Raw genomic sequence first — 144,179 nt, forward strand, 5'->3', positions numbered from 1 at the left:
GGGCCAGGAATGGGGGTGCTATGCTGTGGGGAACGGGGGGGGGGGGGGGAGTCAAAAGTTTGCTGGGGCCCCCAGTCTTTGCTAGTTATGCCACTGGTCTCCAGCACAACATTATGTACACTATCAAGGAAGTAAGCCCCTACCTGCCCATAAGAGCAGTGAGACAATACAATATGGTTTACAACCGTATTACAGGTTCAGTAATACACTTGTAACTTGCATCAGGGCCCATACATTGTGTATAGTTGTAGACTAGCAGAGCCAGGACATGGTTGCAGCGACGCTTCTGGCTGCTGGCTTTCCCACCTCTTCCCTGAGCAATCTTTTTATGGTGTCTAGATGTGATATCGACCTCCTGGCGAGGTATAAAGGCTGCATGGTTCCACGTGAGTCTGGGTGCTGAGGATTGGAACGCAGATGGGCCCATGGATTGGAAGTTCTGTTTATCACTGTCACAATTGTGTATAATATAAAGAGATTATAACATAAATGTTGGAGGCAACACAGTGTATAAAGGGGTGTGGGGAGTCTATAAAATAAAGGTGAGAGGGAGACTGTGTATAATATAAACATGAATGATGTTCTAAAACAGACAGGTAGGGAAGGAAGTGTATAATGTAAAGGGCTGTGTCTAATACAAGAGCTCAGTGTATGTAAGGGAAAATTATTATATAAAGTAACTTAAAGGGGCAGTGTATAATATGAAGAGTTCAGAAAGTTAAGGGCATAACAACTGTGCTCACAGGGGGTGCATGGGGGATGAGGTTGAGTTAGACCAGTAAGTACATGGGAGTGGAGGGGGGGGAGAGGATGGACCTGGTAAAACTTGGTACTATAATTACACCACTGACTGTACATGTTAATGCCTTTCAATATGCAAAACTACTTTATAAAAAAATATACAATATGATAACAGAACTAAGCTTATTACACAGATTCTGTACAAGAATCAAGCTTGCTAAGTAGATGCACAACCAAAACCAAGCGTACTGTATCAATATGATAACAAAATCAAGCTTACTAGATATGGTAACAGAAACAAGTCTGCTATATAGAAATGATCAAGTTTACTAAACTACTATACTATACTATACTATACTATATTATACTATATACACTCACTGGCCACTTTATTTGGTACACCTGTCCAACTGCTCGTTAACACTTAATTTCTAATCAGCCAATCACATGGCGGCAACTCAGTGCATTTAGGCATGTAGACATGGTCAAGACAATCTCCTGCAGTTCAAACCGAGCATCAGTATGGGGAAGAAAGGTGATTTGAGTGCCTTTGAACGTGGCATGGTTGTTGGTGCCAGAAGGGCTGGTCTGAGTATTTCAGAAACTGCTGATCTACTGGGATTTTCACGCACAACCATCTCTAGGGTTTACAGAGAATGGTCCGAAAAAGAAAAAACATCCAGTGAGCGGCAGTTCTGTGGGCGGAAATGCGTTGTTGATGCCAGAGGTCAGAGGAGAATGGCCAGACTGGTTCGAGCTGATAGAAAGGCAACAGTGACTCAAATAGCCACCCGTTACAACCAAGGTAGCCAGAAGAGCATCTCTGAACGCACAGTACGTCGAACTTTGAGGCAGATGGGCTACAGCAGCAAAAGACCACATCGGGTGTCATGGTGTCATGGTGTGGGGAATATTTTCTTGGCACTCTTTGGGCCCCTTGGTACCAATTGAGCATTGTTGCAACGCCAAAGCCTACCTGAGTATTGTTGCTGACCATGTCCATCCCTTTATGACCACAATGTACCCAACATCTGATGGCTACTTTCAGCAGGATAATGCGCCATGTCATAAAGCTGGAATCATCTCAGACTGGTTTCTTGAACATGACAATGAGTTCACTACTCCAATGGCCTCCACAGTCACCAGATCTCAATCCAATAGAGCATCTTTGGGATGTGGTGGAACGGGAGATTCGCATCATGGATGTGCAGCCGACAAATCTGCGGCAACTGTGTGATGCCATCATGTCAATATGGACCAAAATCTCTGAGGAATGCTTCCAGCACCTTGTTGAATCTATGCCACAAAGAATTGAGGCAGTTCTGAAGGCAAAAGGGGGTCCAACCCGTTACTAGCATGGTGTACCTAATAAAGTGGCCGGTGAGTGTATAGTAAACTTTGAACAGTTGTGCAGCAGTTTCAGGTACCATACTAACTGTATAAGGACACCCCACAATTCCTTGCTGTAGTGTAGTGCGGTGGTTTTGCCGTGATTCTCTTTAACTGGACAATTGATTTGTAGGTTATTTGGCATGGGCTGTATTTAGAGCCATCCAGGTACATCCTGAACTGCTGAGTAGATTGTGCTTGATATTTAGGATTCTCTTGCCAATTCCTTCGTGCTAAACCATTTTTTTTCTGAACTAATCGTTCTAATGGTTTTAATGCCTCACAAAGCATGTCATATTAAAGAGTCACAGTGAGGCAAAGCAGCAAAATCCAAGTTAATCTTTTCAAGTTAAATACAAGACAGACTAATTATTTAACTTTGGACCTAATAGGATTGTTTCTAGAAATTCTGAGCTGTTAATGTTACAGAAGCAATGCTAAAAATCCTGTATATATTGTAGAGGGGCAATGTGTGTCATATGTACCACTGCAGATAAATATGTCATATTGTATTCCCTATCAGTATTCACAGGTCTGATGGACTAGAGGGGTCCTTCTTATAGTAACAAAATTCATTTTATTAGGTTAAATAACTTTTATAGCTTCCATGCTATACAATAGTCTTATTGGAAATAATTTGGCCGACACTCACCTAATATGTATAGCCAGCTTTTCTAAACTCTCCTTACTGAAGTCCTTGAAAAAAGCAGAAAAATATATTATCACATCCACATCAGATTTCTGGCATAGATTGGTAATAATTAGAGATGAGCGAACACTAAAATGTTCGAGGTTCGAAATTCAATTCGAACAGCCGCTCACTGTTCGAGTGTTCGAATGGGTTTCGAACCCCATTATAGTCTATGGGGAACATAAACTCGTTAAGGGGGAAACCCAAATTCGTGTCTGGAGGGTCACCAAGTCCACTATGACACCCCAGGAAATGATACCAACACCCTGGAATGACACTGGGACAGCAGGGGAAGCATGTCTGGGGGCATAAAAGTCACTTTATTTCATGGAAATCCCTGTCAGTTTGCGATTTTCGCAAGCTAACTTTTCCCCATAGAAATGCATTGGCCAGTGCTGATTGGCCAGAGTACGGAACTCGACCAATCAGCGCTGGCTCTGCTGGAGGAGGCGGAGTCTAAGATCGCTCCACACCAGTCTCCATTCAGGTCCGACCTTAGACTCCGCCTCCTCCGGCAGAGCCAGCGCTGATTGGCCGAAGGCTGGCCAATGCATTCCTATGCGAATGCAGAGACTTAGCAGTGCTGAGTCAGTTTTGCTCAACTACACATCTGATGCACACTCGGCACTGCTACATCAGATGTAGCAATCTGATGTAGCAGAGCCGAGGGTGCACTAGAACCCCTGTGCAAACTCAGTTCACGCTAATAGAATGCATTGGCCAGCGCTGATTGGCCAATGCATTCTATTAGCCCGATGAAGTAGAGCTGAATGTGTGTGCTAAGCACACACATTCAGCACTGCTTCATCACGCCAATACAATGCATTAGCCAGTGCTGATTGGCCAGAGTACGGAATTCGGCCAATCAGCGCTGGCCAATGCATTCTATTAGCCCGATGAAGTAGAGCTGAATGTGTGTGCTAAGCACACACATTCAGCACTGCTTCATCACGCCAATACAATGCATTAGCCAGTGCTGATTGGCCAGAGTAAGGAATTCGGCCAATCAGCGCTGGCCAATGCATTCTATTAGCCCGATGAAGTAGAGCTGAATGTGTGTGCTAAGCACACACATTCAGCACTGCTTCATCACGCCAATACAATGCATTAGCCAGTGCTGATTGGCCAGAGTACGGAATTCGGCCAATCAGCGCTGGCTCTGCTGGAGGAGGCGGAGTCTAAGGTCGGACCTGAATGGAGACTGGTGTGGAGCGATCTTAGACTCCGCCTCCTCCAGCAGAGCCAGCGCTGATTGGCCGAATTCCGTACTCTGGCCAATCAGCGCTGGCCAATGCATTCTATTAGCCCGATGAAGTAGAGCTGAATGTGTGTGCTAAGCACACACATTCAGCACTGCTTCATCACGCCAATACAATGCATTAGCCAGTGCTGATTGGCCAGAGTACGGAATTCGGCCAATCAGCGCTGGCTCTGCTGGAGGAGGCGGAGTCTAAGGTCGGACCTGAATGGAGACTGGTGTGGAGCGATCTTAGACTCCGCCTCCTCCAGCAGAGCCAGCGCTGATTGGCCGAATTCCGTACTCTGGCCAATCAGCACTGGCTAATGCATTGTATTGGCGTGATGAAGCAGTGCTGAATGTGTGTGCTTAGCACACACATTCAGCTCTACTTCATCGGGCTAATAGAATGCATTGGCCAGCGCTGATTGGCCGAATTCCGTACTCTGGCCAATCAGCACTGGCTAATGCATTGTATTGGCGTGATGAAGCAGTGCTGAATGTGTGTGCTTAGCACACACATTCAGCTCTACTTCATCGGGCTAATAGAATGCATTGGCCAGCGCTGATTGGCCGAATTCCGTACTCTGGCCAATCAGCACTGGCTAATGCATTGTATTGGCGTGATGAAGCAGTGCTGAATGTGTGTGCTTAGCACACACATTCAGCTCTACTTCATCGGGCTAATAGAATGCATTGGCTAGCGCTGATTGGCCGAATTCCGTACTCTGGCCAATCAGCACTGGCTAATGCATTGTATTGGCGTGATGAAGCAGTGCTGAATGTGTGTGCTTAGCACACACATTCAGCTCTACTTCATCGGGCTAATAGAATGCATTGGCCAATCAGCGCTGGCCAATGCATTCTATTAGCGTGAACTGAGTTTGCACAGGGGTTCTAGTGCACCCTCGGCTCTGCTACATCAGATTGCTACATCTGATGTAGCAGTGCCGAGTGTGCATCAGATGTGTAGTTGAGCAAAACTGACTCAGCACTGCTAAGTCTCTGCATTCGCATAGGAATGCATTGGCCAGCCTTCGGCCAATCAGCGCTGGCTCTGCCGGAGGAGGCGGAGTCTAAGGTCGGACCTGAATGGAGACTGGTGTGGAGCGATCTTAGACTCTGCCTCCTCCAGCAGAGCCAGCGCTGATTGGTCGAGTTCCGTACTCTGGCCAATCAGCGCTGGCCAATGCATTCTATTAGCCCGATGAAGTAGAGCTGAATGTGTGTGCTTAGCACACACATTCAGCTCTACTTCATCAGGCTAATAGAATACATTGGCCAATCAGCGCTGGCCAATGCATTCTATTAGCTTGATGAAGCAGAGTGTGCACAAGGGTTCAAGCGCACCCTCGGCTCTGATGTAGCAGAGCTGAGGGTGCACAAGGGTTCAAGTGCACCCTCGGCTCTCCTACATCAGAGCCGAGGGTGCGCTTGAACCCTTGTGCAGCCTCAGCTCTGCTACATCAGAGCCGAGGGTGCGCTTGAACCCTTGTGCACACTCTGCTTCATCAAGCTAATAGAATGCATTGGCCAGCACTGATTGGCCAGAGTACGGAATTCGGCCAATCAGCGCTGGCCAATGCATCCCTATGGGAAAAAGTTTATCTCACAAAAATCACAATTACACACCCGATAGAGCCCCAAAAAGTTATTTTTAATAACATTCCCCCCTAAATAAAGGTTATCCCTAGCTATCCCTGCCTGTACAGCTATCCCTGTCTCATAGTCACAAAGTTCACATTCTCATATGACCCGGATTTGAAATCCACTATTCGTCTAAAATGGAGGTCACCTGATTTCGGCAGCCAATGACTTTTTCCAATTTTTTTCAATGCCCCCGGTGTCGTAGTTCCTGTCCCACCTCCCCTGCGCTGTTATTGGTGCAAAAAAGGCGCCAGGGAAGGTGGGAGGGGAATCGAATTTTGGCGCACTTTACCACGCGGTGTTCGATTCGATTCGAACATGGCGAACACCCTGATATCCGATCGAACATGTGTTCGATAGAACACTGTTCGCTCATCTCTAGTAATAATGTATCGCATTTTTAGTGCAAAACCCTTTGCCAAAGATGCGCCACATCTCCCATTCTGTGCCTTGCTGGCTACTTTCCATGAATTTGGCAGAGAAAGGCAGGCTGAGATGGGGACACCTTGGCCCGACATTAATTATAACTCATGACAGTTTTCTGGTGCTAGTTATACAGGAAATCTATGTCAGTTCCTGACTCCTGTAAATTTCCATTCTGGTGCAAGGGTGTGCACCTGATTTACTGAGAGATCAGAAACTCTTACACCTTGTGCTTGCGGAAGTCTTTATTAAGACTGGGGAACAAAATGTCAGGCTTAATAAATCTGCACCAGTATCTATATTCATAGGTAAGTCAGGAGGTATACAGTATCTGGCAGCTAAATGACCATTTGGTTGACAGCTGTTGGAAGTGCAAAGGTGCCCTATAGAGGTGGATGGTAAGCCAACTGCTAGTGTAGCTGAAGCATTGGCTCCAAGTGTCATGGCATACTGATCATAAATAGAAATATGGGCCGTTATCTTCATGATATGTAATATCTGTCAGCACTGAAAACATGGTAACAAGCTGGGAACAATCCATAGGGGGAGAAGAGGTGTGATGCTGAGGAGAAAAGATGATGGAGATGCTGGGTGTTAGGAACCTGATGCGACAATAATAGACAGTAAGTCCTGGGCAACCAGAATCCCCAAACACAGAGACAAAAGCAGTCCTGAGTGTACAACGCTCTCCTAACAGAGCAGAAGCAGGCCCCAGAGGTCTTCGACAGAGCTCCTGATGGTGGAGTTGGTAAATTCTGGGATCTAGAACTGCAACAGCCCAGAGAGCACCGCACACTCATTACACCCCAAGTAATAGAGGACCCAGAAAACCCAGCAACACTAATCTCAGCAGATGAATAAACGGGAGAGCCAGTCAGCACGGAGAGAGATGTTCTGAGGTTTGCCAGGAGATAGCAAAAGCACCGCAGGGAAGTCATACAGACCAAGTCGGTACACAGGAGGGCTCGCAGGTTCAAGGGATAGCCAAAAACTAAGTCAATCAAGGCGGGTCGGTACACAGGAGGTCACTTGGTAGTAGGAGGGAGAAGCATATGCATAGTTAGGAGAGCCATGTCATACACAAGAGGTCAGAAGGTAGCCAAATCAGGAGGTCAAGGAGAAGTAGTCTGGAAGGCAAGCTGAGGTCATACACAGGAACACAGAAGGGCAAACAGGAGGTTTAGAGGGTCAAGACAGGAACAAAAGCACAGGAGGAGCTGTCACGAGAAAATCTGAATAACCAGTGATGGGCCGGAGCCAGAATGAGGCCTAAATAGACTCCAGCTCGCCGCTGACCCTGGAAGTAGGCCTGGAAGTAAGTGTGCTAACAACAGAGCAGGCGGGCAGCCTCCCGGTGATGCAACAGAGACTCCAGTCCAGGACATACTGGGATTGTTAAGTTCTCAGTCAGCCATAATGCTAATTGTATAGCAGTTCTATTTAGACTACATATTACTATATTATTAGTTATTAGATGACTTTACATATGTAGTTGTTGTTTGGTCACAGCATGTTGGTATTATCTATACACTGTGTAGGTGGTATTTAGGCATAATATAGCACGTAACATTATATTATTTTTGCAGTATACCGTGGTGGTGCTATAAAGCATTTACATTTAGGTTGCAGGATCTGCTATTTATATAGTGTATGGCAGTGTTATTTGGGCACCATATCATATGTTTGTGATATTTAGGCCATGATTGGTGTGGTTATCTGTATACTGTATGTCAGTAGGCCATGGTTACGATGTACACATTTGGAGATGTTGGATACTGTGGAGCTTTGTGATAATATATAGTACTGTATGATAGAAAAATACATAACTACTGAAGTGTCCTGATGTAGTTTAGAATAATTATAACATTCAGTGGCAAAGAATAAACATTGGCTGAGACTTAAAATGACACATTCAAGGTGAAAAAATGTAATACATGATTTCAGCACCATAACAGCAGAGGTTGATACGCCATGTGTAGAAGGATACTAATGCACAAGTTGAGCAGTAACGATAAATGGATGTTTCGGTCACAAGACCTTCTTCATGCTAGATCACATGGCCATTCTTGTGCACAGATCTTAGTAGATCTAGCATGAAGAAGGTCTTGCAACTGAAACGTCCATTTATAATTGATCTACTGCTCCTTTTGTGCATTATTATCCTCCTATACATGGCGTATCAACCTCTGTTGTTATTGTGTTGAAATCACCTGTTAAAGTTTTTTCACCACGAATGTGTGAACGGCAGAATAAATTTGCTTTGTTCTAGGGGTCGGAGTACCCTTTTTTGCCTGCACCACTACTCACCATATATTGCTTTTGAGAGAGTGCTTCATGAAAACATTAGCTATTTCCAAATGATTCTAAAAAAACAATTGCAAATTCTGCCTTATCCCCTACATGACCCAAACCAAGGAACATACAATTCTGGATTGTACATTGACTTTATAAAGTACACAACAAACACATTTTAACTTTCTCATTCTGTAACCTGAGCTAGTAACTGACTCAGCTCTTAGCCGCATTCTTCTTGGCAACTCATACTCAAAGAAAGTTTTAAGCCAAAGTCCACCTGCTTATTTCCTGGGTTGTTATGTTCTGTGCTACTGTATTCCTTGTTCTAGTATAGATAGGACTGCTCTGAGCAGAGGAGCTTGTTTGGTTACATGATCACACCTTTAGCTGTACAGTGGACAGGAATGCAACATGGGGTTTGTGCACTGGGAAAATCTTCAGTTTCAGTCTGATTTTTGCTTTAAAGGATGAATGTCAGCTCAAACAGACCTCAAGTTGCAACTTCACAAGACACCAAGAAACATATGCCTACAAATCCCAATATCTTGGAGCTAACAATCTCTGAACGGTGGTAGAAGGCATGGACATAACAGGTATGCTAACATACACATTGTTAATTCAGATGTACTGTGACTATAATCTTGAGAACTGAATCAGGGAGTGGTATCGACATTTCAAGTGCATTCACAAAAAGAGTTGTGTAACAAATGGGATGACTATAGAGTTGTATTTAATGCCTAACCAAGTAGGGTAGAACCAGAAGAGATCCAGGGGTGCCTTTTAATTTGTTTTTTAATATATAATTTTAGGGTGCATTCACACTGAGAATACGCTGAGCTGATTCTGAACGTAAAACACATTCAGAATCAGCGCGTGCAAAGCAGATCCCATTCATTTCAATGGGGAGCGCTCGTATGCTGGCTCCCATTGAAATGAATGGGATCTGCTTTGTACGTGCTGATTCTGAATGTGCTTTACGTTCAGAATCAGCTCAGCGTATACTTAGTGTGAATGCACCCTAAGATTGTAACTTTGTGTTATTCAGCTGTAAATAGTAAGTAGGGATATAAGTGTGTTAAGGCGTATTATCACCAACCGGGTAACCTAAATATATTCCCCTTTCATTAAGTCATTTTTTTAGCTTTCCTAATGTCGTGTACAGACATTCCAGATTTGTTATAAAACAATTAGCAGTAAATCAATGACCACATATAAAGTCAGCAAGATGACCCTGCTATGCAACAGGTGAACCCAGCACAAATGTGGGGCAGAATAGAGAAGGCTATGGGCTGTAATATCTGCAATATCTCAAATATGTGCTGAATTCTTCTGCTGTCTTTTATAACCCACTCCAAATATCTGCATCAATTCCATATGGTCCGAACTAGAGATGAGCAAACGCCGTTCGATCAAATAGGTATTCGATCGAATATCAGGCCGTTCGAGGTATTCGATTGCAATCGAATATCACGCGGAAAACGCAGTAAAAATTCGTATCCCCTCCCACCTTCCCTGGCACATTTTTTGCGCCAATAACTGTGCAGGGGAGGTGGGACAGGAACTACGACAACGGAGGCATTGAAAAAAATTGAAAAAACCCATTGGCTGCCAAAAATATGTGACCTCCCATTTATAAGAATAGTCGGCGCCATCTTCGTCACATTTGCGGTGAGAGACAGGGAGAGAGAGAGATCTGCTGAGGGCTAGATAGGCATTAGCTTCTAGTAGGCAGGGAAAAACAGAAGAAAAACAACAGCTCTTTTCAGAGCTATACTGCAGGGAGAGGAGTCGAGCTTTCCACACGGTGTCCCCCCAAACCAGGGATACAGAGCAAATAGGTCCAAATATATACGCTCAACCCAGCTTTGCAGGCGGTGTCCCCCCATATACCTAACAGGGATACAGAGCATTCAGTCTGGCTATATATGCTCAACCCAGCTTTGCAGGTGGTGTCCCCCCATATACCTAACAGGGATACAGAGCATTCAGTCCGGCTATATACGCTCAACCCAGCTTTGCAGGCGGTGTCCCCCTATATACCTGCGGCAGTGCTTCTGTGCAGGTAAGTGTTAGCTACTAGAGATGTTAGCTAGTCTCCCATTAGAATGAATGGACGCAGCCGCCGTGCATGGGGTTAAGCGGCCAGACACCGGCAAAGGCTGTGTGCCGGCTGAATCCATTCATTCCTATGGGACCTAGCTAACATTGTTAGCTTTTCCCACAATGCTTGGCCAGTAGCAAAGCATTGTGGGAAATAACCTCCGACCTCGATCCCTTCTAAAAAGATTGGGATCAGAATTTCGATCGTGATTGTGAAATTTACTCGATCGCTGATCGGAATCCGATCTTTTCCGATCCCGATCGCTCAACCCTAGACATAAGCAATAACGTGCCAGAGATTGGGAATATTGTCTGCAAGCTGCTAACAGGGAATGTGCTGTCAACAATATGCAAACTGTATGAGAGGAATGATTGTATTGACAGTCATTTGTTCCCAGACAATATGGTTCAAACCTTCCTGTGTAGAGCTACCTGAAATGAATTCTCATATCTATATTTTGCTTATATTCAACAAGAAAACATTTTTTCCCCCATTTACTAAGGATCAGAGAAGAAGGAGGGAGAAGTACAAAAAAGGTCTCCATTTGATATGATATTTAGTCAAATACAAAGGAAAAAGTCAGATAAAGGAAAGAGCAACATATTCCAAGTGAAAAGATTCTTCAAGGCCTTCGACCGAGAGTCTACAAAGACAACACAAGAAAAGAATGAACAAGCCTCTGATAACAAGCCAGTAGCTGCGGATTATGGAGACAATAGAAAAGAAAATGAAGAGACCAGTCCTACAGAAGGTCAGTAAATAATGTATATATAGGTATTTACAGCTTTTACACTTGGGTCGGAAACCAGGTATACACTATAGATAGCGCTTGGCCTAATGACACCTATCTTGCCCGACTCCCTCAGACACGTTCAAGCTTAGCTTGGCCGAAAGGTGTATGTGTGCTGTAATGTGAGACAGGAGAAAAACAATGTCACACTCCTTTGTCAGAAGAAGCCTCATACACATTGGATAATGAACCAAATCCATTTAAACTGGCTCATTTGGCTGATGCACATCATATGTGTACATTGTACAGCCATCTGTGGGCAAATACATTTATGAGAAAAATCAACATTTAGCCCCTAATACTTTGGGAACTATTTTAGGCATTAGTGACGAGAAGGCTAAAGTATGTATTGTGCAAGGGCCTCTGCTTGTAAGCCCGGGTTCAGACAGGGTTTTTTGGACCGGATTTTGACGCGGAATCTATGTCAAAATCTGGCTCAAAAAACCACCTCTTATTGAATTCAATGGGTTCCTTTTTCCGTGAGTGGTTTGTTCCCCCTCGCGGAAAAAAGAGGCAACATGTCCTTTCTTGAGGCGGATTCTGTGGCTAATTCAGCCACAGACGTCCGCCTCGCGACAGTCCCTCTGGACTAGACCCATTCATTTGGGCCTAATCCAGAGTGGAATGCCGCGACTGGATGCCATTGTATGCACTGCACCGGCATTCAGTCTGAACCCAGCCTAAAACTGCTACTTCCTTACTGAGGGAAGGTGATAAAATCCTGCTAAAATGCTTATAAGGAAATTGCATTTTATGAAACTTATATTTGTATAGTCCGAAAATTTGCACTGGAGACAACTAACAAAACCTTGGTGAGCATGGCAATGTCTAGTAGCTGTCAATAAAGAAAGGTATGATCCCTCATGTACACAGCCAAAGCCATAATACAGTGGTAATGATATCCTTTGGTGGTTTATGTATCTACATATGTATGTATGCACTCACCAATATGCAAAATTGTGCCATGTTCCCTTACATGTCACACGTGTGCTGATTTTCCACCGTAGAGATCACAAATCATACGGAAACAAGATACTATACAGAAGCTTGCAAATTCAGTTTGCATAGTGTTGATTGCTATTGATTTCTTATATAGTCATGTGTGTGAGAAGTTACTGCTATAAATACTTGGATACTTGTGATACTTGGATTACTACTGTAATAGGATTGTGTTGTTTTACATAATGTTGCTTACATTATTTCTTATTGCACAGAGGACGAGCTGGATTCAGATACAGCTGGATGGTGGAAGGTAAAGCACTTTATGGAAAAGTTTGGTAAAAAAGCAGAACTTTATTTTATAAATCTGAATAACTGTGGACTGACAGCTACTGACATGAAAGAGCTTGGTGAGTAAAGTTTGCTACTGTAGGGATCTGATAATTCAGTACTGTAGTGCTGTATTGTATTTTATTCTGTTAAAGGGGCTGTCTATTTTCATTAAATAAATTTTATGGTTTAAATAATGAAAAATTATAATTTCCCAGTATAATTTCTTTGCAGTTTTCTAGATTTCTGCTTGCTGTCATTCATTGTTTACTTCCAGTGGATAAAAATGGTCCATGGTCATGTGATGACACACAGGTGCACAGCTCGTTACAGTCACAGCACAGTGATCAGACATCTGCCTGGTAACAAGTTGTGCACCTGTGTGTTCATCACATGACCATGGACTAATTTTTTTTATCCAATAGAAGAAAACAATAAATGACAGCAAGCAGAGATCTAGAAGACGACGAGGAATTGATACAGAAAGTATATAGGGAAATTGTATAACAATTATTTGCTGAAACTGAACAACCCCTTTAAGCAACCCTTAAGCAATACTGCATGCAAGTTTTACTTTATTAAGGATCATTTGATGGGGTTGTATGTAACTGATTTTTTTGCCTGCACAAGTGACTGGAGCTGTACTGTAATATCAGACACAGCTGATGAACAACAATGGGGCTAGTTTTGTAGCAAGATGTTTTTAATATTATACAGCCGCTTTAAGGTTTTCTGCTTTAGGGTGACAGAAATAGCTCAAATTAAGGCTCGTGCATGGACATGGTCTTCTACTGTAATGCTTAATGTCTTTTAATTTAGATGCATGTATTCAAGGGATTCTGTATAAATGGCATGTACTACTGGACTATGTATTTAGCCAAGTGTTCTCTCCTATAATCATTGCTTCTATGGGTGAATATCTCTATAGACATGGAGTCCGACAGAGCCTTATAGCAGTATCCTGGGGCTGTATGTATTGATTTTTTGCCCTGTCCTAAAAAAAAAATTTACTGAAGAGGTATGACATGGTTGCATTGATGGTCCTGTACATATTGTGCACGCTCTAACGTTGTCTAGGCTTACCTTAACATATGGTTGCAAGCAATTATTATTCTCACACCCGTATGTCCATTTTATGGTCCGTCGGAAAACCAGAACAAGACACAAGAACCTTTAAGGGTGCATTCACACGGAGGAAGTTGGCCCTGATTCTGGTGCGGAATCCGCGTCAGAATCTGCACAGAAAAAAAAAGACTCCCATTGACTTCACAGAATCCATTGAAATCGATGGGAGGCTCTTTTTCCATTGATTTCAATGGGTTCCGTGTGGAAAATGGAACCCATTGAAGTCAATGGGAGTCTTTTTTTTTCAGTGCTGAATCTGATGCGAATTCCACGCCAGAATCAGCACTAACTTACTCCGTGTGAATGGAACTTAAAATAGAGGTCACCCTCGTTGCCCGACGAACCCCTTTAATTATAATGGGATCCGATGGGTGCCTGTCTCTTTAAACTGGAACTGCCTGATGAAAAAGTTGAACCAGTCAACCATTACATGCCTTAGAACTATTCCTAGAGTCCGAGCTATTCAGGCTTTAGCAGTTCTGACACAGTAGGCTACTCTGTGACTCCAGAGCTCACCCCACCATGCTAGGATCATGCACTCCAAAACAACTGTATAACAATTGGCCTTAGAAGTCTTTCTGGCTAGGAACTTCTGTAACATTTCAATAGTATGTATCATAGATATCTGATAAGCAATTTAGTATCTCAGAAAAGAAGAGATTGATACAACCTGAAAGAGGTGCCAATAAGAAGATGTAAGAATTCTTGAGAAATACAGAGCAGCAATTATTAATAACATCAATATAATATTTATAATAAGCAAGTAAATCACTATCATTGTTCCTTACAGCTGTATATTTTTCTATTTCTTTAGGTTCATTGATGACATTTCTCCCAGATGTTGAAGAAATTGATCTTTCTTGGAATGAGTTGGTTGGTGGATCCTTGGTGTTGCTGACCCCGCACCTCTGTCATGTCAATGGATTAAGAATTCTGAGCTTAAGTAACTGTGGACTGACTGCCGAAGATGCGGGTGCTTTAGGTATGGCTTCCTGGGGTTGGGCATAACCAAACAAATTACAGTTTCACAACAGAACATTTTGACCATGTTTGCTTGCTTTTATACACCTTCAAAATGATTGTGTGCTCAAGCGGTATCGGTAATAACAGATTTTTTATAGTAAGGTTAGGGCACCACATGGCATAACCACTGTGACAAAAACTGCTGTGTTTTGCAGTACCTGCCTAGCGAATCTGGCTATGATATGCTATCAACTTATCAGACCCATATCTTGTAATGAGATGGGTACCTGGGTATACATTACATGACTTGAATAGATTTTCAGATTTTCATCTTCAGAAAGATGAAATAATGAATGTGCAAAGATTCCAGTTACGCTAGGTTCACAATAGCGCCAGTTTTCTGTTCTTTCGGTATGCTTGGGAGCCCAAAAAACGGAAAGCTAACCTGCTTAAAAAAAAACTGCGGACCCCATAGACTATAATGGGGTCCACCGGGTTTCTGTCCGGTTTCCACCTGAAAAATGTAGAAACATTTTTAAGCAGGATTGGGGACAGAAAACCCAAATGGCAACAACCGCTAGTGTAAACCTAGCCTTACATGACTATACATGATACTCAGTGGCGTAACTACCGCCGTAGCAGCAGAGGCAGCTGCCACAGGGCCCGGGACATTAGGGGGTCTGGCGACAGCCGCTACCGCTGCTTTTTTTTTTTTTTTTTTATTAAATAGGCGAGTAACTCCAGCCAATAACGGACCCTTACTTACTTACTAATCCTGGCAGGGCCGGGATCGGTAAGTGACACCGCGGGCCCCACAAACAGGGGGGGCCAGGGATAGGTAAGAAACATAAAAAACACTGTTACTTACCTCTCCACGATCCGGGCAGGCTTCAGGCCTAGTCGTCTGATGTCTCTGACGTCACATGACCTCGGTCTGCGTCCTGGGTCATGTGACGTCTGACGTCATAGAAGATGGACTACAGCGGAGGCTGACAGCGGAGGACTGCAGCGGAGCCGGGAGATAGGTGAGTAACAGTGTTTTTTAATTTCTTATCCTCCCTGGGTCTCCGATTATTATACTCTGGGGTCTGAAAAGAGAGGCCACTAAGGGACATAATACTGTGTGAAGGGGCCACTAAGGGACATAATACTGTGTGTAGGGGCCACTATGATGCATAATACTGTGTGCAAGGGCCACTATGGGGGATAATACTGTGCGTAGGGGCCACTGAAAGACATAATACTGTATGCAGGGGCCACTATGGGGGATAATACTGTGTGTAGGGGCCACTATGGTACATAATACTGTGTGTAGGGGCCACTAAGGGATACAATACTGTGTGCAGGGGCCACTGAGGGACATAAAACTGTGTGCAGGGGCCACTAAGGGATATAATACTGTCTGCAGGGGCCACTATGGGGCATAATGTAGCGCGCAGGAATGCGGAGGAGGGGGGCGATCGAGGTCTTCAGTGTCGGTCGGGGGGGGGGGGGGGGGGCATGTCAAAAGTTTGCAATGGGACTCCGCCATTCCTAGTTACACCACTGATGATACTAACATCACTATGAAAGATACCCTATAAAACCATTACAAATTGAAGATTAATTAATTTGGAAAATTGTATATTTCCATTTTTAATTAATTACCTTAATTTAAAAAAAAAATTCTTACCCCTTGTTCACATCTGCGTTCCTATTCTGTTCAGGGAGTCCGCATGGGGACCCCCCGAATAGAATACTGAACGTATTTGCAAGCGGTGTGCAATGAAAGCACACGGATCCCCTTAGACAATATTGGGGTCCGTGTGCTTGCTGCCAAATCTCCGCAGGGAACATGTGGACAGGAAAGTACTTCACAATCTGCTTTCCTCTCCGCATGATTCATGCGGGCAGCGAGCGGCAAGCACATGGACCCCATTATAGTCTATGGGGTCCGTGCGCTTTCACTGCACTCCACTTGCAAATGCGTTCGGTAGTCTGTTCAGGGGTCCTCATGGGGATTCCCCAAATGGATTACCAAACGCAAATGTGAACCAAGTATAATTAATATAATAATAATCATAATCATAATATTTGATGAAAACTTAGGGCAATTTTTATGTATATATAGTTTATTTAATGAATAATAAAGATATCTCCAAATTGTTACTATACGTTGTACTTTGTTTCTTCACTATTTCCAAAATCCCTGCTTCTTGTCAATGAATGGTAACTATTCTTGTTTATATCCAGTGTCTGGAAACATGATCTAATCATATGACAACTCCCACAGGTATGGCTATTACAGCTGAAAACACAGATAGACTTAATGGCTAGCCCACCTTTGTCATCTGAATATGATCAGGACAGGTTATAAGACTCATAAAAATATAAAAATAATATTAGCATTCATTGACAGGAGGTAGAAGACTTCAAAGTGGTGAGGAATCGAAGAATAAAGAATATTAGAACGTTGCATAAATTGCTATACAATTGAAAATATACCATTAAATAGACAAAATGTATCTTCCTAGAATCCGGGATGCACATGTATGCAGAAGTTAATATATGGAAGAACATTTACCATAATTTCCTGCATTCAATTCATGTTAGATAAGAAGTAAACAAGAAACTCGAGTGATATAAATTTGTGCCACAGTTCCTTATAGATTGTAAATTCTTGCAGTACTTTCTGCGCTACTCTCTCCATGAGTGTGTGGCTATGGCAGCCTGTCTATAACCAAATAACCACAGGATAGACTGTCCTATGTTTTCATTGGGACAAGATAATAATTGTGACATTAGTTCTTCTTGAGAAAACAGGGAGCAGAGGGAAAATCCTTATTGCTGTGCTCTCCATATGCTATGTTTACATTCAAGGTGTGGGAGACGCATCATTTTCATTACTCAGAATATTCAACATGTTCCAATCGCCTCCCTAAAGATAAATATATGAATGGATTACTTGGAGCTACATTCTACTTGTCCGTTTACTCTGGCTGGAGATATATTCTATGTATTGCAATGCAAAGAATGAAAATCTAGAAATAAAACTGAGGATTAAATCTGTTACATTGGGAAACATTTTCCACAAGCCTCAAAGAAAACTTGGATAGTTATTTGTCATAACCGTACAACTAAACAGACCTTGTGGATATGGCTGAGATATGTGCATGAATCCTGTATGGCTATGCTGTATGATGCCTCCACACGGTACCACATCAGTGATATTCTCTAGAACATCATACAGCATCTCATGGAGTTGGACAATATGTGTTTTCTTATACAGTTTAAAGGTAGGCTAGATTATTTCTTGGGCAACCATGAACTGTTACTGTTTTATGGAAAATATTTTTGGTTCCACCATATGCTAGATGTAGTTTCATTCTATGAGATGTTTCTACAGGTCATGTGCTACTGCTAATAATGACTGCAGAAGGGAAAGGTGCTGATCCTGGTCTATAGTCTCGCACCCTGCCAAACTAGTATCCCTACGCTGTGCTGATGAGATCCAATAGATAGAAACAGCGCTGTCCACAGCTGGGAATCTGTTCCTTTTGGAATAGAAATACTAGTTTGGCAATAATCCCCGCATTATGTTATTAGGCTTATTAAAGTCATGCATGATGTTAAGGGGGCTGTCCTAACAGGCAGCGAACGGAGGCACTGTTTTCCTAATTAAATTCTGGAAAACAGATTTGCATATTCCCCATAATCCCCCAGTGAAGTGAAAATGGCCTGTAAGTCTCCATATCCTACAAAGGTGCCCACTCCCTAAGGAGTATTATTATCCTCTTACCCTGCAGAAGGGATGTAGATAGCACCGGTATTAGGAAAACTTAATATTCTCAAGCAATGTTTGTTATAATGATCACAGCAATATTATATGTAATGCATGCTGACAAACATACGCTCCATACAATATGTTACAATATACTGCTATTTTTCCACCACACAGGAGAAGCACTTCAGCATATCCCTAAATTGCAAGTACTGGATTTATCATGGAATAGTGATCTTGGAGGAGCCTTATCCAGACTCACACAGCACTTGTCAAGCACTTCTGAATTAAAGTCATTAAATTTAACAGAGTGTAGCCTTAAAGCAGAGGATGGCGATTCACTGGGTAAACTTCTATCTATCTATCTATCTATCTATCTATCTATCTATCTATCTATCTATCTACTATCGATCTATCTATTTATCTCCTATCTATCTATCTATCTATCTATCTATCTATCTATCTATCTATCTATCTATCTATCTATCTATCTATCTAGCTGTCTATCTCTCTATCTGTGTACATTTGCTGGGAAGGTCTCTGTCCAGAAGAAACCTTATTGTACTGGTGTTATACTATACTAAGTATACTAAGTATGTGTATTGATATATACTGGCATTTTGTTTGAATTGTTTGTTTATTTGAATTGCATTTTACCTGTCATTGATACACAGGCTCAGACTAGACCACAGGGGAGCAGGTGAGTCCCCTGATATGGCCCTGAGCAGGAGGGCTAGCGGCCTCCTAGTCTCCAAACTCCTGCAAGAGTAGCATATGGTACAATACACTCGCTGCATTACATACAGTTAGGCAGAATACAGCATCTCACACAGGTCATGCGCCAATATTATAAACTGGGTAGAATATTTATTGTTATTATATATAGATGCATGGGGTAGCTTAGATGACCACTAGGCACATCCCCTTACTGTTACTGAAGGACCTTCATCACCAATCATCTTACACACAGAGTTAAGGGAGGACCCTAGTCTGAGGCAAGAGCGAGTTATCAGGCTACTGAGGGGGTAACAGGACAGAAACAGCCCAAGGTAAGGGCAAGGTAACTGGCTACTATTAAAAAGTGTGCAGTTTTAGAAATGTACCAATCGGAGGCAGGTAATATTTGCATTTAGCTGTATAGCAGACCTGTGGAAAAAAATCTACTGGTGGGCCTGGTGTTTGTATTTGGTGATGAGGCCTCCTCTTTTCTTATCCAACTTGGAAATGGAATCTTCATGGCCAACTTCAGGTTGTGGTGGGCCCTTGGGCGAGTGTCAGTGGGCCTCCTCTTGGTCATGGTAAGAGGCACAATCTATCAACTTCAGTAAATGCTGTGAGTCACACAGAACCTCATATATGATTTTCTGAGCAGATTTTATCTTCCATTTTAAACAATAAGGGAGCGTTCACACTACCGTCGGTGTCCGACATGTGGTGTCCGCTCCTAGTGTCCGCTCAAAATCTGTCACGGACACTAGGAGCGGACACTAGATGTGTCCGTGACACCTGTCATTCACTTGAATGGGCATCGGGTGCGTTCTTTTGCACTCCGTGCCCGTCCTTCCCTGTCCGCAAGAGAAGATGTCCGACTTCTCAAGCGGACAGAGGAACCCTGCATGCAGGGTTTTTCTGTCCGCTTGAGAAGTCGGACATCTTCTCTTGCAGACAGGGAAGGACGGGCACGGAGTGCAAAAGAACGCACCCGATGCCCATTCAAGTGAATGACAGGTGTCACGGACACATCTAGTGTCCGCTCCTAGTGTCCGTGACAGATTTTGAGCGGACACTAGGAGCGGACACTACATGTCGGACACCGACGGTAGTGTGAACGCTCCCTAACAAGACGGAAGAAAGTTTCTGTATCATATTAACATTATATTGAAGGGTGGTGGATGGAAATGGAGGGTGCACTGTCTGCATTTGTCATAACAACAAACTGTAAAGTGTGCACCTAGCCTTGCACAGTACTGTAAACACTGGTTGGATGTATACATCAATACAATTACCATACATATCAGACTACTTTTACAAGTTTTTTTTTTTATTATGTCCTGTGTGTATGTGTGTGTGCTCAGTAGAAGTAAAGTGCAGACTCAAACAGTCAAAGACAGGGACACGAAATATGCAGGAAACAGGTTTATTTAGAAAAAAAACAGGAAAAATAAATTAACCTTCACTTGACCTTCACAGACGCTCACGGGCAGACACTGTCTGCTGTGTTTCCGTCTCCTGTCAGCAGAAGACGGAAACCTGAAAGCGGAGATCGGGGCACAGATGTGAACCTGCCCTTAACTTCAGGCAAAAACAAAACAAAATCATGCTTGTCTGAGCATTTAACTAAACAGAAATGATAACCTAACTATACGTGTGGCTTACTACCAGCCACACAAACAAAATAAGCACCATATTGTCTCACTGGACTTGGAGTTACAGGACAGACCCAGACGCCTCCTCTTACTCCCTGTATCTGCATTGGAGTGCAAAATCTGCAGCCTTTTTCTGGCCCAGTAATGAGCCAAGGACTCACACCTGGAGCTGAGGTCTACTCATGACCCGCACTGGACCACACATAAGTTAAAAACCTGGGGGAGAAACAGCATGAGTCCAGCACTCTGTCTGTCACCTTCTCACATACCCTCCCTTCTATTCAGACCCGTAGGGGTGGACACTTTTGACTCATATACAATGGGTTCTGGATAGGGCATCAGCATTCCCCTGCAGCTTGCCTGCCCTGTGTTTACCTGTCACCTTCCCACACCTGATACATCAAACTAAAGAATTCAAAGAATATGTACTTTATTTTTCTCATATCTATCTTTGTTGCACGGTTCCAAAAACAGCTCTATGAAACAAATTGTAATCCGTTTCCATTTTAATTATTCATTATGTTGCCCCTTTAAATTCCAGACAATCTTTGTAAAACTTAGCAACAGCCTGTGTTGTTATAGAAGACCTCTTGTTATAAAGACCTCTTCAAATTCTTACTGTCTTGTGATGAAATGCTGAAAAATAAGAAAAAATGTCCTGAGTATTTCTGTCCACTGTCCGTTGTATGAGATCTTGACAATGGATCCCCAGCGTTAGAGCAGGGTGTTGTATTTTGTATTGTATGAAAGGATAAAGGGGTAGCAGGCAGAAACATTGCCTCCCTGATATTGCTTTTTTCCATTTGTAGATATGGCTGATTTCTTTTGTTTTCCATATTTTAGCAAAGGCTATCGGCAAGATGTCAAGAATGGAGGTTTTGGAACTTTCAGAAAACAAAGAGCTTGGAAGTGCATTGAAGACAGTCACTGAAGAACTAAAGAACTGCTCATGTCTGACTGTTCTAAAACTGCGCTCTACTGGCCTGCGGCAGGACGGCATCAATTATCTGAGTCAGTAAATATATCTCCTACATCATTTTCCGCCTAAATTAATTTGCGCGCCTCCTTCGTGACTCTATTTTGGTACACGTAAGGCTAGGTTCACATCTGCGTTGAAGTCTCTATAGGAGAGTCTGCTGCAGATTCTGCCTATAATTAGTAGAGAGAACAGTCCTGCAAGGAGATTGGAAACCCGACGGACACCAGACGGACCCCATTATAGTCTATGGGGTCTGCATGTTTGTTTGGACCTGAACGATGGAGAACTGAACGCTAGTGTGAACCTAGCACAACTTTTAGTTTTTCTCTCTTAATGTAATTGTGGCAAATGACATTTGTATGAGACTCATATGCTTAGAGGACCAAGGCATTCATGTACAGACCTCTGACCCCACTCCCCTGCCCTCCATTCTTATAATAACCACTTTGTTATACATAGTAACATGAACGCTGCCATTATTTAGTATGATGGATGATTGGAGGTGGGAGCGGGACTGATTTCTTGTGGCATAATGGTATAAATATAGAATACAGTGATGCTGTACTTATACGTATTATAAGTGACAGATGATATTAGGTTGTGTTAAAGGTATTCCTCACTGTGGACATTCCTAACTTGTCCCATGACATTACTCTTATCACAAGAGATCCCAATGAATTCTGAACACAGAATCTCATCTATTAACTCAAATGGGTATATGGATATAGGTTATCCAAAATGGACTATCCGTCTAAATAAAACTGATTATGACTAACTGAATAAGATAAGATAAGATAGTCCTTTAATAGTCCCACAGTGGGGAAATTTCAGCATGTTACAGCAGCATAGTAATACAGATACAGGATAATACACAGTAATATATTACAGACGTAGACACACATATGCTGAGAAGAGAAGATATACTAGGAGTCCATTGCAGCTAAGGAACAGAAGAAGAAGAAGGAAGACTTCATAGTCATAATCATTAGTTTTCTGTGCGGAATGATCTTCGCTTGGTCTGATGTAGATTATACAGCCTGATCGCGGTTGGAAGGAAGGACCTGCGATAGCGCTCCTTCTCACAATTGGAGTGTAGCAGACGGTCACTTACAGTGCTGCTAAGTGCCGTCAAGGTCTCATACATGGGGTGGGATTTGTTCTCCCGCATGGAGGTCACCACGGACAGTATCCTTCTGTCACCCACCACCTGTACTGGGTCCAGGGGGCTCCCCAGGACAGAGCTGGCCCTCCTGATCAGCCTGTCAAGTCTATTTCTGTCCCTGGTTGATATACTGCTCCCAAAGCAGGCCACACTGAAAAAGATGGCTGAAGCAACCACAGAGTTGAAAAAGGCCCTAAGAAGTGGCCCCCCTAGACTCCAAAGGCCTTCAGGCTCCAGAGCAGGTAGAGTCTGCTGTGGCCCTTTCTGTGCAGCGCCTCCAGGTGATCAGCCCAGTCTAGTTTATTATTGAGGAGCACACCCAGATACTTATAGGTCCTGACTATCTCAATACATGTCCCTTGGATCTCCACCGGGGTCGGAGCACCTCTTCGTTTACTAAAGTCCACCACCATCTCCTTGGTCTTCCCAGCATTAATCCTGAGCTGGTTCTGCTGGCACCATTCAACAAAGTCCCGGTTTAAGTCTCTGTATTCCCTATCGTCACCATCAGTGATAAGGCCAACTATAGCAGAGTCATCGGAGTACTTCTGTAAGTAACAGCTGGATGAGTTGTGCCTAAAGTCAGCAGTGTACAGTGTGAAGAGAAATGGGGTAAGAACTGTACCTTGTAGTGCCCCTGTACTACAGATCACAGTGTCAGACACACAGTCCTGGGCTCTCACATACTGAGGGCAGTTTGTCAGGTAGTCTAGGATCCAGTTGGACAGGTGATGGTCCACACCACCTAGGTTCAGCTTCTCCCTCAGTAGCCCTGGCTGAATGGTGTTGAATGCACTGGAGAAATCAAAGAACATTATTCCCACAATGTTCCCGGGTTTCTCCAGGTGAGAGAGAGCTCTGTGAAGAAGCTGGATGATGGCGTCATCTACCCCAATGACCGGCCGATAGGCAAACTGGAGGGGGTCCAGAGCAGAGCTCACTAGGGGGCGTAGGTGTGTTAGGACCAGTCTCTCTAGGACTCTATGCCCCTGGTGCACCATTTAGCTAATTTACGTAAAGATTAAAACCCTTATTTCTGCACAGGATAACTGTTTAATGAGCTTATGCTTTGCTCTATTCATCACTGCTAAGAGATTCACAAATTGGACAAACTTGCTGGGCTTTCTATTTAGGCCGCAGCCCCATGTGGTGTAAACACCACGGCAAAAACTGCAGCAGTTTACAGTCCCTGCAAAGTGAACTAGTGAATCCCATCCACACATTGCAAAAATATACAGGCAGCAGAAATGCTGCGATTACCAAAACTTTGTGGTTTTGGAAATCGCAGCTTATCAATTATACCTATGGAAAGGCTGGTGTTTTTCTCTATAGGTATAATTGAAGCAGAAAGTCTACAGAGCAAACGTCTGAGGACTTTCTGTGAAAAGCGCTGTGGGATAAACCGTGATGTGCTTCCACCGCAGTCTTTCCCACAGCGCTTTTTCTCTGCTGACCGCTACATGGGACCATATTCTCAAGGTATTGAATAAAGCTATATACTGAAAACAAATTACTAGTAACTGTAGGCGTGGTGGTGTTTTCCTGGTGTAGTTACTTGATCTGTGGGATAAACTGTATAAGAACAGGTTTTACCGGTGGTGAAGTTAAGTGTGAAGCTGTGATGCTTTAATACTAGAATCCTGCAGCAATAAGATATAAGACAGTACAATAAGACAGATGGAACATGCCACCCTATTTTTTATTGCTTTCTAAGTAATATGTAAAAATCGTCATGTCAGTTATACCTACGGAAACTCTGCTAGTTTCCCTATAGGTATAATCGAAGTAAAAAGTCCGCAAAGGAAACCTCTGTGGACTTTCTGTGAAAAGCGCTGCGTGATAATCTGTGGCCTGTGACTATCGTGTTGGCGCATGTCGCATGCAACTCCTAAAGAGATTAATTGATTTTTTTGTCACACAAATTTAGTGCAATTTTAAGTCATGCAGCAAATGTCGCAGTGTAGCCCTAGCCTGAAATATAATTTTCTCAGCATCAATTTGCACTTCAATCCAAACAAGCTAAGTTCTCTATGCTACTAACTGCCCTACTTATGCCCTATGTAAATGACTTAGAAGGCTCCCTTTAATAGAATTGTTTTATCTTTAAGGTTCTGCATTCCAGTACTGGCCGTACTTACGAAGACTGGATCTATCATGCAATAAGGCAACGGGTGGCGGATTCCGGGAGGCTGCAGCACATCTGACGGCTTTCAAACAACTGGAACTATTAGATATTCATCAATGCTGTCTTTCCAAAGATGACGTTACACCACTCAGTAATACAATTACTTTTTTTATTTATATACCTGCTAACAATTTCAGATATTCATATTACCAAGTTTGACTTTTTGGTCTCGCAGTTTCCATTTAAAAGAACGGACACCCAATAGATCCCATTCTAGTTAATGGAGTCTATCAGGCTCTGTATGTGACTGTTGTTGTAACGGTTCACCTATTCGTTGTTCTTGTCCTCCGACAGACCACAGCAATGGATAGACAAACGTTAAAGTGAACCTGGCGTCATATACAGCACTATGGAATTAATGATGGAATGAATGATGCTCTAAAAATATATAGTAATAATAAATACCATCTACATCACCCACAACTCACACATGATAGAATAAAGAATGAATATAATGGCAAAGGTAACAATGAAACTTCTGGCTTTTATCTAATTATTCTATATTTTTTTGTTTTTCAGCTCAGGTTATACCACTCCTATCTAACCTCCAATCACTGGATATATCATCCAACAAAAGTATAGGACTTTCTTCTGAACATCTTTTCAGTCGACTACGTTTTTTGCCTAAATTGAAATTTGTGAATATCAGCAACTGCACATTAAAGCAAGAATCCTTCGCAGAACTGGGTAAGCATTAATATGTGAACACTACTGTCAAGTCATATTTTTGCACTGGTAAATTGTTACTCTGAGAAACCTGTTGTAGAACAGGCAGTCTTTACTTGTAAATGAATATCACATGGATAATGGAAATCTTGAGAGCCATGTTTGCCACGTATAAGTCAAAGAAGGTTGAAATCCCTCCATTGTCTTATTTGTGGTGAATGGAGAACCATAGTAAAAAACGAAAACCTATGCACAGAACCGACACACTCATCAGTGCTGTCATCTCCAACGTCTGTGACCTTTGCAACTCCTGGGTGCTAATTTCATGGTCTTCATGCAGTCACCATAAATGTACAAAGCAGTATAAGTAAAATTACATCACAGATTCTTTTTACAGTACAAGTAACTATAACATCTATCCATAGCTGATGCCTCACGTTACCTAATGGATCTTCAGATTCTGGATCTTTCCTGGAATAAATGTGTTGGGGGAAACCTGAAACTGCTTTCTGAAACTCTGAAGAGTGCGACAGGTCTACAAAGACTCCTTGTGAGCAGCTGTAATCTGGTCACACAAGACCTGGCCGTCATAGGTAAGAATGTGTGCATTATACAAGTAACAATATGTGCAACATCACATAGAAAACAGAAAAGCTAAAGTAACCTTTAATCTTGCATTGCCCTATAGGTTTAGACATTGATGACACTAGTTGTTAGTAGAGATGAGCGAACACTAAAATGTTCGAGGTTCGAAATTCGAATCGAACAGCCGCTCACTGTTCGTGTGTTCGAACGGGTTTCGAACCCCATTATAGTCTATGGGGAACATATACTCGTTAAGGGGGAAACCCAAATCCGTGTCTGGAGGGCCACCAAGTCCACTATGACACCACAGGAAATGATGCCAACACCCTGGAATGACACTGGGACAGCAGGGGAAGCATGTCTGGGGGCATCTAACACACCAAAGACCCTCTATTACCCCAACATCACAGCCTAACAACTACACACTTTACACACTCAATACCACCTCTCTGACAGTAGGAAAACACCTTGAAACATGTGTATTTGGCACTTGCAGTGAGGAGAGCTTGTCACCAGCAGTGAATTTGGCCCTTGTAGTAAGTTGAGGTTGGCACCAACATTTGTTTTGAAAATCAGGGTGGATTGAGCCTCTAACCAGCAGAGTTTGGGCAAATTCATGGTGGAGGGAGCCTCTAAAAACCCCAGTTTGGACCAATTCATGGTGGAGGGAGCCTCTAAAAAACCCAGTTTGGACCAATTCATGGTGGAGGGAGCCTCTAAACAGCCCAGTTTGGACCAATTCATGGTGGAGGGAGCCTCTAACCAGCAGAGTTGTGGGAAAGCAGGGTGGAGGGAGCCTCTAAACAGCCCAGTTTGGACCAATTCATGGTGGAGGGAGCCTCTAAAAACCCCAATTTGGACCAATTCATGGTGGAGGGAGCCTCTAACCAGCCCAGTTTGGACCAATTCATGGTGGAGGGAGCCTCTAAACAGCCCAGTTTGGACCAATTCATGGTGGAGGGAGCCTCTAAAAACCCCAATTTGGACCAATTCATGGTGGAGGGAGCCTCTAACCAGCCCAGTTTGGACCAATTCATGGTGGAGGGAGCCTCTAACCAGCCCAGTTTGGACCAATTCATGGTGGAGGGAGCCTCTAAAAACCCCAGTTTGGACCAATTCATGCTGGAGGGAGCCTCTAAACAGCCCAGTTTGGGCAAATTCATGGTGGAGGGAGCCTCTAAAAACCCCAGTTTGGACCAATTCATGGTGGAGGGAGCCTCTAAAAACCCCAATTTGGACCAATTCATGGTGGAGGGAGCCTCTAAACAGCCCAGTTTGGGCAAATTCATGGTGGAGGGAGCCTCTAAAAACCCCAGTTTGGACCAATTCATGGTGGAGGGAGCCTCTAAAAACCCCAGTTTGGACCAATTCATGGTGGAGGGAGCCTCTAAAAAACCCAGTTTGGACCAATTCATGGTGGAGGGAGCCTCTAAACAGCCCAGTTTGGGCAAATTCATGGTGGAGGGAGCCTCTAAAAACCCCAGTTTGGACCAATTCATGGTGGAGGGAGCCTCTAATAACCCCAGTTTGGACCAATTCATGCTGGAGGGAGCCTCTAAACAGCCCAGTTTGGGCAAATTCATGGTGGAGGGAGCCTCTAAAAACCCCAGTTTGGACCAATTCATGCTGGAGGGAGCCTCTAAAAACCCCAATTTGGACCAATTCATGGTGGAGGGAGCCTCTAAAAACCCCAGTTTGGACCAATTCATGGTGGAGGGAGCCTCTAAAAACCCCAGTTTGGACCAATTCATGGTGGAGGGAGCCTCTAACCAGCCCAGTTTGGGCAAATTCATGGTGGAGGGAGCCTCTAAAAACCCCAGTTTGGACCAATTCATGGTGGAGGGAGCCTCTAAAAACCCCAGTTTGGACCAATTCATGCTGGAGGGAGCCTCTAAACAGCCCAGTTTGGGCAAATTCATGGTGGAGGGAGCCTCTAAAAACCCCAGTTTGGACCAATTCATGGTGGAGGGAGCCTCTAAAAACCCCAATTTGGACCAATTCATGGTGGAGGGAGCCTCTAAAAACCCCAATTTGGACCAATTCATGGTGGAGGGAGCCTCTAAACAGCCCAGTTTGGGCAAATTCATGGTGGAGGGAGCCTCTAAAAACCCCAGTTTGGACCAATTCATGGTGGAGGGAGCCTCTAAAAACCCCAGTTTGGACCAATTCATGGTGGAGGGAGCCTCTAAAAAACCCAGTTTGGACCAATTCATGGTGGAGGGAGCCTCTAAACAGCCCAGTTTGGGCAAATTCATGGTGGAGGGAGCCTCTAAAAACCCCAGTTTGGACCAATTCATGGTGGAGGGAGCCTCTAAAAACCCCAGTTTGGACCAATTCATGGTGGAGGGAGCCTCTAAAAACCCCAGTTTGGACCAATTCATGGTGGAGGGAGCCTCTAAAAACCCCAGTTTGGACCAATTCATGGTGGAGGGAGCCTCTAAACAGCCCAGTTTGGACCAATTCATGGTGGAGGGAGCCTCTAAAAACCCCAATTTGGACCAATTCATGGTGGAGGGAGCCTCTAACCAGCCCAGTTTGGACCAATTCATGGTGGAGGGAGCCTCTAACCAGCCCAGTTTGGGCAAATTCATGGTGGAGGGAGCCTCTAAAAACCCCAGTTTGGACCAATTCATGATGGAGGGAGCCTCTAAAAACCCCAGTTTGGACCAATTCATGGTGGAGGGAGCCTCTAAAAAACCCAGTTTGGACCAATTCATGGTGGAGGGAGCCTCTAAACAGCCCAGTTTGGGCAAATTCATGGTGGAGGGAGCCTCTAAAAACCCCAGTTTGGACCAATTCATGGTGGAGGGAGCCTCTAAAAACCCCAGTTTGGACCAATTCATGGTGGAGGGAGCCTCTAAAAACCCCAGTTTGGACCAATTCATGGTGGAGGGAGCCTCTAAAAACCCCAGTTTGGACCAATTCATGGTGGAGGGAGCCTCTAAACAGCCCAGTTTGGACCAATTCATGGTGGAGGGAGCCTCTAAAAACCCCAATTTGGACCAATTCATGGTGGAGGGAGCCTCTAACCAGCCCAGTTTGGACCAATTCATGGTGGAGGGAGCCTCTAACCAGCCCAGTTTGGACCAATTAATGGTGGAGGGAGCCTCTAAAAACCCCAATTTGGACCAATTCATGGTGGAGGGAGCCTCTAACCAGCCCAGTTTGGGCAAATTCATGGTGGAGGGAGCCTCTAACCAGCAGAGTTGTGGGAAAGCAGGGTGGAGGGAGCCTCTAACCAGCAGAGTTGGTGGAAATCAGGGTGGAGGGAGCCTCTAACCAGCAGAGTTGGGGGAAATCATGTTGGAGGGAGCCTAGTATTATTAGAATTGTGCAACGCTTATGGTGGATGAGTATGAGGATGCGGAGGAATTGGAGAGGTTGAGTACAGACATGGAGTTTCATGTTGGGGTGCTTTACACAGGTGGGCACAAAAATGAAGGCTCTATCCAGTGGTGGTTCATTTTTATCAAAGTGAGCCGGTCGGCACTCTCAGCTGACAGACGGGTGCGCTTGTCAGTGATGATGCCACCGGCTGCACTGAACACCCTCTCAGATAGGACGCTGGCGGCAGGACAGGACAGCACCTCCAAGGCATATAGGGCAAGTTCAAGCCACAGGTCCAACTTCGACACCCAATACGTGTAGGGCGCAGAGGGGTCGGAGAGGACAGGGCTGTGGTCGGAAAGGTATTCCCGCAACATGCGCCTATACTTCTCACGCCTGGTGACACTAGGACCCTCCGTGGCGGCACTTTGGCGAGGGGGTGCCATCAAGGTGTCCCAGACCTTAGACAGTGTGCCCCTCGTTTGTGTGGACCGGTGAGAACTTGGTTGCCTACTGGAGGAACTGCCCTCCCTGCCGCCAACGTCACATGCTGGAAACATCTCCATCATATTCTGCACCAATTGCCTGTGGCAAGCATTGATGCGATTGGCCCTCCCCTCTACCGGAATAAAAGACGAGATGTTGTTTTTATACCGGGGGTCAAGGATAGCAAAGATCCAGTACTGGTTGTCCTCCATGATTTTGACAATACGCTTGTCGGTTGTAAAGCACCCCAACATGAACTCAGCCATGTCTGCCACAGTGTTAGTTGGCATGACTCCTCTGGCCCCACCGGAAAGTTCAATCTCCATTTCCTCCTCATCCTCCATGTCTACCCATCCGCGCTGCAACAATGGGACGATTCGAAGTTGCCCGGAAGCCTCCTGTATCACCATCACATCATCGGACAACTCTTCTTCCTCCTCCTCCTCCTCCTCCATTAAACGCGATGAAGCGGACAGATGTGTGGACCTACTCTCCAGCTGTGACGGATCGGATGCTATCCCTGACTCCTCTGTGTGATCTGAGTTATCCCTGATGTCAATCAGGGATTCTCTCAGAACACACAAGAGCGGGATTGTAAGGCTCACCATCGCATCCTCAGAGCTCACCCTCCTTGTGGACTCCTCAAACACCCGTAGGATGTCACAAAGGTCTCTCATCCATGGCCACTCATGGATGAGAAACTGAGGCAGCTGACTTTGTGGCACCCTAGGGTTTTGTAGCTGGTATTCCATCAAAGGTCTCTGCTGCTCAACCACTCTATTCAACATCTGAAACGTTGAGTTCCAGCGTGTGGGGACGTCGCACAAAAGCCGGTGTTGTGGCACATGCAGGCGTTGCTGGAGAGATTTTAAGCTAGCAGCGGCTACTGTCGACTTGCGAAAGTGGGCGCACATGCGCCGCACTTTCACCAGTAGCTCTGGAACATTGGGGTAGCTCTTTAGGAAACGTTGCACCACTAGGTTGAAGACGTGGGCCAGGCATGGAACATGTTGGAGTCCGGCAAGCTCCAGAGCTGCTACCAGGTTCCGGCCGTTATCACAAACGACCATGCCTGGGCCCAGGTGCAGCGGCTCAAACCATATTGCCGTCTCATCGAGGAGGGCATCCCTCACCTCGGAGGCAGTGTGCTGTCTGTCCCCCAAGCTGATCAGCTTCAGCACAGCCTGCTGACGTCTACCAACGCCAGTGCTGCAACGTTTCCAACTCGTAGCTGGGGTCAATCTAACAGCGGAGGAGGAGGCGGAGGAGGAGGCGGTGGCGGAGGAGGAGGCGGTAGAGGAGGAGGAGGAGGGGGGTGTTCTTCTCGTGTCCCTGCCAGGAATGTTAGGCGGGGAGACGAGGTACACCGGGCCAGTTTGGGAAGCAGTCCCAGCCTCAACTACATTCACCCAGTGTGCCGTCAGTGAAATGTAGCGTCCCTGTCCGCATGCACTTGTCCACGCGTCGGTGGTCAAGTGGACCTTTGTGCAAAGCGCGGAACTAAGGGCCCGCCTGATGTTGAGTGACACGTGCTGGTGCAAGGCGGGGACGGCACACCAGGAGAAGTAGTGACGGCTAGGGACGGCATAGCGAGGTGCCGCAGTTGCCATCAGGTCCAGGAAGGCGGGAGTTTCAACAAGCCGGAACGCCAACATCTCCTGGGCCAGCAGTTTAGCGATGTTGGCGTTCAAGGCTTGCGCGTGTGGGTGGTTAGCAGTGTATTTCTGCCGCCGCTCCAATGTCTGAGAGATGGTGGGTTGTTGTAAAGAAGCGCCTGATGGTGCCTTTGATGGTGCAGGAGAAGGAGATAAGACAGGAACAGGGGAGGATGAGGGAGAAGTCAACAAAGTGGCGGAGGCAGATGAAGTGGTGTCCTGGCTCGTCCTCTGGAGTGCATCGCCAGCACAGTCAGCAGTGGCAGTGGCAGAGGCAGAGGCAGTGGCAGAGGCAGTGGCAGTGGCGTGAACGGCAGGCGGCCTTTGTCCTGCCGTTGCTGCCTGCCACTGATTCCAGTGCTTGGATTCCAAATGACGGCGCATTGAAGTGGTGGACAGGTTGCTCTTCTCAGAGCCCCTAATCAATTTCGAGAGGCAAATTGTGCAGACAACACTATATCTGTCCTCGGCGCATTCCTTGAAAAAACTCCACACCTTCGAGAAACGTGCCCTCGAGGTGGGAGTTTTTCGGGGCTGGGTACGAACTGGAACATCTTGGGAGATTCCGGGTGTGGCCTGGCTTCGCCTAAGCTGCTGACCTCTGCCTCTAGCTACCCTTTTTGGTGCTGCACTTGCCTCAACATCCACACTACTTTCCCCGGTTGACATCCCCCCTGTCCAGGTCGGGTCAGTGTCCTCATCATCCACCACTTCCTCTTCCAACTCCTGTCTCATCTCCTCCTCCCGCACAATGCGCCGGTCAACTGGATGCCCTGACGGCAACTGCGTCACATCATCGTCGATGAGGGTGGGTTGCTGGTCATCCACCACCAAATCGAACGGAGATGGAGGAGACTCTAGTGTTTGAGCATCTGGACACAGATGCTCCTCTGTTAGGTTCGTGGAATTGTGACGTGGAGAGGCAGGTTGAGGGACAATGAAAGGAGCGGAGAACAGCTCTGGGGAGCAGGAACAGTTGGGGTTATTGTTCTGTGAAGCTTGGGAATTTTGGGAGGAAGGAGGACAAGACTGTTGGGTAATAGGAGGAGAGGAGGCAGAGTCTGACTGGCTGCTGGACAATGTGCTGTAAGCGTTCTCTGACAGCCATTGCAAGACCTGTTCCTGGTTCTCGGGCCTACTAAGGTTTGTACCCTGCAGTTTAGTTAATGTGGCAAGCAACCCTGGCACTGTGGAGTGGCGCAATGCTTGCTGCCCCACAGGAGTAGGCACGGGACGCCCTGTGGTTTCACTGCTACCTTGCTCCCCAGAACCATTCCCCCGACCTCGCCCACGGCCTCGTCCACGTCCCTTTCCGGGAGCCTTGCGCATTTTGAATTCCCAGTTAGAAATTGGCACTATATACCAGTAGCAAAAATTGTGGGTGCACGTAACCCCAATATATTCTTTAAATTCCCAGTCAGACAATGGCACTATATACCAGTAGCAAGAAATGAGGGTATTTATAACCCCAATATATTCTTTGAATTACCAGTCAGAAACTGGCACTATATGGCAGTAGCAAGAAATGAGGGTATTTATAACCCCAATATATTCTTTGAATTCCCAGTCAGACAATGGCACTGTATACCAGTAGTAAAAATTGTGGGTGCACGTAACCCCAATATATTCTTTGAATTACCAGTCAGAAACTGGCACTATATGGCAGTAGCAAGAAATGAGGGTATTTATAACCCCAATATATTCTTTGAATTCCCAGTCAGAAACTGGCACTGTATACCAGTAGTAAAAATTGTGGGTGCACGTAACCCCAATATATTCTTTGAATTCCCAGTCAGACAATGGCACTATATACCAGTAGCAAGAAATGAGGGTATTTATAACCCCAATATATTCTTTGAATTCCCAGTCAGAAACTGGCACTGTATACCAGTAGTAAAAATTGTGGGTGCACGTAACCCCAATATATTCTTTAAATTCCCAGTCAGACAATGGCACTATATACCAGTAGCAAGAAATGAGGGTATTTATAACCCCAATATATTCTTTGAATTCCCAGTCAGAAACTGGCACTGTATACCAGTAGTAAAAATTGTGGGTGCACGTAACCCCAATATATTCTTTGAATTACCAGTCAGAAACTGGCACTGTATACCAGTAGTAAAAATTGTGGGTGCACGTAACCCCAATATATTCTTTGAATTCCCAGTCAGAAACTGGCACTGTATACCAGTAGTAAAAATTGTGGGTGCACGTAACCCCAATATATTCTTTGAATTCGCAGTCAGACAATGGCACTATATACCAGTAGCAAGAAATGAGGGTATTTATAACCCCAATATATTCTTTGAATTCCCAGTCAGACAATGGCACTGTATACCAGTAGTAAAAATTGTGGGTGCACGTAACCCCAATATATTCTTTGAATTACCAGTCAGAAACTGGCACTATATGGCAGTAGCAAGAAATGAGGGTATTTATAACCCCAATATATTCTTTGAATTCCCAGTCAGAAACTGGCACTGTATACCAGTAGTAAAAATTGTGGGTGCACGTAACCCCAATATATTCTTTGAATTCCCAGTCAGAAACTGGCACTGTATACCAGTAGTAAAAATTGTGGGTGCACGTAACCCCAATATATTCTTTGAATTACCAGTCAGAAACTGGCACTGTATACCAGTAGTAAAAATTGTGGGTGCACGTAACCCCAATATATTCTTTGAATTCCCAGTCAGAAACTGGCACTGTATACCAGTAGTAAAAATTGTGGGTGCACGTAACCCCAATATATTCTTTGAATTCGCAGTCAGACAATGGCACTATATACCAGTAGCAAGAAATGAGGGTATTTATAACCCCAATATATTCTTTGAATTCCCAGTCAGACAATGGCACTGTATACCAGTAGTAAAAATTGTGGGTGCACGTAACCCCAATATATTCTTTGAATTCCCAGTCAGAAACTGGCACTATATGGCAGTAGCAAGAAATGAGGGTATTTATAACCCCAATATATTCTTTGAATTCCCAGTCAGACAATGGCACTGTATATCAGTAGTAAAAATTGTGGGTGCACGTAACCCCAATATATTCTTTGAATTACCAGTCAGAAACTGGCACTGCTTACCAGTAGTAAAAATTGTGGGTGCACGTAACCCCAATATATTCTTTGAATTCCCAGTCAGACAATGGCACTATATACCAGTAGCAAGAAATGAGGGTATTTATAACCCCAGTATATTCTTTGAATTCCCAGTCAGACAATGGCACTGTATACCAGTAGTAAAAATTGTGGGTGCACGTAACCCCAATATATTCTTTGAATTCCCAGTCAGAAACTGGCACTATATGGCAGTAGCAAGAAATGAGGGTATTTATAACCCCAATATATTCTTTGAATTCCCAGTCAGACAATGGCACTGTATACCAGTAGTAAAAATTGTGGGTGCACGTAACCCCAATATATTCTTTGAATTACCAGTCAGAAACTGGCACTGTATACCAGTAGTAAAAATTGTGGGTGCACGTAACCCCAATATATTCTTTGAATTCCCAGTCAGAAACTGGCACTGTATACCAGTAGTAAAAATTGTGGGTGCACGTAACCCCAATATATTCTTTGAATTCCCAGTCAGACAATGGCACTATATACCAGTAGCAAGAAATGAGGGTATTTATAACCCCAGTATATTCTTTGAATTCCCAGTCAGACAATGGCACTGTATACCAGTAGTAAAAATTGTGGGTGCACGTAACCCCAATATATTCTTTGAATTCCCAGTCAGAAACTGGCACTATATGGCAGTAGCAAGAAATGAGGGTATTTATAACCCCAATATATTCTTTGAATTCCCAGTCAGACAATGGCACTGTATACCAGTAGTAAAAATTGTGGGTGCACGTAACCCCAATATATTCTTTGAATTACCAGTCAGAAACTGGCACTGTATACCAGTAGTAAAAATTGTGGGTGCACGTAACCTCAATATATTCTTTGAATTCCCAGTCAGAAACTGGCACTGTATACCAGTAGTAAAAATTGTGGGTGCACGTAACCCCAATATATTCTTTGAATTACCAGTCAGAAACTGGCACTATATGGCAGTAGCAAGAAATGAGGGTATTTGTAACCCCAATATATTCTTTGAATTCCCAGTCAGAAACTGGCACTGTATACCAGTAGTAAAAATTGTGGGTGCACGTAACCCCAATATATTCTTTGAATTCCCAGTCAGACAATGGCACTATATACCAGTAGCAAGAAATGAGGGTATTTATAACCCCAATATATTCTTTGAATTCCCAGTCAGAAACTGGCACTGTATACCAGTAGTAAAAATTGTGGGTGCACGTAACCCCAATATATTCTTTGAATTCCCAGTCAGACAATGGCACTATATGGCAGTAGCAAAAATAGTGGGTGTATATAGCCCCAATTCTATTGCTAGGGGACTTGCAGGGTATTTCTGGGGTGAAGGTGGGGGGCACACCGTTGGAACGGGTATCGGGGGTATATATCGGGTATACGGGAATACACTGACAGTGTATTCCATTCAGGATCCTGGGAAAGCTGGGTTGCGGCGATTGAGCCCGTCAGTGCCACGTTACACTGACAAGCTTCTCCCTGGAATTTAGCTCTTACAAGAGCTGTTGTGGTTGTCTTCTCCTTCCTATCCTAGCCTGTCCCTGCCTACCCAGAATCTAAGCCCTAGCTAGCTGGACGGAAACCTCCGTCCTCGGTGAATTGCAAGCTCAGAATGACGCGAACCTGGGCGGCGCTGTTCTTTTAAATTAGAGGTCACATATTTTCGGCAGCCAATGGGTTTTGCCTACTTTTCTCAACGTCACCGGTGTCGTAGTTCCTGTCCCACCTACCCTGCGCTGTTATTGGAGCAAAAAAGGCGCCAATTATTCTATTCTTAAAAGACCCCAGAGTATAATTGTTCATGGGTGTCCACAGTGGGGCATAATACTGTGTGCAGGGGCCACTATGGGGCATAACACTGTTCGCTCATCTCTAGTTGTTAGGCTATGGATGTTAGTTTTACAAGTGTAACAAAAAACAGGTAAAGATGGCATTGTGTGCAGGGGCCACTAGGGGGCATAACACTGTTCGCTCATCTCTAGTTGTTAGGCTATGGATGTTAGTTTTACAAGTGTAACAAAAAACAGGTAAAGATGGCATTATAGAGGACCTAGGAGAGATGAAAGCGTTATCCAGGTTTTATAAAGATTTAATTTTACCTGCATATCATAGAATTTATAGGAGTTTTCCATGAAGCCCCATACCAAAAGTCAGAATTGGGCCCCCAAAAACATGGTGCAGGAGGGCAGTAGTTGTAGAAATAGTGGCCTAGATTTACTATCTTGGTTACAAGCAGATACTGGCGTAAACATGGCACATCTTTGGTGCAATGGGATGCACCTAGCTTGAGCTAAAAATGTGATAGTGGAGTCTCATAAAAAGGGTTTGTGGCTTAAAAGCACCATGATGCACCAAATTCTGCCACAAAATTTGTCAACTAAAAGGTGATATAAATGTAGAATAGACAGTCTAAAGATACACCAGATTTATCATTCAGCATCAGCCCTTGTGATAAATCTGGAGCATTTTCAGACTGTGTAAGGTTACACTGTGTAAGTATTAGTATATCTGGGCCAATATGTTTGAAAAATTAAAAAAACCTCAGCAACAACTACAAGTGTGCACTCATTTCTCCCTACAAAGTCCAGCTGACAGGCAGAATACTGTAGCCCTTGCAGCTACATGTTTCTCCCCAGCCTCTTGTTCTTCACTACATACTGACCTACTGCTACTTTCAACGCTAAAAAGTTAATGATCTCTTACAAGGGTAGCGGTGCATGTCTGGCAGCCTGTATATCATAATGCTCAGTAAATAGAGCTGGGGAGCATTTATGATGCTTAGACTGACAGACAGCAAAATAATTATTTATGAGAGGAACCTAGTGACCCCCTCCGTCCTTAGTTGCCTATGCTGTCTCCATGGTAACGGGCCCTAATTACTTACCGATCCTGGAAGGGGCCGGGATCGATAAGTGACACCATGGGCCCCAGAAACACTATTATTATACTCAGAGGTCTTTTCAGACCCAGGAGAGGTAAGGGAACATAAAAAAGTTGTGTGACGTATCTGATGTCACTTGACCAGGACCTGAGTTCCGGGTCATGTGACGTCCGTACGTCATAAAAGATGGCCGACACCACCGAGGACGGCAGCGGAGCCGGGGATAGGTAAGTGACAGTGTTTTTTTATGTTTGTATCCCCCCCCCCCTCAGTCTCCAATTATTCTATTCTTAAAAGACCCCAGAGTATAATTGTTCATGGGTGTCCACAGTGGGGCATAATACTGTGTGCAGGGGCCACTATGGGGCATAACACTGTATACTAGGGCCACTATGGGGCATAAGACTGTATGCAGGGGCCACTATGGGACATAATACTGTGTGCAGGGGCCACTATGGGGCTTAATATTGTGTGCAGGGGCCACTATAGGGCATAATAGAGCACGCAGGAATGCGGGGGCGGGGGGGGGGGAGGCAATTGAGGTCTTCGGCCTCCATGTCGGTTGGGGGGGGGCATGTTAAAAGTTCCTAGTTACGCTACTAAGCAGAGGGTGCACGATGAGACTTCCAGGGTGCACCGAAAGGCTAATTAGCATATGAATAAAAGCGGGCTCATTCAAAAACCACTGAGGCGATTTACATACAAAAGGTAGGTGTGGAATAGCCTTTCTAAAGGCTATGCAAGGATGTACTTAGTTAAAAATGACTTTTCCCAATGATAGAGCCCCTTTAAGAATGTGATTCTATGTAATGACGTGTGATGTGATCTGGAGGTAGCATATATCTGATGTCATTCCATTCCTTTTTTCTTGTATTTCAGCATCCGCAGCACAGAATGGTCATCTGGAAAGTTTAGAGCAGCTGGACATTGCCTACAACGACACAGTACCTGATGAAGGGTGGTCTTTGTTCTTTGAAAGTGTTGCTGCTCTGAAGAACATTGTTGAGTTAGATATTAGCTTGAAACCTGCTTCATCCCGTGAATGTGGACCATGGTTCATTCATTTGTTATCCAATGTGGTAAAGCTACCGAAACTCAAGGAACTGGGAATGCAACGCTGGGCTCTGTCTGCAGCTGAACGTCAGCAGCTGAGCCGTATACAAATGGAGAATAACATCAATATACACTATGACTAGTCTTATACATATAGAAGAATGTGTTCAACTTGACAAGTTTTATGTCGTCAACCATAGACTTATTAGTGTGGAGCCTTTAACATGCTAAACTGAGCTTCTGCGTGCGCTGGAAATGATAAAGCTTTCAGCTATTACAAGATTTCTCTGTTTGCATACTACAGAACTGGTTTTACAGGTATTGGAAACAAGAAACCAGCATTCTGCAGCCATTACCTTGTACTATGAATTCAGTGCTAAAGGGCTAAATACATTTCATATCTGCTTTGAAAACACATCGGTATCATATGGATTGAACAGATATGGCAGAAACTTTGAAGGAACAGAATAAGTTCAAGGAGATAGGCTTGTTAATACCAAAGACTGTGCATTTCAGGGATCTGTGTTGACACTGATTATAAAATGCCAAGCCCTAAAACATAAGAGGTTTTACTTAAGGGTTTGTCCATGGCTAAAAAAACATCCTGCACAAATTCTTTAAATTCCAGTGCCATTTATATATTGCCTTGTACACAACACCACCTAGTGGCCAGGTCTGTACTACAATACAACTGTACAGATAGTAAATAAGTATTTATGAAGCTCCTTAACACTTTATCAGTCACAAAGTAGAATTTTAATTTTTGTCCCAGTCACACAGAACGACAGCGGATTCTTATAGAATGACAACACCTTTAATAGTATACATTGTACAGATAAAGTCATGTAACACAATATATTCATATGGTAAGTTCTATATTAATGATGGATTTGTATTTGCCACGTATAAGGTAACAACAAAAAATGAGTGATATCAACATAGATAACAAGTTAATAGGTAGAGATGAGCGAATGGCGTTCAATCAAATTGGTATTCGATCCAATATCAGGCTGTTCGAGATATTCGATTCCAATCAAATACCATGCGAAAAACGCACTAAAAATTAGTATCCCCTCCCACCTTCCCTGGTGCTTTTTTTTCACCAATAACTGTGCAGGGGAGGTGGGACAGGAACTACGACAACGTAGGCATCGAAAAAAAATCGGAAAAAGCAATTGGCTGGCTAAATCAGGTGACCTCCACTTTATACGAATGTTAGATTTCAGATTCGATTGATATGAGACTATGTGACTGTGAGACAGGGACAGATGTACTGGCAGGGTTAGCTAGGGATTAGCTTTATTTAGGTGGGAATGTTACTCACCCAGCTCTTTGGGGCTCTATCTGGTGGCAGCCCATTATATGCTAGTCGGGATCCCTGTCAGCTTGCGTTATGTGGGAGCTGACTTTTTCTCACAGGAATGCATTATCCAGCGTTGATTGGCCGAATGCTGTACACTGTATGGCATTTGGCCAATCAACGCTGGTCAATGCATTCATATGGGAAAATGTCAGCTCCCGCATAACTCAAGCTGACAGGGATCCCGACATAATACAGTGACTTGGGCATGTTAGATGCCCCCAGACATGCTTCCCCTGCTGTCCCAGTTGCATTCCAGAGGTGTTGAGGACATTTCCTGGGGTGTCATAGTGGACTTGGTGACTCTCCTAAGTCGAATAGTGGATTCCTCTGAAACAAAGCTTTTTTTCCCCATAGACTATAATGGGATTCGACATTCGTTCAAATAGTCGAATATTGAGGGGCTATTTGAAATGAATATCGAATATTTCACTGTTCGCTCATCTCTATTAATAGGTCATATGTATACAGCATAATTGATTTGCTATTTTAAGGTCTCACCGTTAATGGGGTTTACTCAATGAAGGTGGTGAAGATATGATCAGAATGAAGATGTCACCACGCTCAAGTACTAACATAGCGGCATGCATGGACACTCCTCTGTGCCCTGATATATACACAAGTGGCCAGGGCACATCAAAGAGAACTGCCGTCCTTGTCTTCCCTGACTGCTGGGTCCTCATGGTCACATGGTCCTCATGGTCACGCCACACTGATGTCATATTTTAAGGACAATCTTATCAATGTCTTAGCTTGGAAAAATCGTAAAATCTAGCTTCACCCGACCACACATGTAAAATCTTGCTACTTCTTATGAGCCTTGTCCAATCACAGTGAAAAATTAATACAATTTGGCCATTTACAGCCTCTGTTAAAAAAAATATATATTGCGATGATAAGCACACATATATAGTAGAAGATGGACCTGTACACCATGTTATATCTTAGGGAGCCATCATAAGGGCTTGTCATAGCAATATATCATCCTGTAGAATATTAGGCACTCCCAACAAGAAATAGAAGCATGTAGGGTATTTTTTATCATGGAGGGGGTGACCACATCTAGGCGATATAATGCACATTGATTGAATTCTGGATAGGATGGTACAACTGGGAGGGGGGGGGGGGTTCTCTATGTCTCCACCTTGTGGTGAAGGGTAACATAGTCTGTGTGCTAATAGAATCAAACACGCAGAATTCTTCATATTCATTCATTTCCATTTCCTATTGTCGTGGAGGCTCCATGCCTGGGGAAGAAGCAGTCTGTGCCAGGGACTGTTAAAGCCAAATCCATATGGGATAACCAAGGGGATTCTTTTTTGGTTGAGCACCATAAAAGGGGTTTTCCTATCCCAGACAATTATGGGATATCCACTGGATATGTATAATCATTTTATAGATGCAGGTCCCATCTCTAGTATCAGCACCTAACTCAAGAACAGAGGTCCGAGACTAGTGACCTGTGGATACTGTGAATGAAGAGGAAGGTCCACAGAGCAGGGAGCCTTGACCTCCATATACTGTATATTGCTATTATGAAAGTACAGAAAAATAATAATAGTTACTTGTCCCATCAGAAAGCCTTACTTCACAAAGTAGATTAAATCCTGTTTATCGCCACCATCCTTTTGGAACATTGTGGATAATACAATTAATAAAAAGCATTGAAATGTCTTATATAGTTAAAGTAGACATGTTCTTCATTAAACATATACTGCAATCTCATTATTCTTTGGTTTTTTTTTTGCTATTACGATTACTAGAGATGAGCGAACAGTGTTCTATCGAACACATGTTCGATCGGATATCAGGCTGTTCGATGTGTTCGATTCGAATCGAACATCACGTGGCAAACTCCAAAAAAATTTGATTCCCCTCCCACCTTCCCTGGCACTTTTTTTGCACCAATAACAGCGCAAGGGAGGTGGGACAGGAACTACGACACCGGAGGCATCGAAAAAAATCGGAAAAAGTCATTGGCTGCCGAAACATCTGATGTAGCAGAGCCGAGTGTGCATCAGATGTGTAGTTGAGCAGAACTGGCTCAGCACTGCTAAGTCTCTACATTCACATAGGAATGCATTGGCCAGCCTTCGGCCAATCAGCGCTGGCTCTGCCGGAGGAGGCGGAGTCTAAGGTCGGACCTGAATGGAGACTGGTGTGGAGCGATCTTAGACTCCGCCTCCTCCAGCAGAGCCAGCGCTGATTGGTCGAATTCCGTACTCTGGCCAATCAGCGCTGGCCAATGCATTCTATTAGCCCGATGAAGTAGAGCTGAATGTGTGTGCTTAGAATGCATTGGCCAATCAGCGCTGGCCAATGCATTCTATTAGCGTGAGCTGAGTTTGCACAGGGGTTCTAGTGCACCCTCGGCTCTGCTACATCAGATGCTACATCAGATGCTACATCAGATGCTACATCAGATGTAGCAGAGCCGAGTGTGCATCAGATGTGTAGTTGAGCAGAACTGGCTCAGCACTGCTAAGTCTCTGCATTCGCATAGGAATGCATTGGCCAGCCTTTGGCCAATCAGCGCTGGCTCTGCCGGAGGAGGCGGAGTCTAAGGTCGGACCTGAATGGAGACTGGTGTGGAGCGATCTTAGACTCCGCCTTCTCCAGCAGAGCCAGCGCTGATTGGTCGAATTCCGTACTCTGGCCAATCAGCGCTGACCAATGCATTTCTATGGGGAAAAGTTAGCTTGCGAAAATCGCAAGCTGACAGGGATTTCCATAAAATAAAGTGACTTTTATGCCCCCAGACATGCTTCCCCTGCTGTCCCAGTGTCATTCCAGGGTGTTGGTATCATTTCCTGGGGTGTCATAGTGGACTTGGTGACCCTCCAGACACGGATTTGGGTTTCCCCCTTAACGAGTATATGTTCCCCATAGACTATAATGGGGTTCGAAACCCGTTCGAACACTCGAACAGTGAGCGGCTGTTCGAATCGAATTTCGAACCTCGAACATTTTAGTGTTCGCTCATCTCTAATGATTACCTTTCTACTTTTTCTTTCCTTTGACGCCCTTCTTGCTTTTACCCTTCCCCTTTTTGTCTTTTTTTGATTTCTTTCCTGTTTTTCCAACTTGAATAAGGTAAGCAAAGGGTCCGAGTCCTTTCCGTACCATTATGCCACGCCATAAAGCCTGGATCTTAAAAACAAAAGGTAAAACAAAATTGTGTCAGAACCTAAATGAGCTTGCTTACTTTCAAATAACCTGCCAAGTATGCATGTGTTCTCAATGGGAAGAGTGGAATAAGCCAATGACTGGATGGGTAGGCTGAAATACAAGATATCAAATCCTTCTTTTCAGTGACATCTTCCATTGGGAAAGCATTGGCACACCCATATACACATCAGTTGGTCCCACTAAAATTTGCTGGTCCAGTTGATGTTTATCCAGTGTGTAGGGGCCCCTAAACGACAGTGTGAACATAGCCTTATAGATACAGTAACTGTTGATATCACTTTTGTGTAGCACAAGGGATTGTCCTTGATATAGAAATGAAGTAGCAAAATAATGCCTTACTTCAAGTGGTTGTTTGGCGCAGGCTCTCTTTTAAAACAGGCTCAGATCGGGTTGAAACCCTAATGTTTCACAGGTTACTGGGCTCTACTTCCTAGTCCTGCCTTAACACACAGGAAATTTCAGGAAATGCCTGATAAGCCAATTACTGTCTGAGGTGGGTCACCACCAATTGGCTGACATGGCATATCCTGTATGGACCAGGAAATAAAGACTATCAGGAATCCCCTAAGTATTGGAAAGCAGTGGAGGATTGGTGAGGTGAGTACTGTTTATGCTTTAATAGGCATCTTTGGTCCACAAATGGACAAAAAGAGATTGTCAATGATTTTTTTTCAGTGGCTTCTGGTAAAATAAGGACGTCTGCATTTCACATTGAAAATCAATATGACCAATAAATAAGACAGACAGCCATACATCCATTATAAAAGTAAATGTGAATAAGACCTTAGGCTTAAAGGGATTGTCCAGGCTAAACTTTTATTTTTTAAGTAAGCTAGGGGAAGGTGAAAAAAAAATTAGAAAAAATAATATACTCACCTGTCCCCGGTGTCTCTTAGCACAGTCTGATGCTTCAGCTCCATTGTTTTTTTCTGGGGGAAGACCCTGCCGCACATGACTACCTGTGACGTCTCCGAGTCCTTTCCTAATAGGCTGCTGATTGACCTTAGTGGTCACGTGATCAATGTCCTCAGCGGAAGGGACCTCGAATGTCACAGTCAGCGAGGACTTCCACAAAAGAAGACAGCTGAGTAGCAGGACTGGACACCAGAGCACTGGGGACAAACTAGCATGTTTTTTTTTACCTCTCCCAACCTAATTAAAAAATAATTTTTTTTTTAGCCTGGACAGTCTCTTGGCTGGGGCCCCACGTGGTGTAAATGCTGTGGTTTCGCCGCGGTGGAAACGCTACAGAAAAAACTGCGACGTTTTGCAGTCACTGTAAAGTGGATGGGAATCCCATTCACACAGTGCAGAACAATACGTGCAGTGGACACGCTGCAATTTCCATTGTGGTTTTGGAAAATCGCAGCATGTCAATTATACCTATGAAAATGCTGGTGATTTCCCTATAGGTTTAATGAACGATGAAAGTCCACTGCGGGAAAAAATGCGATGGGTTTCTGCCGCTGTGTTTTTGCTACAGCTTCCAATGTGGGGCCTTAGCCTTACATTTTAAGTATTTTTCGGACTATAAGACGCACCGGACCATAAGACGCACTAAGGTTTTAGAGGAGGAAAATAGGGAAAAAAAAAATTTTAAGGAAAAAAAATTGGTGAAATATTTAATAACCTAATAATATAATATTTCACCAATGTAAATAGAACCGGGGGCTTTCGGACACAGGGATACCAAATGTGTATGTGTTTCACAGTAATGTTTTTGTTTTATATGTATTGTAGGGATATGGGGGTGATTTGAACATATCTATCTATCTAATCTATCCTATCTATCTATCTATCTATCTATCTATCTATCTATCTCCTATCTATCTTTCTATCTATCTATCTATCTATCTATCTATCTATCTGTCTGTCTGTCTGTCTGTCTGTCTGTCTGTCTGTCTGTCAGTCTGTCTGTCTGTCTATCTGTCTGTCTATCTGTGTATCTATCCTATCTAATCTCATCCATGGATGGAAAGAGACACCCTGCAGTGAAGCTATGTAAGAAGAGAAAAAGGGGCGGGCCAGACGGGTGAAGGAGGTGTGGTTTTCTAAGCAAACTTGAAAACACACCTCTTTCACCCATCTGGCTCGTCCCTCCTTCACTGCCTCTCAGATCTTGCTTCTGCAATGAAGCCACACAGGCAGGGAAGTAGGGGCGGGCCAGACGGGTGAAGGAGGCGTGGTTTCAAGCTTGCCGAGAAAACCACGCCTCCTCCTCCCGTTTGGCCCGCCCCTCCTTCCCTGTCTGTGTCGCGTGTTTGCAGGAGCGAGATATGAGAGGCAGTGAAGGAGGGGCGGGCCAGACGGGAGAAGAAGGCGTGGTTTTCTCGGCAAGCTTGAAACCACGCTTCCTTCACCTGTCTGGCCCGCCCCTACTTCCCTGCCTCTCATATCTCGCTCCTGCAAACACGCGACACAGACAGGGAAGGAGGGGCAGAGCAGGCAGGCACCGTGCTGCTCTCCTTTTGATTCTCATAGACAGGACACAGACGCTGCGCACGCTGCATTCGGACTATAAGACGCACACACATTTTCCTCCCATATTGGGAGGAAAAAAAGTGCGTCTTATAGTCCGAAAAATACGGTAATTCAATGATTTTATACAGAATTCTAACATTTTAATTACCTTTGTGGCTAATGCATGTTTTTGTCTTTTTTCTTTTAGGTATTCCCATACAGCACTTTTCCCCAGACCGCACACCTCTACTGGTGGATCAACCATTGGATTTCCATCTAGTAAGAGGATCTCCAGTTTGTGTAACATGTCCAGGTTATCTGGTAGACTAGTCAGCTGGTTGTTTTGAAGAAGCAATTTTTGCAAACCTGAGTGCAAAATAAGAAACAAGCTGATTTGTTGTTGCTTTTTAAATTGGTAAATTATCATTTCAAGTACTGTACAGTATTAGAATAAGAAGTACTTACCATGAAGTTGACCTATGGTATCTGGCAGCTTTTTCAGGTTGTTATTGTGGCAATCCAGAACTTCAAGATTGTGCAGCAAGTTCAATGTGGATGGAAGGAATTCCAGATTATTGTTTTCAATGTACAATTCTTTCAGATTCTAGATGAATCCAAACATAGGTAAACTCTCATTCACAAAAAAATACTAAGACTGAAGCCACACATTGTGGAAAAGCTACATTCTTTGTTGCAGATTTTGCTGCAGTTTATAAAGCCAAAGCCAAGAGTGGCTAAAACACGTGATAAAATCTACAGCAAAAAAATTTCCTTACTCTAAGGGTCCATTCACACGGAGGAAAATGGTGAGGAATTTGGTGTGTGCTGAAAAAAAAAGCCTCCTATTGACTTCAATGGGTTCCTTTTTCTGCTAGAACCAGCGCCATTTTCCTCCGTGTGAATGCACCCTAATATTTCCATGGTTTATTCTTACATTATCACATAAGAAATCCACTTATAGAATATTAACAAAGGTTTTACCTTTAACAAGAAAATCTTGTCTGGTAACCTTGAAAGTTTCACGCCATGATCTTGTCCAACATAAAGTTTTTCCAAAGACTCAAGCTGCAAGACTTCTTCAGGGAAGACAGTAAATCTGTTTCCAGTGATTCCAAGATAAGACAGTTTCTTTAAGGATCTCACTTCTGGTGTAACCTAGAGTAAGAAGAAATGTGCTATTCATTACACTCTGAACAACTAAAGTAAAACTAAACATAAAGTGTCTGTCTGGGCCAAGAGAAGTCCACAAACATATATTACTTACCTGAGGGCCAATGCGGCTACATTAATAACATGCTGGACACCTGCATGGAGTAGCGTTCATATAATCCTCTGTATAAAGAAACATTCCTGTTTATCTGGTTTTGGCTAAGGCCCCACATAGTGAGCCGCAGCAAAAAAGCATTGTGGGAAAAAAATGGGTGGCAACGCAACTCGGTTTTTCATGTAAAGCCAGGTTCACAGGGTTTTTTTTGGCCCGGACCAAAAAACAGGTAGCTGCGACTTGATGCCAGGGCAGTGCACTGGCAACCAGTCGCGCATTCTTCTCCGGAGTAGGTCCAATGAACGGGCCTAGTCGGGAGGAGGGAGTGTCTTCAGGCGGATTCGTGAGGCGAATCCACCTGAAGAGTGAGCACGTCACTTCTTTTTTCTGACCAGCTCCCATTGATTTCAAAGGGAGCCGTCTTTCTGGTCAGGATTTTGAGGCGAATTCGCCTCAAAATCCTGACCAAAAAACTACGTGTGAACTCAGCCTAACACACTTTTCACAGAAAATCTGCAGAGGTTTCCTCTCCAGACTTTCTGCTTCCATTATACCTGTAGGGAAACCACTGGCATTTTCATAGGTATAACTGAAAAGCAAAACAGTTTTGGAAATCACAGCGTTTCTGCTGCGTGTATTTTTCTAGAATGTGTGGATGGGATTTACTAGAATTCATCCGCTCTGCAGTGACTGTAACAGTTTGTGCAGCGTTGTTTCCGCCACAGCCAAATTGGCATTTGCACCACGTGGGGCCCCGACTTTACAAAGGATATGCCAACTCTTCATGCAGGTGCTCTCATGTACTGCTGAGATCTTTGGAGAGTGACACTAACCGGGACAAGACTAGATTTTAATTTGGCGTTACAATTTAGCCATTCTGATATTCAGAGACCTATTCACAATCCACTTTAGGCCGCTGCCCCACTTTGCAAATATGCAGTGTTTTGGCCGAAAAACAAAAAAAACACTGTATTATAGCCACACATTACAGAAAAAAATCCACGGTGGAAACGCTGTGATTTCAAAGACACAAGCACTTTTGTAAATTGCATCATGTCACTTATACCCACGGAAACACTGGCATTTTCTAGAGGAAAACTCTGCAGATTTTCTGTGAAAAGTGTTGTGGAAAAAAACCTGATGTATTTCCATTATTGTCTTTTCTGGAGCATTTTTTGGCCACGGCTCGCCATATGGGTTGTTCACATGTAGGAATTGGACTCTGAATTTAACAAACAAAAAATTTCTGCTTCAGGAATTTGAAGTACATTTTTTCTTGTCAAAAACTGACAAAGATTTCGACACTAAGTGGAAATTGAAGTAGAATTTGAAGAAGAATTTTGCTTTTATATTTATATTGCCTTTGTATTTTGCCTTTATTGGGCAAGGCCAAATTCCAAGCCAATGGAAAAGGTGTATTTTCCACCTCCCATTCATTTCTATTGGAGTTTTTAGGCGGAATCTGCCTGAAGAACGAGCAGGACACTTATTTTTTCCGCTAGTTAGAAACAATCAGCAAGCATAAAAAATCAGCTACTGTCTCCCACTGAAATGAATGGGAGGTAAATTTAAAGAGGACCTTTCACCACCTGAGACACATGTGGTTTTATATACCGCTAGAAAGCCGACAGTGTGTTGAATTCAGTGCACTATCGGCTTTCACGTTCTGTGCCCCCGGTGAAGAGCTATCAGTGCCGGTACCATAGCTCTTCACTGTCAGAAGGGCGTTTCTCACAGTTAGTCAGGAACGCCCTTCCTCACAGTTGCATCTATTACGCTGTACTGTGAGAGCGGTGAGGAACGCCGCCATAGATGAGTACTGGGGGGCGTTCCTCACCGCTCAGCGTCATCGCTGGGTTGTCAGCAACGTCCCCTCTCACAGTACAGCACAATAGACGCTGCTATGAGGAAGGGCGTTCCTGACTGAAATGCCCTTCTGGCAGTGAAGAGCTACGGTACCAGCACCGATAGCTCTTCACCAGGGGCACAGAACGGGAAAGCCGATAGTGTGCTGAATTCAGAGCACTGTCGGCTTTCTAGCGGTGCAATACACCGCATGTGCCCCAGGAGGTGAAAGGTCCTCTTTAAGGAGGAAGTTGAGGTGGATTCCGCCTCAGATTCAGTGTCAAATTGCTACATATGAACACCTCCTTAGTATATGAATACTGAAAGACTGTACACCATACACAGTGAGAAGAAGGGTATAGCTCTCAATATAGAAGCAAGGGGAAAAAATAAAGAAGTGCAAGATTTCACAGAAAAGAGCCAACATTTATCAATGAAGTATATTACAAAATTTATTAATGACCCAAATGAAAAATTGTTATAAAAAAAAGGTTATCCTGTAAATAACACAGGCTTACCGTGCTTATTAAATTGTCATCCATCGCTAAGACTTCAAGCTGCGCAAGGCCACAAATTTGGGGTGGCAAATCAGTAAAACAATTCTGGCTGAGATCTAGTATCTTTAGAGATTCTAGTTTTGCAAATGCCATAGGTAATGTAGACAAGCCAGTGTTTTTGAGGTAGAGAACACCAAGGGAATGCAAATGGCATATCCTAGATGGCAGCTTTGTTAACGCATTATTCGACAGTCCAAGTTCATTCAGCTCCTTCAACTCACCAATACCACGAGGAAGTTTATGTAAGCGATTTCTGGAGAGGTCAAAAACAGCCAACTTCTTGCACTCACAAAGTGTCTTGGGGATGTTGGAAAGTTTATTGAAATTAATGAACAGTTTAACCAGGTTAGATAGTGATCCAATTTCAGCAGGTACAGAGGTCAGATTATTTTTTTCAAGATCAACAACCTCCAGAGATCTTAAGGCACAAATTTGTATGGGAAATGACTTAAAGGCATTATTCTGCAGATATATTTCTTTGAGATGTATTAGATTAGTTACTTCAGGTGGAAGAGACTTTAGTTTGTTGTTGGACAAGCCAAGTAGTTGTAGATGGTGGAGGTGTTTGCAAAGCTGGACTGGCAATTTTTCTAGGTTTATGTTGTAAAGTCTCAGCTCTTGAAGTTGATGGACTTTGCTTATGACATCCAATGAGTCGTAATTCAGTGGGTTACTGCTAAGGTCTAAACTCTGGAGATTCTTTAGCCCTCCAAGCTCCTCACATATGTGACTTATCTTGTTGTTATTCAGGTAAAGGACTCTAATATTGTGAAAACGGCAGATCTCCTTTGGTATAACTTCAATATGGTTTTTCTCTAAATGCAATTCCTCAAGGTCTTCAAGATCTAGAATAGAAACAGGGATCTCTGTGTATTTGTGTTGTGCAGAATCCATGAAGAGGACGCGGTATTTCACAGGGTTGGATAATTCAGATTCTTGGTTCACTTGAACTGTTTCCCATTTCTGCTCCTTAGCGTCTGAGAATATTGAGGCGACTGCATTTGAAAAGCGAACACTGAACATCTTACCAGGTTGGCTTTCAATAAGTTCAGTCATGGTGGTTACTCCAGTTTACATATATTGTCTTTAAAAAGTAAAGAAAAAAATAAGAAAATAAGAATCAAACACAGATAGTGGCTGAGCTCCAAAGTATCTTGTTATGTGAAAACTGGAAACGTATGTCAAAAACATTGAAGACTACAACTGGTCTGTCTGTCCCTTCAGCTTAGTGACTAGTCTGCGCCAACTATAAAGACGATCCTCTCTGTAATTGAATTCTACAAACCAACAAATGTTCGATACCGCCATTAGGAATTTCCTTTCTATTTCATGATGTAGAGGATTACGTTGCGATTAAATTGAATGGTCACTTTGTTAGAGACATCTGCCCTTTCACGATTGGAGCTGCCCTATTAGAAATTAGACAAGTGACCCAGAGTGCAACCTAAAATCAAGGGAACACGTTTTCTACGGCTCAGATAAAGGGTGAATCCACATTAGAATGGCAAAATTGAGTGATATCAGTGACTTTGAACATGGCATTGTCATCACTGCTAGACCAGTCAGTGCCAGTATATGAAAAACTGCCAACCTTGTGGGGTTTGCTCTTGCAACAGTATGAAGTATATACTGAGAATGGTGTGATTGATGAAAAGTGTCTAGCCAAAGGGGATCATCAGGGGCCGGCCACAGGCCATCAGCAGCTGCCACAGGGCCTGGGCCATTAGGGGGCCCGGCGATAGCCACTACCCCTGCCCGTTTTTTTTTCCTTAATAGGCCGTTATCGACTGGAGATACTTCAGCCGGTAACAGGCCCCGGGGCCGGCGTTGGGGAAGGGGGCAAACTGGGCAATTCAGGGGCCACATACTTTCCCTACTATAAGGAGAAGATCGGCAGCAGAGAAATCATCTGCAGATGCAGGGGCTGCCAATCGCTTCTTGTAAAGTTTCCTGCACACAGCAGCTTCCTGTGCCACCCCTCCCCCTTCTCAGCATTGGAGTGTGAGAGGAGAAGTCGATGTAGCTGCTCTCTTCACTGCCAGACAGCTGCACAGAAGTTTCCTCCATGTCCTGGGCAGCCAGCCATTCAGCCACATGTAAGTATATATTTGGGTGAAATATGTATGTATATATATGTGTGTAGATAGGTGTGTATATGTTGTATATGACTGTATGTGTGTGAATAGATGTGTATATGTGTAAGTATATACAGTATATCAGTCTATCTATCTGTTTTTGCTTTTATACATGTCTACCATTATACATACTAGAATTGCATTTTATAATGTGATGCTTAGGCCCGGTTAACATCTGCACTCAGGTTTCCGTTCGTGGAGTCTGCTTGGGACCCCCCAAACGGAAACCTATACGTATTAAAAAGAGGTTGCCTTCAGGGTCTGCAATTATTATACTCTGGGGTCTGAAAGAGTATAATAATTGTTCATGGGTGTTCATTATGTGGCATAATACTGTGTGCAGGGGCCACTATAGGGTGTAATACTGTGTGCAGGGGCCACTATGGGGCATAATACTGTGTGCAGGGGCCACTATGGGGCATAATACTGTGGGCAGGGGCCACTATGGGACATAATACTGTGTGCAGGGGCATAATACTGTGTGCAGGGGCCACTATGGCTCATAATACTGTGTGCAGGGGCCACTATGGGACATAATACTGTGTGCAGGGGCATAATACTGTGTGCAGGGGCCACTATGGCTCATAATACTGTGTGCAGGGGCCGCTATGGCTCATAATACTGTGTGCAGGGGCCACTATGGCTCATAATACTGTGTGCAGGGGCCGCTATGGCTCATAATACTGTGTGCAGGGGCCACTATGGGACATAATACTGTGTGCAGGGGCATAATACTGTGTGCAGGGGCCACTATGGCTCATAATACTGTGTGCAGGGGCCACTATGGCTCATAATACTGTGTGAAGGGGCCACTATGGGACATAACAGTGTGTGCAGGGGCCACTATGGGACATAATACTGTGTGCAGGGGCCACTATGGGACATAATAGAGCGCACAGGAATGCAGCGCGCAGGGGGGGGGGGTGTCGGTCAGTCAAGGTCTTTGATGTCGGTCAGGAGGGGGGGGGGCATGTCAAAAGTTTGCCACGGGGCCCCGCCATTCCTAGTTACGCCACTGGGGATCATGTTTGTGCAATAACTTGTAAAGGAAAGTAATCAGAGGAGAATATCAGGAATCATTCTGATGACAAGCAAGCACAGTGAAGCAAGCTGGGCACATCTGTACATCTGTATGGGCTCTGTCTATATGCTGACTGAGGCAAGGTATGATCTCCATAGACTTCTATGGGTGCAATTGTACGGCCCACATATATAAAACTCTGATATGACTCTGATGGGTGACTCTATAATGAATCAGCGGCCATATCCCACCCGGATTATTACCTGCCAGTGTCACCCTAACGAAACAGAGCAGCCTCAATGAGACTTAGTGCCCCAGACTCAGCCCCAGTGCACGAGCTGCCCCGGCCCTGCACCACAGGGTGTGACTGTCAGTCAGTCTATAGCCTACCAGTGTGCCGCTGTGCCCGCTCCTCACTGTAGCGAGTCCCGTGTGTGGAGCTATAGCTGGTGAGTAGTACACAGGCGGCTGCCATGACAACCGGATGACAACAGACAGTCGGCGGAGCAGAGACGGGCCGGAGCTGTGCGCTGTCCCTCGGCCGGTAACTACAGGTAAGTCCGCTTACTGCCTGTGTATGACTATGTGCTGTGATGGGGGTCCCTGTATGTGCGCTGACTGTACGGGGGCTGCACGGCTGTGCTCCGGGGGAAGTCCGGTGTTGTAGCCCTGCTCTAATAGTTTATATAGCAAGAAACAGATAGTAAATAGTGATATCAAAGTGGCAAAGAACCCCCATGTTATAGGTGCCCCGAGACCCCTGGACTAGAGGGCGCTATAGCACTAAGTGCAGTGACATCAGGCTATTCATTCTAAGCATTCAGTATCCTAATAGGGCTCTGCTCATACTGTGCTCACTGCTCACATTTGGTATATATGAAATTAACCTGCTGTTTGCCCTCAATGTACAGATAGACTTCTATGGTCTATGGTAGTCACATGCAGGAAATAAGCCTCTGTCCACATGTAATTATCACATCACATATCCATAGGGCCCCATGCACCAAGTATATGCCAATGCTGTATAGTAATCTGTAGTCTGCTCCACTGTCCTGTATACAAAGTCACAGTTAAATGTGTACATTGGGTGGTATATGCTTTCTTATACTAGAAGCCATTTACCAACATATGCCATTGTGTGTCTATACATTAGTATACATCAGAGACTTCAGTATACAGTGGGGAACGCTCTCTCTGTATACCCCAAATGGAAGCAAACTAGATGTAAATAGAGACTGAGGCCAGGGCCCCACCAGGCATAAACGTCACGGCAAAAGCCATGGTGTTTTACAGACACTGCCCAGTGGATGGGATTCTCGTGAATCCCGTCCACACATTACAGAAAAATACACATAGCAGAAATGCTGCAACTTCCCAAACTGACATGTTTTGGGAATCGCAGCATGTCAATTATACATACGGAAACATTGTCTGTTTCCCCAAAGGTATTAATGAAGCAGAAAGTCTGCAGAGGAAACCTCAGTGGATTTTCTGTGAATGTTTTTCTGCTGCAGTTTTTCCTGCAGCGCTTTTTCACTGTGACCCACTACGTAGAGCCTTAGCTTGCAGGTGGGTTCACTCTAGTGTTCAGGGACTCCATCCCCCATTCCACTTAAAATATGCAGAGAAAAGTCTTGCAAGCTGGACTTTTCTCTATCCATTTTAGGTGTAAACCCAGTGGACCCCATTATAGTCTATGGGGTCTGCGGGTTTCCATGGTTATCCCTTTTTTAAGCAGATAGGGTTTCTATTTCTCAGGTCCCTAAGCAGACCTGAAGAATGGAAACCTGAACGCTAGTGTGAACCTAGAGTAACTGTACACTGTCTATTCAGGATTGCTGAAAAGTGAAGAACCAAAACCAAAATGTAGTGACATGGTCTGGCATGTAAAAATGGGAGTGTCTTAAAATAGTTGTTCAATAATTGTAATCAAGGTAAAATGTTTAATTAATCTAGATTCTGATTTAGGTCATATTCGCCCTGCCCTAGGGTCTCCTTAGTTGTTGGGCCCCATAGAAACTGCAGTGTTTGCTACCAACCACAGCCTATCACTCTGCTGTCATCTACATAGTTCATTGCCATTGTTCTGCTCTGACATAGGAACAGAATCATGAAAATGTCCTTCATTCCAGATCTGTCAATTGACTCACACCAAACTTGACTATAATGTAGCATGTCAAGTTTCTATCAAGGTGTCCGTCATTTTACTAGATAAAAAAGTAATGCAGCATGCTGTGCTATTTTGGTCTCGCCTCTTTGACAGTATCTCCAGTATAACCTCAAATGCAAATGTGAACAGAGCCTTACTGATCTGAGCATTGTTATGTTTATATTAATAAATTGCAGACTGAGAATAAATGTACCCAACCTTTTCTTTAGCCATGACTACAGGTCTGAGCCAGCAGTATAATTTGGCATGTACGGAATTAAACCAACCAGTTAACCATTTCATTGAAGAAGTGTTCAGAGAAATGGAGCAACTCGAGTAAGTAAACTTATATTATATAAGATCTTTATAACAGTATAATAGATAGTTTTGGTAAGTATTGAATTTTTATCAAATCTCCAAAATATTACACATTACAGTCAGTGGCGTAACTAGGATTGGTGGGGCCCCGTGGCAAACTTTTGACATGCCCCCCCACCGATGCCGAAGACCCCAACGACTGACCCCCCCCCCATTCCTGTGCACTTTATTATGCCCCATATTGGCCCCAGTACACAGTATTATGCCCCACAGTGGCCCCAGTACACAGTATTATGCCCCATAGTGGCCCCTATACACAATATTATGCCCCATACTGGCCCCAGTACACAGTATTATGTCCCCATACTGGCCCCAGTACACAGTATTATTCCCCATAGTGGCCCCTGCACACAGTATTATGCCCCATAGTGGCCCTAGTACATAGTATTATGCCCCATAGTGGCCCCAGTACACAGTATTATGCCCCATAGTAGCCCCTGCACACAGTATTATGCCCCATAGTGGCCCTAGTACATAGTATTATGCCCCATAGTGGCCCTAGTACATAGTATTATGCCCCATAGTGGCCCCAGTACACAGTATGATGCCCCATAGTGGCCCCTGCGCACAGTATTATGCCCCATACTGGCCCCAGTACATAGTATTATGCCCCATAGTGGTCCCAGTACACAGTATTATGCCCCATAGTAGCCCCTGAACACTGTATTATGCCCCATAGTGGCCCCTGCACACAGTACTGTGGACACCCATGAACAATTATTATACTCTGGGGTCTTTTCAGATCCAAGGGAGAGATACAAACATAAAAAAACACTGTCACTTACCTATCCCCAGCTCCGCTGCAGTCCTCGGTGGTGTTGGCCATCTTCCTTGAAGTTTGGACGTCACATGACCTGGGACGCAGGACCCTGTCATGTGACGTCAGGAACCTCACAGTAGTAGGATGAAGCCTGCCAGGAGTGTGTAAAGGTAAGTAACACAGTTTTTTATGTTCGCTTACCTCTCCCAGGCCTCCGATCATTATACTCGGGGGTCTGAAAAGACCCCTGAGTATAATAATAGTGTTTGTGGGGCCCGCAGCATCACTTACCGATCCCCGACCCTGCCAGGATCGGTAAGTAAATAGGGCCCGTTACTGGCTGGAGTAACTCCAGCCGGTAACGGCCTATTAAGAAAAAAAAAACAAAAAACGCAGCGGTAGCGGCTGTCGCCAGGCCCCTAATGTCCGAGCCCTGTGTCAGCCGCCACCCATGCTATCCCGGTAGTTACGCCGCTGATTACAGTCCAATACAAGTCGAGACATATACAGAATCATTTTAACATATTTAATTCAACGCCTATATTTAGATGCTTAAGTGTTAATTCACATGGCAAAAACCGTTTCCAGCATTCAACCTTTTTAGCCATGACGGGATGCCGATGCAGTGCTAATGGAAAAAACTGTGATTGAATGGGAGGGGTTTTGTAGGCTAATTTTGAGGCGGATTCTGCGTCAAAATCCGCCTGCAAAAAACTTAGAACATACCCTAACTGTTGGGATTTATGTTTTATCTTTTCATATCAAAACGCAAAGACAGGCTTATTAAATAACATAACCAATACATTTTTCTAGGCAGCTTAGGTCTACATTGAAGATATGTGGAAATAATCGACTATTGCCTGTGAAACGTGTTACAGATGAAGATTTTCTTGCCATTTCCCATGTACTCAAAGACAATAGTTTCATAACAAGTAGGTCATTTTACAGTATTTTCTAGGAATGAGAGAAAAATATACAATTCCTAGCTGTAGATATTTTAAAACCTTATCATATGTAGGTAATGTCATTGAAATATTATTATAGCGATTCAGTATATCTATACTGTCTTTTGAACGTTTTAATGGAAGATTTTTTTTCAAAGATCTTGATCTTAGGTTCAATAACTTGACCAATAATGGTGCAGAGTATATTGCCAAATTTCTTCAGGTATGTCACAGTAAGATATGCATGTTCATGGTCTCTAGCTGTCAGTCTATTATATTTTTATACTTAAAGAAGATTTCTGTCTTAGGATGGCTGCTCATTGTTTCATTTAAATCTTATGGGCAATGACATTGAAACAGAAGGTGCAGAACACATTGCTAAAGCTTTGCATGTAAGTAAACTTTGTTATTTCTTTCCATATAAATTTCCCCAAATTATATGACTTTTTTTTACATTTTTTTTCTATTTTTTTTTACATTGTCTTGCTCAGAGGAATGATACTCTTAGAAGCTTAAGGATGACGGGTAACAAAATTGGTAACAAAGGAGGAATGTTCTTTGCTGCAATGCTGCAAATAAATTCAAGTCTTGAAGAATTGGACCTCGGAGACTGTGACTTGGTATGCCAAAGCTCAGAAAATGCTGTCTTTTTGGTTGTTGATGGCTTCCAGAATAATAAATTAACAACGTGTGGCATAGTCACTGAATTCTATCCAGAGAACTGAAAAATACAGTTTGTACACATCTCAATCCAATTTTTCATTGCTCCAATCTCCAATGCATTTAAAAGTGACCCATTAAAAAACAAACAAAAATAAACTCAATTATTCATTAGATTGCAGCCATTATACAGCTTCAGACTGGCTGAGCATCTCTGGTTCTGTTGAGTCATATAAGTGTCCTTTTCTTGTGTTTATGGCTTCTAGACAAATAGATGTGTATCCATGATAACAGACTTCAGAAAATGCAATGTAGTCTGATAACAAAATTGGCAGTAAATGAGGGATGTTCTTTGCTGCAATGCTGCAAATAAATCCAAGTCTTGAAGAATCTTTATTACCATCTTCAATCTTTATTACAGTAAAACTCCTTTCTTTTCAACATTTAATGGGTTTGTCAGCACGAATAACTTGTGTCAATACGCCCCATTATGGTGTATGGAGTTCATACAGAGAAGGGCCACTTGGTATCCCCTCTGCTAGCCCCAGTTCCATTCTTGCACTCTAACTATGGAAGAATTGTGTAGTCACCAATAGCTACGCAAGCAATATCAGAATTACAATGACATGATCACGTTTCATAAAGTTTATTTGTAGTCTGTTACCATAGACACACATAATAGATCAGTAGTATCTAACTGCTTTGGGTGGCAGTAGATGAATGCACAGATATGGAGAGGGGAACCAATGGCATAAGAAAAAGAAAGTCCAGCATCCATTATACTGTATGTATATTTATACTTTATAACTTTACATAAAGTCTTGTTAGATACAGTATTTACTTTTACGTGTTTTAGGCCTATGAGACCCTTCGCCTTTGGTCAGAGAGATACAATAAAAGTATGATAAATCCTCTGTAATGTGGTAAATTTAACATGATAGAATATATCCACTTGTAATCACGATTTTACCACCCCTGTATCACGTTATAGCTAATTCCAGGTGTTTAACCCTTTAGATGTCTCAATCAATAGCAATCATGGCATCTAGATGGATAGTAAGAGAAAAAGGGTCCCCGTCTGTTCTATAATCACCCCATAAATGCAATCTGAGGTGCCAATGGGTTCCCATAAAAGTTGAGGCCTAACAAAGATCCCCAGGCCATCCATGGCTATATGCCAATGTCATGTTTACGTGCTCTTGCTATGGTTAAATTGTTAACAATGTTATTCCATCTAACTTTACAGGGAATACAGAGCTTAATAGCATTTGCCACAGTCCTGAAGCAAAACAATTCGATAAGATCACTAAATTTAAACCGCCCTTTATTCTATGTTTCACAGGTAGGTACTCACAGTGAATTCTGCTTTGGGGAGAATTTTATTGTGCAAAGTATACCTATATACATATTCCTTTTTAGGAAGACACCAGCATTCATATAGCTCTGATGTTAAAGGTGAACAATACTCTGCAGGAGATCCATCTATCCAAACATGAGATGACAGATTCTGGAGTTCAGCGTCTTTGTGAAGCCTTACATGAAAACAAAACTTTAAAATATCTTGATCTTAGCTGGTGAGGTTTAATACGGCACTGCCAACTTGTGTAATAGCTTTTAGTTACTCTGAATAGTCAGTGTTAGGCTATAGTTATACATAGCAGTTGTATGGAGTTGTTTTATTGTTGCAGTATTACAGCATTTTGTGAATGCTCACAACAAAAAAATGGAACTTGAGAACATAGCCTTAATACTAAGCTAAGTTCTCTGTGTTTTTCTTAAAGTATACCTAAACTTTTGATTTTCTGGTAGCATTTAGGACAGTAATACATTTTGCAATATATTTTATACATTATGGCTAAAATCCACTTTCCGTCTCCCTTGAGACACACTTTATCATTCGTAGTGCTCTTTTTGCCATCTGACCTGAATGAGGATCTGCTCAAATGAGTAGCTATACAGAGTCCATTACGAGAAATACATGTTGAGGATTTCTACAGAAACATAGCATACAGTTGTAGTCAGGATTGTCACTGTTCATAGCACAGCTTGTGAATAGGAGTAGCTTTTGTATATCTGAAATAAAGAAATATTCTTACGTTTTACCTTTTCAGCAATAAAATAACCCGTGATGGCGTCAAGTGCTTAGCAGAACTACTGAGGCACAACACAACACTGGAAATCTTAGACCTGACATCAAACAGAATGGAAGATGAAGGTGCAATGTACCTTGCTGAAGCCATTCATTCATATAATAGCAGTCTCAGAGCGTTAGTATTACATTTCACATTTAACCTCAGTATATGTAAACTTGTATTTTTTATGTCAGTTTTTTAACTTCTATATAAATGCAGTTTTTGGAGCACATGAAATGGGGCATTCTCATCTCATACATTTATAGCAGGTCCCACCATCGACACGAACAGGGGTCTCCTTACTCACATCTCATGGCTTCTGAGAATGGAGAAATTAACCATTAATTAATGGAGAAAGCACACAATTAGCACAGCAATTCTCTAAAACACCATAGACTTGAATGGAGAGTTGCTCATGCACAGCCATCTCTCCATTCTCAGGGAACCCCTATTCTAAAGACAGATGTGTGACCTGCAACTATAACAAATTCATGGAATATTCTATGGATATGCCATCGATGTGTTTGATGGGAATACCCTTTTACAGAGAAAATGTATAATCTGGTATTTTGATCATCTAGTACACAAAGAACCAGCCAACTGGTCATTGTTCTCAATGTGACATGCTTACTATTGAAAATGTGCCAACATTCTCACAAAAAAACTTGGTGTACATGTTTTACATCACATTTATGAACAGTTTTAGACAGTTTCTGCAATTGCCCAACAATAGGTGGGGCTTGTGAGAAGAGAGATGTGGCTTGCTAGAAAAAGGATTGGGCTTAATATGTGACAGTGTGTGCCAAAAATACTCCAAAGTTTTTGGGTATTTGTTAGAATATAAGCCAACTAGTGGGTGATGTAAAGTTAGACAAGCCAGGCTAAAGATATGCTGCACTTATTACTTAGAATTAGACACTTTGATAAATATGGCCCAGTTTAAGACTGTCTTATTTTTAGGCTAAGGCCCCATGTAGCGAGCAGCAGCCGAGAAATACTGCAGAAAAGACCATAGCAGAAACTGACTTTCTGTCCATATTTTACCTATACGGAAAACACCAGCGTTAATAAATCTGCCCCAATGTGTAACAAGATAGACTAATAAATGGAGGTTCATGAATTATATCTTGTAATGTAATGTACATGTGCAAAAGCAGATTTTGGTATAGTAACGGTTTTGTTTTAACCACTAGGTTCGCAATTGTAAGTAACAACATCACTGGACAAGGTCTGAAGCATTTGGCAAACGCAGTTAAAAGTAACAGTGGACTAGAATACATCTACATTTGGGGGAATGTACTGGATGAAGATGCCTGTGTGGTACGTATAATATTCTAGTTTATCTTGAGATTCTGGTAATAGTTCTTATACTGGTAAACTGTAAGGCCACTTAAGGCCAAGGTCCGACGTGGAAAAACAGTATTTTTTGACTGCGTTTCACAGTTCTCGCAATGTGAATGCGATTTTTGTATCTCATTCATGCATTGTGGATAAAAAGCTGAATTTTTTTTTTAAAAAAAACAGGAGCATGCTAATTTTAGGTGTGGAACCATTTTTCCTATAGATTTAATGTGGAAAGAAAAAATGCAGAGAAAAGGTCAGCAAAAACTCAATGAAAAACTCTACAGAAAAATAGGTTCACACCTGCGCCTGGGTTTCCATTCTTCAGGTCTGCTTGGGGATCTGAAGAATGGAAACTTAATCTGCTTAAAAAGTGGTTACCTGTGGAAACTTGTGGACTCCATAGACTATAATGGGGTCCGCCGGGGTTTCCTGCTTGCATTTTATAAACATTTGTTTAGAAAAGTCCTGCTTGTATTTTATAAGCGGAATGATGTCAGGAGTTGTGTCCAGTCCTCTTACAGGCTAGAAGTTCCAAACTTCAATGGTTATAAAGGAGCTGTAATTTAGTTTTACTATAATGGGAAGAATATGCAAATCTGTCTCCCAAGATGTAAACAGGGAGACCATGTAGACATATAAACCACATAGAAATATTCTTTAGACCATGCAATTACTTATGTTACCAGTCATGTCGGTATGCTACTTGCCTAAATATCCCATGTAACTCGTATCTGTACAATTTCAGGCATTTTCAGAGCTTCTGTCAACGGGTCGTCTAAATGCCTCTTCAACAGATGTTCGGCCATATATTGTTGATGGTCGAGTCTACCTAGCAGAACTCTTTCATGGACTCAAGAAACACTATTACTGGACTCCAACTTATGGTATTGCAGATGATCCTGAATGCAACTCCAGTCTCACAATAATAAACTATCATGACTTTTGAAGACCAAACCAAAGATTCATTTACTTTCACAAAATAAGCAATTTTTGGAACCCTGACCATACCTGAATTGGAACGCTTGTTGATTTTCTTTTGCGGACTATGATCACTATTTTTACATTCTTTTTAGAGGGTTCTACACAATAAAACTGCATGTATAAAAGTGCATAAAAATGCAAAAATAAAAATCATTTAAGGTACTAAAACCCCCCAAAGTCAGTTATTTCAATATAGCTGCTGGCTAGTCAGTGAATACGTCCACTTCCATCAAAGTACTGCAGATAACCACTTGGGACACTATCTGACCATCCTGAGTTTAGTCCAACATGAGAACACACGAGATATGGTATATGCATTGTTTGTAAACACAGTGAAATCTCTTCAAAAGACCATCTCTTTCAGAAGACCAACCCCTCACTCGGACCACATTTTTGCCATGGATTTTCAGTTTTCCTTTTTCTGGCTTTTTTTTTTCAGAGCTGAAATTCCACACCAAATTCCTCACCATTTTCCTCCGTGTGAATGGACCCTTATGCAGTTTTGAGTGGCTGTCTTGGGCTAAGGGGCTGCTCACATATAGGATTTTGAAGCAGAATTTTAAGTGGAATCTGCCTCAAATTCCACCTGTAATCTGTCTCCCATTCATTTCAATAGGAGGCATTAGGTGATTTTTTTTTTCTGCTAGATGTTTTTTTTTCATCTAGCAGAAAACATAAGTGTCCTGCTTGTTCTTCAGACGGATTCCGTCTGAGAACTCCCTCTGACATGAATGTGAGGCGTAAAATATACAATTCTGTGTCGAATTTGGCGCGGAATTTGACACAGAATTGTATATTGCTGTTGTCTCGTGCTGCCGACACTTCTTTGCACCTAGCTAATCCAGCTTGTTTACTACAGCTTCTACACATGGTTAACTGGATAAGAGAGCAGACACTCTATATACTATGAATAAGAAGTGAAAAAAAAGGATTTTAAAGGGGTTGTGAGAGGACTATTAATTTACTTACTGTCCCAGTTATTGCAGCCGATGGACTTGGCCATGTCACTGCTCCAGAGTGATGTGATGTGAAGCAGCCTTCATCCTCCAAGGACGCTCCACTCCCTCCTTCACCGATTTCACATTGGAGCAGCTCTGGAGCCTGAATGCCGCTTCAGTTCACATGACCCCTGGGTCCATGGGTTGCCATAACCTGGGACAGGTAAGTAAATTAACAGTTCCTGTACAACCCCATTTGAAGGCCTTTTACACAGGCTGATGATTGGCCCAATTAACATTTGTACAAAGTGTTGTTCTGTGTAAACGTGTCCAGCCAACATACAATTGTTATTGATTACTGGCTTTTTTTTTATGTGGGTATAAATATTATTGGTTGTTGGCAGCACATATGTATATAGGGGATGTGCTGGCAACAATATGTAAACTGTATAGGGATGAACAATCATGGTAATGATTGTCAGTGCACATACAGCACATGGTTGCTCCATTTCAATAGCTTAAACAATCACTGTTGTGATAATAATATCCCAGACCTACCCTCAATCCCTCAATGCGAGCAGGAAAATCTACCCTGCTAAAAGCACACTTGTCACATGTACAAAACTAATTTTCCAGATTTGCTCCATACGGTCTTTCATGAAGGTACACGGACATTATATCATTCTGAAAAATGCATCTTTATTTAAAACAATAAAAATGCAACTAACACTAGCAGATGTACAGGTCTGACAACTAGACTTCGTCTTCACATAAGAAACTTGCATTTTCTGAAATTCTTATACATCAGTCATTCTTTGTAGTGTTAGAACTTAGAACCCTTTTATAATTTATTGCACAGAATTCACTAACTCAAAAATGTGAAACTACCACAAATCATGAAAAGATAACAATGCACGCATAAAATATACTGTTACATGGCTTTAAATTGATGTGATATAGTCCAGCCCTAATAAGATTATTGAAGACAGGCACTTAAGGCACCTAGAATTATCCCAAGGAAAATTGTTGACCATTATTTATGGAGAGCCAGGAGTGTGCCATTGTCAGCAGTTTACTAAATAGACATTTATTGTATGTAAAATGGGTAACTCCTTTGTGATGCCAATAAAGGGTACTCAACAGCAAATTGTGTGTTACAGGCTGTATGCATTGTAAACATGAGACTTGAAACTCCCTTGATGTTATACATCTACTCCCTGAACAGAGATTGTGATAGCATGTTTGACAGCTAAATATGCTATAAAAATTCAGATCAACCTCATCTATCTATAGTCCTTCAAATCACGTAAGTGGTCTTAGGCTCGGGTTACAACGGCGTTTGGATCATTCTGTTCCCCTTTCCGCATGAAATATGCAAACAGCACTTTTCTCTCTGCATTTTTCATGCGGAAACCACACAGACCCCATTATAGTCTATGGGGTTCACGGGTTTCCTAAGGTTACCACTTTTTTATTCGGATTAGGTTTCCAATTGGGGAGGGTCCCCAAGCAGACCCCCCCACAATGGAGACCCAAACACAGATGTGAACCTAGCCTAATTGTGGTGCTGAGGGAGCCATAAACACCAAAAAAAACCCAAAAAACTTACTACTCACTCACTACTCCTTATGCCTCCATTTCTAGAGGTGGTAGCTCTGGTCTTCTGTATACAGGTCCATCAATTAATTGTGCAATGAGACCACTGTAGCCTTTTAGCATACATCATGTGACTGCTGAGATGTGCCATTTGTGAATATGTCACTGCTAAGACCTGTGATTGGTTGCAGTGGTCGCCTGACACAAAAAAAAACCCCCTGGAACCAGATCATCGGACCTTCTGCTGCTGCATTTTTTTTTATGAAAGCAGTCTAAGATAGCTGTTGGTCAAACCACTACTTATTCGACAACTAACTTGCCAGCTCCCCCATAATAATGCATGCATGGCTTGGCTGAGGGATGCATAGGTCTTGAACTGGGAGAGGGGAGAAAGATGGTGTCAGACATTCTGTCCATCTATTCTTCATCTTCCCAACATCTGTCACCGAGGGTCAGGAGGTCCCCTATAAACATTAGATAGTATGCATGTGGAGACTTTTCAATATTGACTGCAGAAAGTGTAATCCCATCAGCAGAGTTACCAAGCATTTAGTCTGCTGGTCAATTAAATCATAATAGTGCAAAATAGTGTGCTGAATGGGCCAGCAAAACTGACATGCCCATTACCATGACTTGTTCGGCTGTGTGTGCATGTGTACTCAAAGACCCCTCTGATGGCTTATCTTCCGGGACACCAAAGGATCAGGTATTTGAAAATTCAATAGGTCTGCCCCTTCTATTCCCCGACATGTGCTGCTGGTGTGGGAAGGAGGGAGAAGTAGTCGAGACACTACCATACACACCACTTGCCGCCCAGTTCATTGTATATGGGCACCTTTAAATTATTTAGTCATAAGAGACTGATTGTTTTCATAAAAGTTCAGAATATCTGATATAAAACAAATGTAACAATATTTCTCTCTACATACACACAAGCAGCATCAATTAACTGAACTAAAAGAATATATATTTATAAAAGATACAGAACTAAGAAAGCAGTCAAAGAGATGCTGGGTATAAGATGGTGATCATACCGAACAGAGCGCCACCACACTACTGAATCTCCAAAATGAAAATCCAATACATTAAAAAGGTGAAGAAATAGCGATTACATTTATAGGTTTTATAGGGGCTCCATGACTGAAGGAGCAATGCATTAGATAACAGCATCACAGATGAGTGACTCAATTGGACAGAAGTAAAAATTTGTCCCGAATTTTCCAAAAATTTACAATTCTGTCATATCCAAATCTTTTGGATTTGCCTGCAAGTGTCGCCAACTCTTAGTTATTGATCTACTTCCAAGCCAATGTCTAGTGTCATCAGCTTAGCATGTGTCCAAAAACGTTCAATAAAAGACTTTTCAGAGCAATTGTTGCGCTTTCAATTTGGGCCGAATAGAATCTGACAGCAGATTTCAACAATTAAAACATGCTAAGAATTTCAGGAGATTTGCTCCTGTCTTTCATGACATTTAGTCATCTCTAGATGAGATTCAACACATTTCAAAACTGTATATTAAATGCTAATACAGGCTGCAATCCATCCAATATTTGCAAATGTATGATCTAAATAATGCCCTGTTCACTTCAGTGTTTGGTTTCCGTCCGGGGGAGTCCGCACGGGGACCCCCCCCCCTGCGCCGAAACGGAATACCAAATGCAAGTGCAAAGTGCTGTGCTGTAAAAGCCCATAGACTATAATGGGGTCCGTGTGATTACCGGCAAATGTCCGCAGGGATTGTGCAGACAGGAATGTAGTTCACCATTTACTTTCCCGTCTGCATGATTCGTGCGGGCAGCGCGTGGCAAGCATACGGACCCCATATATAGCTTTTACAGCACAGCGCTTGCAATTGCGTTTGTATTCCGTTCGGGGGGGGGGGGGTCTCCATGCGGACTCTCCCTGGACAGAATACAAAAGCAGATGTGAACCAACCCTTAGACATGTGGGGAATGGGGGAAGATGTTTTTTTTTCCCCATACTATTGACATATTTCATAAATGTTATAAAGTTTTCTGACCCAGAAAGGAGGGCCACTCCACCTGGCACATGTGTAAATTACTGGAACAGCAATGGATTCCAATGGCTGATATATAATGCTATATATGTATCGGCAGACATGGTTTACCCTGGCAACAGCTTGACTTTATCAGAAAACACATTTTTAATGATTGTACAGTTATTCAACTACTTCAGAAGTAAACTGAGTCCAGTATATTGGTACCTAATGTGCATCTGATGCTGTAGGCCTGGACTTGGACCTGTCAAGGAGCCGGACACAAGAACACTAACACTGCTAGTGATGTTAATGCTTTTCTAAGGGATCCTTTGTAGCTTGACTTTTTTTTTACACATAATGCTAGAAGGAAACATGGACAAACAAGGTAAATACGTGAACACACACCAATAGTAGTGGGATTTCATTTCCTCACTATTTAGGATTTGCAATCTGTCAATCATATTTCTTTGGTCCCATATTTTTATTTAGAAACCGTTTCCCTTCTATTTAGGGTTTGCTACAAAGTATCAGTTTAGGCAAACTTTTCTGTGCTTTCACCTATACTGATACATTGCATCAAACTACAACTGTGCAAAAGAGTGTTAAAGGAAAGCTGCCATATTAAACAAGTGAGCTGATCTGCCAGCAGCATGTTATAGAGCAGATATAGCTGAGCAGATTGATATATGGCATTGTGGGAAAATTGATTGGAATCCTTGCTCATTTGAGTCTTGGGAGTCCTGTGGGCGGGGCTCCCGCTTCAGTGTGTCAGTTATGACTGAGAACTTATACAGGGAAGGTTACCAACGATCAAGTCACTCCACCCACTGGACTCAAGTTCGAAATCAGTTACAGTTTCCTTCTACAAGTTATGTATCTTTTCCCACAAATCCACATACAGTATCAATGTACTCAACAAACTGGACAGCATTTTCATAGTGACAGGCTCCCTTTAAACCCCAAATTATATTGGAAATTGCAGAACTTATTTAATTAAATACTATTATTTACACAGGATTTACACAGAACTAGACAACCCCTCTGGAAAAGTAAGGCTCTGTTCAGACTAGTGTTTTTAATTTAATAATGCTGCTTCAGATCTGATTTTCAAAGAGGTGCAAACTGACACTGAGGAGCCAATTGGCTTCAATTCATTTTGACAGCAAGAATTTTTTTTTTGCAGACTACAATGATTCTTGTTATTAAGAGTACCAGAATGTCTAATGAATCCTCAGTGAGGGTTTCTGACGCTGTTGTAAAGAGAGCGGCTAACAATAGCATTCACATGCTTATGTATTTAAAGACAAATTGGTTTTTTTTCCACATGTCTAACCCAACTCTGGTTGGGATTAAAAAAACAAAAAACAAAAAAAAAAATAACTAGTGTTCTATCAGAGTGACATTAAAGTAACAGTAGAATGAAAGAATATAAGGAATGATACAAGTAATAAGACAAGTAAACAGAGGAAAAAGGAACTACAGGGTTTGCTGAATTTTCTGCACGTTCCTGAAATAAACAGTAAAAATCAGACAAAAGACTGTTCAACACAGTGGGGATAAAATTTGTGTTGTTTGGTATCCAACTGTTGATAGAGCAATGGGAGGGGTACAGGTTGTCAATTAAAGAGCCCGGTAAATGGGCTGCGATTTCTTGTGCAAATTTTGTATACTCCCTACACTGGAGAGAGGACAGTGAGAAGTTGTAATATTTTTTTTGGCCTAAAGGAGGTCGCCCAATCACCTAGTATTTGTCACCATTTCCCTAACAGAGTGTGACTACGCAGTGGCTTGGGAATCCACTGCTGTTATTTGCAGTACTACAATATGTCTGACGTGAAGGACCAACAACTCCGATCCAGTGGGAATCCAGGAGTAAGGAACTGCGCTCTCTTGTTTGGTAAAATAGCAAATTCAATTTTATTTACTTCAAAAACTCTCTGCTATTTTACCAAACAAGAGAGCGCAGTTCCTTACTCCTGGATTCCCACTGGATCGGAGTTGTTGGTCCTTCACCTCTATTATTTACACCTTTAAGGTGTCAGGAACATTGCTGCCTCGACCTAGGAGAAGCATTTTGTGGGTTGACATTTGCAAACAGTGTTGTGGCTCAGATCCACAACCCTCCAAGGTGAGCTCCTTTGTCTAACTAGGAATATACCATAATCTAAGAATACTACACTACGGTCTGCTCGGTGTTTTTGTTATTTTTTGTCTTTGACAATATGTCTGAAGGAAAGGTTCAGATTTAGGTCTAAATGTCCATTGAACACAGTCTGTAAACATTCTAACACGTCACAGCAAGTATCTCTGGCAAATAACAATATGATGGGAAAACTTTGCAAGGAAATTGTATTAAGGTATATTTATTATACCTCTACATCACATCAAATAAAATGTTACTCTAAAAGCAAAAAAGTGCAGCTCTAAAACTCCAGCCTAGACTTACCCTACAGTATTGCTAGATAAAGTAACTTATGTGGTTTTAGATACCTATTTGTCAGTACATCTGCTGTAAAAATATAAACTGTGGTTCTGAATAGCTGTTGACCGATGTCCTTAGCAAGGTATCAGAAGAAAGACACGCATTATCTGTAACAGGTAGCAACATCTGTTGGTCTTCTGGGCCAATGTGGAGAGTGAGAGGTAAGAACAACTCCGATGGCTTCAAGTCTAGGCAGTCTGGAGCTGAACTATTCTTTCCTGTGTCTTCCTCATTGAGGCTCTCAGTAGGTTCTGCTTCATCTGTCTCTTCGTTTCCTGAAAATGTATTCAATTCTGTATTAAGAAAATTCTTAGAAAGTATCAGAAACGCTTCCCCCTCTCCGGAATGGCTTCAACATGTCATCTGTAATCATGGATCCAAAAAAAGACCTCATCCCATACATAAATAAAAATACAAATATTTAGCAAATTCCTTCTAATGCTTGGACACTGATCTGTAAAAACTATGGCCGTGTCTATGGGGGCCATAGAAATGAATGAGTTTGTAAACTATCCACAATTAGGGCTCTGTAATAGGAAATAATATAAGTAACACAACTATGGTCATGTCATGCTCTGGAATATAATGGCACTATACAAATAAGCTAAATAAATGTGCATGGTGCCTTAATGAGGACCTTTCATGTGGTTTTATATACCACTAGAAAGCCAATAAAATATAAAAAACAAAAAAAACTTTGCAAGTCTTCAGTAGGTGATACCTTTTTTAATGGCTAACTCATAATGATGACAGAATATGACGTTTCGAAGCTTTCCTCTGAGCTTCTTCTTCAGATATAACTAAAAAACACTCTGTAGAGGCTGCATATTTATAACTGGACACAGGGCTAGAATTACAGGAGGGAGGGGGGAAGAGGCTTATTACTATATACTTATAACAACAAACAATCAATTGCCAGATCCCCCAGTTCTTATCTTAATGGCTGTCTTAATGATGTGTATAAAAAGACATAAACCCACGTGAGATGTTCATCCCATTGTCCAACGTCTGGAATAGGGTCATGGCCTTGTACTCATAAATCAGTCGCTGTTTCCTTGATTTAAAGTTCCCTTTTAAGATCAAGATTTTCATGTCATTGATGATACTGTGGTGTTCCTGGCAAAAATGATTTGGCACGGGAAGATCAGTTCTCTGTTGTTTGATTGTATGGCGATGTGAATTAATTCTCATTCTGAGTTTCTGACCAGTCTCTCCAACATACAGATTTTCAGTGGAACATTTGGTGCAAATGATCAAATACACCACATTAGGTGTGTTACAGGTGAACGTACCTGGGATTTTATATTCCCTGTTAGAGTTTGGTATCTCTATCTCGTCTCCAGGTGGGGGGTGGAGACGCTGAGAGGAATCACACGCAAATTACATCCACTACTGCAAAAAGACAACCGTCTAAAATCCATATTTTCTGACCCCCCTCTCCTATGCTACAGACAGCCACCAAACCTCAGGAATATGATTATTAGCAGCTCACTGTCACCTCCAACTAACAAAGGAACATTCCCATGTGGACAGAAGAGGTGCAAGACCTGCCCTCACATACTGACCACTGACAAGATAGAGATACCAAACTCTAACAGGGAATATAAAATCCCAGGTACGTTCACCTGTAACACACCTAATGTGGTGTATTTGATCATTTGCACCAAATGTTCCACTGAAAATCTGTATGTTGGAGAGACTGGTCAGAAACTCAGAATGAGAATTAATTCACATCGCCATACAATCAAACAACAGAGAACTGATCTTCCCGTGCCAAATCATTTTTGCCAGGAACACCACAGCATCATCAATGACATGAAAATCTTGATCTTAAAAGGGAACTTTAAATCAAGGAAACAGCGACTGATTTATGAGTACAAGGCCATGACCCTATTCCAGACGTTGGACAATGGGATGAACATCTCACGTGAGTTTATGTCTTTTTATACACATCATTAAGACAGCCATTAAAATAAGAACTGGGGGATCTGGCAATTGATTGTTTGTTGTTATAAGTATATAGTAATAAGCCTCTTCCCCCCCCTCCCTCCTGTAATTCTAGCCCTGTGTCCAGTTATAAATATGCAGCCTCTACAGAGTGTTTTTTAGTTATATCTGAAGAAGAAGCTCAGAGGAAAGCTTCAAAACGTCATATTCTGTCATCATTATGAGTTAGCCATTAAAAAAGGTATCACCTACTGAAGATTTGCAAAGTTTTTTTTGTTTTTTATATTTTATAACCACTGGCTAACACGGTACCAAAACAAACATTTTCCTTTTACTAGAAAGCCAATAGTGTGTTGAATTCAGTGCACTGTTGGCTTCCCCATTATGTGCACGCGGGCTGGAGATACTAGTGCCATTAGTTTCGGCATCGATCTTAGCCCACTGTCAGAATATTCCTGACAGTCTAGCTGGGCTTTGTAGCAGTACATAAAACCGCATGTGCAGGAGGACATGAAAGGTCCTCTTTAACACCTTTGCAAATCTAGTTGGCCTGCTTCTTCCAACATAAGTCTAAGAGCACAGTGCTCCTGGCTAGCATTCAGTATATACTCATTGTTAGAAAAATATACATCCAAGTCTCACAAGCTGAATCATTTCCATGACAAAGCTGTGCATAGCCTTTAAATCTTAAATGGAGTTGTTCAGGATTATAAACACACGGCTGCTTTCCTCCCAAAGCAACATCACACTAGTCCAAATGTTGTGAAATTATGGCTCTGCCATAGTCGTTTCAATAATGCTTATAGTAATACGACACACAACCCATGAATAGGTTTGGTGCGGAAACAAATCATACATATGTTTCAAGAGTGGAAGAAAGCAGCCATATCTGTCTAATCTTGGACAAGCTTTCGAAGGTTAAGACGAGACTGTTATTTGGAAGTACAGGGTAAGGTAAGAGCAGCACAATGGTTTCATATTTTACAAAAAAAGAATTATAGAAAGAATTAAAGTAATATACAGTACATATATGAAATAATACATAAAATATATAGGCATAAAGCTTACCATGATGCACTTTCAGCTTGTGTTTCTTCAAATTCTTCACATCAGTATAGGAGTTTCCACAGACTTCACAGACAAAAGGCCTTTCTCCTATATTCAGAACAGTAGGTAGAAAGTTATGTTGTGTACACAACAACCTGTGCTATACTCTACTATGCCCTTTGTGGTGCTATTACAAAAATTGAAAATAAGCAATTCAGAACGCTCGGCATTGATCAGTTCTATACTCACATAATCTTCTCACTGTCCTTTATATATTAATTCTCTTCTAAAGACTTACCGTATACAATCACTCCAGGTACAAGTAAAAGCTTAGAATTCCACAACCTAACATGGCCATACACATGCAATGTATATTAGCTAAACCCACAGTTGTTGCAAAGTCGCACGATCATCTAATATGTTTAGAGGCCTCCATGCTCTAACCCAACAGCAAATGTCAGGGGAAAGAAGAATTGAACTGCCAAATTTCAATATGCCCAATCCTTTTACTTTTAAAAAAGAAGAGCAGATGCCGTAGGAGATTGGCAGCGGATTTCACTTTCCCTATTGCGAACACAAGCTTGCCCAGCCAAGCCAAACATGGATTTGTATTGAGAGGGTCCTGAGACATAACTGTTTAGCCACAGATACAATTCTCACCAACCACCATTGGGTCTTCCCATACTACCGTATGGCATCACCTGCTTAGCCTACCCGTCTCTGGAATAATGCCTGATGAAGGGACAAGTTCCCGAAACGTTAACGTCGCACCTTACAATGTATTGTGAATAAACACTTTTTGCAGAATAAAAAGGGAGTGCCATCACATTTTTTTTACATGGTTTCCACTTGTGAGGTGGTCAGTTCCCTAGTGATCGTCCACCCAAATTAATTGTAAGTCTTTCGGAGTCGAGTGCCACTCTGTACCCCATTTTCCACAAATTTATAACTGCTCAGCTGACAGCTGTCCAATGTAAATTGCCAGCCTTGTTCTGAAAAGTTCTCCACCTTGCAGGTGAGGATTCTGGATTTTAGCCTCTGTGGCTCCAGTAAGAAAACAGTGGAGATAGGGAATGATATATAGGTGTCTCTAGTGAAATTTTTATGTAAAACTATATAACCGACTTTCAGTATTCGCCTACCTGTATGAGATCGAAAATGTTTGTTAAGTTCTCCAGAAGAAATGAAGCTCTTTCCGCAGACTCCACAGATGTAAGGTTTCTCACCTACAATTACACAGAGTGCAGTAAAGGGTTATTACATTGGGATATGTTACTTGATCACTATCACAGAAGTATAAGAAATAACGAAAGCTGCCTGCTTGGCTATATTTGGAAGTCCTGTATCATTGAATTGAGTGGCTCACACATGCAAGACTCTCTCTCATTTACTTTAAGCAACTTATGGGGCTTGGTGAGACCTATGTCCATTTATACAAAACAAAAAAAGAGGAGAAACACCGAGCGCCAATGATTGTGTAGTATATCCGCACGTAAAGAGATAAATAGACCAAGATTAAGGCCTCTTACCTTTTCACGTGACAATTTGTCACAATTAGTAGAATTAATCAGAATAGAATGGTAATGGCAGCGACTACTTCCCCTGTTGTGAACCGAGGTGCACAGCAAAAAATGGGTATATAACGTCCCTCAGGGTCTTGGCCCAGACAGGAGTGGAGGTATGGGGATAAGCGCGCACAAACACCAATGGTCAGCCAGGAAATCTTCCAAACCTTTATTTCAATAAACAAGCACAACGCGTTTCGGGCTAGTCGCCCTTCCTCAGGTGCATTGACAACTCAGGCTGGCCGCCTTCAGAGAATGCTATTGATGCGTGTAGACGTGTACACGCATCAATAGCATTCTCTGAAGGCGGCCAGCCTGAGTTGTCAATGCACCTGAGGAAGGGCGACTAGCCCGAAACGCGTTGTGCTTGTTTATTGAAATAAAGGTTTGGAAGATTTCCTGGCTAACCATTGGTGTTTGTGCGCGCTTATCCCCATACCTCCACTCCTGTCTGGGCCACGACCCTGAGGGACGTTATATACCTATGTCCATTTATGTCATATTGTATGGATAGAATCATAAACGCCAATATGGTAATCCCCCTTTAAAGACACCAAGGCCAAACCAAATGGTGATCAATTCAAAGATGTAATATAATAGTCAATAATGTGATACAGTATTCAAGGTTAACATCTTAGATTATAACCATATTCTATGTTACATACCCTATATATGTATCTTGTTTTGGGGTGGTCTAAAATATTAATGCTTGTTTGGACTGAAAGTGACATAAAAATACCTAAAACATACCCCCTTATTCTTGTATAACTGTTCACACTACTTAACCCTATTTTGTTACCTGTATGCTTCCTTGCATGAGTAATTAGAGAACTTGAGACCGCAAATGCTTTTCCACAGGTGTCACAGACATACGGTTTCTCTCCTGTGTGTCGGCGCACATGATAGGTCAGGGTGCTAGCCTGTGCAAATCGCTGACCGCATCTGTCACAGACGTATGGCTTTTCTCCACTGTGCTTTCTAATAAGAAGAAAGCAAAACTTCACTAGCAAAGGCAAAATGTCATACAGCAAATCAGGCAGTGTAGTTGAATATGTTGATGTAGGGATCTCTCCTGCCCCACCATAGATCAAGCGGCAGTATATTGGCTGGTATATATGTGTTACCTCTTGTGTGACCCCCTCTACCTCATAGATTGTAAGCTCCTGCTAGCAGGGCCCTCAGTCCCATTGTGGTGACTATTTCTCTGTAATGTATCTTTTTGTCTGTACTTGAACCTTACAATTTATAAAGTGCGGCAGAATATGTTGGCGCTATATAATTAAAACGTATTATTATTACAAGATGTCTGTCAGAATTACTATAACTCCCTCCAGAAAACTTGTGTAAGTTATACCTGGTATATGGCTGGCGTAGGTTTGATTTCTGGCATGTGGAACTTATCAAGGTGCGCCAGAAATATTAAGGGGGTGGAGCCTCTTAATACCTCCGGTACATCTTGTGCCAGTGGATGAAATGATTTAGACTGGTATAGGAAACCCCAGTCTTAATGAATTATGCCCATAGCATAAAATACAAATTTCACAAACAGCACAACTGCATATAAAGACTGTATAAAAAGAAAGGCAACAAGAAATGGAGAAAACTTCTTGTTATCTATACTACTACAATCATTTTGGGTGAGAATTGTGTAAAAATGGGGAAGACCCTAACAAAGTGTGGATGGAAGAAGAGACATATTACATAATTCAGGCACAGCTGTTAGACTATTACTACAGTTACAGACCTGACATGAATCTTTAGGTTGCTGGAAGTTGCAAACTGTAGATTGCACACATCACACTTATATGGTTTTTCTTCCCCATGATGCATTCGGCTATGAAAGACCAACTGGCATTTCTGGGCAAATCCTTTATCACAAAGCTTGCACTGATATGGCTTTTCTCCTAAAAACCAGACCACAAATGAAATTGATCAAATGAGAGTTTCCATTTCTGTTGTTCTTACATCTCTCTGCAACGTACAATATATGTTGTATGTTTTAGATACAGCAGTTTGAGCCATTTTTCTTTATGCTGAAAAAAAAAGTCCTAGCTTTTGTAGATTTGAATTTAAAAACACAATGGGGCAGATTTATATATTTAGGATAGGTCATCAATTGAAGATTAGTGGGGATTCGACACACGTAACTCCGTGGATCAGCTGTCAGAGGAAGTAGCCACACTTCTTAAGCACCCCTTCTGCTTCACTTTCATTGGTAATGTGGCCTGTTCTGAGCTCAGTCCCATTCAAGTGAGGAGCTGAGTTGCAATACCAAGCACAGCCCCTGTTAAAATTTACTATGATGTGCTTGGTTTAACATGATGAGACTACAGTGCTCTTCAAAATTCTGCATTCTCTTCAAACAGCTGATAAGAGGGGACCAGGTGTTCGACACTACCCTTACCCTATCCTAAGATAATTCATCACTTGATAAGTCTGGAAAACCCCTTTAGGCTAAGGCCCCATGGGCCAGAACCGCCACGCTAAAGCGCTGCAGGAACAACTGCGGCGTGAACGCATTGCGGTTCTTCCCACAGCGCTTTGAACAGAAAGTTCACAGAATTTTCCTCCGCGGACGTTTTGTTACAATTATATCTATGGGAAAGCCGTCTGCATTTCCGTAGATATAACTGACATGCTACGATTTTCAAAACCACTACGGTCGCTGTGATTTTTTCTGCAAAGTGGGCATGGGATTCAAATGAATCTCATCCACTTTGCAAGTACTGTAAAACGCCGTGGGACAAATCACAGCATTTCCAGCCCGAGAGGCTCTAGCCATAGGCTGAGGCCCCATGATGGTGAAACGCAGCTTTTTTTGTTGCAATTTTTTTTTTTTTTTAACCAAAGTCAGGAGTGGATGAGCAAAATGTAGAAGTATGAGAACTTTTTATAGAGTTCCCATTCCTTTTGTATCCATTCTTGGCTTTGACTCAAAAAAGTGCAACAAAAAAAGCTGCATTTCCGCACTGAGGGGCCTTAGTCTTAGGCTAAAACCCCACATTGCGGAAATGCAGCTTTTTTATTGCAGATTTTGCTGCGTTTTTTTGAGCCAAATTCAAGAATGGCAACAAAAGAAATGGGAAATATATGGGAAGCTCCTATATTTTTCCCTTCTGCTCAATCCATTCCTGGCTTTGGTCCAAAAAACTTCAACAAAATCTGCAACAACAAAGCTACGTTTCCGCAACGTGGGGCTTTATCCATAAGGCTAAGGCCCCACATTGCGGAAACGCAGCTTTTTAGGTTTCAGATTTTGCTGCTTTTTTTTGGGCCAAAGTCAGAAGTGTCTTGAAAAGGAATGGAAAATATAAAGGAAGCTCTTTAGACATTTCCCTTATGGTAAATCCACTCCTGACTTTGGATCAAAAAGTCACAGAAAAATCTGCAACAAAAAGCTGCGTTTCCGCAATGTGGGGTTTCAGCTTAACACTGTTTAAGCAAGTGAGTTAGTCAAACCTAATGGTCTTACCTGTATGGGTCCTTACATGTGTTTTTAGCTGGTTACACTGAGTGAAAGCTTTTCCACATAAATGACAGACATACGGTTTAACACCTTTGTGGATCCGCATGTGCCGCCGCAGACTGCTGGCTTCTGAGAAAACTTTCCCACAAGTATTGCACGTAGGTTTATTTTTCAAGTATTTCTGATCAACACCTTCCATATTGCACATGTTAGATGCACTTGTAATACTAGCCATACAGTGTTCCTTCAGAGCACCACTTTGTGGTGACTTGACTAGTTTTTGCTTCACTGATGCAGCATCTGATACAAGACTTCCACAGTTTAGTTCAGTAGTGACTGACAGCAAACAGTTATCCTTATCCTGAGTGGGATGCTCTTCTAAAGCTTCTCCCAGTTTATTTACAGACAGACAGTCTGACGCAGTTTTCTGCTGCACCGCTGACTTTTTTGGAGCTTTTTGGGTTGAGGTTATTTTCCTTTTCCATTTTGTGCTCCTAGCAGTTTTTCTGTTTGGAATCTTCTTAGTCCGACATATCTCTTCTGTTTTGTCTGCTATTGCTATATGTTTATTTCCATCAGGACAATCCTCTGCAGGAGACAGCTCTGTGGCACAGGCTTTCTCCAACATAGTACAGCCCAGTTTGGATCTGCATGTCAACACTACTTCTTCTAACCTCAAGTATTCGGCTGCAGGAAGAATTTCTTCTAAATGACACCTGTAGAAAATACAGCAATGTAAGTGGCATTTGATTTACTATGGGCATTTCATAGCACAGTGTTGCAGATCATCACGCTGTGCTTGGGTAATGGGCTCCTATAATTTATAACTTGCCTTCCCAATAGCAATTTAACTAAACAATGACTCCATAACATTGCCAACCACAATCCCCTCCTACAGCAATGAATGACACAGTGCCCTCAGGCTTAGCTACACTTATCCGCACCTGCTTTATCCTTCCACAACGAGCAAAAGTTGCTTTTAGGCTCGGGCCCCATTGGCCGGAAATGCCACGATTTGCCCATGGCAGAAATGCTGCGGGAAAAATCGCAACGTTTTACAGTAACTGCAATTGGATGGGATACATGCGAATCCCATGCCCACTTTGCGTTTAAAACCACAACGTGGACATGCTGCGATTTCCAAAACTGGTGCGGTTTTGGAAATCGCAACATGTCAAATATACCTACGGAAATGCCAACAGCTTTCCCGTAGATATAATTGTAACAGAAAGTCCGCGTTGGAAAACTCTGCAAATTTTCTGTTCAAAGCGCTGCGGGAAGAACCGTGATGTGTTCCTGCCGCGGTTTTTCCTGCTGTGCTTTATAGCTGTTAACCGTCTTGTGGGGCCTTAGCCTCAGGATGAAACCCCACGTTGTGGAAACGCAGCTTTTTTTGTTGCAGATCTTGCTGTGGGTTTTTTTGAGCCAATGCGAAGAATGGCTACAAAAGGGATGGGAAATATATAGGAAGTTTTTATACTTCTCCCTTTTGTTCACTCCACTCCTGACTTGGACTCAAAAAATGTAGCAAAATCTGCAACAACTAAAGCTGTGTTTCCGCAAAGTGGGGCCTCAGTCTAAGGCTGAGGCCCCACATTGCAGAAACGTTGATTTTTTTGCAGATTTTGCTGCAGTTTATTTGAGTCAAAGCCAAGAATGACTACAAAAGGAATGGGAAATATATAGTAAGCTCTTTAGGGAAATACCTTCTGCTCAATCCACTCATGCCTTTGGCTCAAAAAAATGCAGCAAAATCTGCAACAAAAAAAGCGTGGGGCCTTAGCCTAAAAGGATTTTTCCACACAGAAAGTCATTCCCTATCAATGGGCTAGGTGACAACTTGCAAATCAGTGGAGGTCCAACCACTCAAAACCCCAATGACCAAGAGAACTGGTAACTTTTGCCCCCTGTTTTGAGCTGAGTGATGGTTGGGCAGTACAAACTTCTCCATTCATTTCAAAGGGAGTGCTGGAGATAACCAAAGTACAGCACTTGATTAGCTCTGGCACACCCATTAAAATGAATGGAGAAGACTTCTGATCAGAGGGGGAAAGCTAGAAGTGACATATGATAAGTAGTAGGGGGTGCAAAGGATAGTGGATTCCTGTTGGTAATTCTGAATGCTTGAGATACAGGATGATAAGGATCATTCAATATTGGTGACCTGTCCTAATGATAGGCCATCAGTATTAAAAATACCCTTCAAAAAAACAAATAAATCCATCAGTAACAACTACAATTTGCATAGTACACGTATGCAACATTAAACAAGCATCTCACCTGTCAAAATGTAAGTCACCGCTATAAATAAAATCCAGCATTGTCTGGAATGCAGCTGGTGTCACTTGCTTCTGGTCCAGAAGTATACTACAGTCCAAGGTGTCTTTAAAAATGGTGTTGAAATACTCACTAAAAGAAGCCAATACATTCCTATGAGCTTTGTACTGGATGTCACCGATCAAAACAGTGCAGTCGCACAGGAAGCCTGATTCTTGCTGTTTCTTTAATTTGTCTAGCAATCGCTTATAGTGCTCAACATGGTCCATGTTAGCAGGGTCTGAGATACCTTACCTTGGAGATAATAAAAGGAGAAGATTACAGACAACACACAAAAAGGCATCCAAGGTAAATACTGTAGTTTACAACTTATTTAAATTGAAGAAGTTGTAAAGCCCCAAATACTGATGACTTATCCACAGGAAAGGTTAACAGAATATGATCCGTATATAATCAGCTGTTCTAGAAGCTGCTAGTGGATGAGAAGTGCATGTGGCACTTCTCCTATTCAAGTGAGTGGCACTACAGTTCCAAATAACCACCCCTATGCAGTGACTGGGAGTGCGGCACTGTGCCCCTCTGAATACTAGAATAGGAAAAGTGCTGAACGCGATTTCCATCCACTAGAAGCTTTCGGAACCTGATGACCTATCCCATTAATTAGGATTTAATTTTTTAACTTTTTTTTCATTATTTTTAGACCCCTTGGCGGGCAATGCATTTTAAAATCGCTACAGTTCTATTACAGTTATAAGATGGAATTGAACCATGTTACTTATGCGCAACAAGTCTTGTTACCTCTAGGGATAAATTCACAGGACGGAAGTTTTGGCAGCCATTATTTTCAATGGGAGGCAGATGGTTGATTTTCCACTAGCTGAGAACAGGAAGATTTCTGCAGCAGATTTTGCAATGCCGGTCCCACTATACAGATATATGATATAGTTTGTTACTAGTTGCTACATGGCCCTTACAGATGAGTGTATTAACTCTATTAATGTTCATATTATGGATGTGCGTCCTGGCTTAAACATGGATATACTGACCTGATCTAGTAGTGTGTGGCATCATATGATGATCTAAGTTTAGGTCTGTGTAGACCTGTGGTCGGGCCAGGATGTACAGTACACATGTAATATGAGAATCCCAGTAACATGAGGGCCTATAATTTAAGGCACATCCAGGGAAAACGTAGAATTATATGGACCGTATTTAGTTAAAGGGGTAGAGCTGGAGCTGATCTTTACAGAATTGATTTGCTATAGCTCAAAAAGAAAGGTCCCAAGCCAGGGACCAACATGATATCTATATAGATGGGGGTGTCCTGGTGAGCCAACACGTACACGGGATCTGAAGATGACAGCTCCTGTCTATATGAACATTATTGAGGGGTATCAGGAGAATATGGGGCATCCATGCACCACATGATACAGTTCTTTTGCAGTGACCCCTGCTGGAGGAATGTTTAGCAACAAACGTCTTCCCCAGATGACAGTGATGGTGAGTGAAGATACACTATGGCAATATGGTAAAATCAGGTTGTCTATATGTTCAGGCCCCACCATTAACCCTTACAATGACCAGTGTTCTCCAGTGTCAGGACGCCATCAAACAGTCATTATATACAATATACTAAAGATGAATGTACAGGATTTAGTAAGCTGCCATGTTATCTGCAGACCATGATGTGGCCACAGTCAGGGGACTATTGTGGTCAGAACAATGGCAGTACTACTAGTGCAGGACTGCTAACCCCTGGCATTGTACTGATATGCTAGCAGATGACACCACCTCTAGTCCCTGTATAGCTGCTATGGCCACAGTCCATACGTGCACACACTACTACAATGAATGACAGGCACTAGGAGTGTGTACATTGCCAGGCCGGGATACCCCCGGAGGACAACCCCCAGCATCCGCACCGCACCGCGCTCACCTCACTCTATTCAGCCATTGTTGTAGCCGGAACGTCGTCAGCCGCGGCCGGGATGACGTCACTGGTGCTCATTAACTCTTAGCTGCTCGGAGCGGAGAGATTCTGGCAATGAGCAGGATTTCTGATAGGGACGTATTGTATGTATGGTATGGTTATGTGACCCGAAAGAGAAAATAGAAAGAGCCGGGGAGATACCATAGGGGAAATGTGACATAAAACATCGACAAACATGTACTGTGAATAAACTGATTTGTAGAAAGCAGAGAGTGTACAAAACACGACAATGCTAAATAAACAGGGAACGAGCTAGAAATATATCAATTACTTAGGGGAAAGGAGAAGGGGAAAAAACAAAACATGTTTCCGCCCGGTTTCGAACCGGGGACCTTTCGCGTGTTAGGCGAACGTGATAACCACTACACTACGGAAACTCACATAGGAGCACATTGGTGCCTGCCTGTCTATAGAAGGGGTGATGATGTTACTTATATTATTTGTATATAATAGATGAAATGTACAGTGTACATCAGTCCTGTAAACTCTCTCTCACACCTCAGCATTACTAGGGTTTTCTGGCTACATTCACATCTGACACAGACCTTAGAACAGAGTTCCTGGCGCATAACATGATAAAGCATTACTAAACCTATTTCTGTGAGACCTGTTGAAGGGCGCCGCAGTGGCCACATTGCCCTAATTTAAAGGGTTTTCTCGGGAGTTGACCATTGATGACTTTTCATATTGATGTCCATTATTGAGCTGTTATGGCTTCATTGGGACTTTGGCTACAACTCTGTACCAAAGATCACCGTGTCACCCGGCAGCTCCTTCACCAATGAATGCGTTACATTGCGATGCTGAAAACATTGTGCTGTTATTATTGCAGCTAGAAGTTACAGCACCCACCAACTCTTACTGACTGTGGTGTAAGAGCAGAAACAGCACGAAAGCAAGGCAGGTTACAGAGCTAAACCACAGAAGTAATGCAAGGTACAACCTCATATAGTATACTTACCCTGTTATAAGCCCCATAGGGTTGGTTCACACTAGTGCTTGTATTCTGTCCGGAAGGAGTCCGCATGGACACGCCCCGGACGGAATACAATCACAATTGGAAGCGATGTGCTGTCAAAGCACATGGACCCCATAGACTATAATGGGCTCCGTGTGCTTGCAGCGCACTGCCCGCATGAATGATTCGTCCCCTGGCGAAGACGACACGCCGAAATGCGCGTCGGGTGGTCAGCTGTGGGCGCTCCTGTGACTATAATATTATCTACATGGGTAAGCAATTGTGATCTATTCATGTTTTGATGTACGGTCAGCTTGTTGTCTATCAACATGCCCTTATTTTTTACATTCGTATGCTCTTATCAGATGTCTTTGTGACAATGTTATAATAAAATACTAAATATAATATGGTACGATACAACGTTATTATATCTGTGCAATAGTTTACCTGAGTAGGCTATTTCAATTATAATATATCACTGGTAGAATGTATTTTTGCTTCTTCTAACAAACATTGATACTAACCACTTACTTAGTGATCCAGTGCATTTATACATTTCTTGGTGACAGCAATTGAGATATATATATATACTAGAGGGAGGACCCAGCTTCGCACAGGTATATTACATTTTATGTTTGTGTAGTGGCCCCATAAGAAATGTCCAATTTTGCACTGGTGTATTTTGTATGTGGTTTGTGTGTATGTCCATAAGCGTCATGTGATTACGTGTATCTCATTTTGGATATCAGTGAAAAACCTGTGATCAGTTGTTATGGATACCTGGAGTAAAGCTGTATCTAATCCTTCCCCGTGTAGTACTGTGTTTAGACGCAAGTATCTAATCCTTGTTGGTGTGGTACTGTATGCAGATGCACATATCTAATCCTCCGGCGTGTGGTACTGTGTGCAGATGTGTGTATCTAATCCTCCCCCGTGTGGCATTGTGTGAAGAGGCACGTATCTAATCCTCCGGTAAGTGAAACTGTGTGCAGACGTGCATATCTAATCCTCTGGCGTGTGGTACTGTGTGCAAACAGGTGTATCTAATCCTCCCCCGTGTGGTACTGTGTGCTGAGACGCGTATCTAATTATCTGGCATGTGGTACTGTGTGCAGAGGCATGTATCTAATCCTCCAAAGTGTGGTACTGTGTTCAGACGCACGTATCTAATCCTCCCCTGTGTGGTAGTGTGTGAAGAGGCGCGTATCTAATCCTACGGCATGTGGAACTGTGTGTAGACGCACGTATCTAATCCTACAGCACGTGGTACTGTATGCAGACGCGTGTATCTAATCCTATGGCGTGTACAACTGTGTGAAGATGTGCGTATCTAATCGTCTGACATGTGGAACTGTAAGCAGATGCACGTATCTAATCCTACGGCATGTGGTACTGTGTGCACACGTGCTTATCTAATCCTCTGGTGTGTGGAACTGTGTGCAGATGCGCATATCTAATCCTCCCCTGTGTGGTATTGTGTGATGAGGCGTGTATCTAATCCTACGGCGAGTGGAACTGTGTGTAGACGCGCGTATATAATCCTACGGCATGTGGTACTGTGTGCAGATGCGCGTATCTAATTCTCTGGCTTGTGGTACTGTGTGCAGAGGCTTGTATCTAATCCTCCAAAGTGTGGTACTGTATGCAGACACACGTATCTAATCCTTCCCTGTGTGGTATTGTGTGAAGAGTCACATATCTAATCCTACGGCGTGTGGAACTGTGTGTAGACGCGCGTATCTAATCCTTTGGCGTGTGGTACTGTGTGCAGATGCGCGTATCTAATTCTTCCCTGTGTGGTACTGTGTGCTGATGTGTGTATCTAATTCTCTGGCTTGTGGTACTGTGTGCAAAGGCATGTATCTAATCCTCCAAAGTGTGGTACTGTATGCAGACACGTATCTAATCCTCCCCTGTGTGGTACTGTGTGAAGAGGTGCGTATCTAATCCTACGGCATGTGGAACTTTGTGTAGATGCGCGTATCTAATCCTACAGCATGTGGTACTGTGTGCAGACGCGTGTATCTAATCCTCTCTGTGTGGTACTGTGTGCTGAGATGCGTATATAATTCTCTGGCGTGTGGTACTGTGTGCAGATGCGCGTATCTAATCCTCTGGTATGTGGTACTGTGTGCAGATGCGCGTATCTAATCCTCCCTTGTGTGGTACTGTGTGCAGATGCACATATCTAATCCTCTGGCATGTGGTACTGTGTGCAGATGTGCGTATCTAATCCTCCCCCGTGTGGTACTGTGTGCTGAGACATGTATGTAATTCTCTGGCTTGTGGTACTGTGTGCAGAGGCATGTATCTAATCCTCCAAAGTGTGGTACTGTGTGCAGACACACGTATCTAATCCTCCCCTGTGTGGTATTGTGTGAAGAGGTGCGTATCTAATCCTACGGCATGTGGAACTTTGTGTAGATGCGCGTATCTAATCCTACAGCATGTGGTACTGTGTGCAGACGCGTGTATCTAATCCTCTCTGTGTGGTACTGTGTGCTGAGATGCGTATATAATTCTCTGGCGTGTGGTACTGTGTGCAGATGCGCGTATCTAATCCTCCCTTGTGTGGTACTGTGTACAGATGCACATATCTAATCCTCTGGCATGTGGTACTGTGTGCAGATGTGCGTATCTAATCCTCCCCCGTGTGGTACTGTGTGCTGAGACATGTATGTAATTCTCTGGCTTGTGGTACTGTGTGCAGAGGCATGTATCTAATCCTCCAAAGTGTGGTACTGTGTGCAGACACACGTATCTAATCCTCCCCTGTGTGGTATTGTGTGAAGAGGTGCGTATCTAATCCTACGGCATGTGGAACTGTGTGTAGACGCACGTATCTAATCCTACAGCATGTGGTACTGTGTGCAGACGCGTGTATCTAATCCTCCCTGTGTGGTACTGTGTGCTGAGACGTGTATGTAATTCTCTGGCTTGTGGTACTGTGTGCAGAGGCATGTATCTAATCCTCCAAAGTGTGGTACTGTGTGCAGACACACGTATCTAATCCTCCCCTGTGTGGTATTGTGTGAAGAGGCGCGTATCTAATCCTACGGCATGTGGTACTGTGTGCAGATGTGCATATCTTATGCTCTGGTGTGTAGAACTATGTGCAGATGCGTGTATCCAATCCTTTGGCATGTGGTACTGTGTGCAGACGCATGTATCCAATCCCCCGGCGTGTGGTACTTTGTGCAGACGCGTGTATCTAATCCTTCGGCATGTGGAACTGTGTGCAGAAGTGCGTATTTAATCCTCTGGTTTGTGGGACTGTGTGCAGACACGTGTATCTAATCCTCTGGCGTGTGATACTGTGTGCTGATCTGTGTATCTAATCCTCTGATGCATGTATCTCAGTTTGGATATCAGTGTTGGGTTGTGTATGTGGAGTGACCATGTGTATTGCAGTTAGAAAATGAGTGAAAGACTTGCAGGTTTGTATTGGCTAAGGGGGGGGGCATTGTGCTTGGAATGCTGTATCTCAGCAACGGTACGTCCGAGCGAGTTGGAGTCTCGTCTTAAACCTTCCCGGATATCTGAAGTATCTCTGTACCAAATTTGGTAAAGGTCGGTCCAGTCGTTTGGTTCGCATTAGAGCATAGACAGACAGACAGACAGAAATTCATTTTTATAATATAGGGAGATATATTGTTTTAATTTGATCTAGTATCATATCCCATGTATGGCTGTAATGTATTATGCACTTTACTAATAGACTTGATAACCCACTTTGCTGACCTCTTGTGGGAATATTCCTGTACTGCATTTGTCATTCTTTTCTATTTGTTCCTTATTTGTATTTTTATTCTGATAAAAAATATTTATATATTTTTCTAAATATTATGTTGAGTGTCTTATTTACCTCATTTTTCTTTGTTTTTCCTATTGAAATCAATGGGAGCTGCTCAGGAGTTTTTTCCGGGAGCCATTTCTTCCGGCTCCCGGAAAAAAGAAGCGAGATGCTCATTCTTCAGGCTGAGTCGCCTCGCGATTCGGCCTGAAGACACTCCCTTCTCTGGATTAGGCCCATTCATTGGGCCTAATCCGGAGCAGAGTGTGCGGCTGGATGCCTATGCAGTGCATTGGCTTTCAGTTGCGGCTACCCGGCTTTTGGTCCGGAACCTGAGGCGGCCTCCGTGTGAACTTACCCTAAATCTTCTGGAAACCTGATGCCATTATAGTCTATGGGGTCTGCGAATGTCCAAAGGTAATAGCTTTTTTAGAGTATGTTCACATGGCAGAAACCTTTTCCGCCGTGTGGTTTTTCGCGCAGCTATCCAAAAGGGGATGCCGATGCGCTGCATCCCAATCTTGATTAAACCTGGATGAATGAGCCTAATCAGGAGGGAGTCTCGAGCCACGGACGTCACGGCTGAGTCAGTCTTGGATTCGCCATGAAGATTAGGGCATGCCGCTTTTTTTTGTGCTAGCGGAAAAAAACTGCGAGTGACTCCCATTGAAATGAACGGGAGGTGTTTTTGCAGCCGAATTTTGAGGTAGATTCCGCGTCAAAATCCGCCTGTAAAAAACTCTGTGTGAACATACCCTTAGCAAGCGGGCTCTCCATATTTCGGATTCCCATGCGGACCCGAACAACGGAGAGCTGAGTGCTAGTATGAACCTAGTGTAAAATGAAAAGGTATAAGATAAAACTGCATTTAAAATTGCACCAGAAACTTATTTGTGATGCAATTTTAATTGTACCCTAAGACAACTACAAGAAGGGGGTCAAAAATTAAAAACTTTTTTTTCCCCCCTCACTAGCTACAAATGCAGCCTTACGTAGGCGCTGCAGCCTTTGTCTCTGCAGGTCCTGAATAGCCTCATACAGTCCGTGCTTTCAGCGCATGCTCAATAAACTAGTAGGGTAATATAGGACAAACTGCTTCTAGGATTCATTCCCATATGCAGATAATATGCACCGTGTGAACCAAACTCTAGAATCCCCATGAAACATCGGCGGGCAGGAGTGTTCCTCACACTGATTCCAATGACAAACTGAACGATAAACCCCCCTATGACGTATGTGGACAAATCAGAGGCGCCCGCACCCCCAGCACTGCACGGATCCGGGGTATGCATAGGCAGCTGCTGTGAGTGTCCCGTGGTCACGTGCTACTGCAGGACGTCACGCAATAGGTGGAACGTTTCCCGCCACCGTCTGTCTGCTCCTTACAGGGACCAATTGAAGGCGAATGATGACGTCACATTTAATATAAAAACCAGACCCGGCCGCTACGGCTCACAGTGGGCACAGGAGGGAGTCTACACTTCTAACCCTAAAATACCGGGCTCAGGGCTCTTATGAGGCGCTCGTTGTTTTTCCGGTTGCCTTTCAGCGGGTGCAAGAGCTCAGCGACGCGCGGACTAAAAAACGGCAGCCGTGGGCCCTCCTGTGCCCACCAGCCCAGCTTCTCCTCACCGCGCCTGGGCTCTCACTAGATGTCCTGCAGCTTCCACTTACGAGGCCGCGGTCTACCGACTGGTAGTCGCGAAGAGTTCGTCTCTGTCAGCCTTGGGAGCCGCGGGCGGAGTGTGAGGTCCTGTGGGTGAGAGCAGGGAAGAGTAAAGCGAGCCGGGCAGCTTGTCCTGTCTGCCGCTCCTGAGCTGTGGGGCGTGTAGGATCTCCGGGCTCCGACATAACTATAGGGGGCGCCACTGCTGTCCTGTGCTCTCTATGGGGTATGCAGGTGTTATCTGTACTAGCGATGGAAGCAAGGCTTGGGCAGTAGTGTAGGCCTCAGGCGGTGAGACGTGGCCGGACCCTGTAGTTCATATGGTCTATGTGCAACATACCTAGTACAAAAGCTATGGACGTGGGCAGGGTTTTGCAGTTTGTACCCATATAGTGAGTCTGTGCACTGTGGTGTTAAAGGGATTGTCCAAGGTACTTCCAGAGCAGCGGGACTGAGAGGTGCTGGCACAGGGGTTTTTGTAAAAAAAAAAAAAAAAAGTGTTTATTTAATAAATTGAATTTTTTTTTTTGCCTTACCCAGCTTTAAAATAAAATAAATATAGCATATAAAGACCAAATGGTATCTCTCCTGTGACAGTGGGGTCCACCCAGTTGAGATAAGGAACCGCGCTCACTAGAGTTGAGCGAGTACTGTTCGGATCAGCCGATCCGAACAGCATGCACACATTGAAATCAATGCACGCGGCGGGTTAAGCGGCCGGCTGCCGTCAAACCGGAAGCACCAGGTGCTTCCATTCATTTCAATGCGTACGTGCTGTTCGGATCGGCTGATCCGAACTGTACTCGCTCAACTCTAGCGCTCACCCCATGGAATAGCACGTTTCTTTATTAAAAAGAACTGCATTAACCATCCAATGATGCCAAACAACAGGAGCAGTTGCACTTAGGGAGCGTTTACACTACCGTCAGTGTCCGACAGCTAGTGTCCGCTGCTAATGTCCGTTCAAAATCTTGCACGGACATTTGCAGCAGACACTAGCTGTGTCCGTGACATTTTTCATTAATTTAAATGGACTGAATTCAGCGCACTGTTGGTTTTCCCGTTATGGGATAGCTCTTCATTGTCAAAAGGCCGTTCCTGACAGTACTGTCTGTAGCGCAATACTGTCAGAGGGGCAGTTCCTTACTGCCCAGCGATGACGCTGAGTGGTGAGGAACGCTGCCCCTTTAGTACTAGTGTATGGATGAGTACTGTCAGGAAGAAGGAGGCATTGGTCCCGCTACGGACTGTACTGTCAGGAGGGGCCTTCTGACAGTGAAGAGATATCTGTACCGGGACCGATATCTCTTGCCTCAGGGCACATAACAGGAAAGCGCTGAATTCAGTGCACTGTTGGCTTTCTAGCGATATATAAAACCATGAGTGCCTGAGGACATGAAAGGCCCTCTTTAAGGCCAGGGCCCCATGGGTCAGAAACACCGCAATTTGCCCGTCGTGGGAAAAATTGCAGCATTTTACAGTAACTGCAAAGTGGAAGGGATTCTAGCAAATCCCATGTCCACTATGCGGTAAAAACCGCAGTGCGGACATGCTGTCATTTCCAAAACTGGTGCGGTTTTGGAAATCGCAGCATGTCAATTATATCTACAGAAACACTGGAGGATTCCCTACAGATATAATTGTTACAGAAAGTGTGCAGAGGAAAACCCAGCAAACTTTGTTTAAAGCACTGCAGGAAGAACCGCAATGTGTTGCTGCTGTAGTTTTTCCCGCAGCACTTTATTGCTGCGGGACGTCCTGTGGGGCCATAGCCTAAAGGCGGTTTTCCCATCGTTTTCTCTCTGCAGTCTATTTCCTCTTTTTACTTCCTGTATGCTTCAACAAACTGGTGAGAGACTTTGACTCTTTGATTGATAGGACATTTATGAAGTACGTCAGTAGATATTGATAATGCCTTTACCATGAGAGATTATTTGTGATTACTAGAAATTTAAAATGCAGATAAAATATGCACAATAAAGGTATATTGCATTACAAAGGTTTGTAGAGAAAAAAACTAACTTACACATGCTGCTAGGATTGACAATGGACTTGCAGTAAACTAAAGCTAGGTTCAAATCTGCATTTGGGTTTTCATTTTTCGGGTCCGCTTGGGGACTGAAAACGGAAACCCGTAGACCCCATAGACTATAATGGGATCCGTGGGGTTTCTGTCTGAAAAATTCTTGCTAGACTTTTCTCAACACATTTTTTAAGCAAAATGATGGACGAGTGCGGGTGTGAATACAGCCTTAAAGGGGTTGTCCCATCACAAGGATCCTATCTATACTGCTGGTTAATGTGGATGTAAGACTTTTCCTAAATACACTGCTTCAGCAAAACTGCTTTGTTTGTCCACTATCTTACTTTATTCAATTCTTTGTGGCCACAGCCCCGACTTAGCTGCTCATGAGTCAAGTGATGTATCTGCTGCTCTCGGGGGAGGGAGGAGGGGCTAAGTGCAGGGAGCGAGCCTGTGTATCTAGCTAATCCTGTGTCTACACCATGTGACCTAGCTTCGTGCTATCAGATAGGGGAGAGGAGCTGCTTTCATTTCTTCTGTTCTCCCAGTTATCAGGCTAGCTAATAAAATTGTGTTCATTATGGCAGAGACAGGCAATCTCTGTATGTAACACAGAATGGAGTTGCTGCTGCCTGTACCTCCTAGTCCAATATGGGTGAGCGGGGCTACACATTAATTTGGGGGCGTAGCTAAACGGCAGGTTGCATGTGAAACCCCGCCCACCAAATGATGCAAGAAACCAGGAAGAAAGAAGATTTTACAACAGTGAAGACTGATGAGTATGTGAGGTGGGAATACCCCTTTAAAGGGATTCTATCATTGGTGTCAGTGGTTTTGAGATAGACATTCCTGGATAGCCTTTAAAAAGGCTATTCTACTACCACCTTCTTTGTTTCGATTCTCCACACCGTTCCTTTGTAATCCTGGTTAATTACTTTATGTAAATGAGCCCAGCAAGCACCCTGGGCGTTCCCCAGGGCCTCCGAGCACACCCCACGTCATACCTTTATATGCTTGTGCTTTGTCTGACCCTCCACCGCCCTAGATGTTCTTCTGGCCAGATCTTGCTGCTGCATTTGAGTTCTCGGACATGCTCAGTTCCGCTTCGATCAGAGCAGTACTGTGCATGTCCGAGTGCCATTTTGTTGTAGCTCGCTATAGAACTCAGCATACTGCTCAGTATGCTGTTGTATAACTAGCTACACCAAAATGGTTTTGTACAGTAGACACCCAGCGCTACTGCCTACAATCAGTGCCCGCACCAATCGTGGGCATTAACCCCTCTGGCGCCTCGGTCAGTTTTGACCTGTGATTGCAGGCACCCGCAGTAAGCTCCGGGGCCTGCGTCACATTGCTCTGACAGCCGGGAGCCTTGTGAAGGCTCCCTGGCCTGTCATTCTATTGCAGGCTACTCTGAGTAGCCTGCAATAGAAGCTCTGGTATTTAGCAATGCATTAGCAACAGTGCATTAAGCAACCCTTGGGGGTTCAAGGGGTCTAACAAATGCAAAAAAAAAGTTTAAAATTATATTAAAATTTTTTAAAATATTAAAAGTTCAAATCACCCCCATTTCCCTAGAACACATATAAAAGTATTCAAATACTGTGAAACACATTAGGTATCCCTGTTTCCGAAAATGCCTGCTGTTTTGCCTCTGATAAAAATTTGAATAAAGAGTGATCAAAGCAACAGCAATTCCCCAAATGGTAGAAATAAAAAGTACACCTACCCCACAAAAAAAGACGCCTTATGTATCCCCGTACACGGAAGTATAAAAAAGTTACAGGTTTCAGAATATGGTGACTTTTAGAAAAAATATTTTTTTTAACACAGTTTTGGGATTTTTGTTAAAGAGGACCTTTCATCAGATCGGGCACATGCAGTTTTATATACTGCTGGAAAGCTGACAGTGCGCTGAATTGAGTGCACTATCGGCTTTCCCGATCTGTGCCCGGTGTAAAGCGCTATCAGTCCCGGGACCGTAGCGCTTTAGTGTCAGAAGGGCGTTTCTGACAGTTAGCCAGGGACGCCCTTCTGCCTCGCGGCGCCTATCGCGCTGTACAGTGTGAGCGGGGGGGGAACGCCCCCTCCCTCTGCTCACACAGCTCGTCCATAGACGAGTATTATCAGGAGCTGGAGGGGGGAGTTCCTCCTCGCTCCACAGTACAGCGCGATAGGCGCTGCTGGGCAGAAGGGCGTCCCTGGCTAAGTGTCAGAAACGCCCTTCTGACACTAAAGCACTACGGTACCGGGACCGATAGCGCTTTACACCGGGCACAGATCGGAAAAGCCGATAGTGCGCTGAATTCAGCGCATTGTCAGTTTTCCAGCAGTATATAGAACTGCCTGTGCCCGATCTGATGAAAGGTCCTCTTTAAGGGGTTAACATGTAAATGAAGCCATATAAATTTGGTATCCTCTGAATCGTAACGAAACATAGAATACAGGTGACATGTCATTTTGGCTGCACAGTGAACGCCATAAAAACGAATCCCATAAGAAAATCGCTAATTACGCGATTTACAGCGTAATGCTGTAACCAGTCATTGCCAGTAAAACTTTGTCCTTACACCTCTACTGAATGCGGCATACCAAAGGGGCATGGTCACTTCAAATAGCTGTATCTCTGGTTTTGTACCACCATGAAATATGGTTCTGGTATCACAACAAAGCTTAGCAAGTGGGTTTATACATCATGTCATAGTAATATGGTGGAAGTCTACTGCCCTCTCAGTGTCTGAGCAAGTGGGTGTTAGCTGTAACTACGGGGTATCTAAAGGATTTCTGTGGCTTTGTTCTTCATCACCCACACCCCTGCAGCGCTTTTGGGGGATGCAGGTACCTGAGAGACGAGGAAAGGCTAACTTGTCTATATCTGCAGTACTATTACAGTGTATACTATTAAATCAGCGATTGGGAGATCACTGGTTCATATTCTCTAGTGGGATGTAAAAAGAAAATCAATGAAGCCCTCAAAATGCCCCTTTCCTATATAAAGAATTATTACCCCAAATTTAGAGCTTACAAGGGAAAAGGCACCGGAAGTGACCCCAGAGTGAGACCCCCCCCCAATCATAGGCGCTACTGGGAGAATAGTCAGGAGTTTGGTGTTCCCAGTGTACTCTGCACAGCTTTACATATTTATTTTTCACCATCTACCGTGCATTCACTTTTGGGAACACTAATGCCCTCTACACCCCTTGTAAACCTCTTAGAGGGATGTAGTTTTCAAAATAGGGTCACTTCCTAAGGGATTCCATTTTATTGGCACCTTAGAGGCTCTGCAAACATGACATGGTGTCCAGATACCAAACATCTAATTTTGTTCTCCAAAAGCCACATAGTGCTCCTTCACATCTGTGCCCTGCTGTGTGCCCAAACTGTAGTTTATGCCACATGTATGACACTGGTGTACCCAGGATAATGTACTTAGTGTCATATGTGGGTATAAATATATATTTGGGCACAGCCAGCTACAGAAGGTAAGGTGCGCTATTTTTTTTGGAGCACAGATTTGATTTTTAGACACCATTCATGCTAGCAAGGTGGAGTCCCTTGACACGTTACCCCACTTTGGAAACTACATGTATGAAGAAATTTATCCAGGGGTGCAGTGAATATTTTTAACCTCCAAGCGTTGCATTCATTTATTTTCCAGACATGAATGTGCAGCTGATAGTGACAGGAAAATGGTAATTTGCTTCAGAAATGCATCATTTCAGCGTGTAATATCTTGTGCCCAGCTTATATCAGAGATTGAACACTCCAATGGTTGTTGTGCCAGGGGTAACTGCTTTATCAGTTTTTGGAGTTTGTGTCTCTGCTGTCAAACTGGGCGCAACATATTGGCCACTGAAATAGCGTATCTCTGGAAAAATTGAAATCGGCTGCACGCTCAATTCTGAAAAATAAATTAATGCAACATTCAAAGTTTAAAAGTTCCTGCTATGCCGCTTGATAAATTCCTTGAGGGGTTTAGTTTCCAAAACCTGTCTGTGATTTTCCTTTGCTGTCAATTCAGGGGCTCTCCAAAAGCCAAATTATGGTCCAAAAATGGCAACCAATCAAGACAATAGACTCTCACCACTAAGATGGTTAGAGGAAATCTTTAAAACGCTGCAGAATTTTTAATTACTTATATTTGCAAAACTGTTTAACTTTTAAATGTCTACAAATATAGATATGATTATGTACATGGGAATACCCCTTTAAGTACTTTTTCCTGGGTACAGCAGTGTCATACATATGGGCTTAAAATGCAATTTGGGCACAAAGCTGTGTGCAGATGTGAAGCAGCACTTTGTGGCTTTTGGAGCACAGACCTCGATTATTGGCTATAGGATACCATGTTGCATTTGCATAGTCCTTAAAATGGCACTTACAAAATGAGCCAGCAGATAATGGACCAACCTGATGAGGAATCAGGTAAAGGACAGCGCTCACCCAAGCGGTTTCAAGCAATCTTCTTTATTGAAAATATGGCACAATGCGTTTTGGACACAAAATGATCCTTTGGCTAATCTGATATTTCTTGGCTAATCTGAGCAGTATGTCTAAAAACCTGAGTGTTTAAAAATGTGAATTCCACCAAATTTCCTATTTTTTCATAAATAAATGCCAACAATATTGATCAAATGACATAAAGTACATTGTGTCATAAAAGCCAATTTCAAGATCACTTGGGTAAGTTAGAGTGTCTCAAAGTTATTGCCACATAAAGTGACACCTGTCACTTTGGACAAAAGGATCTGTATCCTTAAAGAGTTAAAATCCCACCCACTATACTGCAACTGTAAATTGCAGCAGGTTTTCTGTGGGCAGTTATACAACAGCTAACCTTTGCCCTGTCCTGTATGTCCCGGGCCTAACATTTACTTTCTCTTCTTTGTTTTACAAGCAGTACAAGTACTTACCGTATTTGGATTCACATGCTGTAATTGACTTTGCCTGGACTTAGCTTGTCACATTGGTCCACATTTTATTTGTAATCTTGCTTATATGAGAAGTGTTTGCATCCCTTAAACTTGAGCTTTTTCTAGACATCTGAGTCTGATAGCTCTACCATAGTGGTTTTCTTCAAGCTAAGAAGTCTCCAAAGAATTGAATTCCATCATTTCTTTCATCACATTAAAAAATGCATCATGGGATTTAATGTACTTAGAACAGCTACAATGTGTCTGCTTTACAACGCTCATATTTTTCATCACAGGAAACAGCTTGAGTTGCTCTATAACACAACACTGTCTTGTAACTGGGTTGCAATTTGGCCAACTTTACGTTACGTCTTGCATATGTGAAGGCATGTGTGTAAAAAGCCAAAGTCCTACTGTGATCTGATCAGAAGCCTTGACACATTGCATTACATTTTGTCACTTTTTCTTACCTTCCCCTCCTAGATCATACCTTCTATGTAAAACTTTCTTGGAAACATTTTCAACAGACAATGTACTGATTCTGCTAATATACAGAAATATTTTTATTTGCTTGCTTGTCTTTGATGAAAGTTTAGCTGTTCTGTTTTTATTTTAGAACTACTTTCCTTCAGACTGTCAAATATAGAAAGCAGGAAGTCAATGCAGATTACAGAAGGCCATTGTAAGTTATCTTAAAGTTTATTGTAACATTTACTTTATAGGGAGTCTGTCATTCAGAAAATCATTATCAAACTGATGACAGTACCTTATAATATGGTTTCTATACTTTCCTAAGATATCTTTCTTATTCTGCATTGCAGCTCCATTTTCATGAAAATCTGTGTTTTATTTTTATGCAAATTAGCTAAAGGCCCTTTAAGGACATGTCATCTCCTGCCAGGGCTTTATTCCCTGCTCCTAAAACCCCTTTTCAGCTAATTTATATAAGAATAAGATGCGTATTTTAATAAAAATGGAGCTGCAATGCAGAATAAGGCTAAGTTCACGTCTAAGCCAGAATCTCCTCTCTGTTGGAGAGTCCGCTTCAGAAATCGTTGGAGAGAAATGTCCAGCATAGAGGACTTTTCTCTGTCTCTATCAGTGTGAAAACAACAGACACCCAACAAACTGTATTATAGTATATTGGGTCCGCTGGTGCCCACAAGGCTGTTTTAGCAGTCTGGCTCTCTTGTTGTTTGGCTCCTCTGGCAGACCTGAATAATGAAGAGCCTGGCACAGATGTGAACCTAACCTAAGAAAACCTACATAAAAATCTCTGTATTGGAGAGGGAAAACTATTTAAAAAAAAAAGTCAGTAGTACTTTTTGCTAAACAAAAACAAAAAAACACATTTAGGGTGCATTCACACTGAGTAAACGCTAGCTTATTTTGTAAAGTAAAATTACACTTGTAAATTTTGCTATCCCATTGACTTCAATGATATTTTTTTACAAGTGTAAAAATACGCCTGTAAAAAATACGCCTGTAAAAATACGCCTGTAAAAATACGCCTGTAAAATGTCATTGAAGTCAATGGGATAGCAAAATTTACAAGTGTAATTTTACTTTACAAAATAAGCTAGCGTTTACTCAGTGTGAATGCACCCTAACTTCCCATTTTTCTACATTTCTGATAGTCTAAAAAGAAAAATATGCAAAAATAAAAATTACATAAAAATATTTCTCCAAAGTTATTAGCCTGAACAAAAAAAAAATTGGATTTTAAACTACATGTATTAAAAACCCTGAAAATGTATCCATTCGTGAACCAAGAAAAATAGCTCATGAAGGGGGTTAAATATAATTTCCTTTTCAGCCTTGTCTTTCTGTTAAGCAGTTTAACCCTTGATAGTTTAGTCCTTGTATCTCCAATATATAAAAAAGATTTAATATATAATTTTAAAGTACTTTATAAAGTCATGTGATTTACCGTCCATGGTCATGTGATGGACACACAGAGGTGCACAGCCTGTTACCTGGCAGATGTCAGATTACTGTGACGGTAACAAGCTGTGCACCTCTGCGTCTATCACATGACCATGGACTAGTTTTTTTTCCCATGAGAATTAAGCAGAGTGGATGACAGAAACCAGAAATCTAGAAAACCCCAAAGAACTGAACAAAAAATACAAAAAAAAAATATATTAATAAATTGTATAACTTTATATTATACAAACGACAACATTTGTCTCTCAATATTTGTATGAAACAACTACTTTACACTCTCTAGACAACTCATTGATGTCTAGTGGTTAATAGGATTGAACCGAAATGCTATATAGTGCAGATGGCACAAATATAGACAAATGACCAATGCATAACAAATATACGGTAATAAGAGATTATGTTTTATTACAAATGACTAAAAGTAGACACAGGAACAGCAAAATAAATGTCAGACAGATAACAGAGGTATAATGTGTTTGTATAATAGTATTATACAGTCCTATGAAAAAGTTTGGGCACCCCTATTAATTTTAATCATTTTTAGTTCTAAATATTTTGGTGTTTGCAGCAGCCATTTCAGTTTGATATACCTAATAACTGATGGACACAGTAATATTTCAGGATTGAAATGAGGTTTATTGTACTAACAGAAAATGTGCAATATGCATTAAACCAAAATTTGACCAGTGCAAAAGTATGGGCACCTCAACAGAAAAGTGACATTACTATTTAGTAGATCCTCCTTTTACAAAGATAACAGCCTCTAGTCGCTTCCTGTAGCTTTTAATCAGTTCCTGGATCCTGGATGAAGGGATTTTGGACCATTCCTCTTTACAAAACAATTCAAGTTCAGTTAAGTTTGATGGTCGCCGAGCATGGACAGCCCGCTCTCAAGTGATCTGAAAACAAAGATTGTTCAACATAGTTGTTCATGGGCAGAATGCAAAAAGTTGTCTCAGAGATTTAACCTGTCAGTTTCAACTGTGAGGAACATAGTAAGGAAATGGAAGACCACAGGGACAGTTCTTGATAAGCCCAGAAAAATATCAGAAAGGCAGAGAAGAAGAATGGTGAGAACAGTCAAGGACAATCCACAGACCACCTCCAAAGAGCTGCAGCATCATCTTGCTGCAGATGGTGTCATTGTGCATCGGTCAACAATACAGCGCACTCTGCACAAGGAGAAGCTGTATGGGAGAGTGATGAGAAAGAAGCCATTTCTGCAACCACGCCACAAACAGAGCCCCCTTAGGTATGTAAAAGCACATTTGGACAAGCCTGTGGACTGTTGAAACAAAGATTGAGTTGTTTGGTTATAAAAAAAGGCGTTATGCATGGCGTCCAAAAAAAAACAGCATTCCAAGAAAAACACTTGCTACCCACTGTAAAATTTGGTGGAGGTTCCATCATGCTTTGGGGCTGTGTGGCCAATGCCGGCACCGGGAATCTTGTTAAAGTTGAGGGTCACATGGATTCCACTCAGTATCAGCAGATTCTTGAGAATAATGTTCACGAATCAGTGACGAAGTTGAAGTTACGCCGGGGATGGATATTTCAGCAAGACAATGATCCAAAACACTGCTCCAAATCGACTCAGGCATTCATGCAGAGGAACAATTACAATGTTCTGGAATGGCCATCCCAGTCCCCAGACCTGAATATCATTGAACATCTGTGGGATGATTTGAAGCAGGCTGTCCATGCTCGGTGACCATCAAACTTAACTGAACTTGAATTGTTTTGTAAAGAGGAATGGTCCAAAATCCCTTCATCCAGGATCCAGGAACTGATTAAAGGATGCGACTAGAGGCTGTTATCTTTGCAAAAGGAGGATCTACTAAATATTAATGTCACTTTTCTGTTGAGGTGCCCATACTTTTGCACTGGTCAAATTTTGGTTTAATGCATATTGCACATTTTCTGTTAGTACAATAAACCTCATTTCAATCCTGAAATATTACTGTGTCCATCAGTTATTAGATATATAAAACTGAAATGGCTGCTGCAAACACCAAAATATTTAGAACTAAAAATGATTAAGATTAATAGGGGTGCCCAAACTTTTTCATAGGACTGTATATCCACAATAAGAATAAATATCAAATGGGATATGTCTATACTAGAGATGAGCGAGTAGTATTCGATTGAATAGTCGAATATTGAGGTCTACTCAAATCGAATTTTGAATTTTCGAATATTTCACTACTCGCTCATCTCTACTGTATACATTTTTTGTAATGCCTACGTTGTCCTAGTTCCTGTCCCACCTTCCCTGCATAGTTATTGGTGTAAAAAAAAAGCGCCAGGGAAGGTGGAAGGGGAATCGAATTCTTACTGCATTTACCGCATGGTATTCGACCGAGTACGAGTATTTCGAATACCGTAGTATCGGATCGAATACCTACTCGATCGAATACTACTCGCTCATCTCTAGTCTATATGTATGTAACTGACGCATATATATATATATATATATATATATATATATATATATGCAAGGCTTGTGTTATCACAAAAAGATTCATAGTATATATAAATATTGTCACATGACCTTAAACATCTGACAGCATATGCAGCCATTAAATAGAAAGTTCTAAAGGGAAGTTATATAAACATGCCCATGACCAAGTGTGTATTATGAGGACCTCTGTGCCGCTTGCACACCCCTGACTCACGTTTCGGCAAAATGCCTTCGCCCAGGGGTGGTCCACATTTTTTGCCGAAACATGCATCTACATAATCTGTACCTTTAACTCCTGTTTTAGAGATTTCATCCAAGCTACATTACTTCTCTGCCATGCACTACCTTGAACAACCAGATTAATACTCAATTTCCAGTTTTCAACATGCCCTCAAAACATCTGTTCAGGCAGTTTTCTCACATTCCCTAATCTGACTCTTCTCTGCTTTACCCAGAACTTCTACATCATCCCTCAGAATCTGATACCTTTGTAACTTTGTATCTGTACATACTGACTAGCATGCCCTAGACCAGTCAAGCACTTTTGCCTTTCATTTCCTCATAGATTGTTAATTCTTGTGAGCATCCATCCAATATCCTATTGATTCATTTATTACTCTGTAATATCTAATTTCTAATTTATGCTCTCTGCAGCAAAACCGTTTTTTTTAAACCGGACACAGAGTCGGACATACACTCACCGGCCACTTTATTAGGTACACTTGTCCAACTGCTCGTTAACACTTAATTTCTAATCAGCCAATCACATGGCGGCAACTCAGTGCATTTAGGCATGTAGACATGGTCAAGACAATCTCCTGCAGTTCAAACCGAGCATCAGTATGGGGAAGAAAGGTGATTTGAGTGCCTTTGAACGTGGCATGGTTGTTGGTGCCAGAAGGGCTGGTCTGAGTATTTCAGAAACTGCTGATCTACTGGGATTTTCACGCACAACCATCTCTAGGGTTTACAGAGAATGGTCCGAAAAAGAAAAAACATCCAGTGAGCGGCAGTTCTGTGGGCGGAAATGCGTTGTTGATGCCAGAGGTCAGAGGAGAATGGCCAGACTGGTTCGAGCTGATAGAAAGGCAACAGTGACTCAAATAGCCACCCGTTACAACCAAGGTAGCCAGAAGAGCATCTCTGAACGCACAGTACGTCGAACTTTGAGGCAGATGGGCTACAGCAGCAGAAGACCACACCGGGTGCCACTCCTTTCAGCTAAGAACAGGAAACTGAGGCTACAATTTGCACAAGCTCATCGAAACTGGACAATTGAAGATTGGAAAAACGTTGCCTGGTCTGATGAGTCTCGATTTCTACTGCGACATTCGGATGGTAGGGTCAGAATTTGGCGTCAACAACATGAAAGCATGGATCCATCCTGCCTTGTATCAACGGTTCAGGCTGGTGGTGGTGGTGTCATGGTGTGGGGAATATTTTCTTGGCACTCTTTGGGCCCCTTGGTACCAATTGAGCATCGTTGCAACGCCAAAGCCTACCTGAGTATTGTTGCTGACCATGTCCATCCCTTTATGACCACAATGTACCCAACATCTGATGGCTACTTTCAGCAGGATAATGCGCCATGTCATAAAGCTGGAATCATCTCAGACTGGTTTCTTGAACATGACAATGAGTTCACTGTACTCCAATGGCCTCCACAGTCACCAGATCTCAATCCAATAGAGCATCTTTGGGATGTGGTGGAACGGAAGATTCGCATCATGGATGTGCAGCCGACAAATCTGCGGCAACTGTGTGATGCCATCATGTCAATATGGACCAAAATCTCTGAGGAATGCTTCCAGCACCTTGTTGTATCTATGCCACGAAGAATTGAGGCAGTTCTGAAGGCAAAAGGGGGTCCAACCCGTTACTAGCATGGTGTACCTAATAAAGTGGCCGGTGAGTGTACATGCATGTGTCTGGTTTAAAAAAAAAAAAACAGTTTCACCGCGCAGAGCATAAAACGCTCACCGGCGCTCACGGCCGGACTCGGCATGACAGGTTTCTGCATGCAGAAGACGGAAACCTGATAACAGAGTCCAGAAGCTGGTGTGAAACCAGCATAAGGTTTAATCTCATCCATATATTAGGGCAGATTTTATATACCCATCTATACCAGGAAACCTCAGTGGTCTTTCTGTGAAAAGCGATGCGTTGCCGCTGCAGTTTTTCTCACAGCGCTTTTTAATAGCAGCATGCTAAGTGAGGTCTTAGATTAACTCTGTTTTTACTTACCTGCCCCAATTTAGTGAGTGAGGTGCAGAATGGGGGTTGTCCCGCACATTTGAGGAGAGAAAGGCATATGAGGCAAAAATAATCATCACAGAGGGATTTGCGTAGAAGGATTGACAATGTGTACAAAATAAAAAGTTGCAGAAAAGGAAAAGAAATACATTTTTGAAAACCGCAACCTGATCATTTTAGCTGCGTAATCCCAAGCATAGATTTAATAGGGGAAGAAAAATAAAAGAGGAAAACCAGGCAAAAATTCTCCAGAAAAAAAAGCATTGTATTTTTGCAGCCTTTTGTTTCCTTTGTGATTTTTAGCTTCATTGTGTTTTGTGGGTCCTTAGCCTAAATGTGATTACTTATTGATGAGACAAGCTGCAGATGTTACCACACTATCAGTAAAATCAGATCGGCCTGTGATTGCTATTATTGATTTTTCAGTATGTACTCACTTAAGATTTTGTGATGTAAAATTGACCTTGTGTAACCCTTGTGTCCATTTTACTCATGTCACAATATGTGTATTTTATTTGTGCAATGTGAAGTTGATAGGACATAAAAGAATTGCAGAAAAAGAACGTGTACACGTCAGTTACATGGTGTATGAGCTTAGTGCCTGAGCCGATGAGGTAGTTCAAACAATTTTAGTTGTTCCACATGTCTTTTCTTTCTAAGGCCTCATTCACATCTGTGTCGGTAATCCGTTTGGGGAAGTCCACATGGGGACCCCCCAAACAGACTACCGAATGCATTTGCAAGCGGTGTGCCGTGAAAGCACATGGATCCCCATAGACTATAATGGGATCTGTGTGCTTGCCGCGAGATTTCCGCACGGAACAAGTGGACAGGAAATTACTTCACAATCTACTTTTCTGTCCACATGACTCGTGCGGAGATCTGGCGGCAAAAACCCGGCAGACCCCATTATAGTCTATGTGGTCCGTGTGCTTTCACTGCACACTGCTTGCTAATACGTTCGGTAGTCCATTCGGGAGGGGGGGGGTCCCCATGCAAACTCCCCAAATGTATTACCAAACGCAGATTTGAACCAAGGGATAGTCAAATAAATTAAAATTCTGAAATTAATATTACTGAAGTGTTTTTAGTCTCTGTCAAAGCTTTGTTATAAATAAAACAACTGCATATACAACAAGTCTAGTGTAACATTTATAGTTAAAGGTGATTTCTATAGGATAGGGGATAATAGATCTCTCTCCAGTAACTTCATCTATAGGCACCTTGGCATCCTGATACTACTGTGAAGGAGAGCCAGAACAAAGCTTCCTGAAAGGCTATGAGGCAGAACAAAGGTGCGGTGCTGGTGCCAAGACAATTGACTAAAGCCATGTTATGGCACCATAGACTGACTAGTAAAGGGCTGTAATAGTCAATAGAAGTACTGTACCAATTATATGTCTCATAAGATGGTTTTTCCTGCTATAGTATCCGTCTGAAAGACAATTGTGCCATGCTTCATCAAATACTGTATTACAGAGATGGTCTCCACTGGACGAATTGCTCCTAGGAGAGAATATTTCTGGAAAATTGTGTCTCACAGCTCTGCTACATGCACGAGATCTAAGACACAAATGTTATAGTCACAATTTTTTCCAGACAGTTTGATGAGAATCTAGTTTTGTGTTGGAAATATGTTAGCTTAAGCCCATTTCCATTCATATTATATTCCAGCAATTTTTTCTCATACCTTTCAAAGATCGCTGAGCTTTTACTGCCTATAGAATACATGCAGATGTGTGTCTGGTTATTTTTTATTATCTTTCCCTATATAGCTTTGACATGGTATGCACAGTAGTGCTAGAGAAAATGTATAAATTCACATTGTTCCCTGGCCCAATAAACTTTATAGTCTACAACACTGTGAACTAACATCAGTTTCCTTATGAAGATAATTAATATATAGTATGCTTATCTCCTCGTATTAAAGGAGTCTGGATTGTCCTAAATGTAAGGCCTTATTAAAGCACACTTATCACCTATCTATAGGACAAGGGATATGTGATGGTGGGGGTCTGATTGTATGGATCCCCAATAATCACAAGAACAAGGATCTGCAAATACCCCGAGTGCATAGAGCATTGGTGTTGCTACATTTCTACAGGACTACTAGCGATTGCTATTCCAGAAGTTATATAGAAGTGAATAGTTCACTAGTGCTCTGTTAACAAGAAACACTTTGGGACCCACATCAGCCCCTCATGAAGTTTATCCAACCCATGACCTTCATTTTTCTCAGACACAACTCCATAAATGTTTGACACTGAGAGCATCATGCATTTACCCGCAAGGATAGGAAGGTGGTTTTCTCACTCAAAACACTTATTCACATATTGTGATTTTTCTCCAAGTGCCCATGGATCCATTGGCTTCTAAATGTCTATTCAGACTCCCATTTTTTTTATACACTATGTTAAAGAGGACCTTTCATCAGATCGGGCACAGGCAGTTCTATATACTGCTTGAAAGTTGACAGTGCGCTGAATTCAGCGCACTGTCGGCTTTCCCGATCTGTGCCCGGTGTAAAGCGCTATCGGTCCCGTTACCGTAGCGCTTTAGTGTCAGAAGGGCGTTTCTGACACTTAGCCAGGGACGCCCTACTGCTCAGCAGCGCCTATCGCGCTGTACTGTGGAGCGGGGAGGAACGCCCCCTCCCTCTGCTCATAGTGCTCGTTCATAGACGAGTATTATCAGGAGGGGAGTGGGCGTTACTCCCCGCTCACACTGTACAGCGCGATAGGTGCTGCTGGGCAGAAGGGCGTCCCTGGCTCAGTGTCAGAAACGCCCTTCTGACTGTAAAGCGCTACAGTACCGGGACCGATAGCGCTTTACACCGGGCACAGATCGGGAAAGCTTTCCAGCAGTATATAAAACTGCCTGTGCCCGATCTGATGAAAGGTCCTCTTTAAGTAGAATATACTATAAAAATAGCATTTATACAGTTGTGAATTTTTTTTAATGGGTTAGACTCTGTTGTATTAAACGGATGTGAAAAATAGTTGAAATACGGATGGAAAATCACGGTGGAAAAATAATAAAAACTGCCCACTGTCATGGAAGAAAAGCAGTCCGTGAATGATAAATGGAAACAGAAATGTGAGTAAGGGAGCCTGCACACGGAGTTACGCTCCGCTCATTCTGAACGTAAAACTCGTTCAGAATGAGCGTGTAAAAAAAGAGATCCCATTGACTTGAATGGGTGCCGGCGAACGCGCATATCACATTGAAAGCAATAGGGAAAAAAGCCTCCCATTGATTTCAATTGGAGCGTGCGTATGCTAGCACCCATAGAAATCAATGGGATCTGGTTTTTACGCGCTTATTTTGAACGAGTTTTATGTTCAGAATGAGCGGAGCGTAACTCCGTGTGCAGGCTCCCAAAGGCATTACCAATGACTGAATTAAGTAAAACCATGCAGGGAGGTGTAGTAAAACTAGATCAAACCATCTCTCATCTTTAGAGGCCTTTCCTTTTAAAGGTAAATTAAAGCGTTAAAGGGGTTATATAGGATATTTTACTGCTGGGACAGGAGGTCGGGGAACGTGCCAGGGAGGCAGATGAACAAGCGAGATACACCAAAGTGCCGGGGACAGGTGAGTATATATATTTTTTTTAGGTTTCACGTTCCACTGCCTCCTGCCACAATACTAAAATATCCCGGACAACCCCTTTAAGGGGAATGTGTTGCCAGGAAATGGCCTATTGTTTAAATCATGTTTTTTAAAGAATTTTTGTTGGATTTCTTTTATTTTTCAATTTGATAGCTGTATTTATAAACATCAGAAAAATATTGTAATTCTTTTGTTGCCACTAAGCCCAAAACACTCTGTGACTTCTTGTTTCCTATAGAAGAACCGTGGGCCATAGACACAATGGTCTGGAGCAGACCCCATTCATTTGGATGGATGAGTTGTCTAGGCATTTTGTGTGACCTGGGAATGGACCATTGTGTAGAGAAGGGAGTAGATAAGCTGTGGAGTCACTTGTGGATTCTGTGTCTTATTTACATATACATAATAGCTATGATCATCAATGTGCTGATAAGGGAGGCGACTGCTGCAAAGGAATCTCGTACAGTAAACAGGAAGTCTTAGTTTATTATATGGCCTAGTGGACAGTGTCAGAACTGCAGAATTTTTCGAATTTTTTAAAATATAGATAATAACATGGATAATTTTTAAAATTATTTCTCCCCCATTCGGCTGCATAGATTATTAACAATGTACAGTATCTCTGATTACACAAATCAATGTGCTGTCAATAATCTGCATCTTTAATACTGTATAAAAGATGCAAACAGCCAACCACCGAGTCAGCTGTCTAATAGGCTCCTCTGTAGTATGGCTAAATTAGATAGAAATTAGTTAGGGAGGTAATGTTTGTTTTACCACATTACAAATTTTTACATTTTATATTATAGTCCAATAATAAAAATTCCAACTGTGCTGGAATCAGTGGCATGGCACCTATTACAGGGTGGTAGGAACTGAAGTTAAGAGGGATCCTATCATACAAAAAAATTTTTTCTGAGTAACACATCGGAATAACCTTAAGAAAGGCTAGTCTTCTACTAATTTTCATTGTCTTCTCCGCGCCGCTCTTCGCCTGAAATCCTGTTTTTTGTCGGTATGCAAATTAGTTCTCTCGCAGCATACACAGATGGCCGCTTACACAGTTTTGTAAGCGGCCATTTTCTCATGGCCTGTGGGCATGCGCAGTCCGCTCTTCCCGAGGCCTGGAAGTCTGAAACCTGCGCCAAAAGAAGAGGATGAAGAGGACGTTGCTGACGAAGATGGAGGTGGCGCTGGAGAGAGTTCTCTCACAGCATTGGGGACGCCCCCAGTGCTGTTTGAGCGCTGGGGCCTGCCCCCAGTGCTGCGAGAGAACTCATTTGCATACCAACAAAAATCAGGATTTCAGGCGAACGGCGTCAGGGAGAAGACAACGAAAGGTAGGAGAAGAATAGCCTTTCTTAAGGCTATTCCGTCATCTTACTCAGAAAAAAAGTGTATGATAGGATCCCTTTAATGGAGGTGGTGAAAAGTCCTCTTTAAGAGCTTATTCACATTTCCATTATTCATGGTCAGGTACTGCACCTTGTTCCAATGATTTTATAGGTGTGTTATGTCCATGGTTGATCCATTTTTCACTTCTTCATACAGCCATATGGCCATTGTTATTCAATATAATGGCATGTTCTTCATGGAGAATACGGACAGCACATGTCCAGGAATGTCAGAAATGTGAATAAGCCCTAATAAATAAAGAGATTGTCTTAGTCAATAAGAAATATTTGGGGAATCTGTTTTTTATTTCCGTTTGTGTGGCCTACTATATTTTATTGTTCAAGAATAACAACTTACCACCTGCAGATAGGGAAGAGAACAAGAAACAAGACAGTAAATTTAGAGTTGGGTATTAAATAATAGAAAATGATTAAGTAGATCATGTGATAACAAAGTAAAAATAAGCAGTATTACTGAAACCCAATTGTCATTCAAGCATAACCTGCATGAATAGCAGGAGAGATAATTTATCAGACATGCTTTATGATGAATGTATATTTGTGTGCAGAGACCTTCAGCCAGTGTGACTGTGCAGTAGTGCTGTCACATGAATGCTGATAGTTGTGTGAGTTACTGGGTAGGGTCAGCTACTTACAGATAATCGCTCACATGATGCCATTAATCTTTTTCCTTGCCCTTCACAAAAAAATTCAAATAGAAACAGAGAATGTTTGTTCCTATTAACCATTCACATTCCAGCACAACAGCTTCTACTGGTATATGCGTTTATATTATTTACTAGATGTGGAAGTGGCGCACAAGTCCCACAGGAAGTTGAATTCTGAAGGGGAAGCAGAGGAGGTTGTAGGTAGGAGTAGGGATCAGTAAATGAATAGCGGCTGTTACCTGGTGGAATAATTCAGCAAGTAGCTGCCTAATGTCACTTTTTGGGGGCACTTACTCTAATGGGGACACTTAATGTATGGTATTCATTAAAGGCCGTACTTATAAAAGAGCAGTATACTATGTGGGGCCAATAAAAGGGCAGTATATTATGTGGGGATCCAGTAAAGGGCCAGTTATTGTATGGAGGCCAGTAAAGGAGTCAGCATATTATATGGGGCTAATATATGGGGCAATTTACCATGTGGCAGTCTGTAAGAGGGACGTTCTACTATGTGGGGACCAGTAAAGGGAGACATACAGTCCTATGAAAAAGTTTGGGCACCCCTATTAATCTTAATCATTTTTAGTTCTAAATATTTTGGTATTTGCAACAGCCATTTCAGTTTGATATATCTAATAACTGATGGACACAGTAATATTTCAGGATTGAAATGAGGTTTATTGTACTAACAGAAAATGTGCAATATGCATTAAACCAAAATTTGACCGGTGCAAAAGTATGGGCACCTCAACAGAAAAGTGACATTAATATTTAGTAGATCCTCCTTTTGCAAAGATAACAGCCTCTAGTCGCTTCCTGTAGCTTTTAATCAGTTCCTGAATCCTGGATAAAGGTATTTTGGACAAACAATTCAAGTTCAGTTAAGTTAGATGGTCGCTGAGCATGGACAGCCCGCTTCAAATCATCCCACAGATGTTCAATGATATTCAGGTCTGGGGACTGGGATGGCCATTCCAGAACATTGTAATTGTTCCTCTGCATGAATGCCTGAGGATTTGGAGCGGTGTTTTGGATCATTGTCTTGCTGAAATATCCATCCCCGGCGTAACTTCAACTTCGTCACTGATTCTTGAACATTATTCTCAAGAATCTGCTGATACTGAGTGGAATCCATGCGACTCTCAACTTTAACAAGATTTCCGATGCCGGCATTGGCCACACAGCCCCAAAGCATGATGGAACCTCCACCAAATTTTACAGTGGGTAGCATGTGTTTTTCTTGGAATGCTGTTTCTTTTTGGACGCCATGCATGACGCCTTTTTTTATAACCAAACAATTCAATTTTTGTTTCCAAAATGAAGCTGCCTTGTCCAAATGTGCTTTTTCATACCTCAGGCAACTCTATTTGTGGCGTACGTGCAGAAACGGCTTCTTTCTCATCACTCTCCCATACAGCTTCTATTTGTGCAAAGTGCGCTATATAGTTGACCGATGCACAGTGACACCATCTGCAGCAAGATGATGCTGCAGCTCTTTGGAGGTGGTCTGTGGATTGTCCTTGACTGTTCTCACCATTCTTCTTCTCTGCCTTTCTGATATTTTTCTTGGCCTGCCACTTCTGGGCTTAACAAGAACTGTCCCTGTAGTCTTCCATTTCCTTACTATGTTCCTCACAGTGGAAACTGACAGGTTAAATCTCTGAGACAACGTTTTGTATCCTTCCCCTGAACAACTATGTTGAACAATCTTTGTATTCAGATCATTTGAGAGCGGGCTGTCCATGTTCGGCGACCATCAAACTTAACTGAACTTGAATTGTTTTGTAGAAAGAAATGGTCCAAAATACCTTCATCCAGGATCCAGGAACTGATTAAAAGCTACAGGAAGCGACTAGAGGCTGTTATCTTTGCAAAAGGAGGATGTACTAAATATTAATGTCACTTTTCTGTTGAGGTGCCCATATTTTTGCACCGGTCAAATTTTGGTTTAATGCATATTGCGCATTTTCTGTTAGTACAATAAACCTCATTTCAATCCTGAAATATTACTGTGTCCATCAGTTATTAGATATATCAAACTGAAATGGCTGTTGCAAACACCAAAATATTTAGAACTAAAAATGATTAAGATTAATAGGGGTGCCCAAACTTTTTCATAGGACTGTATATGATGTGGAGGGCAGGAAGGGCAGCATTATACCCTGTGGGTACCAGTAAAGGGGGCTTTATACTATGTGGTTGACAGTAAGAGAGCAATTATACAGTGTGGGGCCCTCGTCAAATGTTTGCTATGGGGCCCATTTTTTCCTAGTTATACTCCTAGATGAATGCAACCTTGAAAATACATTACATGAGCGCCATATACTGACATGTTCAGGGGTAATGAGCTTCTGTGATGCTCCGTTAGTATCATCCACCCCTTACCCGTGTAGTAACATACTGCAGGGACACTGTGCACTTATATATTAAAGTCAATCTACCACCTACCCTAAGCACATTTAACTGCAACCACCACATTACAGGGCACATTACGGTAGCTTTATTATGTAAGTCAACTTTGTAGATTCAGAGAAAAAAAACTTTAGTGTTATGTTGATGAGACAGTTTGTGCAATGGAGGCAGAGCTCTTGCCACTCAGACCCCTACCATCTCCTGCCTGTGCCACCCTGTGTAGTGGGAGACAAAAGCAGTGCAATATACAAAGATACACTGTTTATCACTGTAATTTGCTCTGTAATGCACTGGTGGCAGTTGAATAGTCTTGGGGGAGGTGATAGATTCCCTTTAATACCAATGCTGCCCCTTTCCATACATTACATATAAATGATATACCCAGAGGCATAAATTGAAGCTCCTATTTTAAATGGAACAAGATAGAAAGGGGCCCTGTTGTAGATTTTGCACTGGGTCCCCTTTCTATGTTGTTCCATTTAGAATAGTAGCATATTTTATATGGCAATAGGACCTCAGGGTCTAGGGCCTGGTAGTAACTGCTCCTGCTATATCCCCTATAACTATGCCCCTGGATACACCACTCTGATGCCATAGTGTGGGGTAAAGTAGTCAGTGCCATTAGCCGATACCTTTTAGCTTGCCAACTAGAAAGATGCTTTGTTTGTCATCACCCTGGCATGTTAACAATGTGGATAAAATACCCAATCCTGAGTTTCTTGAAGATGCTATCTGAAAAGGCTCAATGCCAGTAGATAGGGTGGCACACTGCTGCTCATTCATTTATTTCATCTTCTTGTCCAGGTCTTGTGGTTGGCAACTGGTTTATTTTGCATTCTTGCATTCTGTTTTAAAATCTGTTCTCAGCCACACATGCTATGAAGGCCTTCCAATACAAATCAAATATTTTCAGTGTGTATACCCCATTAGGTAATATTAGATCATTATGACAGCCTACAAAAATGTGTAGTGAAGTCTTCCAGCTGTAAAGTCATCTCAAAACATACTGTATTGTTCAACAGTCTGCTTGCAAAGCTTTCATATAGTGTATGACTAGCTGGAAGCATGACCTGGAGGAATTAATGATGAAAGATGGGTATGACCGAACAGATCAGAATTTGCAGTTCTCAGTCAGTATATACTGTATATATCTATGTGGATTGGTATATGTTTCTGAGTTTCCTTTTAAGTTTATTGGTTGTTAGTTGTCTATGATACTTCTCTTTAAATATGACCCCCATTTATGGCTGCCACAATAATGCATCTTGCTGAACTGTCTATACAGAGATTATAGGACAACAGTATGTTTGTCCACTATGGCTGATCCGAAGAACATTTTTAGAAATAAAAAAAAAAACCTATGATATTAGAAAAAAAAAAGGATGTGACTTTGTGTCCGCTGACCTACAGGGAATGTCTAATTTGTTTCATTTGATCTTCATTTTATTTATTATATTTAATACGTTACTTGTCACCAGATAGGACTCTCATTTCTAATAAACTCAGGTTTTTAGTATTCACTATGACTCCTATGCCTATTTTGTTGTATTCTGATTCATAAAGAGAAGAGATATTATATTTACAACCAAAAATGTATCTAAAGGTTAGCTTTTCCGGTATGAGAGACTTGACATTTTATTGCCTTTTACATTATATTTAACTTGATGTTGATTTTAAGCATGGAGCAAACCTTGGTAGCTTCTCCGATTACAGATTTTTAGAGATGAGCGAGTAGTATTTGATTGAATATTGAATACCATTGTAGTCTATGGGAAAAAACGGGAATGTTGTTCCGGTTTCCATGGAAACAAAAGTTCGACACATTGTATCCTCCAAGTTCAGGAAGTAGCAGGACGAGGAGCACGAGGAGGTTTTTGAATTGAATTCAATGGAATTTTCCTGCGTGGTATTCGACCGATAAGAGTATTCAATCGAATACTATTCGCTCATCTCTACAGATTTTATCAGTCATGTTCAATTCCTAAGTTTCCCACTTGGTGGCGCTACAGACCATGTTTTCTGTTACTTTGTATTATTGCTCCCAATAATTGAAATACAATAATAGACTTGCAGCTAGTCATTAAATGGTATCATAACTCGTAGGCTGTTATTTTGTTTCTCTTATTAAAAGCGATACGATGGTTTTCAAGAGGCCATCAGAATTATTTTCAATTTTCTTTCTCTGTATTTTATGTTACATTGTTTGCATATAATGTTCTTAAGCTTAAAAAAATAAAATTAAATGTACAGATCATGTCTGCCACATCCCAGTTTTCTCCAGTACACTTACAATTTTTTTAATGCTAAATTAAGAAGATATTTGTTGTTTAGACTTCAGTTAGCCAGGCCTGCCCAAGTAAAATCTTCGTCTATGTGCACTATAGATTATTCTAAGGTAGAAATAAATTTAGTAAACTGGTTCAAAATAAAAGAGAGCACAAATTTGGTTGAAGCAATTGTTTTAGGACTGACATTATCACTTACTTATTAAGAGGTTTTCTGGGGTCTTAACATTGATAACCTATCAGTCCTGAGGGGGTCTAAAACCTTCCACACCCCAGAAATTAGCTGTTTTAAGTGAGTGCATTGGCCTCTTCGCCGAATACCAAGCACAGAGCGATACATTGTGCAGGGACTATGCTTAGTAATGCAGCTCAGCCCTTTTCACTAGAACAGGCCTCAGCTGCAAGCAGGATGAGCAGCTGATCTGTGGGGGTCCTATTTATCCAAATCCCACCTATCAGATATTTATAACCGGTTCTATCAATTTAACTCTTGGAAATCCCTATTACGGCTAAGGCCCCACATTGCAGATTTTGATGCTGTTTTTTTGAGCCAGAGCCAGGTGTGGATTGAGCAGAAGGAAGATGTGTTCCCTTTGTAATTCCCATTCTTTTAGTAGCCACTCCTGGGTTTGGCTCAAAAAACTGGAATAAAAAAAAGGTCCATTTCCACAACATGGGGATTTAGGGTCCATTCACAAGGAAGAAAATGATGACGAATTTGATGTGGAATTTCAGCGCCGAAAAAAAAGCCTCCCGGAAAAAGGAACCCATTGAAGTCAATGGCCTCTTTTCATCACTGAATCTGACGCGATTCCACACCAAATTCAGCGTCATTTTCCTCTGTGTGAATGCACCTTTAGTCTAATCTTTTTTTGTTGCAAATTTTGTTGCATTTTTTGAGCCAAAGCCAGGAGTGGATTGAGCAAAAGGGAGAAGTGTAAGAGCTTCCTATATATTTCCCATTCTTTTTGTAGTAATTTTTTTGAAAACTGCAGCATGCTGGTGTTTCTTAGGATCCATTCACATGGAGGAAAATGGTGAGGAATTTGATGTGGAATTTTCCACGCTGAAAAAAAAGCCTCCCATTGACTTCAATGGGTACCTCTAACTTTTTTTTCCACTAACGGAATTTTCTTCTAGTGGAAAAGAAAGCTAGCAGAACCCATTGAAATCAATGGGAGGCTTTTTTTTAGCGTGGAAAATTCCACATCAAATTCCTCACCGTTTTCCTCCATGTGAACGGACCCTCATATGGGTGTAATAGGGCAGAAAGTCCGCAGAGGAAAACTGTGTGAAAATGCAATCTGGAAAAAAATGTGCTGCTTTTTTGCCACTCACTACATGGGGCCTTAGCCTAAAAAGGTTTTCCTAGGAGCATGACTATATTTAAATGTATAGAAAATTAAAAGTTATTTTATAATAATAGATAATTAAATATTTTGGCAAGTTTAAATTTTTTTTCTAGTGACAGTCTAGAGTCTGGCACTTGTCAGAAACTCAGCCATGATCTCCTTATTGTGGACAGGTTATCAGGCAGAGACGCTACATACATGAGAAGATAACCCCCACCACAATAAGGAAATCATAGCTGGGTTTCTGACAAGTGTCAGACCACAAAAAGTTCCTGCATTCATAGTCGTATCGATTGTCAACCTATCAAGACAAAAAAGTGACCACTAATAGAAAATCTATAGTTTATATTTGCAAAAATGTTTAACTTTTAATTCTCTAAAAATTAAAACTTGATTATGTTTATTGTGAAATCCTTAAGAAATTTACCTAATGGATAATAGATTACATTGTCCTGTTATTTTAGATTACCGCAAATAAATGGCTTTTTCATTTTGCCAACACAAAAATGCAGAATTTTACTTATATGCAAAGGAATGATGAACATATACGTAGTCACATAGTGAGTTGAAAAAAAGATTTCATATTCATAAACCCAAGTTGGTCCTGAGGAATTCAAACACGACTTTGTAGACTGTAAGGACCCAATGTGGTATATATTTCCTTTGCAGAAAATCTGTAATGTCGCTTATGGAATTATACAGATGTGCCTCAATATCACGTGCCACCCTTTAATAGACATTGATATATATCATGCTCTGTTATCACCTGTTCTGTACATCAGTAGACACTTATGGCATTAACTATTTTGTCTGACTACAATAAGAAATTTACTGAGGGATAGAAATCCCTTGGCTTTTCTTAAAATCCAGAGACATTACATAAATGATGTCGTGTTCCATTGATTTCTTAAGACATAACAATTATTAAGTCATTATAATTATAATTACAATAAGTCATTTTAAGTCTATATTGAATGTTCAGTAAAGTTTTGTAACCCATTCTATGCTCTATCTATCTATCTATCTATCTATCTATCTATCTATCTATCTATATACATATATGTAGTGCCTTGTATAAAGGGAGCATTTTATAGCTTCAGTTTCATTCAGTTAGAAGGAGACAAAGATGTTTGTCTGCCAGCAGTATTCTGAGAATGCCACAGTCTTCTATCTTGAGTCTGCCTGTATTTTGAGCAGAGTGCTAACCCAGCCTGTCCCACACTTTGTGGTGGAGACTGGCAGACCTCTACATACATAGGGATGTCACTGAGGGTGAGGTGTAGGGAGGGGGGCAGTCAGGGTACACGTCCCAGGTGCTGTTTGTTAGAAGGGGACAACAAGCTACTTTTATGTATTTAGAAACAGAGTAAGGCTAAGCCCCCACGTTGCGGAAATGCAGTTTTTTTTTGTTGCAGTTTTTGCTGCGCTTTTTTGAGCCAAAGCCAAAAATGGCTTTGAAAGGAATGGGAAATATATAGGACGTTCTTATACTTCTCCCTTCTGCTCAATCCACGCCTGGTTTTGGTTCACAAAACTGTAGCAAATTCTGCAACAAAAAAAGCTGCATTTCCGCAACGTGGGCCTTTAGCTTAAGGGCAGAAAGTCTAGGTACACATCAGCCTGTCATTCACTCTCCAGAGGGGTGGGGGAAGGTAGGTTAGTGCTCTGCCCCTGAATATAAACAGACTCAGACCGGTAGACCAGTGTATTGTATGAGCAATGTGAGCAGACAATTGGCACCTTTTTATGCCATTCTGGCTGCTATTTGTATGGACATGTAGCTATAATATATTGCCCTTATGCCAAATAGCATATTAGGCTGACGAATTCCTTTTCTGTGAGGTTCCTTTACATCCTCTGGATTTCTGACGTGTTCTAAATACATAGTCAGATACATATAACATATTCCCTGGCATATTGGTGTGAGAGAATCTGCCATGATAAGTTGAGACTGTGAGCCCTATTGGGGGCAGGACCTGATAGGAGTGGATACAATCTGTGTAGGAAACCACAAAAGGTGTTGATTCTATAACATTTTAGCCATAACAGCTCCTGAATTGTTAGGGTTGAACATGTATCTTGAAATCTTCTGAAACATACTAGTATGACTTCTGTATTATTGTCAGGATATCAGCTTGCAGTCAGTGAATACAATTCTTTACATGTAGAGAGTAAGTTCTTGCAGATTTTACGGTGCCTGTATAACAGCTTCAGTGTGATACAATGTATAATACAATATTGAAGTATAGTGTAACACTAGGACTAGGGCTGAATATAAACAGAAGGTAAAAAGAGATCATTAACATGGTGAGAAAGCAGATGACTAAGGATGTTTCACTATTATATGACTTCATTACTAATCAGTAATTACATTGATTATAGACATTTCATTTACATCAAGTTCTACCTTACACTAGTTATTTTAAAGGACAGGTCTCTGAATATTTCCACATACACTGACCTGTAATAATAGGATAGCCTCTGGATTTCCCTGCTTTATAGATGAACCTATATGATGAGAATCCTATGATTTCCTCCAGCCATGCTGACCTAGTTCATGGTCCTGATATAAACTGGGTACAAGGGAATAAAGATGAGGTTCAGCTTCCGAACAAACTGATACTGACACATGTCTGCTTTAGGTAAATGAAATTGTAACAAAAAGGACACCAGAATACTGTGTGGGAATGGACAGTATATGAGCACAGGTAGGTTAGAAGAAGTGATACAATTAACACTAGGACTCTTATTATATGGTCTGTTCTAGTGTGGTTGTAACCAAGTCACATTATACATTAGTAATGTAATGCTTTGCTCTGACAGAGGTTTCTTGGTGCACTGGCATTAGTATCACACATAGCAGGTATTTATAGCGCCGCTCAGTGGTGCAGTCATGTAACCGATCATATATCAGATAAAATAAATATATAATAACCATTCAATAAAAGATAAGCAGAGACCAGACAATATTTAATGTTTTATTAAACCTGTGATGATATCTCAGCAGTATATGATGGGTCTTGTGTATATCATTATATCAGAAACACGATCTCCTCTTAATGCCCCGTAGCTTCAGCTAATAAATGGTTAACTGGAGCGCACCGCGCAATATTCCGCTCAGTAATTCGCAGCTAATTTTCATAGATAGCGCTGACTGCCCAGGGACAGGGATAGAATAGAGGCACTAACCTGACACTGTCATACACCTACCGCTTATTATATATAGGAAGAAATTGGATTATAACGAGATATAATGATTCTAAATGTCATATGTAATAGAATCCACATAGGTAGACACTATAATAAATAAGGTGTAATATAGTGTTTCTAGATAATAAGTCCTAGTGTATACGGGGCATATTTCTCCGGATGTTACTGAATTCTCTGTGGCAGGTCTAGGTTATACAGTCTAGTAGTCGCTACTGTTGTGTAGTCGGGGCCAGGCTCCTCCAGTCCCAGCATATGTCTCCAGGCTTATCGGTTTTTAGGCAAACTTTGGTGCTTGGCTTGGCCCTGCCTGTCCATGCACCGCAATGATAAATATCCCTGTTGATCAGTTGATTGATTACCTCTCGGAAAGGTCACACGGGCTTGCTGTAATTTCCTTTTGCCTAAGGCTCCCTTTTCACTTATTCTGCAGCACGACAGCTCCTACTACACAGCATCTTGATTTTTATTTTAACCCCTGAAGACCCCCTGACAAGACTGTATAAACTTCTCATTCTGTGGAGGTGCCTCCTCCCAGCACAATCCAACCTATTCAGGGCTTTTGTTTATTGACAGGAGCTCCTGGTGCCCCCTAAACCTCCAGGGGCCGAGCTCCTTGTCCCTCTGCTCCTTCCTTACACCCCCTTTTTCTCTACAATTCCTTACCAGACAAGCTATTAATTTAGCAATGTAACCTAGGGTCCTGAACCCAATTAATTTCTAATAATTACAGCCCAAGGGGGGCAGATAGATCTCTCCATCCTGCCACTGGGGTCACCATACACTAATAAAGTGTATATTTTGAGAGTGATCTGCAGAACTGTGAGTTATTGCTATGAGAGAAAATTGTTTCCATTTTGTCTAATTGAGCCCATGGCTACAAGCTGGAGGCCTGAGCCTAAATAAGGCAGACTGTTTCATTTCAGCCTACATGCTACTAGTCACACAGCATGGCTTTAATTTCTTCACAGCAAACCTGGAATCAAGCGTTGGGTAAACAGTCTAATAATTGCATTACAATGATCAAATCAATCTTACTGGTAGCTAGGAGAATATAAGTGCAGACTGAATAGCAGCAGGCAAAGTTCACTGCACAAATACAATGGACGAGAACTATTTGATAAGGAGGGTACATTTAACTCTGCCAGTGCAGCTTACTCATCTGTGCTAGCAGCAGCCAAGTCCACACTCCATACTCAATACTGTATACAGTGGAAGCATGCTATATGGAAGGCACACACCTGCTGCTGCCAATATATACTATATATAGTGTAAGCATGGTACATGGAAGTCACACACCTACTGCTGCTGCCTATATATACTATATACAGTGCAAGCATGCTACTTGGGAAGTCACACAACTACTGCTGCCTCTATATACTGTATACGGTGCAAGCATGCTATATGGGAAGTCACACACCTGCTGTTGCTTATATATACTGTATACAGTGCAAAGATGCTACATGGAAGGTACACACCTGCTGCTGCCTATATATACTGTATATAGTGCAAGCATGCTACATGGAAGGCACACACTTGCTGCTGCCTATTTTTACTGTATACAGTGCAAGCATGCTACATGGAAGGCACTGCTGATACCTATATATATGTTGTATGAAACAAACAAAAATATAGTGTAACCTTCTGCAGGAGAGGAGGGGGTACGAGGATATACAGATTATCTATCTATCTATCTATCTATCTATCTATCTATCTCTCTATCTCTCTCTCTATCATCTATATGTCTGTCTATATATCTGCCAATCTGTCTCTCCTTTTTTTGTCTTATTATTATTTGTTTTGTTTTTTCCTGATTTTATTATCTGTTATTAAGATAAGTTGATTAAAACTTTTACTAATAAAATAACACATCTACTTGCGGTTATTATTCAGTATTTGGGGGTTTTATGGTTATTATTTTCATAGTGTAATCCATGGACTCCCTCTTTTTAATGTGTATGCAGTTAGAGGTGCAGGGATTATGTAGTAATACAGATCCCAGCATGACCAGGAACCAGATGGGCGATAATAACAAATAGCATTAATAAAATATTAATACTACTTCTAATAATAAATATTCTATTAATGATTACTGTTAAGCTATTAGTATATTTGTGCACCTCAGAAAACTATAGAGCTTGGAGTAGATAGATAGATAGATAGATAGATAGATAGATAGATAGACAGACAGACAGACAGACAGACAGATAGATGGATAGATAGATAGATAGATAGATAATGATTTGTTAGTTTTTTATTCATTAGGATTATGTTTTATTCCATGCCCTATATAATAGTTATATGTATATATATTATATTTATTGAATAATGAATACCATACATACTATATATTATGAAGTGCATAGATTAAAGCAGCAGCACTGGTTCATAAGGTTCAAAGCAGGATATAAGGAAATATAATGTACATAATATTCACAGTAGGAGGCGAAATGTAATAGTCTGTATTTACACATAAAACAATAAAGCTTACAAAATAGACATTGTATTAATCTAGATGTTTTGTCCTGAACAATTCCTCTAAATGACAAGTGACTCCTAGACGTGTCCACATATAGAAGGTGACATTTTATGTCGCCGTAAAACAGGTGATAATGTGTAAATGTTGTGTTACACTAATGTAAAATTGTGAAGCTGAAATCTCTGATGTGATTGTAGTATAGGGTGGAGGATATAAATCGCTAAGTGTGAATGGCAGCAGTGTGCGGCAGGTAGAGGGTTAAGGGCAGCCATAGATGTACAGGCTGAGAGCCTTGTAGGATGCTGAGTCTCTGCTATGGGAGCTATGGGAAGGCTACTCTGGTAGCCGGGGTCTCTTACACACACTCAGCTCCATGTGACAAGATCTCAAATCAAAATGATAAATCGCAGCAAACTTTTTTGGCAGAGGGTTGAGGCGAAGAGCGCATGCGCGAAGGTGTCTAAACTGACAATGCTGGGGAGATAGCGAGTCCGGAATGAGAAGGGGATTGAGAGAGTGAAAGAGGGAGACAGAGAGAAAAAAGAAAAAAATAAGGAAAAGATCCAAGGGAAATCTCCTGCAGATCCTCCTCGCAGAGCTGTCACCATGAGGTCCAAGGGCCGGGCAAGGAAGCTGACCACAAGTAGGTGCAATGTGCCCTTCTAGGGCTTCTGCCATCTTGCATATAGGATTGTATGTCTTGTACATCATCCAGGCAGACCCCGGGCTCCATGATGGGGCACCCCATGGCTGCAGCCCTGGCTGCTGTGGTGTGGACTGATGTGAGGGGCTGCTGCAGCATGTCCAGCTTCCAGGGGCTGCAGGCAGTGCGGGCTGCTGCAGGGATGAGGCAGGCAGGACTTTCATAAAGTTGATGTTGCTCTGGGAGTGTAGAAAGCTGAATGAAACTGCAGAAAGAAATGTTACCGCTAGTGGGCGCTGTGTGATTGGCAGCAAACTCTGTACTAACAGTTTAAACGGGACAGGCGAACTAGACATTAACTCTTCATACACTGTGACCCGACTTGTACGAGGACAGCAAGTAATGTGCCTATGGGACTAGAAGTGTGCTGCACCTCCATAAGTCCTTACACATACCTATATGGTCTGTGTACTGCAATATTCCGATATATTTCTGGAGATCATTCTATCTTATTATTTTATATTCCTCATCCTTATTTCTACAGGTTCTGATATCCGTTTAGTTCTGGTATCTGCTATACTAGGTGTAATACAATATCAGCCCGCAGCCCCGATCTCCTGACACAATCCTGACGTCTAATACTTCTATTATATCATAGTCGGGTTTTATGGGATCAAACATGTGGCTAGTGCGGCTTACAATGGAGATTTCGTTTTATTTGTATCTAGTGAATATTCTGAACAGTGTACGGAGTATTTACCAAGAGAACAGGAACAATTATTAGAAGAATCCCAGAAAAAAAAACCTGAATAAAAATAAAGCAAAGGAAACATAATAAAATACATAACAAGGATATTTAGATTAATATATTTTATGCGAAATATAGGGGAGCTTTATAATGGTTACGACTTTGATGAATTTGTATAGATTTCCTATTTCTCGCACGACTATATTTTATTATATTTAGTATTAGCATATTTGTTTTATATACAGTTATATATCTATATACTTATGGATAGATCGATCTTTTCTGTCCTATAGAGGACTAAAGTAAGCGCAGAAATCTGTCGATACTTTGCTATCAATAGAGGAAATAGATGGGGATTGTTGGGCTCTTAGCTCCTAAGCTATCTCTTCCCTTTGGTGGTATTAAGTGTCACAGGCAGGGGTTTGCTGGTGACCCCAGTAATTCAATCAGTCAGCCGCCTCTGTCCACACTGGCCCTCTATTCTTCCTGTGCATCAATAGACAGGACCCCTCCAGAGGTCTGGGAATAACCCCCCTAATTGTCACATAGCAATCAGTAATAACAATACAAGCCATTATGTAGTTGACACCTCTACAACCAAACCTGATATTTATACAATGACTAAAAAGAGGTATTATACATATATAACAGCCCTCTGTAACCATATACATCATACTAATGGCCATTATCTGGAGTGAAACAATGTTATGTTTATATACAATGCTGTATATATACAATAGTCAATATGTATACACACGCATGTCAGGTTTATTATATATATATATATATATATATATATATATATATATATATATATATATATATTGACATCAGGAATGTGAGAACTTATATATATATATATATATATATATATATATATATATATATATGGAGGTGGCTGTTTGTGATGCCCACCACCACCGGCAGAAGCCCCCCGGTGCAGCCTGCACATGACTGCCCTGCACTTGTTACTTTTACACGTTAGCGCTCCCAGCGCCTGTCCCCACCATGTGACATCATAAAGTCACACGTCCCCAGCTCTCAGCCGCCTGTGTCCACACATTAAAGCCCTGGCAAGTTTATGTGCCTGTTTAATAGTCCACTCGGATCTGTATTGTGAGCAGTGAAATCCTGCCAGCTCTTTACTGTTTATTTGCCATCACTTTGCCATTACCTGTTCGTGGCTCTTTACTGCGTCTGGCATCAAGTGCTAATAATGAGGCAGAATATCGCAGGGACATACTAGCTATAGCCCTACTATGATAGAGCCCCATATCTGGGACAAAATCATAGCCCATACTGTAAGTCTGAAATCAAGAACTGATGCACACTAGCCTTTCTTTCCTTTTCTTCCTTTCTTTCTTTCTTTCTTTCTTTCTTTCTTTCTTTCTTTCTTTCTTTCTTTCTTTCTTTCTTTCTTTCTTTCCTTCCTTCCTCCCTCCTTCCTTCCTTCCTTTCTCCCATCCTCCCCTCTCTCTCCATTCTGTTTTTCCTCTTTTCCTTTTCCCTATATTTTAACAATTTCATTTTGTCTACTCCTTCCTTCCTTCCTTCCTTCCTTCCTTCCTTCCTTCCTTCCTTCCTTCCTTCCTTCCTTCCTTCCTTCTTTCCTTCCTTCCTTCCTTCCTTCCTTCCTTCCTTCCTTCCTTCCTTCCTTCCTTCCTTCCTTCCTTCCTTTCTTTCTTTCTTTCTTTCTTTCTTTCTCTTTCCCCCTTCATCTATTCTTCATTTATAAATACCCTATTGGTCATCTGACTGCACTATTCACCTCCACAAACATTTACACCAAGAATTAACTTAAGATCTTCAGCCCACTGACCACTACTACCAAGTTATTATTGACTTCCAGCTTAAAAAATCCTACTGGACAGCTTTACATTTTAAGAAAGTTTTAAGAATAAGATCTATTTGTAGTAGTTTTCAAAATAACCAAATAATGTGCATCTTATAGAAATTTCTATCTGTACATATGTCACCATTCTCTAACATAGCTTAGCAAAATGTTTCATGAATTTCCAATCACCCTTATGAAGAATAAGCACATTGTGTTGTCCATTGTGTATTTACATTTGCCAGTTTTGGAAATAGCTGAAATAGTCTGTTCTGGCCAATAGTTGTTTTGAGCCTACTGTATGTTCAGCTTTACACACCATAAAATATCTTACTGCTAATTCCTCAAAGCATGGAAACAATATAATAATGATATATGTTTACCAGACAGCAGATAATAGCTTCCTAATACCTGCCTTGTCATTGCTTTAGTCTCATTTACTTTTGCAGGAAAACCCTAATTTACCAGATGGTACTTTACAAACATTGTATTATGGGGGCTATGATGCACCTACAGGCCAGTAGGAAGTCATTCCTCAATAATTATTATCCAAGTCATATATGTCACTCCTCTTGTAAACACCATCTATTATAGCCGAATGTCATTTGGAGACCTTTGTGCTGCATTGATAGCAGTTTGTCAAGGACTGGTGAGACATCACATGCACAAGTTTCTGTCCCACTAAAGTGATTTTTCTAACTTGAATTTCGTGCAACTTCATTTGGTGTAAAAATGTAGCCACTTTCTATTTGATCTCACGCCTCATATTTTTATTCAACCTTTACATCTTTTTTTCATTAGGATTGTATTAGTGACTTTTAGCCACTACTGTGATTTCAGACTACTACTTCCCTCCAGTGATAATATTGGGGTGAAGTGGTTGTCTAAGGGTGCAATTGATGAACAGGAACCATGGGGAAGACAGTTTCTTTTCTTTTACTACCACCATCAATCATTACTATATTTTGATATATGAAAAAAAAAAAAAAAAAAACTTTTTAAGTCTTCAGTAGGTGATACCTTTTTTAATGGCTAACTCATAATGATGACAGAATATGACGTTTCGAAGCTTGCTCTGAGCTTCTTCTTCAGTGTTATATCTGAAGAAGAAGCTCAGAGGAAGCTTCGAAACGTCATATTCTGTCATCATTATGAGTTAGCCATTAAAAAAGGTATCACCTACTGAAGACTTAAAAAGTTTTTTTGTTTTTTTCATATTTCATAACCACTGGCTAACACGGTACCAAAACAAACATTTTCCTTATATTTTGATATACAGACCATAAACAATTCTCCATTTAGGCCCGGTTCATATCTGCGTTTGGGTCATTCCGTTCCCCTCTCTACATGAAAAATGTGGAGAGAAAAGTGCTGCAAGCAGCACTTTTCTCTCCACATTTTTTGTGCGGAAAGTGAGTGGAAAACACATGGACCCCATTATAGTCTATTGGGTCCACAGATTTCCTAAGGTAACCGCTTCTTTAAGCGTACTCCCCAAATGGAAACCCATGGCCAAATGTGAACCTGGCCTTAGGAATGTTTGCATTTAAAAATCTGGTGACAACTCTTGTAAGACTACTGCATTAGAGGATGCATTGCTTTACTTCAGGATCTGGTATATATTGATGATGCAGGATCCAGTGCTAGATTATCTTACACAGCATACTCTTCTTGTTGATCTGGGCACCCTTCCTTGTGGGCAGTACCTATTGCCTTTAGTAATATTTGTAATGGAGTTTGTCCAGTGCCCTAGTAATCCTTTATAGTTACTTTTGCACTTAAACCCATTTGTTTTGGGTAATTTCCATCACATTTGGAAGTATTTCTTGAGTAGGCTCTTCCGCAATAATTCTTTATTTTGGGTACTAATCTCCGTTGGTTTAAAGCGAGCTTTCTTCAAATAAGATTTAGCCAATGTTTAATTCCAGATGAAGTTTGCAAACCCGCTTGGCATGTAACGGGTTAGTAATTGGATCAATGGTATGGCTAAGGTGGTGGAGTAAAAAACTGACAGCTTTATATGACAGGCACATTTTATATAAAACAAAGCCATTCTGCTTGGGTAACATGTAATAAAATGTTTCGAGAGAAGGAAGGGTCTGTTTACAAAGCCCATTTCCAGAGTCAGACATGCTACTTTGGGCTTTGCCTTTACTGCTAAACACACTTAGAAGCCTTTGTAGTTGCCTATTCCAGGATCCCATTACTTGATTATGGCTCAGATACAGCTTTGCTTGTAATTAATGACTTTTACCTATTTAGTAAAGAGGGAGGAGAAAGTCCAAATTCCTGGTTCATTGGGTGTCTCCAGAGAGGGAGAGAGAAAGTTGAGCTTGGCTTATGTCCAGTTCTGCACAATGTCAACATTGAATATTTGAATTCCCAGACTCTATTTAACAACTTTCTAAATAAATAAACTCATTGTGTGTCTGTGTTTGAAAATTATTTTACCTCTTTAAGAAACTACAGCATCTCATTACAGGTCTCGAAGGCTGTCTTGCTTTATAAATAAATACAAACAGAGCAGAGTAGGCAGCAGATCTCTGCACAGTATAAGGCCTCTAATGTAACACATGGCTCTTCTGGACGGCTCTCGGTGACATGATATCTAATCATAACTAAAAACAAAGCTTGGTTCACAAAGTCAGTTAAGAATTAATCATTTCTTGGAGGCCCATGTGTTCACTCTGACTTTAGTGGTGTCCTGCATAGGCTCAATCATCTCAGACTGGCCTGGCATAGGAACTTAGGAGAGGCTTCACTTGTTTTCCCTTAAAAGGCTATTACTTAATAGATTCACTCCGTAATGTGAATGAACAGACACTCAGTAATAATATTACATGATAAAATGTATACCATTGCTTCCTTGTTAGCTAATTCAGCCTGGGACAAATGACTGCGGCCTGCGCATTATTGGATGTCTGTACCTGGTGATGTGTTATTTTAAGTGAAATATATATTTGAACAGGTTTGGTATATGCAAGACCCACAGATCTGGATGTGTATTTTTCTTAGCATTTTTAAAATGAAGTTTGACTTACTAAAATACATAACTTTGCCATGCTGGATTGACCAGTGTTTGTCTCCATCCTGTCCATTAAGTGTAATTTTGGTCATAGACTCATTACACGTAGACTCATTACACATTCATCATATGGAAGAGTTCCTACAGAGCCGCTGTCACTCACTTTCAAGAAGATGAATGTTTCGGACTTTGCTAAAAACTGTGGATCTGCTGTAATACCATAGTAACAAATCAGCTGTTGCTCTTCTAGCTCGCCGCAGACAGTCCTTGAAGCATGATGTCTTTTATGTTCAGTAATCTGGCATTGCTGGTACAGAAATGGTAGAGGGAAATTGATACCAAAACTAATCCTAATGTTTTCTATAGGATCATTTCTGGCATCTTCTGCATCAGTTATGACATCACATACCTACCTGTACCAGACAGAAAAGTGCTGCATGCTGTGTTTTTAGTGTTAAACATTGGTTGGACTGGTGTGCAAAAGTGTCATACGTTGTATCTGGGTTAGGCATAAGACAATTGGCCAGGCATAAATATGTGAACCATGTCTTACTTAGTAAAATAGTAAATGGAGCAACATTAGGATAACTGTTCATTCTATAAACCCATGTGCATATGCCTAGATAAAAATTTGTTGGCTCAATGTATAGGTACCTTAAGAAAGGATAAGATTGCAAAAAGGAGGATTTCTGTGGGAAGGTTGCTTTTTGTATTTTGGAGACACCACAGTGTTCTTCATTTGGGTCAGCTGTGTACGGAGGTGGAATCTGCGTCAAAATCCTGCTAAAAAAACTGCCTCCATTTGAAATCAATGGGAGCCGGTCATTTCCTTTTTCCGGGAGCGGTTTGTTCCCACTCGCAGAAAAAAGTGGCATGCTCTTTCTTCAGGCGGTTTCCGAGGCTCATTCAGCCGTGGATGTCTGCTTTGTGACACCTCCCTCCCGACTAGGCCAATTTATTTGGGCCTAATCCGGAGTGGAATGGCGCAACTAGATGCCGGTACACTGCACTGACATCCAGTTGCGGCTAGCCGTTTTTTGGACTGGAATCTGAGGCAGCCTCCACGTCAAATTCCGGTCTGAAAAAACCCTGTGTGAACTTGACCTTCTAACATTAAACGTATATGCTCAACCATTGAATTCTTCGAGTTAGGAGCGCATTGTACAACTTTAATAATCTTGCTTTATACTGTGTGTCTTGGAGTAAAGACACACATAGTGGCTTGTGCCTCGCGGCTGTGTGTGCCTCTTGTGTTGTATGTTTAACACTGTTAAACAATTATTGTTTATAGCCTGTTATTTGTTACTAGCTGCGTGGTTTTGTGTGGTTTTGTGGGTAAGCCTAAAAAAAACGGGCTGCTGTTAACAAGAAAACAAGCCATAAACAAGCATAAACAATAAATGTTTAAGAGTGTAACAGGCGGCAGGCACCTTGTGTCTTCACCCATACAGATTGTGGTATCTCAGCAGACAAGTAGTTCATAGAGATGAGCGAACAGTGTTCTATCGAACACATGTTCGATCGGATATCAGGGTGTTCGCCATGTTCGAATCGAATCGAACACCGCGTGGTAAAGTGCGCCAAAATTCGATTCCCCTCCCACCTTCCCTGGCGCCTTTTTTGCACCAATAACAGCGCAGGGGAGGTGGGACAGGAACTACGACACTGGGGGCATTGAAAAAAATTGGAAAAAGTCATTGGCTGCCGAAATCAGGTGACCTCCATTTTAGACGAATAGTGGATTTCAAATCCGGGTCATATGAGAATGTGAACTTTGTGACTATGAGACAGGGATAGCTGTACAGGCAGGGATAGCTAGGGATAACCTTTATTTAGGGGGGAATGTTATTAAAAATAACTTTTTGGGGCTCTATTGGGTGTGTAATTGTGATTTTTGTGAGATAAACTTTTTCCCATAGGGATGCATTGGCCAGCGCTGATTGGCCGAATTCCGTACTCTGGCCAATCAGTGCTGGCCAATGCATTCTATTAGCTTGATGAAGCAGAGTGTGCACAAGGGTTCAAGCGCACCCTCGGCTCTGATGTAGCAGAGCTGAGGCTGCACAAGGGTTCAAGCGCATCCTCGGCTCTGATGTAGGAGAGCCGAGGGTGCACTTGAACCCTTGTGCACCCTCGGCTCTGCTACATCAGAGCCGAGGGTGCGCTTGAACCCTTGTGCACACTCTGCTTCATCAAGCTAATAGAATGCATTGGCCAGCGCTGATTGGCCAATGCATTCTATTAGCCCGATGAAGTAGAGCTGAATGTGTGTGCTAAGCACACACATTCAGCTCTACTTCATCGGGCTAATAGAATGCATTGGCCAGCGCTGATTGGCCAGAGTACGGAATTCGGCCAATCAGCGCTGGCTCTGCTGGAGGAGGCGGAGTCTAAGATCGCTCCACACCAGTCTCCATTCAGGTCCGACCTTAGACTCCGCCTCCTCCAGCAGAGCCAGCGCTGATTGGCCGAATTCCGTACTCTGGCCAATCAGCACTGGCTAATGCATTGTATTGGCGTGATGAAGCAGTGCTGAATTTGTGTGCTTAGCACACACATTCAGCTCTACTTCATCGGGCTAATAGAATGCATTGGCCAGCGCTGATTGGCCAGAGTACGGAATTCGGCCAATCAGCGCTGGCTCTGCTGGAGGAGGCGGAGTCTAAGATCGCTCCACACCAGTCTCCATTCAGGTCCGACCTTAGACTCTGCCTCCTCCAGCAGAGCCAGCGCTGATTGGCCGAATTCCGTACTCTGGCCAATCAGCACTGGCTAATGCATTGTATTGGCGTGATGAAGCAGTGCTGAATGTGTGTGCTTAGCACACACATTCAGCTCTACTTCATCGGGCTAATAGAATGCATTGGCCAGCGCTGATTGGCCAGAGTACGGAATTCGGCCAATCAGCGCTGGCTCTGCTGGAGGAGGCGGAGTCTAAGATCGCTCCACACCAGTCTCCATTCAGGTCCGACCTTAGACTCCGCCTCCTCCAGCAGAGCCAGCGCTGATTGGCCGAATTCCGTACTCTGGCCAATCAGCACTGGCTAATGCATTGTATTGGCGTGATGAAGCAGTGCTGAATGTGTGTGCTTAACACACACATTCAGCTCTACTTCATCGGGCTAATAGAATGCATTGGCCAATCAGCGCTGGCCAATGCATTCTATTAGCGTGAACTGAGTTTGCACAGGGGTTCTAGTGCACCCTCGGCTCTGCTACATCAGATTGCTACATCTGATGTAGCAGTGCCGAGTGTGCATCAGATGTGTAGTTGAGCAAAACTGACTCAGCACTGCTAAGTCTCTGCATTCGCATAGGAATGCATTGGCCAGCCTTCGGCCAATCAGCGCTGGCTCTGCCGAAGGAGGCGGAGTCTAAGGTCGGACCTGAATGGAGACTGGTGTGGAGCGATCTTAGACTCCGCCTCCTCCAGCAGAGCCAGCGCTGATTGGTCGAGTTCCGTACTCTGGCCAATCAGCACTGGCCAATGCATTTCTATGGGGAAAAGTTAGCTTGCGAAAATCGCAAACTGACAGGGATTTCCATGAAATAAAGTGACTTTTATGCCCCCAGACATGCTTCCCCTGCTGTCCCAGTGTCATTCCAGGGTGTTGGTATCATTTCCTGGGGTGTCATAGTGGACTTGGTGACCCTCCAGACACGAATTTGGGTTTCCCCCTTAACGAGTTTATGTTCCCCATAGACTATAATGGGGTTCGAAACCCATTCGAACACTCGAACAGTGAGCGGCTGTTCGAATCGAATTTCGAACCTCGAACATTTTAGTGTTCGCTCATCTCTAGTAGTTTATATATGGCCAAAATGTTTTTAGAATTTGAACTACCTGGAAAATTAAAAAGGTTACCTTTTCTGCTTCCTAATATTTGGTTTTGTGGATTCTTTTCTGTGTATAGCATTTTATGTATTTGCTTTGTATATTTTAATTTTCTTGTATTATTTGGGATTTAGTCTCTGATTTAGATATTGAGACTTGAATTGTTGAGTATTGTTGAATTCTGTGCCATATCTTCCCTAGGACCTCCCAAGCTGGTACTAAGTGATTGTGACTGACTTCTAAACCCTTGAATAGGGTGATGGATATTAGACAGTGATAATATACAGGGAGCGTTCATAATGTTTGTGTGGCATTCCATATTGATGCGTTTATCCTGTCATGAAAAGCCTCAGAAAGCTAATTATGGCTGATGGCTTTATTTCACATGTGAGGCCATCAAGCAGAAGAATATGGTCCCAGTGGAAAACAATGCAGCTATACTTTAGGGTGAGGAAGAACAGAGCAAAGTGACAGGGTCAGCCTCTCAAAGTGGTCTGGTCCCAATGTTTTCTTAGCTTCAGGAGATGTCTTAAGATGGCAAAGGTAATGAAGTTCTTGTAGATAGTAATTAGGTCACCATTTTCCTTATAGATGACTATAGACTATATCTCTATTTAGCATATTTAAGGTTGGGTTCACATAAGCACTTGTGTTCCGTTTCGGGATTCCGTATCTGAATCCTCTTGAAAATGCAGGACAAGCAGGACTTTTCTCTTTGTATTTTTCAGGCGGAAACTGGGTAGAAACCAGGCAGACTCCATTAAAGTCTATGGGGTCCATGAGTTTCCACGAGTAACCTCTTTTTAAGTGGATTTGGGTTACTCTAGGGGTGTGAACCTAGAGTAAGGTATGTGCGATTAGCAGGCCTGAAAGCTAAAAGAGTCCGAAAATCTATATGGATATGCAATGTACCAATATTTCTATGGACATATATCATGTCTATGAATGTCTATAAGTTTGCATTGCCCTCTGTAGCATCAAGCTCAAATATTAGCACTGAGGAACCAGTTTTGTAGTATATCAAGGGAGACAGGGTATTTTAGTAGTTTGCACACACTCTTGTGTACATAAGTGACATATCATGTAAAGTTCTTTTTTGTATAGCAGATATATCAATGATTGATCTTCATTTAAGCAGTACAGGTAAATCAGATATAGAAAGAAGACAATTAGACTATGTTGTATAAGAGTATATTCAGTGCCAAACACAATTTTATAAGTCATACAGTGGATAGATACTTGATAGATCTCCATAAGATATTGAGTAACATGACATTATTTAGCATTTACATCTTCTGAATGACTTCTATTTTATAGCCCAAACAGCTTTTTTCAAAGCCACATTCACAGGCGCACAGCTAACACTTTAGCAAAGCTCCTATAATACAAGAGGACAGTTGACTTTCTGAATAGTATATGACTGTACATGCCTGTGTAAAGAAAACAGGTCCCATAACAAGGTTTGTGCTGATACACCATGAATTGCTGAACAGTTATTTCTCACATACACATGCACACTTGGTTTGGCCAAGTGTGCACACATTCTGAATGAGTAGAGCAGAGTAATACAAAGCTAGATATCTCTTCTGGCAGCTATCTCCTCTGAGAATAAAAGTATTTCCCTGACATCACTGTCGGTACAGGGTATTTTGTATCCTAGGAAGAAAAGGCAAACCATGCTGATCTCTCTACTTTCTGCACAGGTACAATTAATTCACTTAGGTTGCTTTCACACTGCATTTTACAGTATATGGGGAAACCTCAAATGTATCCATGGGCCTTCATTCATCTGATAGATGCTAAAAGAGAACTGCACAAGAGCTGCACTGGCTATATGGGTCATGGTCAGCCTTAGGTTAAATAGTGCCCTGTGCAGGAACATGTGATAACTAGGGTTGAGTCGGTCTTGACTTTTCAGGATCGATTTTAAAATCCGATTTCCGATCATTTTTTATTTGAACCCGATCTTGATCCCAATTCCGATCCCAATGCAAGTCAATGGGATTTTTTTTATTAATCAGAGATCAGATTTTAAAAGCAATCCTATTCACTATACAGCATGGAATCTAACAATTGTTAGAATCCACGCTGTGTAGTGAATCACTAAGTAGCCAGAGGATTTTTTTTTAATCCTCTGGCTACTTAGTCCCCCCTGGTGTCCACTTACCTCCAGAGATGGCTGGTCCGCTGCTCTTCGCTTCGCTGCCGGTCCAGCTGGCGTCTTCTCCGCCTCGCTGCCCCCTCCCTGCCAGGTTAGGAGAGTGTGGGCGGTTTAGGAGAGTGTGGGCGGGTACTGGGAGGGGAGACGTCACGTCTCCCCACCCTGTACCCGCCCACACTCTCCTAACCCGCAGGGGGTTAAGGCTGTGTGTCGGCTGCTTCCATTCACTCCTATGGAACCGCAGCAGAGCCTTCACACTGAGTATACACTATATACTCAGTGTGAAGGCATTGTGGGAAAAGATCACCAATCTTGATCCCACATAAACAGATCGTGTTCGGAATTCCGATCACAATCGTGAAATTTTCTCGATCGCTGATCGGAATCCGATTTTTTCCGATCACAATCGCTCAACCCTAGTGATAACCTTCTCCCCACAACACCACAGAAAACCAACAATTGCAGGCAGTAAAGTGCTTTGTCAAACAACACTGTTTAGTTAAAGGAAATGTGTCACCAGAACATGACCTACTTGTTAAAGGGGTTTTCCCACAAAACATATTATGCCCTGTTTGTTATTTTTAATCACCTCTTCTGGGCCCACCGATCGAGGCTGTGGATAGCTCTTCTACCGATATGGCTGATAGGATAGGAGTACGGATAAGATATGGATAGGAGTCACTGCACCATAGTTAGTTATAATGCAGTGAGCTCCTTAAAAGGATTCTAACATTAAAATCACATTTTTTCTTGATCACACATACGAATAGCCTTAAGAAAGGCTATTCTTCTCCTACCTTTAGCTGTCTTCTCCGCGCCGCCATTCTGTAGAAATCCCGATTTTCGTCTGTATGCAAATGAGTTCTCTCACAGCACTGGGGGTGGTCCCCAGCACTCAAACAGCACTGGGGGCGTCTCCAACGCTGCCAGAGAAATCTCCAGCGCCGCCTCCATCTTCTTTAGGAACGGCCTCTCTGCGTGTCTTCTTCTGGAGCTGGGTTCAAACTTCTACACATGTGCAGTCCACTCTGCCGTCTGGCCTTGGGCAGAACCGACTGCACATGCCCACCTGGTGCAAGCGGCCATTTTCTTGCGGCTACCTGGAGAGGTAAGTAACACAGTTTTTTGTGTTTCTTACGTCTCCCGGGCCTCCGATCATTATACTCGGGGGTCTGCAAAGACCCCCGAATATAATAATAGTCTTTGTGGGGCCCGCGGTGTCACTTACTGATCCCGGCCCAGCCAGGATCGGTAAGTAAATAGGGCCCGTTACTGGCTGGAATAACTATTAAGAAAAAAGAAAAAAACGCGGCGGTAGCCCTAATGTCCCGGCCCCTGTGGCAGCTGCCTCCGCTGCTTCTGCGGTAGTTACGCCACTGATTGCTGCCTAGATTGATGGGCATTAACAATTTCCTCTGGAAGATCATTGCTGATGTTCTTTTCTTTTTGGCACAACAGCCAACTGCAAAAATCTGCATTTTAAGGATGGTCACACTGGTTGAAAGGCTGCTACTTACCCACTTAATTTTTAAAGTTGTACTTAGTTTTTTTCACCCTGCTCAATGATGGCCTAGTAAACACATAATGTTAGTGTCATAAGTTATGTTTAGTTTAGTATCTGAGGTTATATTAGCCAGATATTAACACCATCTGAGCCTTACTGCACACAACCATGTACAGATAGCCAGGCAGTTATTAAACACCACCTATGGCACATGGATATCCTATCCAAAGTTTTGCCTTGGATTCATTGCTGTATACACTGGTCTGTGATAATTTTTTCTTTTTTTTTAAATGTAGATTGTGATTTCTCCCATTTTTTAAGTATGTCTTTGTAGAATGGGAGGAAATCCACGCAAACACAGGGAGAACATACAAACTCCTTGCAGATGTTGTTCATGGTGGGATTCGAACCCAGGACTCCAGTGCTGCAAGGCTGCAGTGCTAACCACTGAGTCACTGTGTTGCCCCCTGTGATAATTCATGGATCTCTATGTGGCCATAGAAATTGATATGTCAGTGTTCTAGCTGTGAAAATTACAGGTAACACAATGACAAGCACACGGTTGTGGGCATATGGACCTCATATTTTTTATTTTGTCCTGATTTATAAACTATAGAATTCATAGAGAATGTGCTAAAGAGAAAGCTTCTCAACATTTCATATAGATTTTTTGAAAATCGCAGCATGCCTTTCATAACAACGGAAATGCGTTTTCCATATAGGTATAATAGGGGCTAAACACTGTGGAAAAATATGTGATATGTATCCACTGTGGTTTTTTTTCAATGACTCACTAAGTGGGGTTTTCCCACTTAAGCAACGTATCCCTTTTCCACAAAAGGAATATGTTGCAGATTGGTAGGTACAATTCCAACTCCTACTCCTACAGGCATGACAAAGGGGTGTTTCTCTCCCCACTTTGAATGTAGCAATGGTTGGAAAGGCACTTCTCTTCTCCATTCATGTCTATGTCTGTCAGAGATAGCTGAAGTCTGGTGCTCAACTATATCTGGCAGTCACATTGAAATAGATGTAAAAGAATGGAGGTGACTTCTAAAACTTATCCCTTATTCTGTGGATAACCCTTTAAGGGTCTTTCTTGTATTCACTAGTGTTAAGGCAATAAACGTTATTTGGATAAGCCAGTCTCAGGCTTTTGTAGTAGTTATGGCTTCTATCAGCTATCAAGTTTAATTGCAAATTTTTCTATAGTTCTTACTAGAGGAAAAAAAAATCAACATTGCCTGTTTAATAGTTATTGACACAATGGGAAATTCATATTAAGAGTACTCAAGTATAAGGAAAAGTACACCGCTCTGATGTCCCCGAGGTCCTACAGTCGGCTACTGATTTTTACAATGCTTGGAAACATTACAAGAATAACTTCAAAAACAACTCAAATTGCAACAATATTTTTCCTAGATCAACCATACATGTGTCAATATGAACTGCTTTTCTTATTTTACAAACTTGTGAAGGAATCTTTTACCATTAGGTGATTTAGACTGTAGTCTGTGTTTACAAATAACCTGTGCCTGCATGGGTTTACTCCGGGTACTCTGGTTTCCTCCCACACTCCAAACACGTACTGATAAGGAATGTAGATTGTGAGCCCTATATGGGACACTGACTGACAATGTCTATAAAGCGCTGCGGAATATGATGACGCTATACAAGTAAGCAAAATAAAATAAAAAAAAGAATAGCCAGTGTGCTAGTATTTCTAGACTATCACTGGGTTAAGGACAGGGATCATCATTGTAGTAACCACTAAACCAAATCAGTGCTCGTTGGGTACATTACAACCTTGAGAGTGCAAATTAGGAACAAGAAGCATAGTGGGCACAACTGGGAAGGAATAAGAAAATGAACAGCACCCAACATTCATGTGAGATTAGCTGCTTGGTGTTACAATAGCACATAGATAAGGAATATTTGCCAGTACCCAAAGTGGCCATGTTAATCTAGTCAAAAGTGATGGTGCTGTATAATGGAATGAATACATCTGAAATATTCCATGGAAAATAAGGAAGTAGTTATAAAAATAATTGTTAGGAATATAGTGTAATTCAATGATTTTAGGACACAGCAATTCCTTCTTGATTCTAACTCAAGATCATCTTAAAAAAATACACAAAGTTCATCTCGGTCTACCCCTTAGATTATGACTGACATGTCAATAATACTTTCCTAATGTAATTTTACATCTGAATTGATAACAGCTTTTGGGAAGCAATAAAATAAAATGAAGAACAACATAAGATAAAAGAAGCAATCCAAAAATAGAACATTACAGTTTATATTACAAGATCTTTGATTTCACAGACTGGTTCCTTGCTTTGGATCTTGGAAGTAACAACTGGTTCTAATATTTAAGGTATCAGTAAGTAGTTGTACCAGATGTACATACTTGGGAATTCAAGTTCTGATGGAACTGACATTATTTTGGAGAACGTTGCAACAACTTCCTTGTAGAGGGGAACTTGTTATAATTCTGTTTGTTAAATATGTCATAGAACACAGAGGTGCATCAGATCCACTGGCAAGAAGCTCATACATAAAATTTCTTTTACTCAAGTTATATGAAGATGAAACAGCTGCAATGAGCATTAACATTTCAGGGATGATTAAATACTCATATCAATGCATCACTAATTCCATCTACTCTAAGGCTAAGGCCCCACATGGTGTCCCGCAGCAAAAGAGCACTACGGAAACAACTGTGGTGGAAACGCATCGCGGTTCTTTCTGCATTGCTTTGGGCAGAAAGTTCACAGAGGTTCCCTCTATGGACTTTTTGATTCAATTATAACTATAGGGAAATTGCTGGCGTTTCCTTAGGTATAATTGACATGCGGAGATTTCCAAAACCACAACGGTTTAGGAAATCACCGCGTGTCCGCAGCACAGTTTTTACCAAAAAATGGGGATGGGATCCCCACTTTGCAGTGACTGTAAAATGGCATGTTTTTTTTCTCCTGAGTTTACGCCACGTGGGATCCTGGCCTAAAGGCGTATTACAACACATTAAAAATTTGGAGGAGACTAGATAAGCTGAGAGAAATAAGGAATAACCCTAGCTCACCTTTTAGAGACCCTTCTGTTCTAGTCCTACAGGTACTCTTTCTGAGGCTTTCGATCCTCATTGAATTGGAAGTGATGACATCATGACCTTCCTTGAGGTGGCTGCTCAGTCAATCACTAGCCTCATGGGCATGTATAAATAGCATGTGCCCGATGAGGCCACTGATTTGCTAGGTGTTCATATGATGGACATGACATGATGGACACTTTTGGTTGGACATTGATCAGAAGCCCCAGGAGCTGGGCCTATAGCTCTTGGAACAGATGGACCTTTAGGGTGAGGCCCCAAGTTGCGGAAATGCAGTTTTTTTTGTTGCAGATTTTGCTGTGGTTTTTAGAGCCAAAGCCATAAGTGGACTAAGCAGGAGGTAGAAGTATAAGAACTTCCTAGTTTTTTTTCCATTGCTTTTGTAGCCATTCTTGGCTTTGGCTCCAAAAACCGCAACAAAATCTGCAACAAAGAAAGCTGCAGTTCCACAATGTGGGGCCTCAACCTTAGAAGGTGAGTTTTTTTTTTCATATGTTTGATCTCTGCCCATCTTTTAAAATGTTATAATACCCTTTAACAGAAAAATCCTGGCATAACCTACTGTACACAGTGCAGATAGGGTCAGTGCAGAGTTGAAAATACAGAAAATATACTCGTACTTTCAGAATATAAATTCCTTGGAAAACTGAAATAGCTAAGAGCAACATCAATCAAATAATACAAATGTAGAAAAATCAGGGGCATAACTTACATTATAGTGCTCTTTGTTAAGTAGCCATTGTGGACTGGGTGAAGACTGACTACATATCCCAAAATCTTGCAAATTGACAAGATGCTACTTCAGTATAAGAATAATATAGTTGCCATTTATAGTCCATTAATATTTATAACTTGTTGGAAGAAGAAGGATGTACATCAGCCGATGATGGACTTTCCATGTTCCTTTATCTGCAGATGTTAAATAAATCTCAGATAGTTTTGTGCAGTAAATTATGCTGACAACTATTGTGCGAACAAACGTCAACTGCCCAGAACAAATTTGTCTCCTAGATGGTCACTCACAATTAAATGAAGCCAATTCTGGGTCACCGTGACAATGTTGCCTATAATTTTAGTGCTAAAGATTGATATGGTGGGACTTAAGAAAATATTCTTGTGTACAACAAGAAATAAGCTGTAAATAAGCTCTAATAGCAAACAGATAAGAGAGTGTTGTACTCGGCCATTCCCGGAACTATAGTAGAGAATGTAGGGAGTAGCAGGGCACATGCTCGGCCAACAGGATGGGACATCCAGAGCCCTGTTCTTGGGACCCATGAGGTTTGCAGCAATAGGAACCTCACTGATCATGGACTAATCATGGATAACTTCATAACTTGGCACAGAAAAACTATTATGTGCTCTACCTTTTTTGTTATATTTGTTGTATAATATATGATATATGAGGATGTGTTATCCTAATGTATTCAAGGATAACATATAGCAAAAGATACATTTGGCTAGCAAAGTCTGTAGGAACATCTTTAAGACAGTCAGTTGTGAATGAACTAAAGTAACATTTTGATTTCCATTTAATGTTAAAATTGTGTCATTTTTGGTAATGAGTTGTTTTGATTTTCTTTGGGACATGTTAAGCCAATTACATTAACCCTTTAGTGACTTTGGATGACTTAATGGCTGCATCTGATGATACTTCTGTATCGGCCCAGATCACTTTTATATTTTTTGACAATGAAGATGTAATACAATTGTAATCCAATAAACAGTTTTAGGATGTTATATCTCTAAGGGCACACAGAGGCTGAAGTATAGTATAAGTAGTGTTATTGTCCTTGCCATAGTCATTCGATCAGGTTGAATAGTTAGCTGTTTATCCACCTATCTGTTTACCAGGGGCTGCAGTGTGAGATTTATAATAATAGAAATCACAATGTATTTGGACAATAAGTTTTCATATTAGAGATATTTAGTAAGACTTTAAGGAGGTGTTTGTTTAAAATAGAAATAATGACTTTAGAAATTAAAATAAATTTTTAACACTCATCTCATTATTGCCTACGATAGTATAGCATTGAAAGATAATATTGTTATTATAGGATCCACCATTCACAATAGGTAATATCATAGTTTATCCAGTCCCCTGCACTGCACAATGACATCTTCACAGTACACAGAGCAAGTCTACAGAAGTCTCCTATAGACCTCAACCAGTTATCTCCTAGTCATTGCTGCTTATGGTCCTTGTGGCTGTTGAAAAGCATATCAGGCAAGATGACTACCCCATAATAATGTACAGAAAATAGAATAAAAAATCTAAATCTACAATTATTAGATTCCAGGGCAGTGGAGTTGGAGTCCTACGTGGAGACAGAGTAAAAAGTTATTGGACTCCAGCTACAAAATAAAATAATTAATTATTTTGAATTATATTATATACATTTTAATATTGTATAATGAATTAGATGCTTAGTTTGTTACATATGCACTTCCATTCAATTCCATTCAGGAATTCAGTTACTGTTTTTGTTTTGTAATGAATTTACTGCTTCTGGCTGACCATGGCTGCCAGCCATTTATGAAGACGTCTGAGTCAGAGCAGGAGTTGGAGTCAGGCTGTGGTAATATAGAGGAGTTGGTGATCTGATCTACAGCCCTGTTGTATTCCCTTCAGTGGTATCGGAGGGCACAGAATTCATCAATATTTCATCGTCATAGCCATATGAGGCCTGTTTTTGCAGGACTAATTTTATTTTTTAAGAGCAGCATTTAAATGACCTATTCAGCTTTTCACAGCTATAAGATAAGACGGGTCCTTATACAATTCCACCAATTATTTTTACTTTTTGAAGACAATCACTAAGAAGTAAACATGACACTTAAATATTATTCTATAGTTCAGTACAATTATGGTGGTATCACGTGTAGGTTTTTTTTAAGTTTTAATACTTTTAAAAATTAGAAAATCTTTTTTCATTAAAAAAGTTTTGAAAAATATTTTTTATATAATTGGAACTGTGCGAGGTCTTGATTTTTATGGGGGAAGCTTTTATTGATTTTGTATTTTTTTGAGGGGAGCAATTGTGACATTTTCTGTATTTTTTTAGAGCTTTGACTGTGCAAAATAAAAATCATATTATAATATATGTGTCTTATTTTTTTTTTCACATTTTTTTCAGTGTTGACCATGCAGAATACATATCATATAATATATATGACTGATGTAATAAAATATTGTAATAGATCAGACATTTCCATATACCAATTATGTTTATTTTTTAAATATATTTTTCTATGTTAAATAGGAACCGAGGGTGCTTTGAATGTTTCATATTTGTGTTTTTTTCATATTTTTCAAACTATGTGCAACTTTTTTTATACTCTTTTTTTGTCTGTCTAGGGGACGTGACAAGGTGATCACTTGCTGGCTTATACAATGCACCACAATACTTATTTTTGCACTTACCTTCACATAGTGGATACTTTATAATAACTTTGCTCCTGGTCGCATTGTGGGGGAATAGAAAGGTGGAAGAGCCGTGTGTGGTGCCTTTCACCCCAGAACTTGGCTTGACCATTGGGCCCATTATTTGACTTTTTGCAAACATTACATTGATATTGGTAACATTATCTAAATGGCCTGCAGCAGGAGGGGTTAATAAGTGTATTATATTCTTAGAATTATATGCTGACTACATACATGCATACATACAAATTCACATTACTTGTAAATTCACCCTGTATAATCTTTACACACCCGTGCCAAACGTATGAACATATATGACTTTTTTGTGACGTTCCCAGTCACCTTTATCCAACCTTGACTTCATTCAGATCAGTAATTTCTATGTAAACCCTGTCAGTATATTTCTAGTAACAGTCTATGCAAAATATTTTAATGATATTATATAAATTTGGAGCAGATTGTTGCTGTTTGATTTGTAGGAGAGACTTATGAAACATTACCCATGTAATGTAAATTTGTTCCCGTACTTTCTGTCATGTCACTAATGGAAGTTACTTATAAGTGCCTTTTTCTAATAACTATTTACAACATCAATTGATTTTCTCTGCTCATTGTTGCATTAAGTAGGGAAGATATATTCCCGTCTGTGGTCGAGCTCCATACAAATATTCTGTTTATCTACCTTGCATGAAATATCCAAAGAATACATTCTGAATAATGTTGTTTTATAGTTACTGTGGTATTGTAAATTCAGTAGTATGCTTTGTATTTACAACCTCAAAGTATATTTATGACAGTGCAAAATTGTAATACCTTTTGTACGCTAGTCACTAGAAATCAATATTCATTGGATTTCCTACTGATTTACTCTTATAATCTTTGATCCAATTTTATTCCAAAAGCCGTGTTTTATGTTATTTTATTCTTTTTATGAGACTTGGGTTAACCCTTTGGCAGTAAGACTTTTGACAATTGTATTTTGTCCAACTAGAGTGAATAATCTGCTTTCTCTATAATAAGGATGATATTTTATATTTATTTTTGGATCTGCTTAGATACTACTTTTGCTTGCGTTTAGTTTTACCTATATTCCTTTTTTTAATCATTTGCTTAGGTATAGACATACGATAAGAGCTGCCATGCAAGTTATATTATTCAGCCTGGGCTACAGTACACGTAACCTGTACCGCTTACAAATATGTGGTACATATTTATTTATTATTTTTTTATTGAAGGAAATCTCTGGAAAAAAACGTGTGAAAATCAATTAAAGGATATTGGTCATTAAAAAAATAAACAAAAAAAATACCAAACCTTTTACATAGTAAAACATCAGAATTTCTGCTTGGTAGGGGTCCAGGTACTGAGACACCCTACAATGGTTAAAACAAAAGACGTAGCTGCAGAGACTTCTTGTGGACTCCAATGCAAAATTTGTAATGAGGCCCCAATTTACTAAGTGATATCTATATACTGGTGTCCTCTTATATTGTAAAGAAGCCTTTGGGCCCCCTCAGACTTCACTGCATGGTAGTGAATGTGCCTGAAGCTACTGCAGTGAATAAGGAGTGGAAATCAAGTAATAGAAATGGAGCTGCAGTCCAGTCTACCATATAGTGGTGGTGCTGGGTTACTGAGGCTATGCTTCTATTATGCTTCTGCTGCCTCTTACCTGCTCATTGCAGAAGGGTATGGCATCCAAGAGTGTCAAATATCAGATACTGATCAGATACTGATGACCTATCCTTTGCATAAGTCATCACTATGGAAAACCCCTTTAGGCTAAAGCCCCACGCTGTGAAAACGCATAGTTTTTGCCGCTGTGAAAAGGCTGCAGCAAAAAACGCTGTGTTTTATAGTACCTGCAAAGTGGATGGAATTCTGGCTAATCTCTTCCACACATTGCAAAAAAAACCCATCCGTAGTGGAAAAGCTGCATTTTGAAAAACACTTGTATTTTTGAAAATCGCAGCCTGTCAATTATACCTACGGAAACATTGATGTTTTCCTTATAGGTGTAATAGGGGTAGAAAGTCAGCAGAGGAAAACTCTGTGAAATCGCAATGAAGAATGCTGCAGTGATACGTTTATGCGTTTGTACGTTTTTTTCCGCAGCATTTTTTTTGCTGTGCTTCGCTATGTGGGGCCTTAGCCTTAGGAAGCCTTCACATGGAGTTTATGCTCCGCTCATTCAGACACGTAAGCATGATCAGAGTGAGCGGCGTATAACACAATCCCATAGTCTTCAATGGGTGCCGGTTTCACACGTGCTACCAGGGGCGGATCCAGGGCCAGGCGAGCCGGGCAACCGCCCGGGGCCCCGCGCCTAGCGGGGCCCCGCGCCATACGAGGCACGACACAGGCCGGACAGGCCTCAGCCAAGCACAGGCTGGAGCCGGCCTTCATGAGATCCGGGCCCGAGCCGGCCCTGAAGCGCCCTGCACCTCCGCAGCCCGAGGCCCCGCGGAATCAGACACTGACAGTGACAGACAGTCAGCTCATCAGCGCTGCCTGCAGATGCCCACCTCCGCCCGCTCCAAGTATCTGATGCGCAGCGATACTTAGAGAGGGGGGAGGTGGTACAGGGGGAGTACAATGATCGGGGCCCCCTGTTGGTGGAATACTTTCCACCAACAGCGGGCCCCGAAGCTGCAGCAACGGCTCACACACAGGAGCTGCAGCTCTGGCTCCTGTCAGCGCTTCAGGATGCTCCCCCTCTCTCCCCCCTCCCTTTCTCTGCCTGTCCTCTGCCCACCAATGAGAGGGCTGAGGAGAGCCCAGGGGGCGGGGCTTATCCCTGCCGAGCTCCTGCACACCAGAAGAGAGGAAGAAGAAAGGAAGAAGCTGATCTAGGAAAATGAAACTGAAGAAAGAAAACAGGTCCACAGGTACATACTGGGGTTACTTATTAATATCAGGCATTTGGGGTGATTACTTTTGTTTTAGTAACTCCATGTGCCTCATATTAATAGCAGTTAACCCTATCATGTCCCTCACATTAACCCCTGTTTGCCTCACCATAAGAGTTACTGATATGTGAGACATATGGGGGTAATAGTAATGAAGATACTTTATTATTACCTCCATGTCTCTCACATATCAGTAACTCTTATGTGAGGTACACAAGGCTTAATGTGAGGGACATGATGGGGTTAACTGCTATTAATATGAGGCACATGGAGTTACTAAATTGTAATGCACAGGACCAGATTTTTTATCTACAATTGTCCTGGTATAGCGGTCAGCGGTGACGTGACAGTATTTAGTCCTGTAGGGGCCACTAAGGGACATAATACTGTGTGCAGGGGCCACTATTGGGTATAATAGTGTGTGCAGGGGCCACTATGGGACATAATACTGTGTGCAGGGGCCACTATGGGGTGTAATAGTGTGTGCAGGGGCCTCTAAGGGACATAATACTGTGTGCAGGGGCCTCTAAGGGACATAATACTGTGTGCAGGGGCCACTATGGGGTATAATACTGTGTGCAGGGGCCACTATGGGGTGTAATAGTGTGTGCAGGGGCCTCTAAGGGACATAATACTGTGTGCAGGGGCCACTATGGGGTATAATACGGTGTGCAGGGGCCACTATGGGGTATAATACGGTGTGCAGGGGTCACTGTGGGACATAATACTGTGTGCAGGGGCCTCTAAGGGACATAATACTGTGTGCAGGGGCCACTATGGGGTATAATACTGTGTGCAGGGGCCACTATGGGGTGTAATAGTGTGTGCAGGGGCCTCTAAGGGACATAATACTGTGTGCAGGGGCCACTATGGGGTATAATACGGTGTGCAGGGGCCACTATGGGGTATAATACTGTGTGCAGGGGTCACTATGGGGTGTAATAGTGTGTGCAGGGGCCTCTAAGGGACATAATACTGTGTGCAGGGGCCACTATGGGGTATAATACGGTGTGCAGGGGCCACTATGGGGTGTAATAGTGTGTGCAGGGGCCTCTAAGGGACATAATACTGTGTGCAGGGGCCACTATGGGGTATAATACGGTGTGCAGGGGCCACTATGGGGTATAATACGGTGTGCAGGGGTCACTATGGGACATAATACTGTGTGCAGGGGCCACTATGGGACATAATACTGTGTGCAGGGGCCACTATGGGACATAATACTGTGTGCAGGAATGCGTAGGAGAGACTTGGTCGAGATCTTCGGTGTCGGGGGGCCCCCATGTCAAAAGTTCGCCACGGGGCCCCGTCATTCCTAGTTACGCCACTGTGTGGATCGCTCACTAAATATCAGGGAATCCGATTCGATTCCCTGATAGTGAGCGGATCGCTGCTGTGCTTTCAGTTCTATGCACAGACATAGAACTGAAAGCTGTCAGTGTAGCCAGGCCGACGCAGGCGCAATGACGTCATCGCTCCAGTCCTGCAGTACAGTCTGAAGGAGGAGGACGCTCGGCTGTGGCCTGTGGCTCTTCACATGGGTAAGTCAGTGTATGACAGTATGATGTGTTTGTTGTACTGAGGACTGGAGTATATAATACAGTGGGGGGTACTGAGGAGTATATAATACAGTAAAGGGGTACTGAGGAGTATATAATACAGTGAGGGGGTACTGAGGCGTATATAATACAGTGTGGGGGGGTACTGAGGTGCATATAATACAGTGGGGTGGGGGTACCGTACTGAGGAGTATATAATACAGTGGGGGGTACTGAGGAGCATATAATAAAGTAAAGGGGTACTGAGGAGTATATAATACAGTGAGGGGGGTACTGAGGTGCATATAATACAGTGGGGTGGGGGTAAAAAAAGCCTCAAAAACGCATTTTTAGGGCTAATTTTTTAAAAAATCCTGGGGGAGGACCCCCAGACCCCCCCTATGCCCTGGGGGGTATTACATACCCCCCAGACCCCCCGGTAACTAGGGCCCCGCAAAACTCAATTGCCCAGGGCCCCGCAAAGCCTGGATCCGCCACTGCGTGCTACACATTGAAATCAATGGGTTTAAGAGCCTTCCATTGATTAATAAAGGCTGATGGTGTCTAGGCTGTCTAGGCTGAGTGGACAAGGAAGTAAGATGGCTGCCAGACTCCATAGCAGAAGTAGATTTTCTATTGTATTTATGTTATTTGA

General features: G+C 42.2%; 4 protein-coding genes and 1 non-coding gene across 6 annotated transcripts; 2 read left to right on the forward strand and 3 right to left on the reverse strand.

Annotated features, from left to right (window-relative positions):
- The first annotated feature begins 8,784 nt into the window (after positions 1 to 8,784).
- Positions 8,785 to 39,078, forward strand: LRRC31 (leucine rich repeat containing 31). The gene is made up of 10 exons (XM_075266710.1): positions 8,785 to 9,016; positions 11,027 to 11,275; positions 12,529 to 12,663; positions 14,523 to 14,690; positions 18,609 to 18,776; positions 21,641 to 21,808; positions 25,047 to 25,214; positions 25,643 to 25,810; positions 26,215 to 26,382; positions 38,709 to 39,078. Exons 1-10 carry the CDS (start codon positions 9,004 to 9,006, stop codon positions 39,023 to 39,025), a joined length of 1,722 nt encoding a protein of 573 aa, XP_075122811.1. The 5' UTR covers positions 8,785 to 9,003; the 3' UTR covers positions 39,026 to 39,078.
- A 4,164-nt stretch (positions 39,079 to 43,242) lies between these two features.
- LRRIQ4 (leucine rich repeats and IQ motif containing 4) lies at positions 43,243 to 50,627 on the reverse strand. Its single transcript, XM_075266711.1, has 5 exons — positions 49,519 to 50,627; positions 46,873 to 47,046; positions 46,357 to 46,495; positions 46,061 to 46,257; positions 43,243 to 43,392 (listed from the first exon to the last, which is right to left on the reverse strand). Exons 1-5 carry the CDS (start codon positions 50,611 to 50,613, stop codon positions 43,243 to 43,245), a joined length of 1,755 nt encoding a protein of 584 aa, XP_075122812.1. The 5' UTR covers positions 50,614 to 50,627.
- A 2,510-nt stretch (positions 50,628 to 53,137) lies between these two features.
- On the forward strand, positions 53,138 to 62,077 carry LRRC34 (leucine rich repeat containing 34). The gene is made up of 11 exons (XM_075266712.1): positions 53,138 to 53,267; positions 55,093 to 55,198; positions 56,814 to 56,932; positions 57,103 to 57,167; positions 57,253 to 57,336; positions 57,436 to 57,564; positions 58,851 to 58,946; positions 59,024 to 59,178; positions 59,716 to 59,871; positions 60,930 to 61,056; positions 61,826 to 62,077. Exons 1-11 carry the CDS (start codon positions 53,198 to 53,200, stop codon positions 62,024 to 62,026), a joined length of 1,308 nt encoding a protein of 435 aa, XP_075122813.1. The 5' UTR covers positions 53,138 to 53,197; the 3' UTR covers positions 62,027 to 62,077.
- Positions 62,078 to 68,655: 6,578 nt separating this feature from the next.
- MYNN (myoneurin) lies at positions 68,656 to 81,428 on the reverse strand. Of its 2 annotated transcripts, none has more exons than XM_075268706.1 (8): positions 81,318 to 81,428; positions 79,385 to 79,675; positions 77,111 to 77,820; positions 75,383 to 75,542; positions 74,438 to 74,616; positions 73,216 to 73,299; positions 72,095 to 72,181; positions 68,656 to 69,354 (listed from the first exon to the last, which is right to left on the reverse strand). In XM_075268706.1, exons 2-8 carry the CDS (start codon positions 79,648 to 79,650, stop codon positions 69,095 to 69,097), a joined length of 1,746 nt encoding a protein of 581 aa, XP_075124807.1. In that variant the 5' UTR covers positions 79,651 to 79,675; positions 81,318 to 81,428; the 3' UTR covers positions 68,656 to 69,094. The 2 variants fall into 2 exon arrangements, with proteins under 2 accessions (XP_075124807.1, XP_075124808.1); XM_075268707.1 differs by lacking the exon at positions 81,318 to 81,428 and adding an exon at positions 80,180 to 80,282.
- A 247-nt stretch (positions 81,429 to 81,675) lies between these two features.
- Positions 81,676 to 81,748, reverse strand: TRNAV-AAC (transfer RNA valine (anticodon AAC)). The gene has a single exon. It is a non-coding gene; the product is annotated as a tRNA-Val (tRNA).
- Positions 81,749 to 144,179: the final 62,431 nt, after the last annotated feature.

Source organism: Leptodactylus fuscus, chromosome 3, assembly GCF_031893055.1.
Source record: "Leptodactylus fuscus isolate aLepFus1 chromosome 3, aLepFus1.hap2, whole genome shotgun sequence".
Taxonomy (NCBI): Eukaryota; Metazoa; Chordata; class Amphibia; order Anura; family Leptodactylidae; genus Leptodactylus; species Leptodactylus fuscus.

Excerpts from the sequence above, each read along its gene's own strand:
- MYNN (XM_075268706.1), bottom strand. The coding sequence starts at position 79,650 with ATGGACCATGTTGAGCACTATAAGCGATTGCTAGACAAATTAAAGAAA. Across the intron at positions 75,543-77,110 it reads ACATGTAAGGACCCATACAG|GAGAAAAGCCATATCAGTGC; the intron begins GTAAGACCATTA and ends TCTGGTTTTTAG. Across the intron at positions 72,182-73,215 it reads ACATTTTCGATCTCATACAG|GAGAAAGGCCTTTTGTCTGT; the intron begins GTAGGCGAATAC and ends TTCTGAATATAG.
- LRRC31 (XM_075266710.1), top strand. Across the intron at positions 11,276-12,528 it reads AGAGACCAGTCCTACAGAAG|AGGACGAGCTGGATTCAGAT; the intron begins GTCAGTAAATAA and ends CTTATTGCACAG. Across the intron at positions 12,664-14,522 it reads TACTGACATGAAAGAGCTTG|GTTCATTGATGACATTTCTC; the intron begins GTGAGTAAAGTT and ends CTATTTCTTTAG.
- LRRIQ4 (XM_075266711.1), bottom strand. The coding sequence starts at position 50,613 with ATGACTGAACTTATTGAAAGCCAACCTGGTAAGATGTTCAGTGTTCGC. Across the intron at positions 47,047-49,518 it reads ATGACAATTTAATAAGCACG|GTTACACCAGAAGTGAGATC; the intron begins GTAAGCCTGTGT and ends TTCTTACTCTAG. Across the intron at positions 43,393-46,060 it reads AACATGCATTAGCCACAAAG|ATCCAGGCTTTATGGCGTGG; the intron begins GTAATTAAAATG and ends TTTGTTTTTAAG.
- LRRC34 (XM_075266712.1), top strand. The coding sequence starts at position 53,198 with ATGACAACAGACAGTCGGCGGAGCAGAGACGGGCCGGAGCTGTGCGCT. Across the intron at positions 53,268-55,092 it reads CCCTCGGCCGGTAACTACAG|CCATGACTACAGGTCTGAGC; the intron begins GTAAGTCCGCTT and ends CCTTTTCTTTAG. Across the intron at positions 59,872-60,929 it reads TATAATAGCAGTCTCAGAGC|GTTCGCAATTGTAAGTAACA; the intron begins GTTAGTATTACA and ends TTTAACCACTAG.